The following is a 142637-nucleotide window of genomic DNA, read 5'->3' as shown; positions in this document are numbered from 1 at the left end:
TTGTTCAGGGAAGACCAAACATCTTCCTGCCATGTCATTGTAAATCACATCTCTGTCCCAAACCTCGAACAGCAGCTGATGACCAAACTCCACTGAGCCAAAGTTGTACGTGGCATTCCATACCGGATCATTATCATCCATGACAGTATCTGTTTCCTCATACATGCCATTGTACCATATTTTAACATAGCCATCAGTCTTTGTGAAGGTATCTGCTCTCAAACCTGCGGCTCTGTGGACCATTACCCTGAGAGTCCCGCGTCCGGCCCGTAGAGGACAACAGTTGTGATCTAGGTTAGGGGTCGGGGAGCAGGTTTTGAATTCCCCCTGGTCTACAGGAAGCTTGTTCTCGTCAATGTACTCTGTCACCATGCTCCTCAGGTTGGCACTAACCTCTGGATCATCAACCAGGTGGTGCAGGGGGAATATAGCATAGGAGACCACATCTGGATTATCATGCAAGCTGTTCATCCAGCTATGGTATGCTTCGGACGGGTCCTGGTGGTACAAGATATCGGGAAAATACTTTTCCCCTCCAAGAACCTCAATCTTGTGGCTCATAAACCCCTGGTAGAAACCCATGCTCATGTTCCCCTTTAGGAGGGCATCACATTTGTTGGAGAAGGACGCGTTTGCTGGGAGGAATCCTAAGGCCATTTTCAGCTCAACATTTAAGCAGGTCTTTATCTCGGACTCGGAGAAGCCCTTCAGGGTGGCCAGGCAGGTGCGGAAGGCAGTGACGCGCCTCACCCTACCACCCAGCTGTACCTGACGGATGTAATGGGTGCCGTACGTGTCGATCAACCGCCGGTACAGCAATTTGCTCTTGTTGTCAAGCTCCTGTGGCAGTCTCTTGAGATGTTTAGCAAATTCAGCGCTGAGGTCCGGATGGTCTGCCAGCCTGTAACTGGAAAATGAACAACGGGGCACGTGGATCTACATCAACCCCTTTTCATTGAGAATACTCAGCCTGGTCCCAGATCTGCTTGTGCTGTCTCATGTCAACTCTCATGGTCATGGTCATGTTTGGCATGACACCCACCATAGATGTTTGAAGTACAGCACGAACAGATCTGGGACCAGGATAGACGAAACTGTATACTGCAATGATTCAGTAAGTTGTCATAATGATATCATATGCGTTGTAATAATTCATGCAAATAGAATGACACACCTCAGCATAGATATTGAATATATTAGGTGACAGTGAGGTAGATTAGTCTATAGAAAACAGCTGTCAACAATAAAGCCCTTCCCTACCTGTAGTATGTACAGCTGATCTCATGGGTAGCAAAAGTGGCCTTGTCCACACTGTGCTGGGATCTGGCAAACTTGGCCATTTCGGAGCGGCTGCCCCCCAGCACTGCCTTGCCATAAGTCTCTAGCCTCAGGTCCATATCCCAGTTGTTGTTGATGAGGGAGCTCGAGCTACGTAGTAGGGAGTCCACCGAGTGGTGCAGGGCACTGGATAGCTGCTTGCTGCAGCGGCTCAATGGACGCCAGTCCAGCACGGCAGAAGGCAACCTCTGGATCTGTCCCTCCTGGAAGCGGTTCTCACAGAGAACACATGTGTGGTTGTCAGACAGGTGGGCTTTGACGTTGATGACGTAGGCCCCTTTACGACGCATCTTGACCACGTCGAAGCCCTCCCCCGCCAGGTTGTAGCCAGGCACAAAGGGGGCTTTCTCACACTCTGACCCCGATCCAGTCCTACAGGCTCTGCTGCTGGGCATCTGCACCAGGACGGGCAGACTCAAGGTATAAAGGAAGAGACTTCGGAATGCCATGGTTCCTGGAATTTACAGAGGTTATTATCATTATCATTTCTTGTACTGTAAACAGTGTCTACATTCTTTAAAAATGTAAATGCCTCCACAATGCAATGAGATGCTGAGTGATGTTTCACGACATCTTCTAAATCAAAACATAACTATTTTAATATTTCCATAGCCCCTCTGCCATAGCAACCCTTCCATAACCCCTCTGTCATAGCAACCCTCCATAGCCCCTCTGTCATAGCAACCCTCCATAGCCCCTCTGTCATAGCAACCCTCCATAGCCCCTCTTCCATAGCCCCTCTGTCATAGCCCCTCTGTCATAGCAACCCTTCCATAGCCCCTCTTCCATAGCCTCTCTTCCATAGCCTCTCTGCCATAGCCCCTCTGCCATAGCAACCCTTCCATAGCCTCTCTGCTATAGCCCCTCTGCCATAGCAACCATTCCATAGCCTCTCTTCCATAGCCCCTCTGCCATTGCCCCTCTGTCATAGCAACCCTCCATAGCCCCTCTTCCATAGCCCCTCGTCCATAGCCCCTCTGCCATAGCCCCTCTTCCATAGCCCCTCTGCCATAGCCCCTCTGTCATAGCAACCCTCCATAGCCCCTCTGCCAGAGCCCCTCTGCCATAGCAACCATTCCATAGCCTCTCTTCCATAGCCTCTCTGCCATTGCCCCTCTGTCATAGCAACCCTCCATAGCCCCTCTTCCATAGCCCCTCGTCCATAGCCCCTCTGCCATAGCCCCTCTTCCATAGCCCTTCTGCCATAGCCCCTCTGTCATAGCAACCCTCCATAGCCCCTCTGCCATAGCCCCTCGTCCATAGCCCCTCTTCCATAGCCCCTCTGCCATAGCCCCTCTTCCATAGTCCCTCTGCCATAGCCCCTCTTCCATAGGCCCTCTTCCATAGCCCCTCTGCCATAGCAACCCTCCATAGCCCCTCTGCCATAGCAACCCTCCATAGCCCCTCTTCCATAGCCCCTCTGTCATAGCAACCCTCCATAGCCCCTCTGTCATAGCAACCCTCCATAGCCCCTCTTCCATAGCCCCTCTGTCATAGCAACCCTCCATAGCCCCTCTGTCATAGCAACCCTCCATAGCCCCTCTTCCATAGCCCCTCTGTCATAGCAACCCTCCATAGCCCCTCTGTCATAGCAACCCTCCATAGCCCCTCTGTCATAGCAACCCTCCATAGCCCCTCTGTCATAGCAACCCTCCATAGCCCCTCTGTCATAGCATCCCTCCATAGCCCCTCTTCCATAGCCCCTCTGCCATAGCAACCCTCCATAGCCCCTCTGCCATAGCAACCCTCCATAGCCCCTCTTCCATAGCCCCTCTGTCATAGCAACCCTCCATAGCCCCTCTGTCATAGCAACCCTCCATAGCCCCTCTGTCATAGCAACCCTCCATAGCCCCTCTGTCATAGCAACCCTCCATAGCCCCTCTGTCATAGCAACCCTCCATAGCCCCTCTTCCATAGCCCCTCTGTCATAGCAACCCTCCATAGCCCCTCTGTCATAGCAACCCTCCATAGCCCCTCTGTCATAGCAACCCTCCATAGCCCCTCTGTCATAGCAACCCTCCATAGCCCCTCTGTCATAGCATCCCTCCATAGCCCCTCTTCCATAGCCCCTCTTCCATAGCCCCTCTGTCATAGCAACCCTCCATAGCCCCTCTTCCATAGCCCCTCTGCCATAGCCCCTCTTCCATAGCCCCTCTTCTATAGCCCCTCTTCCATAGCCCCTCTGCCATAGCCCCTCTTCCATAGTCCCCCTTCCATAGCCCCTCTTCCATAGTCCCCCTTCCATAGCCCCTCTGCTCCTTCTAGAAAAGTGTTACAAATAACATACATTAAATACAGATTCACAAACGGGGCTAAGATTACCAAAGATCAAAGATAATATACAGTGTTGTTGTATATTGGTCTACTCTTGTTTTGTGTCTAAATGAGGGCACACCAATAACCCCCTCCACACTGAAAGGCTAAGTGGAGCACAAAATCTCACTGCAGCTCTGCCTGCAGCTGTCGTGGAAACAGAACCGTGTGTACACTCGCCGACACGCACTCCTACCTTTTAATCATCCAACTGCGTTTGTTTTCGTCTCACCCTCTCTTCTCAGTGAGCAGTAGTGCTTTGCCTTTGGAATTTCACCACACCCGTCTTCTCTTGTAAAAGAAATGCCTGCTGCTGCACAAAATATTGTTTTGCTGCTTCCTCCTGACATCCATAAGAAACTATGAACCGAAAAACACTTGGTCCTAGATCTGGTTCTGTGGGGAACTCTTCTTCGCTGTGCTGAATGTCAAGTCCATTGTGTGGCTAAGGGACTTCCCCTGCTCCAGGCCTCTCTTCCTGGGGTTAGACAGATTTCCACGACTGAGTGGTTTTGTTTTGATGTGCACAAGCTGACAGTATGAAGCCCAGATGAGTGTGGGGGAAGGTTTTCACAAGACTCAGTGGCATGGGCATTCTGCCTCTTTACGGAAAGCTCAGTGTGTGTGTGTGTGTGTGTGTGTGTGTGTGTGTGTGTGTGTGTGTGTGTGTGTGTGTGTGTGTGTGTGTGTGTGTGTGTGTGTGTGTGTGTGTGTGACTGTATATTTATGTCTGTCTGTGTACTAATAACAAAATCAACTCCTTGTCCTCAGCTTCTTCATTGTCTTTTTATGTTCAGGGGGATATTAGGAAGGCTTTATTGGGGAAGATTTAAGATGATATGTGTTGTGATAGCAAATTAGGCAATTGTATTGTACAAAAATTAAATTAAAAAATGACAATGATGAGTCTCACTTTGAGTCTTGAGAGATTATACAGTTGATAAAATATACATGTGACCTGCTTTGGTTACATGTACATGCATGTATTCCACTTCCCCACAGAAATACTTTTGAAGGAGAAGAAATATTCTGAGGGGGACTGCGAGGTCTGTGAAAACACGCTAGAGGTCACCAGACTATAATGTCCTTTAGCGAACCCTTGTTGTTTTAAAGTACAGCTGTGACATTTGTGACATTTCACAAGATGAGTAAACTTCAATGAATATTGTGTTAGTTGTTTTATTTTCATGTCCAAAAACATACACAAGCTAATTAAAACGTTATAACAGAAAACTATAATGCTGTTGAATCATTGTCGATTTCAGGATAAACATTCTCAATGGAAAGAGAGAAAGCAAAACCACAGGATAAACATTCAACTAAAAACATCACAAATAGGTCAATAGATTTTTTTCACCCTTTTTGCCATACATTCATTAACAGTATTGTGTTGTGTTGTATTGTGTTGTGGTATTGTGTTGTATTGTGTTGCGTTGTGTTGTGTTGTGTGCTAATGTATTGTGTAGTAAATCCCTGGTGAAGGCAGGAAGCTGCCAACATGTTGGTTTCTTGTTCTAAATCATTTGCGTCACAGTAAATTTGTGCACATTTTCCATCTTATACCTAGCCAGTATTTGAGATTATTGATCGTAAAGGGAAAGCAAGAGTGAGAGGTTGATTATACAATACAGCACAGTTATCTCAAAGCTGTTTTCTTCTTAATATATAAACTGTGTAGAATGTGGTCTCATGGCAACAGGGTCTGGGTCATTGTCTCAGAGCCCTGCTCTTCTTGACTCTCCACACCTCCCTCACTCTGCCCCTCGCTGTGGATCTCCTCATATCCTCTCTCCCTCCCAAACCTTGAGACCCTCCTCCGTCTCACCAGCAGCACAGCCCCAACCACCACCAAGACAACCAAGCAAATTACTCCAAAGGCCACACCAGACTTCTGCCCCCCTGTCATCTGTCCCGAGGCTGGATCAAACACCTTCACCATACTCTGGATCTCTGTCAGCTTGGCCAGCTTCCACATCTTGGTCTGTCCCACCCTGACCCACGCCCGATCTCCCTCGGTCATCACAGCCACCGTGTTAGTGGCAGTCATGCTGATCAGTGGAGGACGAGTGAAAGGTGGCAAGCGTACAGGCAGCAGCTGGCCACCTGTGAACAAGCCAGACTGGACACAGTAGAGCACCTGGCAGCCATCACTAACAGTAGCCAGGTGCTGGCTGAACTGGGGAGGGCAACGGGGTTGATCCTGTGCAAGGGGGTTGTTAGACTGGCAACTGAACAGGCCTCCAAAGGGGACTGAAAACCTGGTGGAAGTCTCATAGTCATTGCTCAAGCAGATCATCAGACCGTTGGACAGAAGCTTCATTTGAATGTTGAAGTTTGGAGGGCAGCTCTTAGTTTTGGTGAGAGGGTTCAACAGGGATGGGCTATAGAGTCCCCCAAAGAGGTATCCTGAGTACTCTGGGGTTGTCTCATTGGTGGAGCACCAGTAGGTGTCAATGCGAGCGGAGCGGACATGGTAGGAATCTCCACAGATATTGTCGCAGCAGGTTAAAAGCAGCCAGCAGCCATGGCAATGCCTGTGGCACTCATACGAGCTGTAGCTCTCCTCTCTCACCTCAGAGCGTAACAGGGTGGCTTTGTAGGGCTGACCACATGAGTAAGAGCCTGTGTCGGGGTTCTTCTGAGCCAGGGCTTGGCAGATTGGGTCTGCATCCCCAGTGAGCTTGGTGCACTGCTGAAACACCCCACCGAAGCTGAGGTTGGTGGCCGGACCCTCGCAGGAGCTGTCGTCCATATTGGCTTGGAAGTTGAAGTTCTTGGAGTCTGGTTTAACGCAGCCAGGGTGTGTGTTAACGGTATAGTAGCGCTGGATGGCCTGACTAACAGACAGTGCCAGTTTGCCGATGGTTGGTTCAGGGAGATCGGGGAAGGTAATCCGGTTGAGGAAGTAGTGCAGAGGCAGTCCTGCCCGGTCGATGCCCACCAGGTTGTTCTTGGTGCTCTCCTGCCACTTCTGCAAAGTGATGCCTGGGTAGAAGGGAGCCCCACCATGGCTCTGTATAATGGAGTAGGTGATGTTGCCCTGATAACTATGTGACTCGGATGTCTCTTGTGTGTCCTTGCTGCCAATGTCAAATTTGACTTTATCAAAGAAGTTAAGACCTGCCGATGCCGAAACAGAGAACTTCGCCGTCTCACTGTCGGACACATAAGATGAACGGAGATAGTCCTCTTGCACTAAGGCGGCCCCTGCATCAACACTTGTTATCACATGGGTTCCATAGTCCAACACCATCTTCTCAGATAAATACACTGCCTGTCGAGTCTGGTTGTTTTCTATTGCGTCTGCGATCTCTTCAGCCTGGTGGGCAAAGCGGCCATCCAGAGTGAAGTCAGGGTGAGCCTTTACCGTGTATAGGAAGTTACGCACCTGGAAGGGAGCAATCAGTTTTTTTTATTTCACCTTTAACCAGGAAATAACATTGAGGCTTGGTGTCCTTAATTGCTAATCTAGAGATCAAACTATACTAAGAAAAGGTACACTATCTAGTACTGACTGTTCAGAAAGCCAGGACAGGATTACTGTAATAACACGACATGGATACATAGATATTCCACTCTCTTTTTAAAATCTAGTAAGGGAGACTTACTACAAACTATGTCAAAACATGAATAATTTTTTATCATTGCCGAGATGAATGTATATGATATTAAATAGATAAATAATTGTATAAAAAAAGTATTGTTTCTTTATGGAGAAACTCACTTGTACACGAGCGGTGAAAGAGCTCCCATGGACCTGGTGAGTCTTCACCCGCTGATTCTCAACGGAGAACTTAGCATTGAGCACGGAGAGGAAGGACACGTCTGAGTTGATTGAGAAAGACGTGGAGCTGCGCTGTTCCAGCCAAGTGTTGATGATCTCAGAATTGGTCTCCACACCAGTGAGCTTCTGTGGGATGACAAACACCTCATCCGGGATGAGGTAGAATCCATCCTCCGTGGTCTGGCACTGGGAGAAGCTGAAGTTCATGACTCGACCCATGTCCATGTTCCTCAGGTTGTCCCATCCCCCGCCTGGGAGTACCTCCAGGGCTGGAATGGACAAGTTGGTGCGACACTTACGAAGTCCATTATTCGGAGGAGTGAGTGGGTGAGGGCCACACTGGTGGAGCAGGGAGAGAACTAGCAAGGTGAATGCTGTCAGACCCAGAGCTGTGTCAGATGCCATAGCTATGTCATGTGTGGATGCTGTGAGAACAAGATGAAAGAATATGATGATTCTCAATAGCGGATGTGTTAAAAGTAGGTTTCAGTCACAAGATCACTGTTAACTTGACTTTCAATTTCCTCAAATAAAATGCAGAACAATCACAACAGCTTTCAGATAAGCCACTGCCAGTCTGAATAATTGAGTTATTTATGCGTAAAAACTTCCCCTTTCTAAAAAGTGTGTGTGTGTGTGTGCGTGCGTGCGTTGCTATCATCTAAGTCAAATTTAACTTACACTAAAAGCAGATAATGATACCATCACAAAATGTTAATCATTCTGAGAAATACTTCAGATAATAGTAAATTGACCATCATTATGATCAATCAAGTCATGCACAAGCATATACAGTCAGGTCCAAAATGATTGGCACCCTTGATATGGATGAGCAAAAAAGACTGTATAAAATATAGAATACAAGTACTGAGCTATTTTGTATGCCAAAAAATTGGGAAATTATATTATTTTATGCTAATACAATTGTATAAGGAGTGGCTTTCAGGACAGGTCTCTGGATGTCCTTGAGTGGCCCAGACTCTGGAGAGACCTGAAAATAGCTGTGTTGCGATGCTCCCCATCCAACCTGACAGAGCTTGAGGTTTCGTTCTTAACTGACTTGCCTAAAACAATACAGGTGTGCCAAGCTTGTAATGTCATAACCATGAAGACAAAGAGTCTTCAACAAAGTGCCGAATACTTAAGTGATATTTCAGTTTCTTAAAACTTGTTTTTGCTATGTCATTATGGGGTATTGAGATAGATTGATGAGGGACATTTAAAAAAACATTTTTTTTTTTAAATAAGGCTGTAACATAACAAAATGTGGAAAAGGGGAAGGGGTCTGAATACTTTCTGAATGCCCTGTAATAAGCAGAAAAGAGCCCCATACCTACTGTGAAATATGGTGGTGGATATTTGATTGTATTGGGCTATTTTGCTTCCACTGGTCCTGGAGCTCTTGTTAAGATCCACAGCATCATGAACTTTACCAAGTACCAGGACATTTTAGCCAGAAACCTTGTTGCCTCTGCCAGGAGGCTGAAACTTGGCTGCAGGTGTGTTTTCCAGCAAGACAATAACCCCAAGCACACATCAACATCCACAAAGAAATGGTTAATGAACCACAAAATCAACATTTTCGGGCTTGACCCCCATTGAAAACCTGTGGTATGAATTGAAGAGGGCAGTCCATATGCACAGTCCTGACTGTACACCTGTCATTGATTGAAGGACTATAGTTTGCATAATGGTCAAAAGTCTGTGTTGTGTGTTTACCTATGTGTTTACCTGTGTGTGCAGCTGAACACTGTATACTGGAAACACTCGGGTTTGTTATTTTAACTAAAACAAACCATCTTAAATATCTCATTTGTTTTTGCATGGATTCCGCGACGCGGTTTGCTTTTAACAGCTAGGACCACTATTTCTTGTCCCGGAATCCCGCTCAACTGACAGGTTAAAGTCTGCTTGAAAGAGCCGCTAACCTAGCTAAGCTGCTATCGTTAGTCATCAAGCTAACAAAGTTAGTCCCAGATGAATGGTTCCAGCTCTGTATCTACTACGCTTTGTTTCTGGACAAAATGGATCACTCAGAGTTCAAATTAGGCAATTGTTTGCTTGCCGAGGATTATAGATTTGAGGAGAATTCCTTGATCACGCACTTAGCCAGCCTACGTCAGAAACTTCGGAAAACGCAGAGTGGAATGTTGACCTTTTCTACGCTGGTGGCTAGACAGTGTTTGAGCAGGTTGGATATATCTCCGCCTTTTTGTTTGTCTTTATACAACTGACCGGTGTTGCCCGGAGTTGGTTCGCCAGGGGAGTCATCTCCTGCCTCTCCTCCCCCATCTGATAGCGGAGTCGAAGGAGCACAGCAAGAGGAGCATGACAATCAATGATGGTGGCATGTCACAAGCCGTGGAAGCCGAAGACAGCAGCCTGCTGCAAAGCAGCCTACTCTCCCAACGAGAGGCCTGGAGTGGATACAAACAACATTACCAAGCTGCTTCCGAATGTACTACTGTCTCAGCCTCCAGTATTTATGCTGCAGTAGTTTGTGTCGGGGGGCTAGGGTCAGTTTGTTATATCTGGAGTACTTCTCCTGTCCTATTCGGTGTCCTGTGTGAATCTAAGTGTGCGTTCTCTAATTCTCTCCTTCTCTCTTTATTTCTCTCTCTGAGCCCTAGGACCATGCCCCAGGACCTGAGCCCTAGGACCTGTTCTGCCTTATGCCATGCTGGTCATTTATGAACATTTGAACATCTTGGCCATGTTCTGTTATAATCTCCACCCGACAGCCAGAAGAGGACTGGCCACCCCACATATGCTCTCTCTAATGCTCTCTTTCTTTCTCTCTCTCTCTCGTCCCTAGGACCAGTCCACCTGGTCCCCAGTCCACCTGACTGCTGCTCCAGTTTCAACTGTTCTGCCTTATTATTATTCGACCATGCTGGTCATTTATGAACATTTGAACATCTTGGCCATGTTCTGTTAAAATCTCCACCCGGCACAGCCAGAAGAGGACTGGCCACCCCACAGCCTGTTTCCTCTCTAGGTTTCTTCCTAGGTTTTGGCCTTTCGAGGGAGTTTTTCCTAGCCACCGTGCTTCTACACCTGCATTGCTTGCTGTTTGGGGTTTTAGGATGGGTTTCTGTACAGCACTTTGAGATATCAGCTGATGTACGAAGGGCTATATAAATACATTTGATTTGATTTACTACGCCAGGACATGGATATCGATGCTATCGTAGTCCATGTGGGTTTTAATGACATTATGAAGGGCAGCTCGGAACAGTTGAAACTGGATTTCAAAGAGCTGATTGACTCTCTGCTAGACACTAATAAAAGACCAAACATATCTGTCCCTGCTCCCTCTCAATCGTGGCATTGAACACATTAGCAGGATTCTTTCTCTTCACAACTGGCTACATGATTATTGCGGCTTAACCCCTCTGGGATATGTCTGGCCAGAAGCCAGGGGAAATGCAGAGTTCCAAATTCAAATAAATTACTATAAAAATCAAACTTTCATTAAATCACACATGCAAGGAAGCAAATTAAAGCTACACTTGTTGTGAATCCAGCCAACATGTTAGATTTCAAAAACGCTTTTCGGGCGAAAGCAAACAATGCTATTATCTGAGGATAGCACCTCCATAAACAAAGAGAGAAACCATATTTCAACCCTGCAGGTGTAACAGTATAACTTTAGACCGTCCCCTCGCCCATACCCGGGCGTGAACCAGGGACCCTCTGCACACATCAACAACAGTCACCCACGAAGCACCGTTACCCATCGCTCCACAAAAGCCGCTGCCCTTGCAGAGGAAGGGGAACCACTACTTCAAGGTCTCAGAGCAAGTGACGTCACCGATTGAAACACTATTTAGCAAAGCAGTGCGACGAAAACAACAACACAGAGATACACATAAACAAACGTACAGTCAATAACACAATAGAAAAAATATATGTACAGTGTGTGCAAATGTAGAAGAGTAAGGAGGTAAGGCAATAAACAGGCCATAGAGACAAAATAATTACAATTTAACATGAATACTGGAGTGATAGATGTGCAGATGATGTGCAAGTAGAGATACTGGGGTGCAAAATAACAAGAGGAAAATAACAATATGAGGTAGTTTGGTGTGCTATTTACAGATTGGCTGTGTACAGGTACAGTGATTGGTAAGCTGCTCTGACAGCTGATGCTTAAAGTTAGAGAGGGAGATATAAGTCTCCAGCTTCAGTGATTTTTGCAATTCGTTCCAGTCATTAGCAGCAGAGAACTGGAAGGAAAGGCGGACAAAGGAAGTGTTGGCTTTGGGGATGACCAGTGAAATATACCTGCTACCTGCTAGAGTGTGTGCTACGGGTGGGTGTTGCTATGGTGACCAGTGAGCTGAGATAAGGCAGGGATTTACCTAGCAAAGACTTATAGATGACCTGGAGCCAGTGGGTTTGTTGACAAATATGTGGTGAGGGCCAGCCAACGAGAGCATACAGGTCGCAGTGGTGGGTAGTTTATGGGGCTTTGGTGACAAAACGGATGGCTGAATATAGTGTTGGAGGCTATTTTTTAAATAAAAATCGCCGAAGTCAAGGATCGGTTGGATAGTCCATTTTACGAGGGTATGTTTGGCAGCATGAGTGAAGGAGGCTTTGTTGCGAAGTAGGAAGCCGATTCTAGAGTTAATTTGGATTGGATATGCTTAATGTGAGTCTGGAAGGAGAGTTTACAGTCTAACCATACACCTAGGTATTTGTAGTTGTTCACATATTCTAAGTCAGAACTGTCCAAAGTAGTGATGCTAGTCGGGCGGGCGGGTGTGGGCAGCAATCGGTTGTAGAGCATGCATTTCGTTTTACTTGCATTTAAAAGCAGTTGGAGGCCGCAGAAGGAGTGTTGTATGGCATTGAAGCTCATTTGGAGGTTTGTTAGTACAGTGTCCAAAGAAGGGCCAGATGTATACATAATGGTGTCGTCTGCGTAGAGGTGGATCAGAGAATCACAAGCACCAGCAAGAACGACATCATTGATATATACAGAGAGAAGAGTCGGCCCAAAAATTGAACCCGGTGGCACCCCTTAGAGCTGCCAGAGGTCTGGACAGCTGGGCCTCCGATTTGACACACTGAACTCGATCTGAGAAGTAGTTGGTGAACCAGGCAAGGCAGTCAATTGAGAAGCCAAGGCTATTGAGTCTGCCGATAAGAATGCGGTGATTGACAGAGTCAAAAGCCTTGGCCAGGTCGATGAAGACGGCTGCCAAGTACTGCCTTTTATCGATTGTTTAGGACCTTGAGCGTGGCTGAGGTGCACCCATGACCAGCTCGGAATCCAGATTGCATAGTGGAGAAGGTACAGTGGAATTCTGGGTGAAGGAGAAGCAGGGAGGGGGGGGGGCTTGGGCAAGTTGATGCAGGGGGTGCTGAGCTGTTGGCCGGGGTAAGGGTAGCCAGGTGGAACGCATGGCCAGCCGTAGAAAAATGCTTTTATAAATTATCGATGATCGTAGATTTATCGGTGGTGACAGGGTTTCCTATCCTCAGTGCAGTGGGCAGCTGGGTGGAGGTGCTCTTATTCTCCATGGACTTTACACTGTCCCAAAACATTTTGGAATTAGTGCTACAGGATGAAAATTTCTGTTTGAAAAATCTAGCCTTTGCTTTCCTAACCTTTGCTTTCCTTTGTGTTCCTGACTTCCCTGAAAAGTTGCTTATCACAGGGGTTATTCGATGCTAATGCAGAACGCCACAGGATGTTTTTGTGCTGGTCAAGGGCAGTCAAGTTTGGGGTGAACCAAGGGTTATGTCTGTTCTTAGTTCTACATTTTTTGAATGGGGCATGCTTATTTAAGATGTTGAGGAAAGCACATTTAAAGAGCAACCAGGCATCCTCTACTGACGGGATGAGGTCCATATCCTTCCAGGATACCCGGGCCAGGTCGATTAGAAAGGCCTGCTTGCTGAAGTGTTTTAGGGAGTGTTTGACAGTGATTAGGGGTGGTCATTTGACCGTGGACCCATTACACACGCAGGCAATAAGTCAGTGATCTTTGAGATCCTGGTTGAAAACAGCAGAGGTGTATTTAGAGGGCGAGTTGGTCAGGATGATATCTATGATTACGGATATAGGGTTGTACCTGGTAGGTTCCTTGATAATTTGTGTGCGATTGAGGGCATCTAGCTTAGATTGTAGGACGGCCGGGATGTTATTAAGCATGTCCCAGTTTAGGTCACCTAACAGTACAAACTCTGAAGATAGATGGGGGGCAATCAATTCACATATGGCATCCAGGGCACAGCTGGGGGCTGAAGGGGGTCTATAACAAGCGGCAACAGTGAGAGACTTATTTCTGGAAAGGTGGATTTTTAAAAGTAGAAGGTTACAGACCTCGATAGTATGACAGAACTCTGCAGGCTATCTCTGCAGTAGATTTCAACTCCGCCCCCTTTGGCAGTTCTATCTTTTAAAAAACACATTTTACCCCCTTTTGTGGTGTCCAATTGTTAGTAATTACTATCTTGTCTCATCGCTACAACTCCCGTACGGGCTCGGGATAGACGAAGGTCGAAAGCCATGCATCCTCGTAACACAACCCAACCAAGCCGCACTGCTTCTTAACACAGCGCGCATCCAACCCGGAAGCCAGCCGCACCAATGTGTCGAAGGAAACACCGTGCAACGGGCGACCTTGGTTAGCACGCACTGCGCCCGGCCCGCCACAGGAGTCGCTGGTGCGCGATGAGACAAGGATATCCCTACCGACCAAACCCTCCCTAACCCGGACGACGCTAGGTCAATTGTGCGTCACTTCATGGACCTCCCGGTTGCGGCTGGCTGCGACAGAGCCTGGGCGCGAACCCAGAGTCTCTGGTGGCACAGCTGGCAGTTTAATCTTGTCGGGAAAATGTTATAGTTAGGGATGGAAATTTCTGGATTTTCTTCCTAAGCCAGGATTCAGACACGGCTAGGACATCAGTGTTGGCGGAGTGTGCTAAAGCAGTGAATAAAACAAACTTAGGGAGGAGGCTTCTGATGTTAAAATGCATGAAACCAAGGCTTTTACGTTTACAGAAGTCAACAAATGAGAGCTCCTGGGAAATTGGAGTGGTGCTGGAGGCTGCAGGGCCTGGGTTAACCTCTACATCACCAGAGGAACAGAGGAGGAGTAGGATAAGGGTATTGCTAAAGGGTATAAGAACTGGTCGTCTAGTGCATTCGGAACAGAGAGTAAAAGTAGCAGATTTCTGGGCGAGGAAGAATAGATTCAAGGCATAATCTACAGACAAGTGTATGGTAGGATGTGAGGACAGTGGAGGTAAACCTAGGCTTTGAGTGACGATGAGAGAGGTTTTGTCTCTAGAGGCACCAGATAAGCCAGGTGAGGTCACCGCCTGTATGGGGGGTGGAACAAAAAGGCTATCTAAGGCATATTGGGCAGGGCTGGAGGCTCTACAGTGAAAGAAGACAATAATCACTAACTAAACAGCAATAGACAAGGCATATTGACATCAGGGAGAGGCATGTGTAGCCGAGTTATCATAGGGTCCAGAGAGTAGCAATAGATAAGTCATGGAGCCAATTCGGTAGTCGCTACTAAACTAGGCAAGCTGGAGACACTGGGATTCAGACAGCTAGCAAGCCGGGGATAGCAGATGGGCCTACGGCAACGTCGTAACGGAAGAGCGTGTTGAAACCACCTCGTACAGTTACGTTGGCAGATCAGTCGTGATGGATCAGCGGGGTTCCGTGTCGGCAGTAAAGGGTCCAGGCCAATTGGCAAAAGAGGTATTGTAGCCCAAGAATTGGCTGATGGACCTCTTCGGCTAGCCAGGAGATGGGCCTAGCTCGAGGCTAGCTCCAGGCTAACTGGTGCTTTCTTCGGGATAAAGACGTTAGCCAGGAGTAGCCACTCGGATAGCAGCTAGCTAGCTGCGATGAACCAGTGTAAAGGTTCAGAGCTTGCGGTAGGAATCCGGAGATGTGGTAGAGAAAAAGCAGTCCGATATGCTCTGGGTTGATTTTGAAATCAATCAAACTTACAGGCTCTAACCAATAGTGCGAAAAAAAAGGTAGTGTGTGTGTGTGTGTGTGTGTGTGTGTGTGTGTGTGTGTGTGTGTGTGTGTGTGTGTGTGTGTGTGTGTGTGTGTGTGTGTGTGTGTGTGTGTGTGTGTGTGTGTGTGTGTGTGTGTGTGTGTGAAGTGATAAAACAACAGTAAAAAGACATTTGAAAATAAGACTAGAAAGGCTATATGCAGTCACCTGTTAGTCAGGCTTATTGAGGTAGTATGTACATGTAGGTATGGTTAAAGGGACTATGCATATATGATGAACAGAGAGTAGGAGAAGCGTAAAAAGAGGGTTTGGGCGGGTGGTGGGAAACAATGCAGATAGCCCGGTTAGCCAATGTGCGGGAGCACCGGTTGTTCGGGCCAATTGAGGTAGTATGTACATGAACATATAGTTAAAGTGACTATGCATATAAGATAAACAGAGAGTAGCAGCAGCGTAAAAGATGGGTTTGGGGGGGATACACAATGCAAATAGTCTGGGTAACCATTTGGTTAAATGTTCAGGAGTCTTATGGCTTGGGGGTAAAAACTGTTGAGAAGCCTTTTTGTCCTAGACTTGGCATTCCGGTACCGCTTGCCATGTGGTAGTAGAGAGAACAGTCTATGACTGGGCTGGGGTCGTTGACAATTTTTAGGGCCTTCCTCTGGCACTGCCTGGTGTAGAGGTCCTGGATGGCAGGCAGCTTTGCCCCAGTGATGTACTGGGCCGTACGCACTACCCTCTGAAGTGCCTTGCGGTCGGAGGCCGAGCAATTGCCGTACCAGGCAGTGATGCAACCAGATGCTCTCGATGTTGCAGCTGTAGAGCCTTTTGAGGATCTCAGGACCCATGCCAAATCTTTTTAGTTTCCTGAGGGGGAATATGCTGTGTCGTGCCCTCTGCACAACTGTTTTGGTGTGTTTTGGACCATTCTAGTTTGTTGGTGATGTGGACACCAAGGAATTTAAAGCTCTCGACCTGCTCCACTACAACCCTGTCGATGAGAATGGGGGCGTGCTCGGTGCTCCTTTTCCTGGAGTCCACAATCATCTCCTTAGACTTGGTTATGTTGAAGGATAGGTTGTTATTCTGGCACCACCCGGCCTGGTCTCTGACCTCTGACAGATAGGCTGTCTCGTCATTGTCGGTGATCAGGCCTACCACTGTTGTGTCGTCTGCAAACTTAATGATTGGGGTTGGAGTCGTGCCTGGTCATGCAGTTGTGGGTGAACAGGGAGTACAGGAGGGGACTGAGCACGCACCCCTGGAGCTCCAGTGTTGAGGATCAGTGTGGCAGATGTGTTGCTACCTACCCTCACCACCTGGGGGTGGCCCGTCAGGAAGTCCAGGATCCAGTTACAGAGGGAGGTGTTTAGTCCCAGGATCCTTAGCTTCGTGATGAGCTTTGAGGGTACTATGGTGTTGAACGCTGCGCTGTAGTCAATGAATAGCATTCTCACATAGGTGTTCCTTTTGTCCATGTGGGAAAGGGCAGTGTGGAGTCCAATAGAGATTACATCATCTGTGGATCTGTTTGGGCGGTATGCAAATTGGAGTGGGTCTAGGGTTTCTGGGATAATGGTGTTGATGTGAGTCATTACCAGCCTTTCAAAGCACTTCATGGCTACAGACGTGAGTACTACGGGTCTGTAGTCATTTAGGCAGGTTGCCTTAGTGTTCTATGGACTATGGTGGTCTGCTTGAAACTTGCTGGTATTACAGACTCAATCAGGGACATGTTGAAAATGTCAGTGAAGACACCTGCCAGTTGGTCAGCACATGCAGAGAGTACACTTCCTGGTAATCCGTCTGGCCCCGCAGCCTTGTGTATGTTGACCTGTTTAAACGTCTTACTCACGTCGGCTACGGAGAGCGTGATCACACAGTCGTCCGGAACAGCTGATGCTCTCATGCATGCCTCAGTGTTGCTTGCCTTGAAGCCAGCATAGAAGTGATTTAGCTCGTCTGGTAGGCTCGTGTCACTGGGCAGCTCGCGGCTGTGCTTCCCTTTGTAGTCTGTAATAGTTTGCAAGCCCTGCCACATCCGACGAGCGTCGGAGCCGGTGTAGTATGATTCAACCCTAGTCCTGTATTGATGCTTTGCCTGTTTGATGGTTCGTCCCGCACCTTGAAAGCGGCAGCTCTACCCTTTAGCTCAGTGCGAATTTTGCCTGTAATCCATGGCTTCTGGTTGGGGTATGAACGTACAGTCACTGTGGGGACGACGTCCTCAATGTACTTATTGACAAAGCATGTGACTGTTGTGGTGTATTCCTCAATGTCATCGGAAGAATCCCGGAACATGTTCCAGTCTGTGATAGCAAAACAGTCCTGTAGTTTAGCATCTGCATCATCTGACCACTTTTTTATAGGCCGAGTTACTGGTGCTTCCTGCTTTCATTTTTGCATGTAAGCAGGAATCAGGAGGATAGACTTGTGGTCGGATTTACCAAATGGAGGGCGAGGAAGAGCTTTGTACGCATCTCTGTGTGTGGAGTACAGGTGATCTAGATTTTCTTTCCCTCTGGTTGCACATTTAACATGTTGATAGAAATTTGGTAGAACTGATTTAAGTTTCCCTGCATTAAAGTCTCCGGCCACTAGGAGCGCCGCCTCTGGGTGAGCGGTTTCCTATGCTTATTTCCTTATACAGCTGACTGAGTGCGGTCTTAGTGCCCGTATCTGTTTGTGGTGGTAAATAACAGCCATGAAAAGTATAGCTGAGAATGCTCTAGGCAAGTGCAGACTGGTAGGAATTGGCCCGGGCTGAGGCTGGCTGATGTCCGAGTTAACGGTGAGGACCGCTAGCAGTTGCTAACTGACTACAAGCTAGTAGCTAGTTATCTGGCTAGGTTCTGATGGGGGTTCCGGTTCTAAAGTATAGAAATAGCAGGTCCATACCACATTGGGTGAGGCTGGTTGCCGTAGAGAATATTCAGTCTGTAGATGGAAAGTGAGATTAAAATATATATGAAATATATACGAAGAAAACTATATATACACTGGACAGGATGCGACAAGACAAAACACAAGTCCGACTGCTACTCCATCTTGGACACTATCTGTAAAAACGTTTAAATCCTCTTGGATTGACGAGGAATTGAAAAAATGGCATGGTTGAGAGGGATGAGGCAAAAGGAATGGCAAATAAGTCTGTCTGCAAAGGACCTCCAAATGACTGATGATTGGCTGAGAGAAATTGATGATAAAAAAAGATTGTGGGGGCTGTTTTGTTAGACTTCAGTGCGGCTTTTCACATTATTTGACATTTTGACATTAGCACAGATCTGTCTTTTTAAACGACTAGCACAAAGCTCCTACACCCATGCATACCCCACAAGACATGCCACCAGAGGTCTGTTTAAACGACAAGCACACAGCTCAGACACCCATGCATACCCCACAAGACATGCCACCAGAGGTCTGTTTAAACGACAAGCACACAGCTCAGACACCCATACATACCCCACAAGACATGCCACCAGAGGTCTCTTCACAATCCCCAAGTCCAGAACAGACTGTGGGAGGCACACAGTACTACATAGAGCCATGACTACATGGAGCTCTATTCCACATTAGGTAAGTGATGCAAGCAGAAGATTCAGATTTAAAAAACAAATACAAATACACCTTATGGAACACGGGACTGTGAAGCATAATAACATACGCACTATTCACACATGTGGATTTTGGGTTGTAGATATGTGGTAATGGAGTACGGGCCTGATGGCACACACTTAGTGTGTTGTGAATTCTGTAATGAATTTATGGTAATGATTTTAAAATTGTACAATTGCCGTGGTTTTGTCGGCCCCAGGAAGAGTAGCTGCTGCCTTGGCAGGAACTAATGGGGTTCCCTAATAAATACAAATATAATGAACTAGACCATTGTGTCAAAGTGGAACAATGTTTTGTTGATAAGTATATTAAAGTTCACTGCAGAGAAAATATCAGACTTGATTTGCAGATATGAAACTAGGATGTGAAAGAGGAACCAATCTTGTTAAATGGGTTTCACGCATGTTTGGAACAGTAATCCGGGTATGTGTAAAGGCTTCTAGGAGTAGTGGGTGGAGGAGTCAGACGCAGAGAGCAGGGTAGTTCAAAACGTGGATCCATATTCCAGGAACAGAGTAACGGTCACGCCAAACACAAGGGCGCATAAATACCAAGTCCAACAAACAGGACGAGACTGTCCGGGAAAACGGAATCCACAATAATCCACACACCATGAACCGGGAAAAACAAGCCTGCACAATAGCAGGCGGGCCTGCCGGGTTTAAATAGCCCAAAACAAAACCCAAACAAGAAACAGGTGAAACGAATCAGAAAAAACTAACTGAAACAGAAAAGGGGATCGGTGGCAGCTAGTATGCCGTCAACGACGACCGCCGAGCGCCGCCCGAACAGGAAGAGGCACCATCTTCAGCGGGATTCGTGACAGTATGATTCATAGGGGATTTCACAGTGGTCCATTAAAAATGTATAATTAAGCCTACTATAAAAGATATGTGACAAGGTGAGGTAACAACATGCAGTCTTATCAATCATTGCCCAATCCCCAAAATATGCTGGATGTATGCTGAAAATCAAACATAAAAAATTTAAAGGGGATTTTGGACTTTTTAATTCATTATACCCACTGATTCTTGAACAATATAACTTAGTTCAACTGTTGTCAGAAAACATAATATAATATAGTTTTACTCCATTGGTTGTAAAACTATCATATTGATGTCATGTATGGTTGGTCCTTGCATTTATATCACTGTCTATGAATATGGAAGTGGTTACGTTTTTTCCAGCTCCTTAGTTGTTTACCGAAACAGTGACGGGGTGCCTGTTTTGTTACTGTTATTGACTGCAGATTGCTCCTTAGCTGTTTACCGAAACAGTGACGGGGTGCCTGTTTTGTTACTGTTATTGACTGCAGATTGCTCCTTAGCTGTTTACCGAAACAGTGACAGGGTGTCTGTTTTGTTACTGTTATTGACTGCAGATTGCTCCTTAGCTGTTTACCGAAACAGTGACAGGGTGTCTGTTTTGTTACTGTTATTGACTGCAGATTGCTCCTTAGCTGTTTACCGAAACAGTGACAGGGTGTCTGTTTTGTTACTGTTATTGACTGCAGATTGCTCCTTAGTTGTTTACCGAAACAGTGACGGGGTGTCTGCTTTGTTACTGTTATTGACTGCAGATTGCTCCTTAGCTGTTTGATTTTCTCTTCAAATTGTAGGCTTACATTATGTCATATTGTGATATGAGCCATACTCAATAACAGGAGATCAGGCCTTGGTGTTGTTTATTCATGTCTCTTTATATGGTTTTATCTGGGCCTCCTGAGTGGCTCAGTGGTCTAAGACACTGCATCTGAGTTCGAACCCAGGCTGCATCATATCCAGATGTGATTGGGAGTCCCATAGGGAGATGGACAATTGGCATAACATTTTTTTTACATTTAAGTCTGGGTTTGGCTGGGGTAGACTGTCATTGTAAATAAGAGTTTGTTCTCAACTGACTTGCCTTGTTAAATGTAAGGGTTTTTAGCAGTTACAGTATGTGTTATTGCTATATGCATGGGTTATTGAATTATAGTCGAGTCTGATCACCTTCAGTTTGATTTTGGATGCTAAACCAGCTAACTCTTTAATACTGAAATGGATATTAATCTGATCACCAGGATTGACCAAATAAGATGATGTCTACATTTGGAAACCGATGTGTTGGCTAGTACAGTACATACCTTATCAGGACAACTACACCACCCGAAATGGCTGAATCAGGATATGACCCAAATACTGTCCAATAGATGGCAGCAAAACCCTGCAGAGGCTTGCTGTCCATTTTCCTCAGATGTATCGAGTTTGCGATGGACTTGTTTTACATTCTGAATGGAGGTTCTAAACTGTATTCATGCTTATCTTGAATGAATATCTGAGAGACAGTGAATTCCAGTCGGATGTCAAATTGTATGGTTCATACCATGACATCTGGTGGCTGTTCGGGAGGGGGCATCTTTGAATAAGGATCCGTTGGACAGTTGTGTGTATATGCCGCGCAATGCGAGACAAAAATATTGCCTCTCTTCTAACCCCACAAAGTACAATAGTAGACTAGGCTATACAGTGTGAGGCCCACAATGCACTTTGATGAATGCCTACCCATGTGGTAGCCTACCTTTGTTAAACAGGCAGTTGAAATTGGCTTTATAGTCCTGATACCTGGCAAAAACTTAAGACTAAACATTTTGGCTATTCAAGCTCAAATATACTGAACAAAACTATAAATGCAACAATTTCTACGATTTTACTGAGTTATAGTTCTTATAAAAAAAATCTGTTCATTTAAATGAACCCATTAGGCCATAATCTATGGATTTCACAAGACTGGGAATACAGATTGGAATTTTGGTCACAGATACCTTAAAAAAAAGTAGGGGCATGGATCAGAAAAGCAGTCAGTATCTGGTGTGACCATTTGCCTCATGCAACGCTACACATCTCTTTCACATAGAGTCGATCAGGCTGTTGACTGTGGCCTGTAGAATGCTGTCCCCACTCCTCTTCAATGACTGTGAGATGTTGCTGGATATTGGCGGGAACTGGAACACGTGGTCGTACACATCGGACCAGAGCATCCCAAACATGCTCAAATGGTGACATGTCTGGTGAGTATGCAGGCCATGGAAGAACTGGGACATTTTCAGCTTCCAAGAATTGTGTACAGACCATTGCGACATGAGGCTGTGCATTATCGTGTTGAAACAGCAGGTGATGGCGGCATGTTGAAATGGCACGACAAAGGGCCTCAGGATCTCGTCACGGTATAAAATGCAATTGTGTTTGTTGTCCGTAGCTTATGCCTGCCCATACCATAACCCCACCACCACCATAGGGCATTCTGTTCACAATGTTGACATCAGCAAACCACTCGGCCACATGACGCCATACACCTGGTCTGCGGTTGTAAGGCCGGTTGGTCATACTGCCAAATTCTCTAAAACAACATTTGAGGCGGCTTATGGTTGAGAAATTAACATTCAATTTTCTGGCAACAGCTCTGGTGAACATTCCTGCAGTCAGCATGCGAATTGCACGCCCCCTCAAAACATGAGACATCAGTGGCATTGTGTTGTGTGACAAAACAGCACATTTAGAGTGGCCTTTTATTGTCCCCCGCACAAGGTACACCTGCGTAATGATCCAGCTGTTTAGTCATCTTCTTGATATGCCACACCTGCCAGGCGGATTGATTATCTTGGCAAAGGGGAAATGTTCACTAGCAGGGATGTAAACAAATTTGTGCATCAAATTTGAGAGAAATAAGCTTTTTGTGCATATGCAACATTCCTGGAATGTTTTTATTTCAGCTCATGAAACATGTCTCGTTTACATTTTTGTTAAGTGTAAATAAAATAATTAAAAATACTTGAACAGAGAGCATGACTTAGCCTCAGAGGATCATTAGCTTCTTTAAAATATTGCTGTGGATTGTTTCAAATCACAAGCGAGTCGGGCTATGCCTATTGGGGAAGTCCGCAATTTGAGCAGCACACGTGGCAATAGGCCTAGCTTATTGTTGAGTTGCTTTTCAGTGAAAATGATCTAAAATATGTGTAAAGATAAAGTGTCTCGAGTATAATTTGGAAAGTTGAAACAAGAAAAGGGGAGGGATGGGTGGCGAAGAAATAGGAACATCACTCTGCAGAATCCACTCAGCTTTCCGGAAAGCACTCCGCTCTCCAGAATACCTTCAGCTGACTCCTGACAATTATTGATAATGAATTGTTGCATGGTGTGAATTGTTTGCTCTTTGATTTTTTTTTAATCAATTCTCCATTACATACGTAACCAGTAGTACATGTGCCATTATTCGGTTACATTAATTTATGTTAATGCAGGTATTAATTAGTCATTAACCGTTCTCTTTGTCGACGTGGAAACGTTGTCTGATTTCTGACCACCACTAATAATAAGCTGAGCTTCTAAGTCATTTTTGAAAACCATTCGACAATGATTTTGAGAAATATGGTCGGGGAAATGATTAGCGTCCCCCAAAGTGAAACTAACGTGCTGCCTATGTCAGCTACCGAAGTTAATCAGACATTGCCTTATCTTGGAAAGTGCAGTTCATATTTTTCCTCGTGATCAGATCAGAAATTGACCAATAAGCCTACACATTTGAAATCGCTAATTATCATGACAATTTAGCCCACTGAGGGAAACTCCCAGACAACAGTCATTAGTAGCCTAATTTTATTCCATAGGATACTGTCCCTTTGACCTGTCCTGTTTTTAGGATATGGTGTGTTTGTGAACATGTTCATTCATATTCACATATGGGTTTGGCGGATGCCAGGAGAACGCTACCTGCCCCAATGCATAGTGCCAACAGTAAAGTTTGGTGGATGAGGAATAATGGTCTGGAGATGTTTTTCATGATTCAGGCTAGGCTCCTTAGTTCCACTGAGGGGAAAACTTAATGCTACAGTATACAATGACATTCTAGACAATTCTGCACTTCCAACTTTGTGGCACAGTTTGAGGAAGGCCCTTTCCTGTTTCTACATGACAATACCCCGTACACAAAAGAAGGCCTATATAGAAATGGTTTGTCGAGATCGGTGTGGAAGAACTTGACTGGCCTGCATAGAGCCCTGACCTCAACCTCATCGAACACCTTTGGGATGAATTGGAATTCTGTTCTACTACCCAGGCTTAAACGCCCAACATCAGTGCTCAACCTCACTAACGCTCTTGTGGCTGAATGGAAGCAAGTCCCAGCAGCAATGTTCCAACATCTTGTGCCAGAAGAGTGGAGGATGTTATAGCAGCAAAGGGGGGACCAACTCCATAAGAATAATGCCCATGATTTTTGAATGAGACGTTAGATGAGCATGTGACAACATACTTTTGGTAATATAGTTTATTTTTTATGTATTTTTTTTTTTTACCAGTAATGACCAATACCAGTGCCAACCTTGAGCAGATCATGTAAGCTAATTTCGTATGCTTGTTGTTGTTGTCACATGGATGCACAACATTGCATCCCCTCTTCAGGATGGTGTCACTGATTTGAAGCTCCTGATCCCCTAAGAACATTCTCTGTAGAGTTAAGAATCTCCTGTCAAGCCAGGCCTTTATCTTTCTCCCCGTTACAGCCAGTGGGAGGATCTTGTCATTGCTTTTGCTTTTTGGGGGAGAGGGTTCTAGGCTGACTCAACGCTACGAAAAATGCGCCATTTGGGTGTGCCAAATGCATTTCTGTAGCCTACAACTTGCCAGAAAACGTTAATGTCACGCCCAGGGTTTGTTCATTGATATTGTTATCTGGTTGCATAAAGGTTCCACCCAAATGAAAATCCCGCCGAAGCGCTTTCATAACTTCAGCAGATTGCACGCTGAGTCGCCCGTCACCAATCGACGGTTGTCCCCCAAAGCCAATTGGCAACTCCTGTGTCTTCATAACCATTCGTTTATTTAAACTATCAAAATATAAAACCCAGATAACTAAATTAGCCGATTCTCAAATCACAATTAAATATTTCTGTAGCGCTTTCAGTCAATTTGCGGAATTATATGCCAATACTTTTCATGTATTTACTCGGTGGTGAGGTGAGAGAAACGATGAGGTAAGGACAATGATCAACGGCTTTGTCAGGGCCATGATGTTAACATATTTTATAGAATATGAGAGGATAATGATTTCGTTCCTCTCAATGATCTTATGTCAACTCCGCTGGCCATCAATAAAAGGTAAAACATTGTGAAGAGGTAGGCTATATTGATGACACGTTTTCACACACATTAACCCAGAGAACCTGTTTTTGCTATTAGATAACAGCACCAACGGATGTTTCGCGTCACACCCTATTCCACTCAATGTTGTCAGACATGATTAGGTTAAACATTGCAATCATCTACTCAATATCAGTGCTGCTAAATGATTGGCTGCTGGCATGCTCCACGTGTACATTTGTTTACACAATATTCTCTGCCCAAGAGGTGGTCTTTAGGCTTGTTGCGCGTAACATTAGCATAGCCTATGCTTAACACCCATCTTGGACGTGCGTAATGGTGTGCGTAAAGCTACACATTGCATCTTCTCCAAGCGCTCCAAGGGAACGTAAATAAAATGACCCGCAACTCATTTGAATACATTGAACTGGTTTCAATGCAGCACTCAAGTCATTTCAGTCACAACCTTTACAAATGTTTCTGACGTTTGAATAGGCCATTCCGGCATCGCGCGCAAAATAGGATTTAACGTTATGCCAATATATGAAAGGCGCCAAAATATTTGGGGTTCATTTGGACTATTTAAGTATTCCAATACGGTATAAAACATTGCTTTCTTTGTATGTTGTTACAAAACCTAAAGTAATTTCAGTGTTTTCAGTAGCCTAGTTTTTTAATAGGCCTACTGCAAATGCCTACAGCCTAATTAATGATAATATCATATATGTCTACGATGCCTAGTTAATTATTGGTACTTATGATTGATAATGTGTTATTTTAGTTACAATAATACAACTATGATTGAATGGTAACACCCGCCTAACTCTTCACTCACTTCACACGTTGCAGCTCGTGCGTAAATATGAACTAGGCCTAATAGTACTTGAACTGTTTTATCAGGTAGGGCGAGTTTTCCGTGCAATTAAAAACTTTTAAACACAGTTTACATATTTTCGTATTAATTATCTGACTGACATAGTTGAACAACTGTTGTAGCCTATTTTGGTTTAGATGGTACTATTCAATTTCGCAATTAAGTAATGCAATGGAATCCAGGCTCCCAAACTGTAATCATTCATTTACTATTCAAAGTAGGCCAATATAGGTTAAATTAAATGATTCCACAATAAAACATTCAACAATTTAAATTAAATAATTTAATTGTTTTTTCAAAAAATATTTATTGTTTTTTAAACAATAATATCCATGAGCCTCTTCTATCTCCACATTCATTAAAAGCGCAAGATAGGTAACAGTGTCAGCACTGTAAAACAAAAACAAAAAATCCACTTTCAGGACAAAATAAATTGCTAAGCAAACTTATTAAAGTTCATGAGTTGGATTCTTCGGATGTACAAATGCGCTTGAGGCCTCTTAAACTGTGCAGGGAGAATAAATTCCACGGTCTTCCACGAGTAACTGATCGAGTAGGCCTATTTCTTAGAGTAGCTTTAGCCCGGGTGGATTTGGCGAGTCTGCGCTTGGTCTTCCTGGGGCTCTTGGGCTTTTTTGCTGCTGCAGGTCTTTTGGCCTTCTTGGGACTCTTCCTCTTGGTTTTCTTTGGGGACTTCTTGGCGCCCGCTGCCTTCTTGGGTGACGCTCTCCTGACCTTCTTGGCCCCCACCTTCTTGACTTTATTCTTGATAGGTTTTTTCTTTTTAGCCACAGCTTTGTTTTTGTTAATTTTGAAAGAGCCGGATGCCCCAGTGCCCTTAGGCTGCAGAAGATATCCTTTGGCCACCAAACGCCGGACAGCCAGTTTGAGCCGGGCGTTGTTCTTCACAACATCATAGCCGCTAGCTGACAGAGACTTTTTGAGAGCCGCAAGAGACACGCCACTTCGGTCACTGGATGCTGACATAACCTTCAGGATGCGGTCAGATACGGTGGGTCCAGTCTTCTTGGGCTTGGATCTCTTTTTAGGAGTCGTGGCTGGTGTCGCCAGGGGAATTGCAATCACCCCAGACATGTTCCCTGTTATGGAGATGTAATTGGCTGAAGATGCTTGAGAGATGAATGTCTTGGAATGAGTGGAGTGATGGGTGGTGACATGCCCATTTATGAATATGTGATGAGAACCGTGTAGATTCAATCATTGTCCCTAGGCGCCTTTTCACCTGACTTGTGTTTTCTTCCTCATGCGAAATGTGTATATTTTATTCGTAAAATCCACTAGATCTGTATAATCATCATATCATAAGAATCAGCACAAACTGTACTTTTTATTTCTACCCTAGTACCACCATTATTCAAAAGCCTTGCCAGGTAAATTCTTAAATTGTTCATGGGCAGTAATTGAACACCATTTCAACGTTGACCTTTTCAACATTTTGACTAAGTTATGTAATACAAACGTTTGCGTATGTGCTTCAGTAATTCCATACTCTTAAACAGACATATTCCTAGTACATTTTCAACGACAAAAAATACTCGATTGATACTGCACTGAATAATTAATAACATTTTTAGATGACCATAAAAGCACACCGAATGTCTAACCTGAGACGAGAAGCTTCATCTAAATATACATTTTTCGAAAATAATAAACATGATATGTCTATGTGAGTTTTTGACGAGTGAAAATATTTTTGTTATTGTTTGTGCATTAAAGTATAATTTTACTGATATGTTATTTTTGTACTCTTTTGGGCCTACTATAGCAGGTAGTAGGACTAATTCTGGAAGGCTTATTTGCGCTCAATGGAACCACGCCAAATAATGAGTTAACAGTATTGCATGGGTGGTGATAGAGAAAAACATTACAGTTTCACATTCAGCTGGTCACATGCAGGCTTTTCCTTTGAAATCGCGGGTCTTTTTTGCGCTGTTTTAAACTCAACTAAACACTGGAAATACAACCATTTAAAACCCCAAGTATAGGCCTGTATTATTTTCAGTTCAATAGTTGTTTATGTTGCTTAATGTTCGTTTCACAATATAGCTTAGGCGTATTATTATTGGTGTGAAAGTTTCATGTAATTTAATAATGTAGCTTAATGTTTATTTAAATATATATATATATATATATTTGGTCCTTTGCCCTAGACTGTAGGGCATCGAATTACAACTGGACAGATTTAGAATCAATAATGGTCTTGCTCTTGATTCTTAGGATACACAGAATATCATTTGATCCAGTAGGCCTGATACATTCGGCCTATTTATGATCTTGAGTGTCACTGACTCCTACCTAAATTGACTCTGATCGAAATATTGAGCTATAAACCGATAGTGTTCATGGGAAGGATGCATGCATATCGGCGTTTTATGAAGCAAGCGATATAACCCTTTTTTATAAGAGTGTACACCCAGTCATATACATGCGTAATGTTGTGTGGAGACGCCAAAGGACCACTAAAGAAAATGATTGGACATGCATGATTTACGCGCATATTGATGGCCTGTTTAGATTGCACAAAATAGGGAAGGTTAACTAGGCCAATGATTCTTTTTAAAATCATTATAATAATATAACAGAATGTAATTTATCCAGGCACATAGGGTTTATGACTAATGGAAAAAAAAAAATGTTTCAAACACCGCACAGATCTCAACACGTGAGTGCTTCCTCACTCTGTTGTGACGCAGGTCCGACAGCTCAGACTGGGGACGGATCGGCTGGATAAACGGGTGATTGTTCCTCTCTAGACCCTATGGAGCAATACAATCGCAAAGGGTAGGCATTTAGACCCCCCAAACCGCCAGGCCATGCGCTTCACAAGCATGTGATGTGTCAGCAAGCCAGTCATGCAGCTCAAAGCAAAGCCGTCATGAACTCCATTATAATCAGAACAGAGAGCGACACGATCCTATTTGATCATCAACTGAAAGGCTCCCTACCACCATATCAACATGGATTGCGGGATTATTACATCCAAAACAGTCCTTTTGCTGCTGAATGTAATATTTTGGGTAAGTGCTTGGTCTGTGTTTATCCTTTTACTTCTTTCCACTGCTCTAACTGGGGATGTATTCATGACGTCTTGCATTGGAAACCGTTTACTGTTTAAGAACAACACGTTCTCAACCAATCACCACCCACACCATATTTGTAGTTTAATCCAGGGACAGACTTGCACAGGGCGATTTTGGAAAGGTGCCTGTCTAAATATTTTTTTTAATGCAGAATGAAGAATGACCATTATTTAGTGGTGTGGAGATTTGAGGGGAAAAAATGGGCCAATGTGGGGGCCTAAGGAAATAAAATGGGTCTGTACTTTAGAAATGACCTGGTCCCAGTCTATCCCCTGATTAAACCATTATGCACTAATTATTTTTTTGAGTGAACACTTCTACATGCCAGGTTTTCCCCACTACATGATGAGTCAGAAAGATAATGTCACTAAAAACAGGGGGAGTTCTCAGGGGACTTCCTTTGAGACCATTCAATTCTGACTTCATATAGAAGCCTTAACAAGTTCCCCAGACCATGTTGAGCAACTCATACTGTATGCTTCTCCATCATGACAGCAGCCCTTTTCTCTCTGTCTGTCTGTCTGTCTTCTGGTAGATGTTAGGCTGCAGCAGTGCATAGCTTCCTAGGTGGTGAACGTTGAACTAATTCAATAAGCAGTAAGAATCCTGCGTGTATTCACCAGGGGAAATTCACACGGGTCTGCTTGTGTATCAGGGTCAGCTTGTGTATCGGGGTCTGCTTGTGTATCAGGGTCAGCTTGTGTATCGGGGTCTGCTTGTGTATCAGGGTCAGCTTGTGTATCAGGGTCAGCTTGTGTATCAGGGTCTGCTTGTGTATCAGTGGTCAAAAGCCACACATACTTTGTAGTTCCCCTCAAACTATCTCTCGCTCAAATCTGTCTCTGTCTCTGTCTCTCTGTCTCTCTGTCTCTCTCTCTCTCTCTCTCTCTCTCTCTCTCTCTCTCTCTCTCTCTCTCTCTCTCTCTCTCTCTCTCTCTCTCCTCTCTGTCTCTCTGTCTCTCCCTCTGTCTCTCTGTCTCTCTCTCTCTCTCTCTCTCTCTCTCTCTCTCTCTCTCTCTCTCTCTCTCTCTGTCTCTCTGTCTCTCTCTCTCTGTCTCTCTGTCTCTCTCTCTCTCTCTCTCTCTCTCTCTCTCTCTCTCTCTCTCTCTCTGTCTCTCTCTCTCTCTCTCTCTCTCTCTCTCTCTCTCTCTCTCTCTCTCTCTCTCTCTCTCTCTCTGTCTCTCTGTCTCTCTCTCTCTGTCTCTCTGTCTCTATCTCTCTCTCTCTCTCTCTCTCTCTCTCTCTGTCTCTCTCTGTCTCTCTCTGTCTCTCTGTCTCTATCTCTCTGTCTCTCTGTCTCTCTCTCTCTCTCTCTCTCTCTATCTCTCTGTCTCTGTCTCTGTCTCTGTCTCTGTCTCTCTCTCTCTCTCTCTCTCTCTCTCTCTGTCTCTCTGTCTCTGTCTCTGTCTCTGTCTCTGTCTCTGTCTCTGTCTCTGTCTTTCTCTTCCTCTTTCTCTCTCTCTCTCTCTCTCTCTCTCTCTCTCTCTCTCTCTCTCTCTCTCTCTCTCTCTCTCTCTCTCTCTCTCTCTCTCTCTCTCTCTCTCTCTCTCTCTCTCTCTCTCTCTCTCTCTCTCTCTGTCTCTGTCTCTGTCTCTGTCTCTGTCTCTGTCTCTGTCTCTCTCTCTCTCTGTCTCTGTCTGTCTCTCTGTCTCTATCTCTCTATCTCTCTGTCTCTCTCTGTCTCTGTCTCTGTCTCTGTCTCTGTCTCTGTCTCTGTCTCTGTCTCTGTCTCTGTCTCTCTCTCTCTCTGTCTCTCTCTGTCTCTCTCTCTCTCTGTCTCTCTCTCTCTCTCTCTCTCTCTCTCTCTCTCTCTCTCTCTCTCTCTCTCTCTCTCTCTCTCTCTCTCTCTCTCTCTCTCTCTCTCTCTCTCTCTCTCTCTCTCTCTCTCTCTCTGTCTCTCTGTCTCTATCTCTCTCTCTCTGTCTCTGTCTCTATCTCTCTGTCTCTCTATCTCTCTGTCTCTGTCTCTGTCTCTGTCTCTGTCTCTGTCTCTCTCTCTCTCTCTCTCTCTCTCTGTCTCTCTGTCTCTGTCGCTGAATCTCTGTCTCTCGCTCTCTCTGTCTCTCTCTCTCTCTGTCTCTCTGTCTCTGTCTCTGTCTCTGTCTCTGTCTCTGTCTTTCTCTTCCTCTCTCTCTCTCTCTCTCTCTCTGTCTCTCTGTCTCTATCTCTCTCTCTCTCTCTCTCTCTCTCTCTCTCTCTCTCTCTCTCTCTCTCTCTCTCTCTCTCTCTCTCTCTCTCTCTCTCTCTCTCTCTCTCTCTCTCTCTCTCTCTCTCTCTCTCTCTCTCTCTCTCTCTCTCTCTCTCTCTCTCTCTCTCTCTCTCTCAAAAATGTAGACACACGATACAAAGGACAAGGATCAGCGAGGAACTCGCCATTGTTCACACATACATTGCATTAGCTAGTAAACAACCACATGTTGAATTCCAAATGTTAGTCTTAAAAAGCACAATTACAATTTAATATTGACAATAGCATCCCATTTATGAGTTGGCACTAAATGTACACCATTTTTCAAGAACAGAGTGTGTCATAACCTTTCTGCAGACGACAGAACAAGCGTGCCTTAGCTACCTTTCTTAATGCATAAAAATGATTTGAGCACAAGCATGCAGGGCAAAACGTAAGTATGCCCCTATTCCCCATAACGCAGGGATGCAAAATAAAACCTGGAACATCCTATATAAAGATATGAACCTGGTGAAATTCAAAGTATTTGAACAACTATTACACCTGAATGGAAATCAAATATGTAGCCCTAAAGCTGAGTCTTTGGGGAGATGAGGAGGGAGATAAATGCCCTGGTTTGCTGTGGGCCATTAGCTTGTCATTGAACAAGTCTTGCACTGTCACGTAGTGTTAGACTAGTTCTACTTTTTCTTTAGAACGCATTGTGATCTGAGTCTGGAGGGAAACAGCCTACCCTAAACGTGATATTTTGTGCTTACATAATGAGGTTTTCACAAATACACAATGCACTTTAAGGCAGCAAAACTGTGAACATGTCTTTCACTCGTTCAATACAGGAGGTAATGTGGTCGATTGACAACAACATAATAACCATCGAAAAATGTAAAACTACAGTCCATTTCCTTCTCCTTTTTCCGCTTTAGTAATCACCACAACACGTTTATTTTTTGCACTCTCATATCTGAGGCACAAGATCCAAGTTCCAGGAAGGATTATGGGGTGGTGAGTGTGTGTGTGTGTGTGTGTGTGTGTGTGTGTGTATGTATTCCACTCGGGTGGTGGTGGGTCTTGTGACTGAGGCCTGATTGTGAGAGAACGTGGTCATGTGCTCTGGAGCCTTGATTCTAAAGGACTATTAGGCAATGAGCAGCACACCATCTGATCCATGCATATGATTAGCACACATGTGTTTGTATCATCATGACATAAAAGCATGACCAACTTTAAAGGGATGGTTCACCAAAATTACAAATGTGTTTCCTTATGCTAATATCGTGGGCAACCACTTGCATTGGTTTTGTTCAATAAATACTAAAACGTTTGCATTTGGAACAGTGGCCAGGTTAAACAAAACCAAAGCATTGCTGTCTTGTCCATAGACTGCTTACAGAAGTTAGATTACTTCTATTTAACTGGGGAATTGATTGTATGAGCTGCAATTCACAGGACAATGTTGTAATTGTATGAGTTTGCCTAACCCTAGATGCATCCATATTCTCTACCCTTCGCCTGTAGTGTTCACTTTCACACATTCTCATATGGGTTTAACAATGGTGTAAACTCCAGACAATGTTTACACCAATCATATGCTTTTAAATCCATGACAGGGAGTATGCACGTGGACACTTCAGGAGAAGGGTGGAGAATAAGCAACACAGCCTTGATTAGTGGTGGAGAATAGGCAACACAGCCTTGATTAGGGGTGGAGAATAGGCAACACAGCCTTGATTAGGGGTGGAGAATAGGTAACACAGCCTTGATTAGGGGTGGAGAATAGGTAACACAGCCTTGATTAGAGGTGGAGAATAGGTAACACAGCCTTGATTAGAGGTGGAGAATAGGTAACACAGCCTTGATTAGAGGTGGAGAATAGGTAACACAGCCTTGATTAGAGGTGGAGAATAGGTAACACAGCCTTGATTAGGGGTGGAGAATAGGTAACACAGCCTTGATTAGGGCCTTGATTAGGAGAATAGGTAACACAGCCTTGATTAGAATAGGTAGGTGGAGAATAGGTAACACAGCCTTGATTAGAGGTGGAGAATAGGTAACACAGCCTTGATTAGAGGTGGAGAATAGGTAACACAGCCTTGATTAGAGGTGGAGAATAGGTAACACAGCCTTGATTAGGGGTGGAGAATAGGTAACACAGCCTTGATTAGGGGTGGAGAATAGGTAACACAGCCTTGATTAGGGGTGGAGAATAGGTAACACAGCCTTGATTAGTGGTGGAGAATAGGTAACACAGCCTTGATTAGTGGTGGAGAATAGGTAACACAGCCTTGATTAGGGGTGGAGAATAGGTAACACAGCCTTGATTCGTGGTGGAGAATTCGTTGATTCGTGGTGGAGTGGAGAATAGGTAACACAGCCTTGATTAGTGGTGGAGAATAGGTAACACAGCCTTGATTAGGGGTGGAGAATAGGTAACACAGCCTTGATTAGTGGTGGAGAATAGGTAACACAGCCTTGATTAGTGGTGGAGAATAGGTAACACAGCCTTGATTAGGGGTGGAGAATAGGTAACACAGCCTTGATTAGTGGTGGAGAATAGGTAACACAGCCTTGATTAGAGGTGGAGAATAGGTAACACAGCCTTGATTAGGGGTGGAGAATAGGTAACACAGCCTTGATTAGGGGTGGAGAATAGGCAACACAGCCTTGATTAGTGGTGGAGAATAGGCAACACAGCCTTGATTAGGGGTGGAGAATAGGTAACACAGCCTTGATTAGGGGTGGAGAATAGGTAACACAGCCTTGATTAGAGGTGGAGAATAGGCAACACAGCCTTGATTAGTGGTGGAGAATAGGCAACACAGCCTTGATTAGTGGTGGAGAATAGGTAACACAGCCTTGATTAGTGGTGGAGAATAGGCAACACAGCCTTGATCAGCCGTATAAAGTGCTCATGTTGTAGTTTTGTTCGTTTCTCTAGGCTGCGGGTGGCGCTCTTGCCTACGTAGGCTCTTACGTGATCAAGAGCTACAACAACTTTGACAACTTCCTGGAGGATAAGTACACACTCATCCCTGCAGCCATCATCATCACTGTGGGAGTGGTGATGTTCATCATCGGGACTGTGGGCTGCTGCGCCACCCTGAGAGAGTCCAAAGTGGGCCTGAGCTTTGTGAGTATGAGCCACCGACGCAACAAGTGGTTTCCCCTAGGTATAGATCTAGGATCAGAATCACGTCCACAAATCTGAACGTTAACAATTAGTGGGGAAATTTCCAAACTGAACCAAGATCAGCGTCTAGGGGAAATTTCACCCGACACCTGCTTCAGACATTGTGGTGTTGGTTCCTGGTGGGTGATGGTGAAAGGAGCCATCCGTCCATCCAGATCTTCCATAAATACACTTTGTGTCCCAAATGGCACCCTATTCCCCTATATAGTGCACTACTTTTGACCAGGGTTCATAGGTCTCTGATCAAAAGTAGTGTAATCATTACATATGGTAGGGTGCCATTTGGGACACACAGTAGGCACTGAGGATCTCTGTGTTTGATAAGTTCTGCTGCACCACTTGTTCACGGCCTCCTTGCTGATAGCCGTCTGGTCTGCCCATCTCTTTCCAGTTCCTGATGATCCTCCTGGCCATGTTTGCAGCAGAGGTCGCTGCCCTAGTGTTTGCCTTCATTTACCAAGGCAGGGTGAGTGAACGTTACGTTTGGAAACATTTTCACCACATGCATATCATGTATTATATGCTACAATCATATAATATTATTTAATGCTTGCAGGTACAATACTTAAATAGATATATCTTTACAGATAAAAGGTGATTTAGAGCGGTCAATGAGCGATGTGTTCCAGAAGTATGATGGGGAGAACTCTGAATCCCGGGCTGTGGATTATCTGCAGTCTCAGGTCAGTGCCACTTCCTTTATTGACAAGTTTGAATTCCCCTGATAACCAGTATGATACCAAGCAGGTCCTTGCTAGGTTTGAAAACCGAGAGACTCACTGTGCGATTAATTCCTGTGTATACAGGCACATCTTGTGGACAAATTTCCCACTCTCCCATTGATGGTCTTTGTCGTAGGCGTAAGAGGAAGTTATCACTTGTTGAGTCTCTCTGTTTCAAACGTATCTGGTGCTAACACGCACTGGCACACACAGAGATGTGATGATACAGGAAATTAGGCTTTTGTCAGCTAGGAGCTGTGAACAAGGGTTCTTCCTCTCTCTGTATTCAGTTGCAGTGCTGTGGAGTGCAGACCTACATGAACTGGACCACCATGCCCTGGTTCAGCAGCAGTAACAACACTGTGCCCATCTCCTGTTGTAAACAGAACAACACCGAGTGCACAGGCAAATTGGACCAGCCAGACCTGCTCAATACTCAGGTAAAAAGATTTAGATGCACTATTGTAAAGTGGCTGTTCCACTGGATGTCATAAGGTGAATGCACCAATTTGTAAGTCGCTCTGGATAAGAGCGTCTGCTAAATGACTTAAATGTAAATGTAAATGTATAGACCAATTCAGTTCATTTCTAACTTCTAGTTTCTAAATTTGATACAATGATTTAAAATGTAATGACATTACTCTCTAACCAGTGTGTGTGTGTGTGTGTGTGTGTGTGTGTGTGTGTGTGTGTGTGTGTGTGTGTGTGTGTGTGTGTGTGTGTGTGTGTGTGTGTGTGTGTGTGTGTGTGTGTGTGTGTGTGTGTGTGTGTGTGTGTGTGTGTGTCGCTCCAGGGTTGTGAGGTTAAGCTCGAGCAGCTCCTTCAGGATGTGATGGGCTATGCCATGCTGGTCATCCTTGGCTTTGCCATCATCAAGGTACTGTACCTGACTGTCCTCTGACTTTTAACATTTGATTTAACATATTCATTTCCATTATTAGACTTTGCGCCGGTGTTTGGCCTAAAGATGAAGGCTTTCGTGTTTCCACCTCTGAGGCCGGGCCCAAAAAAAGCTTTAAAAAAAGACTAAAAGTGTTAGCCCGTGGACCTACCCTGAAAGGTACCAGCCAATTTACTCTGTACTGAATTTCATTGGATATCTTTGTCCTTTTCTTTCAGTTTTTCGGGATGCTCAGTGTGTGTGTGATCACCTGTAAAAGTGGCAGGCGAACTGGCTACCAGACCCTATATGTCTGATATGACCTGCCGTCATGAAGGATACTTTAGAGGCTTGTCTTGCAGCAGCTCCTGACCCTTGACCCCTTGACACCTCTCCCCGCTCCTCTCCAGCAGTGTGAGGTCATAAAGCCAAAGGACTTGTGTTTCCCACACTAATATTTTAGCATCCTTTCAGGAACATTGTCTTAATGTTTTCCTTCAGCATTCCCGGGCAGTTGTCAGGCCCACCAAACTTTAGGCAAACCACTGCCAACATTGGAAGCAATGGCAAATTACCACTCAAACTTTTAAAGAAAGGAAGTTGGCTTAACGGTGTTGTAATTTGCTGCTGTACATACTGAAAAAGAAGAAAGGATATGCACAGTGACATATCAGTACATGGAATAGGTTCCATTTAAAGGGGAAATCTGGTGTGACCTGGGATTCAACAACAACAAAGAGGTCACCCCTGACAGTTTTTTGATAAACAGCTGAGGGATGGGGCTGGGGAAATAGTCTGACCATCAACGATATCAAATTGATAGTTTTAACCATGTTTTGAAGCTATACAGTGATTGTTAACAATTACTTTGTTTGTAAACAATGGGGTAAAACATGCTTATATTTTGGGTTCTGATAGGATAAGACTAAGCTATATCAATGGCTATATATCATTCATTTAATAGTCCAAAAATGCATCTTTCAATCCCATATTTCCCCTTTAAGCATTGAAATGTTGTGTTGATTCTGTCAAGTTGTTTTTCAGGTTCCAACGCATCAGGTAGTAGGCGTTATGTCTAAGATATACAGTCTTACATTGGAAAATAACTGTCAACATTCTTTTGGAAATGGAATGCTTATTGTACTTGAAAGAGATATTGATTTCAATGTCCATGAACACCACTAATTTCTGCACCATTGTAGAGTATTGTGCAATTCAATGTAATCATATCCGGTTGAGTAGATGGCATACAGTTGGCCTTGCTTGTGTATATTTGATTTATAATGTATTAAAAGCTAACTACAAAGACATTTACATTTTATGTGTTTACTGATTTGCCATAAAACACATTTCTACCTTTTGATTTAAAAAATAACATCTATTTTCTGTCAATTATATACACAAATACTTGTTCATGACCTTTCCCAGAAAACTAGTGGGGCAAAATGTAAATTCTGAAAAGTTTGTAGCCGTTGAGTGTAGCGGTTTTCTCTCTTGGTTAGTTGATAAAGACGTGTCTATATGCACAAGATAGACAAGAATTCCCAATGCACTTCTACGTCCAGTATAAACACAGATAGTGCAGCAGGCATCGTTCTCTATTGATTTTCATCTTTATTTAACCAGGAAAGTACCTTGAGGTTAGAGAAGTCTTGGCATGTACATTTGCAGGGAAAATGCACCGTTTTTCAAAATCAAATTAATAATTTTCAGCACCACCGCAATGTCAACACATGTGACAACAGCAGGTTTCTGTTTTGTAGTCAACAAGATAGAGGAAGATATGTGATTCCAATGGGATCATAGGGAGACACTGATGACATCATCTAGTGGGCTTCATGTGATTTTAAACAATTATGAGCAAAGTAAGTCAGTCACAAAACACTCCATTTAGAGCCAACCATAAATGTGTTCTGATGAACTGTACCTTTTAATTGGGAATGAAACAAGTGTCACTCCCAATATTAGAATATCACGTAACAGAAGCCCAAGCAGAACTGATCAGAGTTCTGTTTGATAGAGTATTTATCAAACAGTCATGAATGCCATCTACAGTCACAGCTATAGGGCACTTCTGTTACATCATATTTAACACAGTTAGCCTGTCTAAATGTGGGTACCCCAATTATTATTTACTGTATTGGTTTTTTAATGCGTAAAATGCTCATTATTTAGCTAATTATGGGGGCCTTGACGAAATGAGAAATTCCAGGGTTGATTTCTGGTCCCAGTTCATCCCTGTCTACAAGAAAGGAAAGAGTCTGTGAGCCATACAGTTGTAGTAACAGAATCAACCAGCAGAGTACACCAAGGTTTCAGTGATAAACTAGGGAGGTGACAATCTGAAGAAGATACATTAAATTCAACACACATGCTCTCAGCTCCAGTTCACATTGACATTTAAACACAGCTGTGCTCCTATTCCAGAGAGAGATGTTATCCTGCTTTAAAATGCAGACAACAAAATGACATGTCATCTTTCTCTCTTTTTTTCCCTTGTTTAGTTTTTTTGTTTTTTTTGGTTGCATGTCGCTCAGTTTGCGTCATCAACATGAGTGTTGTTAACCTACCTGATCCAAGAGGCTTTTAAGAAGCTCCGTCTGCAATTCAGATATGATGACTATTTAGTAAGTCACATTAAGTCTTCCATACAAGTTACATTGTATCCTGCTCTGAACCAGAATTACATTGTATCCTACATTGAATTAGCCAACAGGGCATGGAGTTATTAAGCATCTCAGAGTAGGTGTGCTGATCTAGGATCAGGTTCCCCCTGTCCATGTCATATTATTCACTGTGATCTAAAAGACTAAACTGATCCTAGATCAGCACTCCTATTATGAGACACTTTATGAACACGGGCCCTGATCGTTATCTGTAATGCTGCTCACCTCTACAAAACTGATCTTAGATCAGCACGTCCCTTTTCCAGAACAGTTCACACAAAGAGCTGAGTCAGGTGTTGCAGTGGGGAAATTTCAGACCTGCTCCTAATTTATTAATTTCCCACCACTTCTGCACAGAGTGTTCTGGCCAGTAACCTGACACACAGGATGTTGATGCTGGTGCTGTGGGAGAGCGGCCAAACATACTGTAACGACTCTCGTTTGTAGCATGAAGAGTGGACCAAGGCGCAGAGTTGTAGGCGTACATCGTCTTTTTATTGATGACACCAAAACGAAAATAACAAAGACAAAAAACCAAACACGAACAGTTCTGTCAGGCACAGACACTCAAAAGAAAACCTGATCCCACAAAACCCAAAAGGAAAATGACAACTTATATGTGATCCCCAATCAGAGACAACGATAGACAGCTGCCTCTGATTGGGAACCACACACACACGGCCAAAAACAAAGAAATAGAGAACATAGACTTTCCCACCCGAGTCACACCCTGACCTAACCAAACACAGAGAATAATAAGGATCTCTAAGGTCAGGGCGGGACACACACTCTCAAAGGGGCCAAACATACTGCCTCTCAAAGGGGCCAAACATACTGCCTCTCAAACATACTGCCCAACCCCCTACCCTAACTGCTTTTGTTTGGTCAAAGGTGTAAATGATGTCTGCAGATTGTTATGTCTACAGCCTTATTTGATCATAATGAAAATAATCAATTTTTCGTCTCAAAACTCAGACATTTTTAGTTTGAATCCTCAGCTGACATTTTATTATTATAACTTCGTGTCATAACTCTGCTATATAGGTCCAAGGATGGAATGACCTTTTGGTTATACGGAAGATACCGCTTCAACTTACTGATCTTGTACTTCTTCTTCCTCCTTCCACCTCTACCTCTTTCTTTTCGTGATACTGACATTTAAAAAAATATATATCACTAAAAACTCTCTCACAGAAATGGTGGTGTGTGAGGCCATTTTGGTGAGCTGAATCTCATCTTCCTTTCAACGAGGACATTTCATTTAGAGTAGGTTGTCAAGTACTTCCTCTGGAAATAGTCACAAGTCACTCTAGCTTTCTGATGTCATCTAGTGAGAGAGAGATGTATTTGATGTAGACTGGCTTAGCCAGTCGTAGAGGGCACACTAAGGGAAGAGCCCCAGACGTGTTTATAGAGAAAAGATTTCATCCTTCATCATTAAGAGTCTAAGTAATATAATAAAAAAATCCCCATCAAAATCAGTCAGTTTAAGCTAGAGATATCTGTTTTTTGCATGGGCTGCGTCTCAGTCCACCACATCCGCCTATGTCAGCCTTCCGCATCTCAGTTCGTCTAAAGGTAACCAATACAAATGAATGGAAGTATGGAGGTAGTTGAGTGCCAACAGAAATTTGGGGTTAAATATGTGTTAAAAATATATATATATATTTCCTGAGCTTTCATATATCTCCTAGATATGACAGACACTTCAAAACCTTATTCCTTAGGATACATTTCTTTTGCCATTTATAAATGTATTATTCAATGCGTTTCTATGGGTTATAGTAGTAAAGACCAAATTCAATATTTGATCAAATCATTTTTAAATATTATAATTTTTATACCTAAAGTTGTCCTAAACTTCATAATCAAATAGCTAAATAATCTACATGTAAGCTTAGATAAGACTGTCACTCATTAAAAACATATGCCTCTGCTTAATACGTTTTCTCTGTACATATGAGTGTTTTTATCTCATTATGTGTAATGTGTAAAATTATACTGGATGAAATGTTGAGGACCATCAATCACAGACCGTGAGCGGGCCCAACCCCCACTCTTACACTAGCCCGAGCCAACGGCATGTACCAGATTCTCAGCAGGCTCTGCTCACACTTACTGGACTGAGGCCAAACCACACAACCAACAACATTGGACACTTTATGGAACTCAAAGCCTTCACTATCTTATCCTAGAATATCCAAGGCCTGAGGTCATCTGCCTTTGGCTTAAAGAACAGGTACCCAGACTTCATCAAAGAAATGGGAAATACAGACAATGTCATCCTACAAGAAACCTGGTATAGAGGAGACGGACACACTGGTTGTCCTCTAGGTTACAGAGAGCTGGTAGTCCCATCCACCAAACTACCAGGTGTGAAACAGGGAAGGGACTCAGGGGGTATGCTAATTTGGTATAGAGCAGACCTAAATAGAGCAGACTTAACTCACTCCATTAAATTAATCAAAACAGGAACATTTTACATTTGGCTAGAAATTCAAAAGGAAATTATCTTAACAAAGAAACATGTCCTCCTGTGTGCTACCTATATCCCCCCAGTAGAATCCTCATACTTTAAGGAAGACAGCTTCTCCATCCTGGAGGGGGAAATCAATCATTTCCAGGCCCAGGGGCATGTACTAGTGTGTGGCAACCTAAATGCCAGAACTGGACAAGAACCTGACACCCTCAGCACACAGGAGGACAAACACCTGCCTGGAGGTGACAGCATTCTCTCCCCCATATGAACCCCTAGGTACAACTATGACAACATAACCAACAAAAATGGGTCACAACTCCTGCAGCTCTGTCACACGCTGGGCAAAACGTTCCACCTTAATAGTGAAGTTGTAAACTTGGCTGTAGAAAATCTTAACAGTATATTTGACCTCTCAGCTTCCCTATCAAATCTAAAAATCTCAAATAGAAAACCAAAGAAAATGAACAACAATGACAAACAGTTTGATGAAGAATGCAAAAATCGAAGAAAGAAATGAAGATATCTGTCCAACCTAAAAACATAGAGACCCGGAAAACCTGAGTCTACGCATTCACTATGGTGAATCACTAAAACAATACAGAAATAACTACGGAAAAAGAAGGAACAGCACGTCAGAAATCAGCTCAATGTAATAGAAGAATCCATAGACTCTAACCACTTCTGGTAAAATTGGAAAACACTAAACAAACAACAACACAGAGAATTATCTATCCAAAATGGAGATGTGTGGGTAAACCACTTCTCCAATCTTTTTGGCTCTATAACAAAGAACAAACAGCAAAAACATATACATGATCAAATACAAATCTTTGAATCAACTATTAAAGACTGTCAGAACCCACTGGATTCTCCAATTACCTTAAATGAACTACAGGACAATATAAAAACCCACCAACCCAAAAAGGCCTGTGGTGTTGATGGTATCCTCAATGAAATAATCAAATATACAGACAACAAATTCCAATTGGCTATACTAAAACTCGTTAACATCATCCTTAGCTCTGGCATATTCCCCAATATTTGGAACCAAGGACTGATCAGCCCAATCCACAAAAGTGGAGACAAATTTGACCCCAATGACTACTGTGGTATATGGGTCAACAACAACCTTGGGAAAATCCTCTGCATTATCATTAACAGTAGACTCATACATTTCCTCAGTGAAAACAATGTACTGAGGAAGTGTCAAATTGGCTTTTTAACAAATTATTGTAAGACAGACCACATATTCACCCTGCACACCCTAATTGACAAACAAACAAACCAAAACAAAGGCAAAGTCTTCTCATGCTTTGTTGATTTCAAAAAAGCATTCGACTCAATTTGGCATGAGGGTCTGCTATACAAATTGATGGTAAGTGGTGTTGGGGGAAAAACATATGACATTATAAAATCCATGTACACAAACAAATGTGTGGTTAAAATAGGCAAAAAACACACACATTTCTTCCCACAGGGCCGTTAGGTGAGACAGGGATGCAGCTTAAGCCCCACCCTCTTCAACATATATATCAACGAATTGGCGAGGGCACTAGAAAAGTCTGCAGCACCCGGCCTCACCCTACTAGAATCTGAAGTCAAATGTCTACTGTTTGCTGATGATCTGGTGCTTCTGTCACCAACCAAGGAGGGCCCACAGCAGCACCTATAACTTCTGCACAGATTGTTCCAGACCTGGGCCCTGATAGTAAATCTCAGTAGGACCAAAATAATGGTGTTCCAAAAAAGGTTCAGTCGCCAGGACCACAAATACAAATTCCATCTAGACAATGTTGCACTAGAGCACTCAAAAAACTATACATACCTTGGCTTAAACATCAGCGCCACAGGTAACTTCCACAAAGCTGTGAACGATCTGAGAGACAAGGCAAGAAGGGCATTCTATGCCATCAAAAGAAACATAAATGTCAACATACCAATTAGGATCTGGCTAAAAATACTTGAATCAGACGTAGAGCCCATTGCCCTTTATGGTTGTGAGGTCTGGGGTCCGCTCACCAACCAAGAATTCACAAAATGGGACAAACATCAAATTGAGACTCTGCCTGCAGAATTCTGCAAAAATATCCTCAGTGTACAATGTAGAACACCAAATAATGCATGCAGAGCAGAATTAGACCGATGTCCCGCTAATGATCAAAATCCAGAAAAGAGCCGTTAAATTCTACATCCACCTAAAAGGAAGCGATTCCCAAACCTTCCATAACAATGCCATCACATACAGAGAGATGAACCTGGAGAATAGTCCCCTGAGCAAGCTGGTCCAGGGGCTCTGTTCACAAACACAAACACACCCCACTGAGCCCCAGGACAGCAACACAATTAGACCCAACCAAATCATGAGAAAACAAAAAGATAATTACTTGACACATTGGAAAGAATTAACAAAAAAACAGAGCAAACTAGAATGCTATTTGGCCCTAAACAGAGAGTACACAGTGGCAGAATATCTGACCACTGTGACTGACCTAAACTTAAGGAAAGCTTTGACTATGTACAGACTCAGTGAGCATAGCCTTGCTATTGAGAAAGGCCGCCGTAGGCAGACCTGGCTTTCAAGGGAAGACAGGCTATGTGCACACTGCCCACAAAATAAAGTGGAAACTGAGCTGCACTTCCTAACCTCCTGTCCAACGTATGACCATATTAGTGACACATATTTCCCTCAGATTACACAGATCCACAAGAAATTCTAAAACAAATCCAATTTTGATAAACTCCCATATCTACTGGGTGTGCCATCACAGCAGCAAGATTTGTGACCTGTTGCAACAAGAAAAGGGCAACCAGTGAAGAACAAACAACATTGTAAATACAACCCATATTTATGCCTATTTATTTTCCTTTGTGTACTTTAACTATTTGTAGAGAGAGAGAGAGAGAGAGAGAGAGAGAGAGAGAGAGAGAGAGAGAGAGAGAGAGAGAGAGAGAGAGAGAGAGAGAGAGAGAGAGAGAGAGAGAGAGAGAGAGAGAGAGAGAGAGAGAGAGAGAGAGAGAGAGAGAGAGAGAGAGAGAGAGAGAGAGAGAGAGAGAGAGAGAGAGAGAGAGAGAGAGAAGAGAGAGAGAGAGAGAAAGAGAGAAAGAGAGAGAGAGATAGAGAGAGAGGGAGAGAGAGAGAGAGAGAGAGAGAGAGGGAGAGAGAGAGAGAGAGAGAGAGAGAGAGAGAGAGAGAGAGAGAGAGAGAAAGAGAGAGAAAGAGAGAGAGAGAAAGAGCTTTGGCTGGTGGCTGGGTATGCCATCATTGTAAGTAATATTTTTTTCTTAACTGACTTGTCTAGTTACATAAAGGTTTAAAAATAGTATTTTGTGATGTGAGCGACCTGGGTGATACACTGTATGCACACAAGGTAAAAAATAAAATAGAGTCCCCAGCCCTGTTCCATCTTATTTGGGGTGAAATAGGTCAGTCTTTCCAAACTATGGGCCCTTGAAAATGGGGTTACGAGAGAAACTCTGAAAAAAAAGCGCTTGGTTCATAGAACCGAGGGTACATTAGTTGTAATAAACAGAAAGGTTTCTAAATGGGGTTGCAGGTCAACATTGAGGAAACCCTGCCCTAGGTATCCCTTCCCCTCCCCCGATCCGAGACTCCGCCTACATAGCGCCTCATTTATCACCTGGGAGGGGGGTGGGAAAACCTAGTCAGTTGTATAACTGAATGCATTCAACTGAAATGTGTCTTCTGTATTTAACCCAACCCCTCTGAGGCCTTTCCCCTTTGTTCTCTAATGCTCCTCTATTGTTCCTAGAGCAAGGAAGGAGGACCAACAACATGACAGAGTACCCATCAGGCCAACTCCTTGTTTTTATTTATTATTTATTTTTATTTAACCTTCATTTAACTAGTCAAGTCAGTCTAGAACAAATTCTTATTTACAATGACGGCCGACCCTGACCAAACCCTAACCCGGACGACACTGGGCCAATTGTGCGCCGCCCTATGGGACTCCCAATCACGGCAGGTTGTGATTTAGCCTGGAATCAAACCAGGGTCTGTAATGACAACTCTAGCACTGAGATGAAGTGCCTTAGACGGCTGCGCCACTAGGGAGCCCCCCAAAAGTTAACCAGCTATGTTCTGAGCTGGTACTCCTTCTGGCATAACTGAATGATTGACTTAAGGAATCTCTAAGTGAGAACATAGGATAAAAGTGAGTGGCAGTATTTTTTTGTATTTTATTAGGATCCCCATTAGCTGTTGAGAAATGACTAAGAACACAAACGCCATTGAATAGAGTGCAAAAATAAACAATTCCCTAAATATATATTTTTTAAATATATATAGAGGCTATGAGAGAAGAGCAGGGGGTTTTCTCCAAGACCCATACGGCACTTCAGGCTTCAGCAGGTGTCAAACACTTTGATTGATGGCTGCCAGCGTGACGTCATATCGTTGGGGGGGTGGTGGAGTTTTTTTTTATTTATAAGAGGTAATACAACGCTCGGTGTGGGAAGTAACCTATAGGCCGGCTTACCGAAAGAATAAGAGGAACACTCAATCATTCATGGTGCAGCTTTTGTCAGTCTGTGCTTACTGGCTGCGTAGACTACTGGCACAGATCGGAAAGAGTGGTAGCCTAGCCTATTCCTGTAAATACATTATTTACGCAGCAGCGGATTGCTAGGTAGGCTAATATCACCACAATCACGGATACTGGTACAGTCCCGCTGGCTGATTCATTAACAAAAATGAAACAAATATGTTATGTTTTACTTTATTTTTGACAGTCAAATAGACAAAAACACGCATTATTTTTCTGTGACAGGCTGCGATGTTCACGGCGGCATATATTATTATGGTAAGTGCTCTCGCTGTGTTGTGATATCTTGTGCCTTTGTAGTTATTCAATGGATGGGCCGATAGATGTAAAGATAACGCTACACTTGCTGAGCAATAGGCTACTCACTGGCTCATGTTCATTAGCTGTTTTCATGAGTAGTACATTTGGGAAAACACTTAGTTTTACGGCATCTTCTTTTTTTATTTTTATCTTTAGGGGTTTTGAATGTTTTTGTTGCGATATGGGCGTTACAATGTAGCCACAACCACACACAAAGGCAGACGCAGACCGGTGCATTGTACTACAGTAGCCTGGACTATCTCTTAGAAAATGTATGCATTGTTTTAATGGACCCTAATATTATAATAAGGATAATAATAATATTTATTTAAAGAACATGGAATAACAACATTTTCTCACATTTTCTCTCATACTGATGTTTTTTCACACTAACAACTACTTCTACTGCTTATGGAGCTACAGGCTATTGTACAACTGGCTAACACAGACTCGAATGCCTCAATCAACTATGTTTTTTTTAGGAATTATACTTGCGTTACGTAACGACAGAACTATGAAATAGAGGACAGCGCGCACCGCAGGCGTCATATCCATTAGCCTGCCCTATACGTCATTTATAAAGTTAGCCAATACCCTCCATACCTTCCTGTAGATCCAGTGTCAATATCCTCGTTTCCATAGATAGAGGGAAAATAACACAGAACAACAAAGAACATATAGCATAAAACTTGCATAGAACAAGAGCATATTAATTGTGTATTTTACTGAAAGATCACTATTATTATGTGGTAAAAGACTAAAGCTTACATTTGTGATAGTAGGCTTTGACATAGGATCATTCTTGAGCGCATTTACCAGGTTGCAACTGAGTAGCTATTTAAATGTCCAATTGGAGCACATTCATTTAATAAATATCCTGGCCTCAAATATCAACTGATTTAAAACAATAGCAACATTTTGGCCTATGTCATATTGTATCCCAGTAGTTACCTTATAGTCCAAGTTATCATTATATCATATCTAGCTATTAATTCATTTGAATGTACAAAATATTTATATTAAAAATAGGCTTTTTGGTGATGTCTAGATTATTCTTCCACTAGGCTATGCAGCATTTGCTCTTTCTGTTCTCTGCAGCTATTACATTAGATCCACATGTAGGAATCAAATGACACCCAGTAAAAGTAATGTGTCAAAATGAACAGTGTGAATAGGAGGCAACATTTTATCACTAGTTCATATTGAAATGTGACACATAAGATCTTATTTTGCATTTAATGTGTAACTTGCTTCATCTTGGCCCTCCTTCACAGAAGCATCAGGTATGTGATGGTGTCCAGTCCAGAGGGAGCCGGTGCCACACTTCGACTCCACAGGCACAAGGCGGCCGGCAGCTAGATTACTGAGGGATTACACGGACACTCGTTAACTCAATGCCACAAAACCGAGACTGAGTGGGAAGTCTGGGAACATCGACCAGGGAGGGACTGAATGGGCGTTCGGCCAACTGACTGACAGACAGGAAGAGCAGGATCCTCTACAATCTCTGTGAATGTAACTCTCAGCTAATTTCACCAGCGGGAGTTGAGCTGGGATCGCTCCGCTAGGATCAGAGACCAGTGCTGAATGTCTGCCTCTGCCATCCAGCGCATCTATCTGTAGCAGGCACAGATGGTGGGGTGTTGCTATGACAACACTTGCCCTGCACCAGGGTGTGGAGTTGTCCCCTTACTTGCTCTACTGTCTTTGATACGAGGTAGATGGAGACACTGTATACCTATTTATTTATACTTCGTTCAAGAGTGATGCACTCTAAATTCTATGGAGCTCATTCCAGGAAAATCGTAATTGCAATCAAATCCCCATGCATATTCATGTTTCGCCACATGCACAGGATACAACTGGAGTAGAACAGTACAGGATACAACTGGAGTATAACAGTACAGGATAAAACAGGAGTATAACAGTACAGGATATAACAGGTGTAGAACAGTACAGGATACAACAGGTGTAGAACAGTACAGGATATAACAGGTGTAGAACAGTACAGGATATAACAGGTGTAGAACAGTACAGGATATAACAGGTGTAGAACAGTACAGGATATAACAGGTGTAGAACAGTACAGGATATAACAGGTGTATAACAGTACAGGATATAACAGGTGTAGAACAGTACAGGATATAACAGGTGTAGAACAGTACAGGATATAACAGGTGTAGAACAGTACAGGATACAACAGGTGTAGAACAGTACAGGATATAACAGGTGTAGAACAGTACAGGATATAACAGGTGTAGAACAGTACAGGATATAACAGGTGTAGAACAGTACAGGATATAACAGGTGTAGAACAGTACAGGATACAACAGGTGTAGAACAGTACAGGATATAACAGGTGTATAACAGTACAGGATATAACAGGTGTAGAACAGTACAGGATATAACAGGTGTAGAACAGTACAGGATACAGGACAGGATATAACAGGTAAACAGTACAGGATATAACAGGTGTAGAACAGTACAGGATACAACAGGTGTACAACAGTACAGGATATAACAGGTGTAGAACAGTACAGGATATAACAGGTGTAGAACAGTACAGGATATAACAGGTGTAGAACAGTACAGGATATAACAGGTGTAGAACAGTACAGGATATAACAGGTGTAGAACAGTACAGGATATAACAGGTGTAGTACAGATACAGTAACAGGATATAACAGGTGTAGAACAGTACAGGATACAACAGGTGTAGAACAACAGGATACAGGATATAACAGTACAGGATAGGTGTAGAACAGTACAGGATATAACAGGTGTAGATACAGTACAGGATATAACAGGTGTATAACAGTACAGGATATAACAGGTGTAGAACAGTACAGGATATAACAGGTATAACAGAAACAGTACAGGATATAACAGGTGTAGAACAGTACAGGATATAACAGGTGTAGAAACAGTACAGGATATAACAGGTGTAGAACAGTACAGGATATAACAGGTGTAGAACAGTACAGGATATAACAGGTGTAGTACAGGAACAGTAGAACAGTACAGGATATAACAGGATACAGGATACAACAGGTGTAGAACAGTACAGGATATAACAGGAGTAGAACAGTACAGGATACAACAGGTGTAGAACAGTACAGGATATAACAGGTGTAGAACAGTACAGGATATAACAGGTGTAGAACAGTACAGGATACAACAGGTGTATAACAGTACAGGATACAACAGGTGTAGAACAGTACAGGATATAACAGGTGTAGAACAGTACAGGATATAACAGGTGTATAACAGTACAGGATATAACAGGTGTAGTAGAACAGTACAGGATAGGTACAGTACAGATACAACAGGTGTAGAACAGTACAGGATATAACAGGTGTAGAACAGTACAGGATATAACAGGTGTAGAACAGTACAGGATACAGGTGTATACAGGATATAACAGGTGTACAACAGGATACAGGATATAACAGGTGTAGAACAGTACAGGATATAACAGGAGTAGAACAGTACAGGATATAACAGGTGTAGAACAGTACAGGATATAACAGGTGTAGAACAGTACAGGATACAACAGGTGTAGAACAGTACAGGATATAACAGGTGTAGAACAGTACAGGATATAACAGGTGTAGAACAGTACAGGATATAACAGGAGTAGAACAGTACAGGATACAACAGGTGTAGAACAGTACAGGATATAACAGGTGTAGAACAGTACAGGATATAACAGGTGTAGAACAGTACAGGATATAACAGGTGTAGAACAGTACAGGATACAACAGGTGTAGAACAGTACAGGATATAACAGGTGTAGAACAGTACAGGATATAACAGGTGTAGAACAGTACAGGATATAACAGGTGTAGAACAGTACAGGATATAACAGGTGTAGAACAGTACAGGATATAACAGGTGTAACAGGTACAACAGTACAGGATACAACAGGTGTAGAACAGTACAGGATATAACAGTACAGGATATAACAGGTGTAGAACAGTACAGGATATAACAGGTGTAGAACAGTACAGGATATAACAGGTGTAGAACAGTACAGGATATAACAGGAGTAGAACAGTACAGGATATAACAGGTGTAGAACAGTACAGGATATAACAGGTACAGTAGAACAGTAGAACAGTACAGGATATAACAGGTGTAGAACAGTACAGGATATAACAGGAGTAGAACAGTACAGGATATAACAGGTGTAGAACAGTACAGGATATAACAGGTGTAGAACAGTACAGGATATAACAGGTGTAGAACAGTACAGGATATAACAGGTGTAGAACAGTACAGGATATAACAGGTGTAGAACAGTACAGGATATAACAGGTGTAGAACAGTACAGGATATAACAGGTGTATAACAGTACAGGATATAACAGGTGTAGAACAGTACAGGATATAACAGGTGTAGAACAGTACAGGATATAACAGGTGTAGAACAGTACAGGATATAACAGGTGTAGAACAGTACAGGATACAACAGGTGTACAACAGTACAGGATATAACAGGTGTAGAACAGTACAGGATATAACAGGTGTAGAACAGTACAGGATATAACAGGTGTAGAACAGTACAGGATATAACAGGTGTACAGTACAGGATATAACAGGTGTATAACAGTACAGGATATAACAGGTGTATAACAGTACAGGATATAACAGGTGTAGAACAGTACAGGATATAACAGGTGTACAACAGTACAGGATATAACAGGTGTAGAACAGTACAGGATATAACAGGAGTAGAACAGTACAGGATATAACAGGTGTAGAACAGTACAGGATATAACAGGTGTAGAACAGTACAGGATATAACAGGTGTAGAACAGTACAGGATATAACAGGTGTAGAACAGTACAGGATACAACAGGTGTAGAACAGTACAGGATACAACAGGTGTACAACAGTACAGGATATAACAGGTGTAGAACAGTACAGGATATAACAGGTGTAGAACAGTACAGGATATAACAGGTGTATAACAGTACAGGATACAACAGGTGTAGAACAGTACAGGATATAACAGGTGTATAACAGTACAGGATATAACAGGTGTAGAACAGTACAGGATATAACAGGAGTATAACAGTACAGGATACAACGGCGGATGCCGGAAGCGGAATGTTTATATTGTGGGATAATTAAGCTCTGCGGTGAATAGATAGACACTTGTGTTCAGGTTTTTGACCCAGAGGATGATTGATGTTGGTAGAGCATGGCGCTTGTAAACGCCAGGGTAGTGGGTTCAATCCCAGGATATAACAGGGACCACCCATACGTAGAATGTATGCACACATGACTGTAAGTCGCTTTGGATAAAAGCGTCTGCTAAATGGCATATATTATTATTATTATTATTATTATTATTATATTATTATTTATTATATATTATGTACAGTTAAATGTACAGTTAAATGTTTACCTTGGGATCTCTTTCCAACAATGCAGTGATAATAATAATATAGATAGTAATAATATAGATTATAATAATATAGATCATAATAATATAGATAATAATAATATAGATAATAATAAAATAGATAGTAATAATATAGATAATAATAATATAGATAGTAATAATATAGATTATAATAATATAGATCATAATAATATAGATAATAATAATATAGATAATAATAAAATAGATAGTAATCATATAGATAATAATAAAATAGATAGTAATAATATAGATAGTAATAATATAGATAATAGTAATATAGATAACACTAATATAAATAATAATAGAACATAGAATACAACAGGTATATTGATCTATTATCTATGCTATTACAAAATACATTACAATATAAAGTAATTACCATTTTACAGATGGGATTATTATACCTACAGTATATGTATGTTTGATTCCAGTAATTTTATTTGCTTTGTTATCAAATCATGAATGATCCTTTCTGATTTCTAGACCTCATCATGCAATAACCAGTGGACACCAGTAGTCAGCTGAGCCATGGCAAAACAGGACTCCTCACTGTTCCTCCACGGCTTTGACCTGGGGGGACACTTCATAGACCCCCGGCCTCTGGGCAGCGGTGCCACTGGTCTGGTTCTGTCTGCTGTGGACAAGCGCAGTGGCCAACGGGTGGCTGTGAAGAAGCTGGTGATGCGTGACGCGGTCAGCGTGAAGCACGCCCTGCGGGAGGTCAAGATCACACGGCGCCTGCAGCATGAGAACGTGGTGCGCGTGCACGAGGTTCTGGGCCCTTACGGCCACCCGCTGCCTCGCGACCCGGCCCAGCTGAGTGCCCTGTACATCGTCCAGGAGTGCATGGAGACGGACCTAGCTAAGCTGCTAGAGCAGGGACCACTTCCCGGTGGGCACGCCATTTTGCTCTTCTACCAGCTACTACGAGGCCTCAAGTTCATCCACTCAGCCAATGTGCTGCACCGTGACCTTAAACCAGCCAACGTGTTCCTCAACACAGACCAGCTACTGCTCAAGATTGGAGATTTTGGCCTGGCCCGAATCGTTGACCCACACTACTCCCATAAGGTGAGACTACAGTAGGCTGCCATTAGAAGAGAATAGCTAGCTTGGGGTCTGTATTCATAAAGCCTTGCAGATTAGGGCTGATGTAGGATCAGGTCCCCCCTGTTCAGGTCTTCTTATTCATTATTATCTGAAAGCCAAAACGGATCCTAGCCCAGCACTCCTACCCCAAAACGCTTCATGAATCAGGGCCCAGGAGTTACCTTGGTATTATGTGAACAATGGATAAGTAAAGAAATAAAAACAACAGTAAAAAGAAAGTAAAAAATAACAGTATCGATGCTATAAACAGTATCAATGCTATATACAGTATCAATGCTATATACAGTATCAATGCTATATACAGTATCGATGCTATATACAGTATCAATGCTATATACAGTATCAATGCTATGTACAGTATCAATGCTATATACAGTATCGAGGCTATATACAGTATCAATGCTATATACAGCATCGATGCTATATACAGTATCAATGCTATATACAGTATCAATGCTATATACAGTATCAATGCTATATACAGTATCGAGGCTATATACAGTATCAATGCTATATACAGTATCGAGGCTATATACAGTATCAATGCTATATACAGTATCGAGGCTATATACAGTATCGATGCTATATACAGTATCAATGCTATATACAGCATCGATGCTATATACAGTATCAATGCTATATACAGTATCGAGGCTATATACAGTATCGATGCTATATACAGTATCGAGGCTATATACAGTATCAATGCTATATACAGTATCGAGGCTATATACAGTATCAATGCTATATACAGTATCGAGGCTATATACAGTATCGATGCTATATACAGTATCAATGCTATATACAGTATCAATGCTATATACAGTATCGAGGCTATATACAGTATCAATGCTATATACAGTATCGAGGCTATATACAGTATCAATGCTATATACAGTATCGATGCTATATACAGTAGCGAGGCTATATACAGTATCAATGCTATATACAGTATCGATGCTATATACAGTAGAGAGGCTATATACAGTATCAATGCTATATACAGTATCGAGGCTATATACAGTATCAATGCTATATACAGTATCGAGGCTATATACAGTATCAATGCTATATACAGTATCGAGGCTATATACAGTATCGATGCTATATACAGTATCGATGCTATATACAGTATCGATGCTATATACAGTATCGATGCTATATACAGTATCGAGGCTATATACAGTATCGAGGCTATATACAGTATCGAGGCTATATACAGTATCGAGGCTATATACAGTATCGAGACTATATACAGTATCGAGGCTATATACAGTAGTGAGGCTACATACAGTATCGAGGCTATATACAGTATCGATGCTATATACAGTATCAAGGCTATATACAGTATCGAGGCTATATACAGTATCGAGGCTATATACAGGCACCAGTTAGTCGGGCTAATCTAGTTTGTTGGTGATGTGGACACCAAGGAACTTGAAGCTCTCGACCTGCTCCACTACGGCCCATGTCAATGAGAATGGGGGATTTCTCGGTCCTCCTTTTCCTGTAGTTCACAATCATCTCCTTTGTCTTGATTATGTTGAGGGATAGGTTGTTATTCTGGCACCACCCAGCCAGGTCTCTGACCTCCTCCCTATAGGCTGTCTCGTTGTTGTTGATGATCAGGCCTACCACTTTTGTGTCACACAGTTGTGGGTGAACAGGGCGTACTGGAGGGGACTGAGGACTGAGGGGCTCCAGTGTTGAGGATCAGTGTGGCAGATGTGTTGCTACCTACCCTTGCCACCTGGGGACGGCCCGTCAGGAAGTGCAGGATCCAGTTGCAGTGGGAGGTGTTTAGTCCCAGGTTCCTTATCTTAGTGATGAGCTTTAAGGGTACTATGGTGTTGAACGCTGCACTGTAGTCAATGAATAGCATTCTCACATAGGTGTTCCTTTTGTCCAGGTGGGAAAGGGCACTGTGGAGTCCAATAGAGATTGCATCATCTGTGGATCTGTTTGGGCTGGATGCAAATTTAGTGGGTCTAGGGTTTCTGGGATAATGGTGTTAATGTGAGCCATTACCAGCCTTTTAAAGCACTTCATGGCTACGGACGTGAGTGCTACGGGTCTGTAGTCATTTAGGCAGGTTGCCTTACTGTTCTTGGGCACAGGGACTGTGGTGGTCTGCTTGAAACATGTTGGTATTACAGGCTCAATCAGGAACATGTTGAAAATGTCAGTGAAGACACCTGCCAGTTGGTCAGCACACGACTGGAGTACACATCCTGGTAATACGTCAGGCCCCGCAGCCTTGTGTATGTTGACCTGTTTAAAGTCTTACTCATGTCGGCTACGGAGAGCGTGATTACACATTCGTCTGGAACAGCTGATACTCTCATGCATGCCTCAGTGATGCTTGCCTCGAAGCGAGCATAGAATGGATTTAGCTCATCTGGTAGGTTTGTGTCACTGAGCAGCTCTCGGGTTAGAGTCCCGCACCTTGAAAGCGGCAGCTCTGCACTTTAGCTCAGTGCGAATGTTGCCTGCATGGCTTCTGGTTGGGGAATGTATGCACAGTCACTGTGGGGACGACGTCCTCAATGCACTTATTGATAAAGCCAGTGACTGATGTGGTGTACTCCTCAATGCCATTGGAAGAATCCTGGAACATGTTCTAGTCTGTGCTAGCAGAACAGTCTTGTAGTTTAGCATCTACTTCATTTGATAACTTTTTTATAGACCGAGTCACTGGTGCTTCCTGCTTTCATGTTTGCTTGTAAGCAGGAATCAGGAGGATAGAATTGTGGTCAGAGTTATCAAATGGAAGGCGAGGGAGAGCTTTGTATCCGTCTCTGTGTGTGGAGTACAGGTGATCTAGAATTTCTTTCTCTCTGGTTGCGTATTTAACATGTTGATAGAAATGAGGTGAAACTGATTCAAGTTTCCCTGCATTAAAATCCCCGGCCACTAGGAGCGCCGCCTCTGGGTGAGTGTTTTCCTGTTTGCTTATTTCCTTATACAGCTGACTGAGTGCGGTCTTAGTGCCAACATCTGTCTGTGGTGGTAAATAAACAGCCAAGAAAAGTCTGGATGAAAACTCTCTTGGCAAATACTGTAGTCTACAGTTTATCTTAAGATACTTTACTTCAGGCTTGCAAAATCTAGAGACTTCCTTAGAGTACGCTGTTGTTTACAAATATGCACAGACTGCCGCCCCCCTCGTCTTATCGGAGTGTGCTGTTCTATTCTGCCGGTGCAGCGTATATCCAGCTAGCTGAATATCCATGTCATCATTCAGCTACGATTCCGTGAAACATAAGATGCTACAGTTTCTGATGTCCAGTTGGTAGGATATTCGTGATCATACCTCGTCTAATTTATTGTCCAGTGATTGCACGTTGGCAAGTAATATTCACGTTCATGGCAGCTTTCTCACTTGCGGTCTGCGGATCTATACGAGGCACCCCGCTCTGTGTCCTCTGTACCTGCATCTGTTTCTCTTGCCAATAACTGAGATGTTGGCCTTGTCGGATGTCTGAAGTACATCCTGTGCGTCCTGCTTGTTGAAGAAAAATGTTTTTGCCTAATCCAAGGTGAGTGATCGCTGTCCTGATATCCAGAAGCTCTTTTTTTTCCATAAGATATGGTGGCAGAAACATTACATACAAAATAGATTACAAATAATGCAAAAATAAACACATAATAGCACAATTGGTTAGGCGCCCGTAAAACTGCGGCATTTTTAGACCAGCTCCTGACCCGACATGTAAATGGAGATATAAAAGAGGAGGATACCACCGGTTGATTTAAGACTGCAGGATGTCTGCACTTATTCACTGTCGGGTCTGTTATAGCCAGTGCTGCTGGAGTTGAGCCGGTGCTTTCCTTTCTCATTCCACTTCATGGACTGCTTTTAGAAATCAAACAAAAAGGTTTCATTCTACCAATTGTTTGTATTTGCAGTTGTGGCACACAACTCAAAACCAGAAACCACCATTGGTGGCTGGAAACTGAACGCAATTAGCATTATCTTTATGTTTCACAACAAATGTACTTCATTCCCAAACGCTACAGCATTCACCCATACTAGGCTACCTGCTGGCCCAATGCTCTAACCACTAGGCTACCTGCTGGCCCAATGCTCTAACCACTAGGCTACCTGCTGGCCCAACGCTCTAACCACTAGGCTACCTGCTGCCCCAAGTTGCATGGCCCAACGCTCTAACCACTAGGCTACCTGCTGGCCCAACGCTCTAACCACTAGGCTAACTGCTGGCCCAACGCTCTAACCACTAGGCTACCTGCTGGCCCAACGCTCTAACCACTAGGCTACCTGCTGGCCCAACGCTCTAACCACTAGGCTACCTGCTGCCCCAAGTTGCATGGCCCAACGCTCTAACCACTAGGCTACCTGCTGGCCCAACGCTCTAACCACTAGGCTACCTGCTGGCCCAACGCTCTAACCACTAGGCTACCTGCTGGCCCAACGCTCTAACCACTAGGCTACCTGCTGGCCTAACGCTCTAACCACTAGGCTACCTACTGGCCCAATGCTCTAACCACTAGGCTACCTGCTGCCCCAAGTTGCATGGCCCAACGCTCTAACCACTAGGCTACCTGCTGGCCCAACGCTCTAACCACTAGGCTACCTGCTGGCCCAACGCTCTAACCACTAGGCTACCTGCAGGCCCAACGCTCTAACCACTAGGCTACCTGCTGGCCCAACGCTCTAACCACTAGGCTACCTGCTGGCCCAACGCTCTAACCACTAGGCTACCTGCTGGCCCAACGCTCTAACCACTAGGCTACCTGCTGGCCCAACGCTCTAACCACTAGGCTACCTGCTGGCCCAACGCTCTAACCACTAGGCTACCTGCTGGCCCAACGCTCTAACCACTAGGCTACCTGCTGGCCCAACGCTCTAACCACTAGGCTACCTGCTGGCCCAACGCTCTAACCACTAGGCTACCTGCTGGCCCAACGCTCTATCCACTAGGCTACCTGCTGGCCCAACGCTCTAACCACTAGGCTACCTGCTGGCCCAACGCTCTAACCACTAGGCTACCTGCTGGCCCAACGCTCTAACCACTAGGCTACCTGCTGGCCCAACGCTCTAACCACTAGGCTACCTGCTGGCCCAACGCTCTAACCACTAGGCTACCTGCTGGCCCAACGCTCTAACCACTAGGCTACCTGCTGGCCCAACGCTCTAACCACTAGGCTAACTGCTGGCCCAACGCTCTAACCACTAGGCTACCTGCTGGCCCAACGCTCTAACCACTAGGCTACCTGCTGGCCCAACGCTCTAACCACTAGGCTACCTGCTGGCCCAACGCTCTAACCACTAGGCTAACTGCTGGCCCAACGCTCTAACCACTAGGCTACCTGCTGGCCCAACGCTCTAAACACTTGGCTACCTGCTGGCCCAACGCTCTAACCACTAGGCTACCTACTGCCCCAAGTTGAACCATTACCCGGTCTGTTTTTTCTTATTGTGGATTAGGCTCTGAGAGATTCATCTGACAGTCGACTTCTCTGCTGTGCTGCTTTATTGTTGTGGTGGAACACAGTGTGTTACACCAGCAGGTCAGTGAGGGCCCAGTGAAGGGGAGCTTTGTCCTGGCCGGGCCCAGGCCCAGAGATCTGAGCACGGGGCAGCAGGGTGCAGACAGGGAAAAGAGATGGATCAGGCTGTGAGCAGGACAGGAATAACAGACTGACCAAGAGTGTTGCCAGAATAACAATGGGCAATGCTGTGTTCTGGGGATGGTGAAATCAAACAAAAAGCTTCTATGCTGCTCTTATGCAGTGGAGTGTGAGACAGGCCATCTACAGAGCATTCTGTGTCTGGCCTCCTCTGGCCCCGGCCTCCCGGACCCACACTTATCATCAGAGTATGTGTGTATGACCTCAGGGAGTCATGTGTCAGAGACAGGTTGTTGGGAGTTGAGTTTTACTTCAGACTTTAAATCCCACGTCAGGTTTTATGTACTTTCAAGATGGACATCGGCGTAACAAAATGACCCAGGGCGATTCCTTTTATGAACCAGGAAATTGCCTGTTAGTTTCTCTCCCTCATGACCGAACAACGTCTATTCACACAGATACTCCTCAGTCCAGACAGAGTGTGTACCTAGCTACTGTACTGAATGTTTAGTAGTGAACTCTAACAGGCCTGCACAGTGTGTACCTAGCTACTGTACTGAATGTTTAGTAGTGAACTCTAACAGGCCTGCACAGTGTGTACCTAGCTACTGTACTGAATGTTTAGTAGTGAACTCTAACAGGCCTGCACAGTGTGTACCCAGCTACTGTACTGAATGTTTAGTAGTGAACTCTAACAGGCCTGCACAGAGTGTGTACCTAGCTACTGTACTGAATGTTTAGTAGTGAACTCTAACAGGCCTGCACAGAGTGTGTACCTAGCTACTGTACTGAATGTTTAGTAGTGAACTCTAACAGGCCTGCACAGAGTGTGTACCTAGCTACTGTACTGAATGTTTAGTAGTGAACTCTAACAGGCCTGCACAGAGTGTGTACCTAGCTACTGTACTGAATGTTTAGTAGTGAACTCTAACAGGCCTGCACAGAGTGTGTACCTAGCTACTGTACTGAATGTTTAGTAGTGAACTCTAACAGGCCTGCACAGAGTGTGTACCTAGCTACTGTACTGAATGTTTAGTAGTGAACTCTAACAGGCCTGCACAGTGTGTACCTAGCTACTGTACTGAATGTTTAGTAGTGAACTTCTCTAACAGGCCTGCACAGAGTGTGTACCCAGCTACTGTACTGAATGTTTAGTAGTGAACTTCTCTAACAGTCCTGCACAGAGTGTGTACCTAGCTACTGTACTGAATGTTTAGTAGTGAACTTCTCTAACAGTCCTGCACAGAGTGTGTACCCAGCTACTGTACTGAATGTTTAGTAGTGAACTCTAACAGGCCTGCACAGAGTGTGTACCCAGCTACTGTACTGAATGTTTAGTAGTGAACTCTAACAGGCCTGCACAGAGTGTGTACCTAGCTACTGTACTGAATGTTTAGTAGTGAACTCTAACAGGCCTGCACAGAGTGTGTACCCAGCTGCTGTACTGAATGTTTAGTAGTGAACTCTAACAGGCCTGCACAGAGTGTGTACCCAGCTGCTGTACTGAATGTTTAGTAGTGAACTCTAACAGGCCTGCACAGAGTGTGTACCTAGCTACTGTACTGAATGTTTAGTAGTGAACTCTAACAGGCCTGCACAGAGTGTGTACCCAGCTACTGTACTGAATGTTTAGTAGTGAACTTCTCTAACAGTCCTGCACAGAGTGTGTACCCAGCTACTGTACTGAATGTTTAGTAGTGAACTCTAACAGGCCTGCACAGAGTGTGTACCCAGCTACTGTACTGAATGTTTAGTAGTGAACTCTAACAGGCCTGCACAGAGTGTGTACCCAGCTACTGTACTGAATGTTTAGTAGTGAACTTCTCTAACAGTCCTGCACAGAGTGTGTACCCAGCTACTGTACTGAATGTTTAGTAGTGAACTCTAACAGGCCTGCACAGAGTGTGTACCCAGCTACTGTACTGAATGTTTAGTAGTGAACTTCTCTAACAGGCCTGCACAGAGTGTGTACCCAGCTACTGTACTGAATGTTTAGTAGTGAACTCTAACAGGCCTGCACAGAGTGTGTACCCAGCTACTGTACTGAATGTTTAGTAGTGAACTCTAACAGGCCTGCACAGAGTGTGTACCCAGCTACTGTACTGAATGTTTAGTAGTGAACTCTAACAGGCCTGCACAGTGTGTACCCAGCTACTGTACTGAATGTTTAGTAGTGAACTCTAACAGGCCTGCACAGAGTGTGTACCCAGCTACTGTACTGAATGTTTAGTAGTGAACTCTAACAGGCCTGCACAGAGTGTGTACCTAGCTACTGTACTGAATGTTTAGTAGTGAACTCTAACAGGCCTGCACAGTGTGTACCCAGCTACTGTACTGAATGTTTAGTAGTGAACTTCTCTAACAGGCCTGCACAGAGTGTGTACCCAGCTACTGTACTGAATGTTTAGTAGTGAACTTCTCTAACAGGCCTGCACAGTGTGTACCCAGCTACTGTACTGAATGCTTAGTAGTGAACTCGAACAGGCCTGCACAGAGTGTGTACCCAGCTGCTGTACTGAATGTTTAGTAGTGAACTTCTCTAACAGGCCTGCACAGAGTGTGTACCCAGCTACTGTACTGAATGTTTAGTAGTGAACTTCTCTAACAGGCCTGCACAGAGTGTGTACCCAGCTACTGTACTGAATGTTTAGTAGTGAACTTCTCTAACAGGCCTGCACAGAGTGTGTACCTAGCTACTGTACTGAATGTTTAGTAGTGAACTTCTCTAACAGGCCTGCACAGAGTGTGTACCCAGCTGCTGTACTGAATGTTTAGTAGTGAACTTCTCTAACAGGCCTGCACAGAGTGTGTACCCAGCTACTGTACTGAATGTTTAGTAGTGAACTTCTCTAACAGGCCTGCACAGAGTGTGTACCTAGCTACTGTACTGAATGTTTAGTAGTGAACTTCTCTAACAGGCCTGCACAGAGTGTGTACCCAGCTGCTGTACTGAATGTTTAGTAGTGAACTTCTCTAACAGGCCTGCACAGAGTGTGTACCCAGCTACTGTACTGAATGTTTAGTAGTGAACTCTAACAGGCCTGCACAGAGTGTGTACCCAGCTGCTGTACTGAATGTTTAGTAGTGAACTCTAACAGGCCTGCACAGAGTGTGTACCCAGCTACTGTACTGAATGTTTAGTAGTGAACTCTAACAGGCCTGCACAGAGTGTGTACCCAGCTACTGTACTGAATGTTTAGTAGTGAACTCTAACAGGCCTGCACAGAGTGTGTACCTAGCTACTGTACTGAATGTTTAGTAGTGAACTCTAACAGGCCTGCACAGAGTGTGTACCCAGCTACTGTACTGAATGTTTAGTAGTGAACTCTAACAGGCCTGCACAGAGTGTGTACCCAGCTACTGTACTGAATGTTTAGTAGTGAACTTCTCTAACAGTCCTGCACAGAGTGTGTACCCAGCTACTGTACTGAATGTTTAGTAGTGAACTTCTCTAACAGTCCTGCACAGAGTGTATACCCAGCTACTGTACTGAATTGTTAGTAGTGAACTTCTCTAACAGTCCTGCACAGAGTGTGTACCCAGCTACTGTACTGAATGTTTAGTAGTGAACTCTAACAGGCCTGCACAGAGTGTGTACCCAGCTACTGTACTGAATGTTTAGTAGTGAACTCTAACAGTCCTGCACAGAGTGTGTACCCAGCTACTGTACTGAATGTTTAGTAGTGAACTCTAACAGGCCTGCACAGTGTGTACCCAGCTACTGTACTGAATGTTTAGTAGTGAACTCTAACAGTCCTGCACAGTGTGTACCCAGCTACTGTACTGAATGTTTAGTAGTGAACTCTAACAGGCCTGCACAGTGTGTACCCAGCTACTGTACTGAATGTTTAGTAGTGAACTCTAACAGTCCTGCACAGAGTGTGTACCTAGCTACTGTACTGAATGTTTAGTAGTGAACTCTAACAGGCCTGCACAGAGTGTACCTAGCTACTGTACTGAATGTTTAGTAGTGAACTCTAACAGTCCTGCACAGAGTGTGTACCTAGCTACTGTACTGAATGTTTAGTAGTGAACTCTAACAGGCCTGCACAGAGTGTGTACCCAGCTACTGTACTGAATGTTTAGTAGTGAACTCTAACAGTCCTGCACAGAGTGTGTACCCAGCTACTGTACTGAATGTTTAGTAGTGAACTCTAACAGGCCTGCACAGAGTGTGTACCTAGCTACTGTACTGAATGTTTAGTAGTGAACTCTAACAGGCCTGCACAGAGTGTGTACCCAGCTACTGTACTGAATGTTTAGTAGTGAACTCTAACAGGCCTGCACAGAGTGTGTACCCAGCTACTGTACTGAATGTTTAGTAGTGAACTCTAACAGTCCTGCACAGAGTGTGTACCCAGCTACTGTACTGAATGTTTAGTAGTGAACTCTAACAGGCCTGCACAGAGTGTGTACCCAGCTACTGTACTGAATGTTTAGTAGTGAACTTCTCTAACAGTCCTGCACAGAGTGTGTACCCAGCTACTGTACTGAATGTTTAGTAGTGAACTCTAACAGGCCTGCACAGAGTGTGTACCCAGCTACTGTACTGAATGTTTAGTAGTGAACTTCTCTAACAGGCCTGCACAGAGTGTGTACCCAGCTACTGTACTGAATGTTTAGTAGTGAACTTCTCTAACAGGCCTGCACAGAGTGTGTACCCAGCTACTGTACTGAATGTTTAGTAGTGAACTCTAACAGGCCTGCACAGAGTGTGTACCTAGCTACTGTACTGAATGTTTAGTAGTGAACTTCTCTAACAGTCCTGTGTTGATTCAGAGAGGAGAGAAATGCAGTGTATCCAAAATGGAACCCGATTCCCTTTCGAGCTGCACCACTATTTCCTAGGGCACTACTTTTGACTAGAGCTTATATGGCTGGTCAAAAGTAGTGCCCTATATATATGGAATTTGATGCAATTTCAGACACAATTATAGAGTCTATAGGGTTCCCAAGTGGCGCAGCGGTCTAAGGCATTGCATTTGAGTGCTAGAGGTGTCACGACAGACAACCTGGTTTGAATCCAGGCTGTATTACAACCGAACGTGATTGGGAGTCCCATAGGGCGGCGCACAATTGGCCTAGCGTTTGGCCGGGGTAGGCCGTCATTGTAAATAACAATTTGTTCTTAACTGACTTGCCTAGTTAAATAAAGGTAAAAAATAAAAAGTCTACCAGAAAGCTCTGGCGCTCCTCCACATGCCATGCCAGCCTTGCAGGGGGCTTACTGAGAGGGAGGCTGGTAGGCCCATGCTCCAGGCTGGGATAATTCTTGTCTTGGTAAATTGCAAGCAGTGAGGTGGAGTAGGAGAGGATACTTGATAGTGCCACGATCAAGAGAATGTTTCATCTAAAAATAAACTTGCAGACACAGCGATGACAGGAATTTGGCATCAGCCTCAAATCAAGAGGTATTTGACAGGTGACACATCCATTTTTAACTGCTCATATCGCTTGAAGTCACTTGTGGGCTTGTCTCACGACTGTAAGTAAGCCTGTCAGTCTGTGGCAGAGGGTTGGCAAAAAGCATTATGTTGTCATCAGCCCTCCCATTCTTTTGCAAGTGTTGGCGTTATGACCGAAGCTTTGATTGAAGTGCTAACGACACATGAATAACGCCTCCTTACTGTCAAAAGACTCAATTAAAAAATATAGAAATCGGATACGTCCCAAATGCATCGTATTCTCCTCATAAGTGCTCTATTTCTGACCAGAACCCTATGAGCCCTTGTCAAAAGTAGTGCACAATAAAGGGAACACGTTGCCATTTAGGACACAGCCATAAAGCTATCATTGTAAATCTGACTCAGCCTTTGGAATCATCAGTGACTGACTAAACCGTGCTTTTGGAAGTTAAGCAGAGATTTGACAGATTGCTTAATCAGAGGAGGCCCATCTGAATCTCTCTACCTGCTGAGCCAACCCTGTCAAACTCCACAAATTATTAATCACCCGGAGAGTCAGGGAGAGGGGGAGGTGGTGAGAAAGGAGGGAGGGAAGGTAGGAGGGAGGGAGGGGTGAAATGAAGTACAGTTGGGGAGAGGGGGAGGTGGTGAGAAAGGAGAGAGGGAAGGTGGGAGGGGGGGGGGGAGGGGGGAGGGGTGAAATGAAGTACAGTTGGGGAGAGGGGGAGGCGGTGAGAAAGGAGAGAAGGAAGGAGGGAGGGAGGGTGAGAAAGGAGAGAAGGAGGGAGGGAGGGAGGGTGAGAAGGGTGAAATGAAGGACATTTGGGGAGAGGGGGATGTAGGGATGCTTTAAGGCTATTTTAGCTGCTTCTCATCAAACATTGAGCAGTGCTCCGTCATTAATTTTTGTCCTAGACTTGGCATTCCGGTACCGCTTGCCATGCGGTAGTAGAGAGAACAGTCTATGACTGGGGTGGCTGGGGTCTTGGACAATTTTTAGGGCCTTCCTCTGACACCGCCTGGTGTAGAGGTCCTGGATGGCAGGCAGCTTTGCCCCAGTGATGTACTGGGCCGTACGCACTACTCTCTGAAGTGCATTACGGTCGGAGGCCGAGCAATCGCCGTACCAGGCAGTGAGGCAACAGGTCAGGATGCTCTCGATGTTGCAGCTGTAGAACCTTTTGAGGATCTCAAGACCCGTGCCAAATCTTTTTTGTTTCTTGAGGGGGAATCGGCTTTGTCGTGCCCTTTTCACGACTGTCTTGGTGTGTTTGGACCAATCTAGTTTGTTGTTGATGTGGACACCAAAGAATTTACTCTCAACCTGCTCCACTACAGCCCCGTCGATGAGAATGGGGACGTGCTCGGTGCTCCTTTTCCTGTAGTCCACAATCATCTCCTTAGTCTTGGTTACGTTGAGGGATAGGTTGTTATTCTGGCACCACCCGGCCAGGTCTCTGACCTCTTCCCTATAGGCTGTCTCGTTGTTGTCTGTGATCAGGTCTACCACTGTTGTTTCGTCAGCAAACTTAATGATGGTGTTGGAGTCGTGCCTGGCCATGCAGTCATGGGTGAACAGGGAGTACAGGAGGGGACTGAGCACGCACCCCTGGGGAGCTCCAGTGTTGAGGATTGCCACCTGGGGGCGGCCCGTCAGGAAGTGCAGGATCCAGTTGCAGTGGGAGGTGTTTAGTCCCAGGTTCCTTAGCTTCGTGATGAGCTTTGAGGGTACTATGGTGTTGAACGCTGCACTGTAGTCAATGAGTAGCATTCTCACATAGGTGTTCCTTTTGTCCAGGTGGGAAAGGGCAGTGTGGAGTGCAATAGAGATTGCATCATCTGTGGATCTGTTTGGGCGGCATACAAATTGGAGTGGGTCTAGGGTTTCTGGGATAATGGTGTTGATGTGAGCCATTACCAGCCTTTCAAAGCATTTCAAGGTTACGGACGTGAGTGCTACGGGTCTGTAGTCATTTAGGCAGGTTGCCTTAGTGTTCTATGGCACAGGGACTATGGTGGTCTGCTTGAAGCATGTTGGTATTACAGACTCAATCAGGGACATGTTGAAAATGTCAGTGAAGACACCTGCCAGTTGGTGAGCACATGCTCGGAGCACACGTCCTGGTAATCCGTCTGTCCCCGCAGCCTTGTGTATATTGACCTGTTTAAAGGTCTTACTCACGTCGGCTACGGAGAGCGTGATCACACAGTCGTCCGGAACAGCTGATGCTCTCATGCATGCCTCAGTGTTGCTTGCCTCGAAGCGAGCATGTACAGTGGGGCAAAAATGTATTTAGTCAGCCACCAAAAGTTCTCCCACTTAAAAAGATGTGAGGCCTGTAATTTTCATCATAGGTACACTTCAAATATGACAGACAAAATGAATGAATGAAAAAAAATTCCAGAAAATCACATTGTAGGATTTTTAATGAATTTATTTGCAAATTATGGTGAAAAAATAAGTATTTGGTCACCTACAAACAAGCAAGATTTCTGGCTCTCACAGACCTGTAACTTCTTCTTTAAGAGGCTCCTCTGTCCTCCACTCGTTACCTGTATTAATGGCACCTGTTTTAACTTGTTATCAGTGTAAAAGACACCTGTCCACAACCTCAAACAGTCACACTCCAAACTCCACTATGGCCAAGACCAAAGAGCTGTCAAAGGACACCAGAAACAAAATTGTAGACCTGCACCAGGCTGGGAAGACTGAATCTGCAATAGATAATCAGCTTGGTTTGAAGAAATCAACTGTGGGAGCAATGATTTGGAAATGGAAGACATACAAGACCACTGATAATCTCCCTCGATCTGGGGCCCCATGCAAGATCTCACCCCGTGGGGTCAAAATGCTCACAAGAACGGTGAGCAAAAATTCCAGAACCACACGGGTGGAACTAGTGAATGACCTGCAGAGAGCTGGGACCAAAGTAACAATGCCTACCATCAGTAACACACTACGCCGCCAGGGACTCAAACCCTGCAGTGCCAGACGTGTCCCCCTGCTTAAGCCAGTACATGTCCAGGCCCGTCTGAAGTTTGCTAGAGAGCATTTGGATAATCCAGAAGAAGATTGGGAGAATGTCATATGGTCAGATGAAACCAAAATATAACTTTTTGGTAAAAACTCAACTCGTCGCGTTTGGAGGACAAAGAATGCTGAGTTGCATCCAAAGAACACCATACCTGCTGTGAAGCATGGGGGTGGAAACATCATGCTTTGGGGCTGTTTTTCTGCAAAGAGACCAGGACGACTGATCCGTGTAAAGGAAAGAATGAATGGGGCCATGTATCATGAGATTTTGAGTGAAAACCTCCTTCCATCAGCAAGGGCATTGAAGATGAAACGTGGCTGGGTCTTTCAGCATGACAATGATCCCAAACACACCACCTGGGCAACGAAGGAGTGGCATTTCAAGGTCCTGGAGTGGCCTAGCCAGTCTCCAGATCTCAACCCCATAGAAAATCTTTGGAGGGAGTTGAAAGTCCGTGTTGCCCAGCAACAGCCCCAAACATCACTGCTCTGCATGGAGGAATGGGCCAAAATACCAGCAACAGTTTGTGAAGACTTACAGAAAACGTTTGACCTCTGTCATTGCCAACAAAGGGTATATAACAAAGTATTGAGATAAACTTTTGTTATTGACCAAATACTTATTTTCCACCATTTGCAAATAAATTCATTAAGAATCCTACAATGTGATTTTCTGGATTTTTTTTCTCTCATTTTGTCTGTCATAGTTGAAGTGTACCTATGATGAAAATTACAGACCTCTCTCATCTTTTTAAGTGGGAGAACTTGCACAATTGGTGGCTGACTAAATACTTTTTTGCCCCACTGTAAGTGATTTAGCTCTTCTGGTAGGCTCGTGTCACTGGGCAGCTCGCGGCTGTGCTTCCTTTGTAGTCTGTAATAGTTTGCAAGCCCTGCCACATCCGACGAGCTTCGGAGCCGGTGAAGTATGATTCAATCTTAGTCCTGTATAGATGCTTTGCCTGTTTGATGGTTCGTTGGCGGGCATAGCGGGATTTCTTGTAAGCTTCCGGGTTAGAGTCCCGCACCTTGAAAGCGGCAGCTCTACCCTTTAGCTCAGTGTGAATGTTGCCTGTAATCCATTGCTTCTGGTTGGGGTATGTAAGTACAGCCACTGTGGGGACGACGTCCTCAATGCACTTAACTTTGCTCCGTCCGTCCATCATTTAACATTGCTCCATCCGTCATCCATTGGCAGAGAGTGGAGGGGAGGGACAGAGAGGACAGGAAATGCTTGCATTGCACTGGGGTTGCAATGCATTAAATTCAAGAGCCTGCAGAGGTCGCTCGCTGTGAATGTATTGTTATAAACTGTCACGACTTCCGCCGAAGTTGGCTCCCCTGCCTGTTCGGGCGGTGCTCGGCGGTCGTCGTCACCGTCCTACTAGCCGCTACCGATCCCTTTTTCGTTTGTCTGTTGGTTTTGTCTTATTAGTTTCACCTGTGTGTATTTTAGTTGAATTAGCTTCCCTATATGTAGTAGGTTGTCCCGCCCTTGTTTTGTACGGGATTGTTTTTGTTACTCTGTTGGATAGTGGTTTTCATGTGTGTATTATCCGGACTGTTTGGTCCTGTGTTTGGGCTGGTCGATGCGCCCTGTATGCTGGCGTGACCGTTTTTATAAATAAATCACAATATACTGAACCCTGCTCTCTGCGCCTGATTCCAACCCACCACTCCTAGTATCCCGTGACATAAACCAGTGGCTGTGTTTTCATAATCTCTCGCTGTCTCTTGTTAGGTGTGTGTGTGTGTGTGTGTGTGTGTGTGTGTGTGTGTGTGTGTGTGTGTGTGTGTGTGTGTGTGTGTGTGTGTGTGTGTGTGTGTGTGTGTGTGTGTGTGTGTGTGTGTGTGTGTGTGTGTGTGTGTGTGTGTGTGTTTGTGTAACGTGTGTTATACATTAAAAAGGGAGCTGCTCTAACGAGATGAAACCAGTGTGGCGCTAGGCAGAACAGCGTTAGAGACCACATCAATGGAGGAAGAAACAGTAATTGGATAATAAATGATGACAGAAAAGGATTTTTCTCTGACCTTCTCTTCCACCATACTATTTCTAGATCCACTGTAGATGACCTGAAAAAGAACACTGTCTTCTATACACTCTTAGAAAAAAGGGTTCCCAAAAGGGTTCTTTGCGGAGGTATAGGGTTCTACCAAGAACTGTTTTGATCCGAAGAACCCTTTTTTGGAAGACAAGGGTTTTTTGTAAGTCAAAGGGTTCTACCTAGAACCTTTAACATCCTAATAATCTTTTTTTTATGGAATTCTTTGGAAGGCAAGAAGTGTCCTACATAGAACCAAAATGAATATTTCCCAGCATGCTCTATTGCAGGGAGATTTTCAGAATAGTTTGTTTTACTGTAATATCTGTGTTTTTGCATGTACTGTACACTGATTGGTTGGTTAATTTTATGCTACACAAAGAAACTAATCCAATCTGTTAGTAATTTGATTTATTGCACCCGTTACTGAGATGGTTGTTCCAGTTTAAATGATTTGAGGTAGTCTAAATTCTCAATCGTCCCAACCCTGGCAGTCATTCTGAATGCAATTGTTGGATATCCTAAATCTGGCTGAATTTCAATAGGAATTACCCATAACTTTGCAAGCCAGCATAACCAGTGGATTCCTAAAATCAATGTGTTAGGGTATAACTAGGCCCTCAAATAATGGCCATACATGTAATGTATTGTCATAAATTATACACTTTTAAAGGCTAACAAGACTTGTGGCTTCTACCTGTTCATTGTGGGTTCTAGATAGAACCCCCTGCAAAGGTTTCTACCCAGCACCAACAAGGGTTACCTTAAGGGGACAAGCCAAAGAACCCTGTATGGTTCTACTTAGCACCTTTCATTCTAAGAGTGTACCTGTAATGGGTGAGTGTGAAGAGTTGGGGGAAAGCTGTACAAAAGCCATCAAGATGAATTGAAATGAGCCAGGAAAATGTACATCGGTGTTAATTTCCTTGTCATGCTTACCCTGTGTGTGTTGTTGTCTGTGTGTATCGGCCAGGGCTACCTGTCAGAGGGCTTGGTGACTAAATGGTACCGGTCTCCGCGCCTGTTGCTCTCACCCAACAACTACACCAAGGCCATCGATATGTGGGCAGCTGGCTGCATCCTGGCAGAGATGCTTACAGGCCGCATGCTCTTCGCAGGTAGGAGACTGTTGAGGTGGAGAGATGTGGATATGAATATGATATGAGACATATGGATTGAATGATTCATGATTTAGATAAACTGAGGGTATTACACATTTGTTTTTATGCTGTTGGCCAGTACAGTCTTTTTTTGTCAAATTAGGATCTTTTTGATCTAGTGAAAGAGTAAGTTTACTTTTGCTAAACTTTTTTTTTGCATAATACAGAAATTGCCATTTGCCTGTCTGTCTGTTCTCTATCCAATCACAGCTCAATAGTGTACGCCTAATTGTTAATAAAGCTAAATGATCCAGGATATGGGTTGTGTCCCAAATGGCACCCTATTCCCTATATTGTGCACTATATTTGACCCGAGCCCATAGGCAGAGCAGTGCATTCTGAAAGTATTCAGACACCTTGATTCTTCCACATTTTGTTAAGTTACAGCCTTATTCTAAAATGTATGAAATATTTTTTTCCCTTCATCAAGTCTCCCGAGTGGTGCAGCGGTCTAAGGCACTGCATCTCAGTGCTGGACGCGTCACTACAGACCCTGGTTTGATTCCAGGCTGTATCACAACCGGCCGTGATTGGGAGTCCCATAGGACGGCACACAAACCCTAACCCAGTGTGGTTAGGGTTTAGCTGGGGTTTTGGCCGGGGTAGGCCGTCATTGTAGATAAGACTTGGTTCTTAACTGACTTGCCTAGTTAAATAAAGAAATAAAATCAATCAACACACAATACCCCATAATGACCATAAGGTTTTTATGTTTACAAATTAAAATAAAAAACTGAAATATTACATTTACATAAGTATTCAGACCCTGAGTACCTTTGGCAGTGATTACAGCCTCTTCTTCGGTATGATGCTACAAGCTTGGCACACCTGTATATGGGGAGTTTCTCCCATTCTTGTCTGCAGATCCTCTCAAGCTCTGTCAGATTAGATGGGGAGCTGGCTGGCCTACTCAAAGACATTCAGAGACTTGTCTTAAAGCTGCTCCTGCGATGTCTTGGCTGTGTGCTTAGGGTCTTTGTCCTGTTCGAAGGTGAACCTTCGCTCTGGAGCAGGTTTTCATCGAGGATCTCTCTGTACTTTGCTCCGTTCATCTTTCCCTGTATCCTGACTAGTCTCCCAGTCCCTGTCGCTGAAAAACATCCCCACAGCATGATGCTGCCACCACCATGCTTCACCGTAGAGATGGTGCCAGGTTTCCTCCAGACGTGACGCTTGGCAGTCAGGACAAAGATAATATTTTTTAGTTAATCCATTTTAGACTAACAAAATGTGGAAAAAGGGAAGGGATCTGACTACTTTCTGAATTAACTGTATATAGCCTTAAAAGGGATAGTGTACCATAAAAATATAGCTGCATGCAGCCATGGTGGGTTCAAGCCCTATAACACTACAGTGCCACCATCAGGACAAATAAGTCTAATTTTCCTAGGATTAGCTACTTCTGTACCCCTTAATACGCTTGCCAAATATCAGAACTCAAAACTCAAACACATTATGCTTTTGTTGGATATTGGACCATTTTGATGTTCACTAGGCTTTGTGTCGTGATAATAATTTGGTCGTGTAACACATGGTTTTATCCAGACCTGTTGACACATATTTAGTGTGTGGTCTGTCTGCAAATTCAACCTATGACCTTCTCAGTAGCCTGCCCATTAGTCACGAGGGTGTAAAACTTTTCTTATCGCAGAAGCCTGCTCCGACCATCTTAATACCCATCTTTAAAAACTCACTACTTCTAGTACTATATTATCCTCAAACTTTCAACACTAACCTTTAACAATTCAAACTTCTGAACTTCTACCATAAAAAAGCTGAAGCAAGACACAATTTTTCTTCAGGACAATGACCTTTTCTAGTTTTAGAATCATAATGCTTCTTTACTTCCTGGTTCCTCCTGGCTTCCTGCCTGGTTCCTCCTGGCTGCTCTATACGCAGGAGCCCATGAGCTGGAGCAGATGCAGCTGATCCTGTATACGGTGCCTGTGTTGAGGGAAGAGGACCATCACGACCTCCGGCAGGTCATCCCCTCCTACGTCAGCCACGGTTGGAGGGTCAGGAGATCCTTCAGAGAACTACTACCTGAAGTCGATGCAGACGGTGAGAGGGATGGGGTTGAGGGAGAGCAGCGAAAAACTCTTCAACTAAGATCAGACGGCACCTTTATACTATACCTCAGTGAAACAATCAACAGTTTCTGTTAAATGTTGGAGTTACTAAAAATAACAAGGACATATGTCTAACTAATGTTTTGTCTCAAATTCATGATTGTCTTATATTCATATACAACCGATTTCCTGATGCTATATGACCTTACTTGCAGCCAGGTACTGTATATGCACGCATCATTTGAAAGCCTTTTCTATTCTCCGTTCCCGTCTCTTTCTCTAGCCATAGACTTCCTGGAGCGTATTCTGACCTTTAACCCCATGGACCGGCTGACGGCAGAGGCGGCCCTGTCCCATCCCTTCCTGCAGCAGTACTCGTGTCCCCAGGACGAGCCCATGTCACCCCAGCCCTTCCGTATAGAGGACGAGCTAGATGATAGCCTGGTCACGGAGCCCGGCCACAGCCACAGCCAGGCCTCTAGCTCTCACTGGGACAGGTGTGTGTCTAGCCTGGTCTCAGATCTGTTTGTACTGTCGTGTCAACTAGTGACAAGGAATTAACATGACACGGAACGGAGCAAATGGAATGGCATCAAACACCTGGAAACCATGGAAACCATATATTTGTTGTATTTGATACCATTTCACTGATTCTGCTCCAGCCATTACCACGAGCCCGTCCTCCCCAATTAATGTGCCACCGACCTCCTGTGGTATCAACCACAGAGATACATCAACATTGTACTATGCCATTAATTTCTATTGAATTCTATGGTGTCAGTTACACTTCACACACTACAGCAACCATATTTCGGGGGAACAGCACAGTGACACCATGTAAAGAGAAAGAGATATCATGATCTCGAACTGTACACAACAGATACACCACACTTAGAAAGTAAAGCCATCAACAAAAAGCATCAAAAAAGAAAGCAACCCCACAATGAGCCCGAGGGAATAAGCACATGACGATTTGAAAGAAAAGTCCAAATAAAGTTTAGTAAAAGACAGCGACTGGATTCATTGGCTTTCGGGAGAGCCAGGGAAACGCTGTGTGGAGGTTAACAGAGAGCCAGGGAAACGCTGTGTGGAGGTTAACAGAGAGCCAGGGAAACGCTGTGTGGAGGTTAACAGAGAGCCAGGGAAACGCTGTGTGGAGATTAACAAAGAGCCAGGGAAACACTGTGTGGAGGTTAACAGAGAGCCAGGGAATTGTTGTGTGGAGGTTAACATGTTGAACCAATGTGGAAAATATGTTGAATTGGGGTCTGTGCACAGTGGGGTATGTGTGTGAGAGAGAGAGAGTTTAAAGATAACACCAAAATGGTCTTCACCTCAGTAGACTGAAATGGCAAAGGCGATGTTTTATTGACAAGCTCTTTGTTTCCACTGTGCAGATATGATACCAGCCTGTCATCAGACCTGTACTGGCAGCAGCAGGGTGGCTGTCAGTGCATGCCTGGGGTCTCGGAGGTGGTCAACTCCAAAGAGGAGGAGGTCCAGAGAGATCCCAGGGCAGGTTCCTACCCTCTGTTGGAGGAGGCCCAGGTGGACCCTCGCAAGTATTCCCACAGCAGCTCTGCCGAGCGCTTCTTGGACCACTCCCACTCCTCTCTGGTGCGGGCCTGTGGGGGCTGGGCTTATGCTGAGCTGGACTGTGGTCGCTCCTGTGACTACAAAGTGGGCTCCCCTTCCTATCTGGACAAGGTTGCGTGGAGGGACGGCAAGCCGCAGCACTACTCCGAGCCCAAGCTGATCCTGGACCTGTCTCACTGGAAGAGGAATAGCCAGCTCCCTGTGCCTGAGGGGCCTGAGCCTAGAGGGGCCAGCGTGAAGGAGCTGCCTGTCGAGGAGCCACCTTGGGACCTATTCCAGGAGATCTCTCGCTGGGTGGAGAGCACACAGACTCGCCTGTCCTCCGCCAGCCCACCCCAGGAACCCCTGTCCTACCCCAGCTCTCCCCAGGAACTCCTGTCCTTCCCCAGCCCACCCCAGGGACCCCTGTCCTTCCCCAGCCCACCCCAGGAACTCCTATCCTCCGCCAGCCCACCCCAGGGACCCCTGTCCTTCCCCAGCCCACCCCAGGAACTCCTATCCTCCGCCATCCCACCCCAGGGACCCCTGGCCTACGCCAGCTCACCCCAGGGACCCCTGTCCTACCCCAGCCCACCCCAGGAACTCCTGTCCTCCGCCAGCTCACCCCAGGGACCCCTGTCCTACCCCAGCCCACCCCAGGAACCCCTGTCCTACCCCAGCTCACTCCAGGAACCCCTGTCCTCCCCCAGCCCACCCCAGGAACTCCTGTCCTCCGCCAGCCCACCCCAGGGACCCCTGTCCTACCCCAGCTCACCCCAGGAACTCCTGTCCTTTGCCATCTCACCCCAGGGACCCCTGTCCTACCCCAGCCCACGCCAGGAACCCCTGTCCTACCCCAGCTCACCCCAGGAACCCCTGTCCTACCCCAGCTCACCCCAGGAACCCCTGTCCTACCCCAGCTCACCCCAGGAACCCCTGTCCTCCGCCAGCCCACCCCAGGAACTCCTTTCCTCCGCCAGCCCACCCCAGGGGCCCCTGTCCTACCCCAGCTCACCCCCGCTGCCCCCTTTTCCCACCTCTCTCCCTGCCCCACTCTTTCACAGTTGTTCGCCGGTCATACAGCCATCACGTGGACTGGACAAGCGTCACACACTCAGCCCGCCTGCCGCGTCCCATTCCCCTCCCTCCCTGTTGCCCTGTTCTCCCTCGTCTCCTCCACCAATGTCACCTCTCATTCCTTCGTCGATTCATGAGCCCCCGCAGACTCTTCCCTCCAGGGGGCAAGGGGGCCCGTTTGACCTAGACATGTTCATCTCTCGAGCGCTGAAGCTCTGTGGTCAGAGTGAGGACCTGGGGGGAAGCCCAGACGGGGCCAAACGGGCCAACATCAAGAGGGTACCTCGACTCCCGGAGCACCGGCCACCCCCACATCAGACTCCCAACTCCTAATAGGACCTAGGTCCAAGTCTACCACAGAGGGTGCTGGTAGACTGTGGGAACTGCTTTTAAGGCTACCACAGAAAGCACTGGTAGACTGTGGGAGCTGCATTTTAGGGTACCACAGAAAGCACTGGTAGACTGTGGGAGCTGTGTTTAAGTCTACCACAGAAAGCACTGGTAGACTGTGGGAGCCGTGTTTAATTCTACCACAGAAAGCACTGGTAGACTGTGGGAGCCGTGTTTAATTCTACCACAGAAAGCACTGGTAGACTGTGGGAGCCGTGTTTAATTCTACCACAGAAAGCACTGGTAGACTGTGGGAGCCGTTTCCAAGGACTGTGGTATACTTAGTAAGACTTGCCTTGTAAAAAGCACGAGTTGACTCACACCCAAAGTAATAAGCGAGGTGCTGACTAACAGAATAGTAAACGTATGGAGAAACACTCTATATACTGTATACTCCCAATGATTACTCCCAGTGTAAAATAGCTTTTTTTTTTTACCTGTTATCATTGCGGTGTGCAACTTTTCATAAGTTGCCTTGACACTGACCCTTCTCACTTAAATGAATGATGCTGGTCCTTTGGATCAGAGCAGGAGGTGAGGAGAGAAAAGCGAGGATCAAGATCCGTTAGCTACAAACAACATAATGAGCTTCCGATGGTTTTGCTACTGCATACAGTATGTCATTGAGGTCACTGCTGTAAATGAATGTATGTTTTACAGAATCTAACGGAAAGTCGTAAGCCTATGTAGTAAGCCTGCATACAGTATGTTGCTTGAAAGCAGCAACTGTACTCATTACAAGAATGCCTGCAAATGATCAACAGTTAGGTGGAAAGAGGAAAGTCCAGGTATTGCAAAGCAAAATCGCTTAAAGACAACGCAGCCAGCTATATTTGGTTATAATTTTGTTGAAATTACTCTTTCAAACATAACCCTTTAGGTTGTTTAGATATGTTCTAGATGTAACTATAGATCTTCCTGCAGCAAATACTTAAGAAGAATGATACGAATATCTTCCATTGAGTGGGAAGTATCTCCTATAAGGAGTCTGAATGTATTTATAGATACACATCTTAGCATAAGAACAGTTAGCTCTGGTCCGTGGCATTAGAGCCCCTTCTTCTACTAAGGAATGTGTTAATGGAGGAAGGCGCACTAACAACCTGGACCAGAGTTAAATAACAGTCAAAGGGAGATGGTCTCTCAATATAATGAGGTTTTACTGTTGAACACTGCTGCTGTGATTTCAGACAGTATGCCTTGTACAATTGTATACATTGAACTGCTGTTTCATAAAGCATCTTCCAGATGCCAGTAATGGTTTGTTCACAGGTTAAGTACAGCTTTTGGGATTTATGTGTGTGTGTGTGTGTGTGTGTGTGTGTGTGTTATTATTTAGCTGAAAGGGAGTTTTATCACGGTAATGCAGTAAGATATATCTGTCTAGTACCTGCACATCCACGTTGTCATCACAGGGAGGTATACTTAGAACAGTGGCAAACACAGTCAGCCTAGCTGATATCAAGCTGATAACAGAAAGCCTAAGGAGTAGTCATGCACAAGGCCGTGCAGCAAAAAGGCCACACACTCATCAAGCACTCAAAACTCTTTAGGCTGCACCCCAAACAAATAAACGGCACCCAATTCCTTTATAGTGCAATACTTTTGACCAAAGCCCTATGGACCCTGGTCAAAAGTAGTGCACTGTAATTGGGAATTGGGGTTTGCCATTGGGGACGGAGATCTTGTCTCATGCTTTTACCATTGTTACTACTATTCAATGACAGCTACCATTCAAAAATGGTTGTATTTCATAATGATATACTCTCGAGTCATGAGAAATGTATTATTGCACAATATCACATGACATTGTAAAGGGGACATAGTGACATAATGAGCTAACATAGTCAATTCTGGGAATTGCAGGGTGCAAACTATCTTCAGAGCAGAGCGAAGTTTTAATAACAAAAGCACATCAGACAGACATTGCCAGGGACCAGGTTCTTAAAAGCCAATTAGGCTTCATGTGCAGTGACAGACGTAATCTGGGCAAGTCCATGATATTTTACTGGTAAAATAACAGTCAGCAATAATATCAGTACCAGTCAAAAGTTTGGATACACCTACTCATTGCAGGGTTTTTAATTTATGTTTGACTATTTTCTGCATTATAGAATAACAGTGAGGACTTCAACACTATGAAATAACACATATGGAATCAGGTAGAAACCAAAAAGGTGTTAAACAAATCAATATTCATTTTAAATTTGAGATTGTTCAGAGTAGACACCCTTTGCCTTGATGACAACTTTGCACATTATTGGCATTCTCTCAACCAGCTTCATGAGGTAGTCACCTGGAAAGCATTTCAATTAACAGGTGTGCCTTGCTAAAAGTTCATTTGCGTATTTTTTGCCCTTCTTAATGCATTTGAGCCAATCAGTTGTGTTGTGACCAGATAGGGTTGGTATACAGAAGATAGCCCTATTTGGTAATATACCAATTTCATATTATGACAAGAACAGCTCAAATAAGCAAAGACAAATGACAGTCCAACATTACTTTAAGAAATAAAGGTCAGTCAATCCGGAACATTTCAAGAACTTTGAAAGTTTCTTCAAGTGCAGTGGCAAAAACCATCAAGCGCTATGATGAAACTGGCTCTCATGAGAACCGCCACAGGAAAGGAAGACCCAGAGAGAGTTACCTCTACTGCAGAGGATAAGTTCATTAGAGTTACCAGCCACAGAAATTGCAGCTCAAATAAATGATTCACAGAGTTCAAGTAACAGACACATCTCAACATCTACTGTTCAGAGGAGACTGCGTGAATCAGGCCTTCATGGTCGAATTGCTGCAAAGAAACCACTTCTAAAGGAAACCAATAATAAGCATTCTGCAGCAATACGCCATTCCATCTGGTTTGAACTTAGTGGGACTTTCATTTGTTTTTCAACAGGACAATGACTCAACACACCTCCAGGCTGTGTATGGGCTATTTGATCAAAGAGAGTGATGGAGTGCTGCATCAGATGACATGGCCTCCACAATCACCCGACCTCAACCCAATTGAGATGGTTTGGGATGAGTTGGACCGCAGAGTGAAGGAAAAGCAGCCAACAAGTGCTCAGCATATTTGGGAACTCCTTCAAAACTGTTGGAAAATCATTCCAGGTGAAGCTGGTTGAGAGAATGCCAAGAGTGTGCAAAGCTGTCATCAAGGCAAAGGGTGGCTACTTTGAATAATATAAAATATTTTTTTGATTTGTTTAGCACTTGTTTGGTTACTACATGATTCCATATGTGTTATTTCATAGTTTTGATGTTTTCAATTTTATTATATGATGTAGAAAATAGTAAAAAATAATGAAAAACCCTTGGTTGAGAAGGTGTGTCCAAACCTTTGACTATTACTGTACATAGTTAGATCCAATATGCTTGTTGTGACAGAATATGTCCCTTTTAGTCTGAGTCGGTTCATGAATGAGCCTCAGAATAGGCCTACAGCTCAATGGTTCCAGCTCCCTGAATGTAATAGTTTTGCATGGCTTGGTCCTTGATTAAACTGTCAAATGATTTTAACTACATGACTTTAATAATGTTAAATCGTGGACAATCTTTACTTGAGGGTGTCCTGCTTGTATCACGTATGGTGGAAGCGGCAGTTTTCACAGCTGAAATCAATTTACTCTTATCCCTTTTGTAGTTCCTCTTTAGATGATGAACAGACAAATAAAAGTTGACTGAACATTTTTTGAAGGGTGTTTTTTTCTTCTTCTTATTTTCTTCTGACCGCTGATATCAGCACTGCTGGAGCTGGGGATAAATCTCCTCCTATTACCTGTTTTGGCACATCTGGGTCCCGTGGAGGCTAAAGTCAAACCAGTCGTCTACGGGTGATTATATAAGAAAAAGAGAGATTATAATCACATATGGTGTGAAGAGCATGAATCCTCTGAACTTAATAATAGTAATTATAATAATATCAATAATAATAATGTTAATAATAATGATAATAATCATCTTAATAATAATAATGTTAATGATAATAATAATCTTAATAATGTTAATAGTAATACTGTTAATGATAATAATGTCAATAATAATGTTAATAATAGTAATGTCAATAATAATGTCAATAATAATAATGATAATAATCATCTTAATAATAATGTTAATTATAATAATAATAACAACGTTAATAGTAATTTGTATAATAATGATAAAAATAATGTCAATAGTAATAATAAATACATAGACAGTATAAATAAGATTGATAGCTGTGGAGAATGATGGATTTTGCAGCCAATGATGGTAAATGGCCATCGTGTTTTGTTCGTGTGTGTGTCGTACACAGAGCTCTGCTGTCCTCCAGTGTTCATTATTGCTCAATGCAAGTCACTAATGAAGTTTTACGGGTAGCTATTGTGTAAAGAAAAAAAAACAGACACCTGTGTAATCGAACTCCTTCTAAGTGGTTTTAATAATTTGATGTGTTATGACATTTGAGGACAATCAATGCATGTTATTGATACTGAATGTAGTTCTCAGAATAGGCTATACGTGAATTAACACACATGATTCAATGAGTTGCTGAACAAAGTGTAATGACCTATAACTATGGGGAATGTTGTACACACACAACACAACACAAAATGACACCATTCCATGATGCCTATGTAGGTGTAAGGAATTAAGCTAAATATTTCGTAGTGCTGCTGATTTAAGTGATACTGGACCATAGTAGCAGCAAATACAATTGATTTATTTGGCAGTCATTATAATGGGGCCTACCAAATGGCTGTCATTATAATGGGGCCTACCAAATGGCAGTCATTATAATAGGGCCTACCAAATGGCAGTAATAATGGGATATTGGTGTGCGTGCAAATGTGGTCAATGGGTGTGAAATCTCTCTGTAGAAACCCTTATTTAACCAGCTCTACTTGGTACATAATTGGACGGCTGCTTCACTAATCTGTTGTAGTGGAAATGTGCCTCTTATTGTCCTAACCTATATTTAATGGATCCTTCTGTAGCACAGTTGGTAGAGCATGGCGCTTGTAACGCCAGGGTAGTGGGTTCGATTCCCGGGACCACCCATACGTAGAATGTATGCACACATGACTGTAAGTCGCTTTGGATAAAAGCGTCTGCTAAAGGGCATATATATATATATTTTTATTTATTTATGTGTAATCCATCAACCTGTTTTAGATTAACTAACTACAAAGTAATGACTCGGAACGTCGGGTTTGATACGAAAGCTTCTTTTAGTAAGAATACTTGTTCACGTTACATTTAACAACAATTGTTTTGGTACAGAGCAATGCAGGTAAAATGCTGTCGGAAAGTCAGCCACAATCACTCGCACCTGCACATAATTGGCGCGTTATCACTCATTCCTCTCGCAAGGCATTCTGGGACTTGCAGTCAAAAAGCGTAATTCAACACAACCCAATACAATTACATATGCAAATAAATCTAAAGAAATATTTTTAGATACAGTTCAAAGAATAAACCTAAACATGAACTCAAACACATTAAAGTTACAACATCCTGCGTGACACTTCTCCTGCAACCTGTAGTTCAAGTTCTTCAACAAAAAAAATAGCCACTATACATCTACCGTACGTGTCAATAACAGACTAAATGCCCAAGTCATGATGAAAAGATAAATGGGATTCCACTGATTAGTTCAGTTTGAGTCATAGTTGTTAATGTATACACCACGCCACAAATCCAAAATCTATTCCATGCATTTGGGTACAAATCTTCAGCACGTACAAAAGTCTAAATAAATGCACCGTTACACCTTTTTACGATGGTCTCCATCCTCTCTGATTTGATAGTAGCTGAGAACGGAAATCCTGGTTTCTGATTGGCCAAGCGGTCGTACTCTCCACCGCATGGGTTTCGTTACTAGTTACTCCAGCCACAAAGTCATAAACTCCGCCTATTTCTACAATGTCTCTTCTTAAAATGTGATGTTAAACCTTAATACTAACCTTAACCCTACTGCTAACCTTATGCCTAACCCTATCCTTAAATTTAGACCAAAAAGCACATTTTTGTTTTAATACATTTTTACGATATATCCTTTTTTACTTTGTGGATGTGCTATCTAGTGTAAACCACTGCCTTCAGTCTCATCTTTCTTCAGCTTCGCATTTGCCTGTCAAAGAACGAGGTGGTCACTCTGCACTTGATGACATTTCGCATGCAATTGTTGCAGTAATATGCCCTCTAAATTATAAGGGGCAGGTAAAAAAATACTCTTCTTCACTCAACATAAAGCGAAGGTAAGGTGTCACGTTACTTACTAGAGAAAAAAGAAAGTCAAACCTATAGCTAATGTTACCGGTTTAACACCCAAGCTAGCCAGCTAATAGCATTAGCTAACTAGCTAATGTGTGGCAAGACGGCAATTTGGTGATGCAAAAAAATCGAAACATTGCCGCTTTTTATGTCAGTTAGTAAATATATTTTTCTTAAATTGTTTTCTCTATGTGTCGGATAGTTAGCCAGTTGTATTTTCATAGTCTGAACAAATTTGTTGCTAGCTGGGAGAGGCTGTAGGGACACGCCTGGTGGCAATATTTATGACGTAACGGTATGCTGAGAACGTTACGAAAATGATGCGCGCGCTTCAAGGGGGCAGAAGGCCCTGTTTTAAGCCAGATGTCATCCAGATGTATATGCGTTTTATTTTGCCAGATGTCTAGCCCGCATTTTCCATAATCAACAAGTTAAAAGCGAACTTGGTGTCTGTGTTGGAGTCTGAGTTGAGTTGGAGTCTGTGTGTACTTCTGTTAGTACCACCGCACTGTAAATCAATGTGCACGAGTTGAAAATATTGAATGCATAGGGCACCACAGCAGTGGCGATTTTAGCATGTCAATCTTGGTGGGGCAAACAACTTTTTTTTTTTTTTTTTGTAGATGCATGCCAGCGAAGCCATTACACAACTCTAAACAATACATTCAATGCACTATAACAGTGACAAACAGTGCCCACAAACGTTTAGGTTCTACATGAAGCCGTTCTCGAGAGTGGAGTTTATGGCTGACTTGATTCATTAAATAAATATGGTTTCTATTGACTCCTTGCTGATTTGTGTACCTGGATAAGAACCACATTCTCCTTCAATAATAATGAATGTCAGCATGAGTTTTGACATTTGAACCATACACAAACATTACATTTATGTTCAGTAAATTCACAATATTTGTTATATAATTAACACTTGGTGTGGGGTGGCATTTCTTTGGGGGGCCGCACAGCCCTCCATGTGCTCGCCAGAGGTAGCCTGACTGCCATTAAGTACCGAGATGAGATCCTCAGACTCCTTGTGAGACCATATGCTGCTGCGGTTGGCCCTGGGTTCCTCCTAATGCAAGACAATGCTAGACCTCATGTACTGGAGTGTGTCAGCAGTTCCTGCAAGAGGAAGGCATTGATGCTATGGACTGGCCCGCCCGTTCCCCAGACCTGAATCCAATTGAGCACATCTGGGACATCATGTCTCGCTCCATCCACCAACTCCATCCACCAACGTTGCACCACAGACTGTCCAGGAGTTGGCGGATGCTTTAGTCCAGGTCTGGGAGGAGATCCCTCAGGAGACCATCCGCCACCTCATCAGGAGCATGCCCATGCGTTGTAGGGAGGTCATACAGGCACGTGGAGGCCACACACACTACGGAGCCTCATTTTGATTTGTTTTAAGGACATTACATCAAAGTTGGATCAGCCTGTAGTGTGGTTTTCCACTTTAATTTTGAGTGTGACTCCAAATCCAGACCTCCATGGGTTGATAAATTTGATTTCCATTGATAATTTTTGTGTGATTTTGTTGTCAGCACAATCAACTATGTAAAGAAAAAAGTATTTAATAAGAATATTTCATTCATTCAGATCTAGGATGTGTTATTTTAGTGTTCCCTTTATTTTTGTTGAGCAGTGTATAATGTTGTTGGGTCTGTAACTTACCATCCTCCTCGTGGAGAAAAGCACCCTAGGTAATTATAACACACAAAGTAAGAAACTATTAAATCCATCATTCAAACATTGCCTAAAATTATTAAGAGGATACTCATGAGATAGACCTATATAAGGAATATAACAATGCAGATGTACAAACTATGGCAATGGCATATATGACGATAAGCGGTTAAGAGACTGGCCGTAATCTTGATTAAGACATGAGTGAGCTGAGATGGATGTAGCCTATATGCCGCCTGTTTGTTCAGCACTTTTGAAATTGACAGCAACATTATTATTCAGAACATGGGCCGTTCTTACAGTATTCTCCCTGTACACCAAGTCAGAACCATATGATAAATTACGGGGTCACATATAAGCAGACAATGAAAGCTCTTACGATATTAAATCATTACATTTCTCTAAAACAGGCTATAGGCTACATGTGCACTACCAAGTCAGAACAGTAGGCTATATACCTATTCATTCAGCACTTTTGAAATGGACAGCAACATAATTCAGAACATGGGCCGTTCTTACAGTATTCTGCTGAATGCTTTGGCAAAAGCCAATGGGGATCCTAATAAAATACCTCAAAATACCAATACCATGTCAGATCAGTAGGATACGTTCTAAGAGGGAAAGGGACCCCATTCTTAGGGTGAGACACATGGGCTACTAACTGCTTACTACACAACATACACTTAGTATTACTTTCTTAGCTACGGTATACATATCTCCCCGGCATATTACATCACTTATGCAGCAGCCATACTAGACATATTTATGGACTCACCATTGTTGTGCTGTGCTCACTTGTCACAGGAAGTTGGCACGGTGGTCCTTCTTCCGGGCAAACTTCTCAACATTCTCTGGATGAAGTCACACTGGATTGACAGCATGGCCAATGCATTTACCCTTTGCTGGCCCATGGAGTTGCGTGTGAACATTTGTCTTTTTAAGGGTGGAAAAGTTTCTCTGTGACTCGGTGGTTGTCATCGGAGTGGTGATGATGATTTTGAGAAGAGAGACCGTCTCAGACAAGGCCTCCTGCAGGTTGTTCTCGTAGAGTGATTTCAATAAAGAAAGTGCTGTCTTTCCAGTGTTCAGCTCATAATGCTGTTAGATAGTGGACAGCTCCATTTTCAGCTTCTCCTGTTTGCCCACAGGCCATAGCTTGGTAGCGCACTGGAATGCTGCGGTGCTGAAAGGAATGTAAAGTTAAATAGTTAAATAAAGGTTAAATAAAAAAGTATATCGCCGGTGTGCACAACCGATCTCAAAGCTGACATGCATACCTATATTGTTTATTTATTTATTGTTTACTCCATGTGTAAATCAAATCAAATGTATTTATATAGCCCTTCGTACATCAGCTGATATCTCAAAGTGCTGTACAGAAACCCAGCCTAAACCCGACGTCCATCTCACCTAAACCCGTCGTCCGGGAAAATATTGGCACATCAAACAAAAATAAACTGCAACGAAAAAGCAAAAATGTGAACCAAGGTAAATTGATTTCCTTTAACTACCTAGCTACCTTTCTAAACATGAGGCTTCTCTCATGTAACTCTGTTGTCTGTTCACACTGCTATGCTTTATCTTGGCCAGGTCGCAGTTGCAAATGAGAACTTGTTCTCAACTAGCCTACCTGGTTAAATAAAGGTGAAAAAAAAAAAATATATATATAACGTAGGTAGATGATGTAATGACGCCACGAAAAATACAGCGCCACACGTGCAACACAGCATTCCTAACCTGATCCACAATGTCTGCTGTGTGGATCTTGACATAACAAAGGTCCATATGCAACGTTTGTGCTGCTATTATTTCCACGAGGAGGGGAGAAAGTGAAATCTTTCAATTCCACAAACCTAATTACTCATTTGAAAGTGCATCACCCCCCCCAAGACGCTCAGCGAATACTACGCAGAAATAAACTAAGTGCATACTTCCAACAACTGAACAAGTTCAAGTCGAGCAGTAATTTGAACGAGTAAGAACATTTCAGCGAGACAACTCAACGGCGAAATCTATTAACGCCAAGATAATGGAATTCATTGCCCTTGACAATCAACAGTTCTCTGTTGTGCATGATGTTGGCTTTCCCCAACTGGTCGAGCACCTCGAGCCCCAGTACACACTATCAAGTAGGCAATATTTTTCAGATGTTGCCCTACAGGAGTTACACAGTATTGTTGAAACGCACATCCATGTGCTACTTGCTAAGGGCGTCACTGCTATTAGCTTCACGACTGACATTAGGACCAGCGATGTCAGCCCCATGACCATGCTGAGTCTAACAGCACAGTGGGTCGCCGAGGATTTCGTACTGGGGAAAGCCGTATTGCATGCTCAAGAATGTGCTGGTTCTCATACCACTGCTGCCATTTCAATGGCATTTGCATTTGAAAACATGTTTGAAACTTGGTAAATCCCCAAGAACAAAGTACACGCTGTGCCACGTGATACTGCACGTAACATGAGAAAGGCTTTGGAAGAATGCAGAGTCGCCAGTTTGCCATGCATGGCGCACATTTGTAATTTTTCTCATTTACAAGTTGAACAATCTGTTCCTAACTGAACGAATGAACATATGACACTTTGTTTAAACTATTTAACTGTACTAGAACGCTTAAAAGGCAGAAAAATATTTAAATATCAGTTATTGGTATCGTTTTTTTTTTTAGCAAGGAAAATATCGGATATCGGTATCGGCCCAAAATGTCATATCGGTGCATCCCTAGTTTAGATGGATACTTTTGGCTGTTTTGGCTGCCAGAGACAATTTGCTTCTAAACAGAGTTTGCACTGTAAGCCAACAACACCACGGGGCACATTGTTCTTCGCTCCCGCTCGGCGAGCACTGCTGTCCGGCAGTAAGGAAAGGGAAGTAGCTGGGATAGTGTAACCAATATGCAATATCAGGCCAGGGTGACAGCTAAAGTGTGATTTTCACAGAAAATGTTCAACTACGGCTTTAACGTCTACATTTATGTAAAAACAGAATGATTCTGAACATTCGCTGACGTCCCAATTTCGGCAGACACATTTCAAATTCTCTCTGACGTTTATAGCCACAAGCATAAACTAGCTAGTTGGGAAGGGCTCATCAGGACGACTGACTGAACCCAATCCGTTCGCCTGCACTCGACTTTCAGCTGCACAACGTAAGTCATAAATTTGGGCACCAGGCATGTCTGTATAGCCTCTCCCCTAGCTCGCTAGTTCGTGTAAAAGTCAGTCTGAATTTCAAGCCATCATACGCAGACTGAGACCATGCGCAAGCAAGCCACACAGTCGATGGGTACAGTATGTGTTGTACTCCCTTTCTAATAGGTTTAGGCCTTCAGCTGTGAACCAGGTTAATCCCACACTCTGTTGTCATTGTTGTGACATTGGCAATCTATCTATCCAGCTAACGGTTACATGCCAAACAGTGGTACTGAATAGATGTATCGCTGTAGCTAATTTACTGTTCCACACAACCGTCTTCGATAGTAGGCTGTTTGGAATACAGTACAGTCAAAACAGCCATCCACTCAGACCAATGTTGTAGGTTACCCAGCTCTTGACCAAAATAACCAGTTCAAATGGCATACAAGTTTAAAGGTCATAGGGCTTACAGGAATAGCTGCCCTTTGAAAAGGGCAGTTGAATTTAAAAGCTATTCTGGCTAGAACATCTTGTGTTGTCATGATTGGATTAATATCAACAATATACTGTACTGGTTTTGTTTCGCCAAAGAAAATGTATCTGTTGCTTAGTCATTTTGAAAGATGTTTTGTGCATTGACACTCTTTTCAGCCTGTTCGGGCAGCCTGGCCTGCGTTTGACAGTGTGTTATTGCAAGGGCCATTCCTGTCTGGTCTCATAATGACAGTAGGCTTTATCACATTGTGTACTCTGCTCCTTGTAATAATAAAAAAAGGTAATGGCCTACTACAACAATTCTACTATAGTCATAGAGGAGGGAGTGGCAGTGTACACAGGTTACATTCAAATGAATGTGTAGGGAAATTTAAAGAAGGCATTGACTCACTCACTGGTTCTCAGTTTGCAGAGGGATTTCCTGAATGAAGCCATTTCCAAGTCTAGGCCTGACCTGCATTTCACAATTGTATCATTTACATTTACATTTAAGTCATTTAGCAGACGCTCTTATCCAGAGCGACTTACAAATTGGTGCATTCACCTTATGACATCCAGTGGAACAGCCACTTTACGATGTGTATCGAAGTGCTGCTCTAATTCTGTCTTTAATCACATTTTGAAATTATGTTAGGGCATTTCCTTACAGAACCAACATGGGAAGTTCATAGGAGCATATCAAATTGGGTGTCAAATGAAAGCAAAGAGTCAACATTTTTGGGAAATGAAGGCATTCGATACATTTTTTTCAACTATTTTGAATCTTAACATTTAGGCATAAGTAAAGGCTTTGATTTCTGGGTAAACAGATGGAAAAGGGGTCTTAGCTTTTTTTCTGGTAGATGTTTTCTATCAGAAATACATTAATAATGTGTTTTTGTGGTTTGCTAACTAATATCAACACTTCTATTTAGTTTTGGGGAAATTGTTTACCTTCTGTACATGTAAGAAACATTGCCTTGTGCCTTGTAATTCCATTACCAACAACCCATATATCTTGAAGATATTTTCTCATTTCTCTCCCTCACTACTCCCTCACTACTTACAGACGTAACAAGTCAAGGTAGACCTATCAACTAGTTAAGTGTTTTCACCGATATCAATTTTGTTAATGAATTAAAACTCGTAATTCCATTACCAAATTGTATCGAAATTACTGCAACTGAATTGGCTACAATGGGAAATCATAACGGGGCGGCAGCGTAGCCTAGTGGGTAGAGCGTTGGACTAGTAACCGGAAGGTTTTTTTACCTTTATTTAACCAGGCAAGTCAGTTAAGAACAAATTCTTATTTTCAATGACGGCCTAGGAACAGTGGGTTAACTGCCTGTAAAGGGGCAGAACGACAGATTTGTACCTTGTCAGCTCGGGGGGTTTGAACTGGCAACCTTCCGGTTACTAGTCCAACGCTCTTAACCACTAGGTTACCCTGCCGCCCCTATATGTTCTGATCTGTTGCATCAGCCTCATTGCTTTAAAAAAATAGTTTCTGTACAGTAGGCTAGTTGTATGAATTTTGGATCTATTGTAGGAGAACTGTCCCAGTCCGTTGGACCTGTCCTAGACAGATTTTATTTATCAGCCCCGGGACACCCTTAATTTCGAGCCCTGTTCAAAGCGTAATTCCGTTTTCTGTGGAATTGCCCATTACATTTTTGCATCTGTTCAGTGAGACGTCTGTGGCTTTGAGATGTCCACTATCAAATATCTCCACCTGTTTTGACTGCGACGTTCTGGGGCTGAAGTCCACTTGTCACCAGCAGTATTGCCAATGGGAGCGGTAAGAAACTACTTGTCACACTTCCTTCCTTCTAGCAACGTGTGCACAAAAGTCAAGTGGTTTCGTCAGCAAGGTCACATGCTGCAGATCGTGAGCCTAGCCTATATTATGCACTGCAGCTCTGAATGACCCCTCTTCACTGTTACAGCACATTCGGTCAGCCATCCAGTATAGAAATAGACACAGATAAATACACCTTGCAGCTATTTTTCCTCCAATACTTTTTTATCAGGAGAGGATTAAAGTGTGTGTTGATTGTGCTTGCTGTCACATAGCCTAGTACAAGTGTAACTCATAGCTGTCCATTGTTGATCTAGCAGGCTAGCTGCCTTGTCTTTACCCTACTTCTATTGCTGTTTTTTGTCTTGCCTTCTTTGTTGTCAAGCTCTACTTGATGCTCTAGAGTGATTCACATGAGTTCAGTGGCGACACCGTGGCTGTTTTTCCGAGCATAAAAGCAGTTCGAGTAACAGGTCACTAGCTAGGATTTCATTCAATTGGCGACAGATTTGAACAGGAACATTCTCAAATCTGCATAAAAACAATATACCCATTTACCCACCAGAGATGTTTCCATCAAATCAATTTGTTTGCGGATAAAAGGCTGTGCGTGAGGATGTAGTGCACGTAAAATATATATTATTATTTTGCGGTCAAATTATCATGTTCCAAAAAAAAAATATATATATATATATGTTGTGTTATATAGCGAATGTGCACGTTCTGGACTTGGCACATGCACTAGCCAAGAGGTCACAGATATAGCCTACCTTATCAGATTATTATGGACAAAGAGCGAGATGATTTTTATTTGTCAAACGGCAGCCAAGCATCGACCATCATGTCAGCAGAATAATATCCATATTTATTGGAAAGGACATCACCATGCACTCTCACCACCCTGTGGATTTAATCAAAACTTATTTAATCTGTAGCCTAATAAACTGCATGTTTACTTCGATAAGATGGTTATTAAATCAGTATTTGCGCACAAAGGCATTTCCACCTACCATTTCTCACGTAATTAATTTAGCAGACACAAAAAGCTGATCTAGTGTATTTTGTTTGGTTTACCGACCAGTCAATTTTTCAGGCTGTTGTGATTTCTTTTTTTATCCGACATGTACTCTACTCTCGTAAAAAGGCTGGATGGAAAACTCAACCGAGTAAACAGTTAGAGCATTGGGATAGGCCTAAATCTTCTGAGAAAAGAAAGCTTACTGGTGCATTGTGACTGCCGACACTATTGGTGCAGCATAGCATTGGGACTGCCCCGACTATTGGTGCAGCATAGCATTGGGACTGCCCCGACTATTGGTGCAGCATAGCATTGGGACTACCCCGACTATTGGTGCAGCATAGCATTGGGACTGCCCCGACTATTGGTGCAGCATAGCATTGGGACTACCCCGACTATTGGTGCAGCATAGCATTGGGACTGCCCCGACTATTGGTGCAGCATAGCATTGGGACTGCCCCGACTATTGGTGCAGCATAGCATTGGGACTGCCCCGACTATTGGTGCAGCATAGCATTGGGACTACCCCGACTATTGGTGCAGCATAGCATTGGGACTACCCCAACTATTGATGTAGCATAGCATTGGGACTACCCCGACTATTGGTGCAGCATAGCATTGGGACTACCAGGACTATTGGTGCAGCATAGCATTGGGACTGCCAGGACTATTGGTGCAGCATAGCATTGGGACTACCCCGACTATTGGTGTAGCATAGCATTGGGACTGCCAGGACTATTGGTGCAGCATAGCATTGGGACTACCCCGACTATTGGTGTAGCATAGCATTGCTTGTTAAACTCTCTGCAGTAGAGCAGCCAGAATACAGCATCCCAAAGAGCAGGCCTGTGTTTTTTGTTTGCACGAATCACATCACATGCCAGATACAATGAACTAACTAATAGTGCTGGGCAGAAAAGGAGGTCACTGTGAAGTGAATATAACATGTGATTATGACTCACAGGCCTGAGCATGACCTTTTGACTATAGTTCGATACTAGGCTTAGGCAGTCATCAGAGGTGTGTGTGTGTGTGTGTGTGTTCATGTGTTCATTAGGCTAGTGCACACCGTTTTGCACCGTAGCTAAATAAGTATTTCTTAATGAGCAAATTCCGGGAGATTCCTCCCTTTTCCCATCCTGTTTTCTTTCATTTGGTTGAATACGCCCCAGTTTCTAGTTGAAAGCACCTACTTCAGAGTTTAAACAGGCATGACTTCCCTATTCCCTTGTGATGTTTTGTGTGGCTTTTATTTATAGCCTTCCTTTTAGAAGAGGATTAGGAAGATCTTTCCAATGCTGGACAGTAAATTACTTTCTCTTCTCCAGATTAATGTCCCTCTATTGCTTTCGTCAAATGTAATCCAGCACCCAGTCTGTCTGTCTCGGATCTCAGCATCTGTGCAGCCAGGCCTACCCATGTCAAGTCAAGAAGATAAAGAAGACATTGGGGGGTGGGGACAGTGATGATGGTACTAGTTTAATATTTTTTGGAGGGATTAGGGAACGGGTGTGACTCTCGCTCACAATTAACATTGTAATGCCTAATGATTTATTTGGCTATTGCAAGTTTAAAAAAAACATGACATTTTGGATGTCAGAATGAGACTAGTGGCACTAGATGAAATGCAGTTGAAAGATCAGTCATTTGCATGCTGAGGAGCAAGTGTAGGTTATTATAGCCTAGTCGTGAAGCAATAACTTGTACAAAGATGGCAATTAAGTGAGATGACACACTGAATGTTAACGTAACAAAACTTAAAGGGCAATTCCACCACTTTTCAACTTCATTTTCATGATCTTCAGCACAATACCATTTTCTACATGGGCTATGTGAAAATGGCGCTTTTCTTTGTTACTTGGGGAGTAAGAAAATACCCTCCGTCTGGCTAGAAACTTGTCCAATGTCTCGCAAAGGGCACCTATTGATAGATGGGTAAAAAAAAAAAAAAAAAAAAAAAAGTTATATATCTTTGAGCGCGGTAAAGTTATTATTTACACGTACATTTTAAAAAAATGTATTTTTCTCCCCAATTTTGTGATATCCATTTGGTAGTGACAGCCTTTTCCCATCTCTGCAACTCCCGTACGGACTCGGGAGAGGCAAAGGTCGACAGCCATGCGTCCGAAACACGACCCTGCCAAGCCGCACTGCGTCTTGACACACTGTTCGCTTAACCCAGAAGCCAGCCGCACCAATGTGCCGGAGGAAACACCGTCCAACTGGCGACCGCGTCAACGTGCATGCGCCCGGCACGCCACAGGAGTCATTAGAGCGCGATGGGACAAGGACAACCCGGCTGGCCAAACCATCTTCTAACCCAGACGACGCTGGGTCAGTTGTGTCAACACACCCAGTCACTACAAAGATACAGGCGTCCTTCCTAATTCTGTTGCCGGAGAGGAACGAAACCGTTCAAGGATTTCACCGTGAGGCCAATGTTGACTTTGAAACAGTTACAGAGTTTAATGGCTGTGATAGGAGAAAACTGAGGATGGATCAACAACATTGTAGTTAGTACACAATACTAACATAAATGACAGTGAAAAGAAGCAAGCCTGTACAGAATATAAATATTCCAAAACAAGCATCCTGTTTTCAATAAGGCACTAAAGTAAAAACTGCACAAAATGTGGCAAAGAAATTAACTTTTTCCTGAACACAGTGTTATATTTGGGGCTAATCCCACACAACACATCACTAACACATCACTAACACTCTTCATATTTTTAAGCATGGTGTTGGCTGCATCATGTTATGGGTATGCTTGTCACCTGCAAGGACTAGGGAGTTTAGGGTGAAAAGAAATGGAATAAAGCTAAGCACAGGAAAACTCCTATAGGAAAAGCAGGTTCAGTCTGCTTTCCACCAGACACTGGGAGACAAATTCACCTTTTAGCAGGACAACAACATAAAACACAAGGCCAAATATACACTGGAGTTGCTTACCAAGATGACATTGAATGTTCCTGAGTGGCCTAGTTACCGTTTTGACTTACAGTGGAGCTGACAGCGTTTTAGCAACATAAAATCTTATTAAAATCTGTTCATACACACCCAAGCACTTAGTTTTCATAAAGTCATAGAATGTTTGGGAATGACTTAGAATAAAGCATTTGTGAAAATTCCACAGCAATATAGAAACTGGCAGTGCATTTGGACAATTAAACACTGTGATTAATAAAAACATCTATCTTGTCCAGGACCAGAGTCTACGCAGACCAGTGCACCATAGCCAATCAGAGCCACAGTAGGCCTACAGTGCATTCGGAAAGTATTCAGACCCCTTGACTTTTTCCACGTTTTGTTACGTTACAGCCTTATTCTAAAAATGATTAGATTGTTTCCATCCCTCATCAATCTACTTACAATACCCCATAATAACAAAGCAAAAATAGGACTTTAGAATTTTTTGCAAATTTACTAAAAATACAAAACCGAAATATCACATTTACATAAGTATTCAGACCCTTTACTCAGTACTTTGTTGAAGAACCTTTGGCAGCGATTACAGCCTTGAGTCTTCTTGGGTATGACACTAATAAGCTTGGCACACCTGTATCTGGGGAGTTTATCCCATTCTTCTCTGCAGATCCTCTCAAGCTCTGTCAGGTTGGAGGGGGAGCGTCGCTGCACAGGTATTTTCAAGTCTCTCCAGAGATGTTCGATCGGATTCAAGTCCGGGTTCTGGCAGGCCACTCAAGGACATTCAGAGTCTTGTCTCGAGCCACTCCTGCATTTTGTTGGCTTAGTGTCGCTGTGTGCTTAGGGTCGCTGTCATGTTGGAAGGTGAACCTTGGCCCCAGTCTGAGATCCTGAACGCTCTTCATCAAGGATCCCTCTGTCCTTTGCTGTGTTCATCTTTCCCTCGATCCTGACTAGTCTCCCAGTCCCTGCCGCTGAAAACAATCCCCACAGCATGATGCTGCCACTACCATGCTTAACCATAGGGATGGTGCCAGGTTTCGTCCTGACGTGACATTTACATTTACATTTAAGTCATTTAGCAGACGCTCTTATCCAGTGACGCTTGGCATTCAGGCCAAAGAGTTCAATCTTGGTTTCATCAGACCAGAGAATCTTGCTTCTCATGTTCTGAGAGTCCTTTAGGTTCCTTTTGGCAAACTCCAAGTGGGCTGTCATATGCCTTTTTACTGAGCAGTAGCTTCTGTTTGGCCAAATACACACTGAGTGCATAAAACATTAGGAACACCAGCCTATATTTAGTTGCACCCCTTGCACTCAGTTTGGCTGGTCAGCCAGCTCTAGGAAGAGTCTTGGTGATTACAAATTTCTTCCATTTAAGAATGATGGAGGCCACTGTGTTCTTGGAGACCTTCAATGAAGCAGAAGTGTTTTGGTACCCTTCCCCAGATCGGTGTCTCGACATAAGCCTGTCTCTGATCTCTACGGACAATTCCTTCAACTTCGTGGCTTGGTTTTTGCTCAGACATGCACTGTCAACTGTGGGACCTTACATAGACAGGTGTGTGCCTTTTCAAATCAATTGAATTTACTCCAATCAAGTTGTAGAAACATCTCAAAGATGATCAATGGAAACAGGATGCACTTGAGCTCAATTTCGATTCTCATAACAAAGGGTCTGAATACTTTATGTAAATAAGGTATTTCTGTTTTTCATTATGAATACATTTGCAAAAATGTCTAAAAAATCTGTTTTCGCTTTGTCATTGTGGGGTATTGTGTGTAGATTCACGAGGGAAAATAACAATGTTATTCATTTTAGAATAAGGCTGTAACATAACAAAATGTGGAAAAAGTCAAGCGGTCTGAATATTTTCCGAATGCACTGTATATATTCAAATAAGCAATTTTCCACACAGGCCTCCATCACTCACTTTGAACTGGACTGTGTATTTACAGGCAGTATCAACAGTGTGACTTTAGAACATTCGCCAAAAGCCTGCCTGCCTATGTGTTCCATGCCAAATACATTTGATTGATGACTAAGAGATATGCTAACTGTGGATAATATCCACCAAAATATCCACACATTTTTTTTTATATGACTGTAGGAAGTTGGTCACTCACCCACTCCTCCAATGACATGACGTCCTCCCAGCAACTTTAGGCTCTGTCCTTAGCTTGCTAAATAAATAGCTAGCTACATAAATAGATACGCTAGCCCAGGGGTGTCAAACTCATCAGGGCCATATTGAAAGAAAAAAAATGACTTTGTGGTTCTAAAAATATGTGCAACTGCGACCCAAACTGGCCATTGTTTTATTAGAAAAAATATGGCCCTAAATTCTATGTGGTGCTTAGGTTAATGTTCTTTCCTAAAATGTAAGAAATCAGCTTTCTGAGTATCCTTGTAAGGCTGTTTTAACCATACAGAAATATCCCATATTGGTCGGGCTATAGGGCAGCATGTAATAATATGCCAATAATAATATATGCCATTTAGCAGACGCTTTTATCCAATGTGTGCATACATTCTACGTATGGGTGGTCCCGGGGATCGAACCCACTACCCTGGCGTTACAAGCGCCATGCTCTACCAACTGAGCTACAGAAGGACCATGTAGCCTATCAGATAAGAGTGTTAGGCCAGTAATCAAAAAGATGCTGGTTCAAATTCCCGAGCCGGCAAGGTGGAAATCTGCTGTTCTTTTAACCCCCCCCCCGACAACAACTGCTCCTTCAGCGCTGATGATGTGGATGTTGATTAAGGCAGCCCCCCTGCCTACACCTCTGATTCAGAGGGGTTGGGTTAAATGCGGAAGATACATTTCGGTTTATTTAAATTCAGTTGTGCAACTGACTAGGTATACCTGATAGCCACTGCTGTTGTCATCTCTCCTCCAGGACCTGAGAGCAACTGCTGTGCACCATGTTGTCTAGACTGAGGGCATCACTGATGCTGCGGCCCTGTGTGAGCGCCTGCCGCTGGACACACACCAAAGAGAAGGGCAAGCCTCTCATGTTGAACCCTCGCACCAACAAGGTAAGTGCCAGGGGGCACTAACACCATCCTCGTACAACGTGTGTGTGTGTGTGTGTGTGTGTGTGTGTGTGTGTGTGTGTGTGTGTGTGTGTGTGTTGGGTCTGGAGTGCATGAGAGATGATGCCACAGAAGGCCGTGATGCAGATGGAAACGGAGGAGGGAGGTGAGCCCGGTACATTATAATACTGTCATGCTACCCTGTACATTACAATACTGCTATTATTCCCTGTACATTACAATACTGCTATTATTCCCTGTACATTACAATACTGCTATTATTCCCTGTACATTACAATACTGCTATTCTACCCTGTACATTACAATACTGCTATTCTTCCCTGTACATTACAATACTGCTATTCTTCCCTGTACATTATAATACTGCTATGCTTCCCTGTACATTACAATACTGCTATTCTTCCCTGTACATTACAATACTGCTATTCTTCCCTGTACATTACAATACTGCTATTCTTCCCTGTACATTACAATACTGCTATGCTACCCTGTACATTACAATACTGCTATGCTACCCTGTACATTACAATACTGCTATTCTACCCTGTACATTACAATACTGCTATTCTACCCTGTACATTACAATACTGCTATTCTACCCTGTACATTACAATACTGCTATGCTACCCTGTACATTACAATACTGCTATGCTACCCTGTACATTACAATACTGCTATGCTACCCTGTACATTACAATACTGCTATTCTACCTTGTACATTATAATACTGCTATGCTACCCTGTACATTACAATACTGCTATGCTACCCTATACACTATAATACTGCTATGCTACCCTGTACATTACATACTGCAAAATATTATATCATACTGCTATTTATTTTGACATTTTAATGCTATTTTAATAATAGAACTAAATGTGCTTTTGCTACTAGTGCTTGACCCTCGGGTGGGCAAAATATTATATCATTGTTTTTTTGAGTATTTGACCCTATTTTAATAATAGAAGTTCTAAATGTGCTTTTTGAGTAGTGCTTGACCCCAGGGTGGCAACACATACATTGTGCTTTTTGAGTAGTGCTTGACCCCAGGGTGGCAACATATACATTGTGCTTTTTGAGTAGTGCTTGACCCCAGGGTGGCAACACATACATTGTGCTTTATGAGTAGTGCTTGACCCCAGGGTGGCAACACATACATTGTGCTTTTTGAGTAGTGCTTGACCCCAGGGTGGCAACATATACATTGTGCTTTTTGAGTAGTGCTTGACCCCAGGGTGGCAACACATACATTGTGCTTTATGAGTAGTGCTTGACCCCAGGGTGGCAACACATACATTCTATGTGATTGTAATGGGTCTTTCTCCATTCTGATTGTTTTATACTGTTCAATTCAACTTCAACCCAAAAAAAGTAATCGTTTTCATCAATTTCTGCATTTGAGATCAGTTCCGCACTGGCATGTAGGGTTGCACAATATGGGAAAGTAATCTGGGCCTTATTTTTAACCTAATGTTGCAATTTGACTTTTTTGGTTTAACCTTTATTTAACTAGGTAAGTCGGTCACTCCAACCAAATCAAATCAAATTTTATTTGTCACATACACATGGTTAGCAGATGTTAATGCGAGTGTAGCGAAATGCTTGTGCTTCTAGTTCCGACAATGCAGTAATAACCAACAAGTAATCTAGCTAACAATTCCAAAACTCCTACCTTATAGACAGACACAAGTGTAAGGGGATAAGAATATGTACATAAAGATATATGAGTGAGTGATGGTACAGAGCGGCATAGGCAAGATACAGTAGAGGGTATAACCATTAGGCTACCTGCCACCCCTGTTGGAATCATGAGAATAGAATGTCTATTCTAATTCTATATAGTTAGAATATAGTGGGCACCTTCAATACAGTGTTGTTTGACATGACAACGAATGAAAATGCCAGGGAGGAGTTATTGTGACAGGGTAGGAACTAATGTGTGTTTCTTAGGGACCCTATAATCTTTGGCTACATTGAATGTTTTCTAGCTAACATATTCTTGCTTTGCGTTTAACTCTTTCATTTTGAAGACACTGTTGCACAAACAACATGCTGATGTAGGTCTACACAATCTTTGGTATTATCAGGCTGTATAGCTAATTACGCTTGCTCTTACTCATTTATTAGCTAGCAAGCGATTAGCATTAGCCGCTAACAAGATTTAGGAACAACTTGCTAAGAAAAGACAAACTAGCTGTTTGCAGATGTAAGAAACCCAAGCTAATAGTGTAGTTATAGAATGCTAGTAGTTTTACATTTAGAAGCAAAGTGACAAGTGCTTCGTTGTCATCAACAGTGTTGCATATGCTGCATTGACCATGCAGACTGAACGCAAGCGTCGTGGTTGAGGAACATCAAATGCGCTCCTTGAGTGACAGGGGGCGTGGCTAGGTCTGTGTGGATAGCGGCGTCGAGAGAGAAGACTAAAGTAGCGAAGTAAACTCAAAATGGACGTTACACACTGCGTATCACATTTAACAAACCAAACATTCAAATACCGGTATAGAAGGTAAAGTAAAACCCCAAACCGGTCCGTGCATCAATACCGTTAATATCGTAAAAAACGGTATACCACCTAGCCCTATATTCTACCCTGTACATTAGAATACTGCTATGCTACCCACAGTACTACTGGAGCTTGTTCTCTATCCCCTTCTGTTCCCCCGGCCTTTCTGGGGAAGGTTATGGTTTCCGTCTAGTACCCCAAGCCTCCAACTGGCAAAATGAACATGAATGAGCTTGACACGTGCTCGTACTCGAAACCATCTCCGAGGGCAAGTCGTCCCAACATACATTCATAATGTCTTTCAGCTCTATGAATGTATGTTGGGACGACCTAGTGTTCCCCCCCTCTAAAGTTGACCTGGGATTCCATGTACTGCAGGCATGGTTCAATTTCAGAGGAAGGCTGTACCCCAAATACACATTCACTGGCTCATAGAAACCAGGTCAGTGAGTTGTGATGCCATCTGTGCAGAGGGCAGCTGTCAGTCTGAGGGGAATGTTCAGAGCAGCATCTCTGCTTCAGTACTATGCTTATGTAGCTTCCGTCCCTCTCCTCGCCCCAACCTGGGCTCGAACCAGGGACCCTCTGCACACATCAACCACAGTCGCTCACGAAGCATCGTTACCCATCGCGCCACAAAAGCCACGGCCCTTGCAGAGCAAGAGGGACAACTACTTCTAGGTCTCAGAGCGAGTGACGTCACCGATTTTGAAACACTATTAGCGCGCACCACTGCTAACTAGCTAGCCATTTCACATCGGCCACACTTACTTGCCCCAGTGCCAGTCAGATCCTGTTAGCTCACTGGCGATGTTTACCCTGACTACCTCGCTGTCTCCCCTTCATTATCTCTCGCTCTGTCCCTCATCAAATTTAATTAAAACAAGTTAATTTGTCAAATGCACATGATACAGTGTAGATGTGTACACAGTACAATGAAATGATTACTTCTCCTCTCAACAGTGCAACAGCTACAATTTTTTTATTGAAAGAACATTTATGTCTCCCTCATTCTCTTTGGTTTATTTCCATTCCTCCAGGGCATGGCCTTCTCACTGCAGGAGAGGCAGATCCTGGGTCTCCAGGGTCTTCTGCCCCCCAAGATAGAGTCCCAGGACATCCAGGCCATGCGCTTCCAGAGGAACCTGAAGAAGATGACAGAGCCACTGGAGAAGTGAGAACGGGCTCGGGTCAAAAGTAGTGCACTATATACGGAATAGGGTGCCATAGGGCTCTGGTCTAAAGTAGTGCACTATATAGGGAATAGGGTGCCATTTGGGATGTAGGCTTGTGAGCGGCAACAAATGTCAACCGAAGCCAAATAATATTTTCATGCATTACAGCGTCTGAGACTGCAGAAGTGCATTTCTTATTGCTACACTAAGTAATGAACTGAATGGCATCTGTAACCACGACCAAAACTCTTCCCAGGTACATTTACCTGATGGGGATACAGGAGAGGAATGAGAAGCTCTTCTACCGCGTGCTGATGGAAGACATTGAGGAGCTGATGCCTATCGTTTACACTCCCACTGTGGGCCTGGCCTGTACGCAGTACGGACACATCTTCAGGAGGCCCAAGTAAGAGCTGGGTCTTGATTATTATTATTATTATTTTTAAACATGTTTAGTAATGTCCCTCTGCTCTTTCATGAGAAAAAACAACCTCTCAGGTTACTATAGAAATGGGCTTTGATTAGATTGCTAAAATCTGTTTAGATGGCTAAAAATGATTGGATTGTTAAAATGTCAGATTTCCTATCAGACAAAGGGGAGGGAGTTAACTGTCTGCGGACTCTATTCCTTTACCCACAGAGGCCTGTTCATATCCATCTTGGATCGAGGCCATATTCGCTCCATATTGGACAACTGGCCAGAGACCAATGTGGCGGTAAGCTGAGTTCCAGCACCATATTGAAAACATTGTCTTTATGTTGATATGGCCTTGCTGTGTAATGGAGTGACAGTCCCTCGCTCTCTGACAGCCCCCCTCGACAGTCCCCCCCTCGCTCTCTGACAGTCCCCCCCTCGCTCTCTGACAGTCCCCCTCCCTCCCTCAGCCCCTCCCTCTCTGACAGCCCCTCCCTCCCTCACTCTCTGACAGCCCCTCCCTCCCTCACTCTCTGACAGCCCCTCCCTCCCTCACTCTCTGACAGCCCCTCCCTCCCTCACAGCCCCTCCCTCGCAGTGTGGCATTCATTAGGGGAAGTTCAGGTAGTCCCACCCCTGTCTGTTTCAGCTTCGTTTGTTGCTTAATGAATAGAACCCCTACCTGTTGTCCAGGCAGTCGTGGTGACAGATGGAGAGCGTATCCTGGGCTTGGGGGACCTGGGGGTGTTTGGGATGGGCATCCCTGTGGGGAAACTGTGCCTGTACACCGCCTGCGCTGGTATCAGGCCTGAGAGGTGCCTTCCTGTGGTCATCGACGTGGGAACTGACAACGAGGCAAGTTTAAAAAACAAATCAAATCAAGCTTTATTGAAGTTCGCATCGAAATGAAAACATCTCAGTACAATTAGTTAGTGCTGTTTGGGGTTTTAGGCTGGGTTTCTGTACAGCACTTTGAGATATCAGCTGATGTACGAAGGGCTATATAAATACATTTGATTTGATTTGACAACAAAGATGAACTAAGGAGCTCCCAATATGCAAATTGGTTGTCATGTTATATATACAAAAGGCTGTTAGCTATCTTATCATACTGTACTGTATCATATCTATAACCAGTCTCCTTATTCCAGACCCTTCTGAAGGACCCATTCTACATGGGTTTGTACCAGAAGCGGGATCGTTCCCAGCTCTACGATGACCTGATCGATGAGTTTATGGAGGCTGTGGTGGACAAGTACGGCCAGGACACCCTGATCCAGTTTGAAGACTTTGGGAATCACAATGCATTCCGCTTGATGAGGAAATACCGCGAGAAGTACTGCACCTTTAACGATGACATCCAAGGTCTGTATTCACACCATGTAAATATAGTATGCCAAATGGAGTGTGTTGTAGTGAGTATGTACAGCTAGATGAATAACAGACCTGGGTTCAAGTACTATTTGAAATCATTTAAAAATACTTTACTATGTGATTGATTGAGCCTGGCTCAGTATAACAAATATAATATTCTCACGAATGCAAACCCCGCCCATCTGGCACTCCAGGCAGACTAGAGCAAATGCTACTAGTATTTGAAAGAGTTCAAATAGTATTTGAACCCAGGTCTGGTGAATAGCTGTGCATTTACAGCGTGTGTTGTGGTGTTCAGGAACTGCAGCGGTTGCCCTGGCAGGGCTGTTGGCAGCTCAGAGGGCCATTGGAAAACCCATCACTGAACATAGGATTCTGTTCTGCGGAGCAGGGGAGGTAGGCCATTCTCCTACTTGTATTACCAGATTTCAGTGTCTGCGTACAGCAATACCGTTACCTGACATAATGTAGTAGGTAGTAAATGTATGTACCAAATGGTTAACACTGTGCTCACTAAATCATAATAAGAAGTGTCGTTTTTCTTTGGTCAGCTGAATAATAAATAATTGTGTGTTGTTTCTTCAGGCTGCCCTGGGTATCGCCAGCCTGATTACCATGTCGATGGTGGAGAAGGGGTTAACCCAGGACGAAGCCAGGAAAAAGATCTGGATGTTTGACAAGGACGGGCTACTGGTCAAGGTTGTGGTCCAGTCCAAACACAGACACGTTGTCTTTCACTTCTTCTTTGTAACTGTCTGTGTGGCGGAACTGAAACACTGTGTATGGACTAACATTAGAGTCAACAGAAATGGAATCTGAATTCGGTCATTTTTAATTTGTATCAAGAAATGTAATTTAAATTCAGTGTTTTTTCCTGTGACTTGCTGTAGGGCCGATCGCAGGAGACAGATAGCAACCAGGAGGCTTTTGTGCATGAAAGTCCCGGAGATGTGCAGAGCTTCTTAGATGCAGTCAACGTCATCCAACCAACAGCCATTATCGGTAAGATCCAAATTCTCCATTCTCATCTTTATAATAGTAAAAATACATTGTATAATTAAAATCAGTGTTACTCTTGTTGTCCGTGCTTTCTGAAACCCTGGTAACCCTAACTTGTTGCCTGTGCGCAGGTGTGTCCGGGGCTGGACGCCTCTTTACCCACGACGTCCTTAAAAAGATGGGCACCATAAATAAACGACCAATTATATTTGCCTTGAGCAACCCCACCACCAAGGCAGAGTGCACGGCTGAAGATGCCTATACCCTCACAGATGTACGTATCGATTCACCCATGTCGTCCTAAATGACTCCCTGTTCCCTACATAATGCACTACAGACGTACTGCACTATGTAGGGAATCAAGCATAATTTGGAACGCAGGCCTCCTCCTCATGTTTTGTTAGTGTGTAGGCCCAGACCCGCACACTGACCCACAGTCACCATGGCTTCTCTCTCTGTATGTGGTTTGATATTCAGGGCCGATGCCTGTTTGCCAGTGGAAGTCCGTTTGGCACGGTGACTCTGGCTGATGGACGTGTTTTCACACCTGGACAAGGGAACAATGCTTACATATTCCCAGGTTAGAATCATTAGATTATCACGTTTTCTTGTCTGTATTTACAAAGAAAATCTCAGTGAGCCTTCTCTCGTCAAAACAGGGGGAAAGTGTGGAAAGTGGGGAAAGTGGATACGCATAGGTGCGCCACCTAAGTGCATTGTGAGACTTGTGTCAACTGTTGAAAAAGGGGTAAAGTGCATTGTGTCTGCTTTGTCTGGCTGCAGGTGTAGCCCTGGCTGTGATCCTCAGTGGCGTGAGACACATCAGTGACACGGTCTTCCTGGAGGCTGCCAAGGTCAGAAATAAAGCTGCGTTTCACTCGTTCAGACCTCTCGACCTGTCTCCGTTCAGCTCCCCTGTGTTTACACACTATTTGATAAAAAAAGACAGGCGTTTATAAAGAGATATTTTACACATTTTAGTATTTTGTTTACAGAGAAAATTGTTATGCAAATGATATGCAAATGATGAGTGTTTTTTTGTCAGACCCTGGCAGACCAGTTGACTGATGAGGAGCTGGCGGAGGGGAGGCTGTACCCACCACTGTCCAACATCCGAGAGGTCTCTCTCCAGATGGCAGTCAAGGTCAGGATCAGACACTCAAACATCTCGCTTCTTGTCTGTCAAATACATTTCGAGGGAGATCAATTCATAATTTGAAAAATCATTCTACAAAATGAGCAAGGTAAAAGTCCTTTTGATTATGATGAAATCGGTGGCTTCGTCATAAACACGAAATATACTGAGGATTATGTAGAGTACCGTCCTGCCTTTGGTCTGATAGTGTCAGAGGGCACATTTGAGAAGATAATGAAGTAAAATATGTGCCTTATCTGCTCAATAACTCAATCCGCCTTTGCACTCGTTCTAAACAACGCTCATTTTTTTACATTTCGGCAAAGGGTAAAGACTACAAAACTTTGTCCAATCTGTTCAAAACAAATTCTAGTTTTGGGAACAGAAAATCAGATATGTTATTAATGAGAATATTTGCATAATGTCGGCCAAAATATATCTCGTTCAATCTTCTCCCACTGCCAACCACTGGGTCTTCCTCTCACCACCATATTTGGTAGTGAGTGGAAACACCAAGCGGATGCTTCACATTTATAAGTCCAGTGAAATATCTGAGTCATTGTTCTTTCTGTGGCAAAGATGTGCCTTTAAATGTACTCTGCATCTCACTGTCGCCCCCTGCAGGTGGTCCGGTTTGTGTACGCCAACAACATGGCCTTCCGGTACCCAGAGCCCAAGGACAAGGACACCTTTGTCAGGTCAACTGTATGGGACATCAACTACGACTCATTTCTCCCTGACATCTATGAGTGGAAAGGGATGAACCCAGCACCTGATCATTAGAGAGTTTTGGGTGTGGAAAGGGGGCAACAAATCACGGTAGGATAGTTGGGCGGGCATTAAAGAGGGAATGGTAAAACTGGGAGGTGGGGAGGACAGTGAAGGGCAGATCCTAGGGCAGATATTTGACTGATTTGCTTGTCAAAATCAATTGGCAGGCCAGAAAAATGTATATCCAGTTTTTGTCATTCATGAGTGGCCTGGAGTTTTTTCTTTTTCTACCCAAATACCCCCCCATTTATGTTTAACACGGGCCCTGATTTTCCTTGTTCAGTTTCTACATGAAAAACACTCCAGAAGTGGAGTTATTGTTAGTCAACATGCTGCTAGTTAAACAGAAGGATTCCAACATATAATATCACTCCAAGCTCTAAAGACCTTGCTTGAATTAGTTCATGAAACAGTTATGCAAAAAATACAAGTAAAATAAGTAAAACTCGGTAATAGTTTAAAGGCTTTTTTGTTTATTTTTTGTTGTTGTTGTCCATATCCCCATAAGAAATAATATCCAGTGTATGTATATTGTGTTATTGACATTCTAGTCATTTAGCTAGGGTTGGGGTCAATTCTGTTTTTAATTCCAGATAATTCAGGAACTGCACTGAAATTCCAATTCTCTTGAATGCTTTTCAATGAGGAACATTTTGAATTGGAATTTGGTCTGCTAAATTCAGGGTTGGGTTCAATAAGGAAAGTAAACGTTCTTATTCAGAGGGACTTTATGCACTTGTTAGACAGTTGACAGAGCCTGGATGTTTTGTAGAGAGTGTGTTCGCATGTGGATGTGAAATGTCTCCTAGCTCTGATGATATTTAACTTGGAAGATGGACGGTGACAGTTATGAAGTAGATCAATATGTTTGTGTCATGAATCCTGGGGTGTATTCATTAGTCGGATTCCTTTGTAAAAAGTTTTGTCTATTGCAAAACGTTTTGCAATGGAAAAGGTTCAGTCCAAACTGAAAACATTTTGCAACGAAAATTTGTTTCCATTGGACAAATGTTCAGTTTGCTTGGTTTACTTCTGTTTGGTTCCTAGAGTAAACTGTTTCCATTGCAAAACATTTAGCAAAAGACCAATGTGTATATACCCGAGATAATATCACCACGAGTTTCTCCCAGACTAAAGACCAGGCATAGGGAACCAGCCATATTCCATGGCCACACACATATCAGGGGATAGGGCTAATTGTCAGTATAGAGAGAAGAATACTGTAATAATAACCATATCCAAATAGACATGACCAATGTTAAGATAAGCTCCATTGTCGGAAAACATAAATACATTACATGAACTATAATGCTCTTCACAGTCAGTTTTGTATAGGAAGCATATGGTTTACAAGCATACATTTTATTTTATTACCGGTTTTATGTTTTAGCCACATCTTATATACAGAACTGTTCATTCACTTTTTGAGAAAATGGAAATAAGTAAAAAAGATTAGCTGGATAGAAAACCAGCTTAAGGCAGCTGAAGTTAAGATACACAGGTCCTAGCTTTGTGAGACCGTTTAGTTAAGGATGGTAGACTGGCTTTTTTTTATCCATCTGCATAGATCAGCGACATGACTCCCATTTTATACACACCTCACTTCTCACCGCAGACGTAGCCAAAGAACAATGAATTGTATAGGAACACAATAGTTGAAGAAAAAATATATTAAAATGGGCGTATTATTTTTATGCATATCCAACGGGCTAATTATATCTATTGTACTGTTTTACAGTTCTCTTGTTGTAGTTGATCAAACTAGTTTGATGAGATGTCATTCACAAGTGTACTATGTTCCACCCTTGAATTTAGATTGGACCACTAAATGACAGTCGGTCTCATTCAATGATTATGTTGGCCCATAAGCCTGTCCAAGCCTGAAACGTTAGTCTCCCATTCAGAGAATTGCTGTGCTGTATTCTTGTCTTGTTTTCTTTTCATTCATTTACTTTTAAGTGCCCTGGTAAAAATGTATGGTTGAATCCCTGATGGTCCTTCCTCTTCCAATGTCTTTGATGTGTGCATACATGTATGTGTTTCTGGAGTTTATTTTTGTTACGCAGAATGGCCTTAGTGAATGAACGCACAGTGGCAAAAGCACCCCTGGAGACCCCTATGTGTGCTGTTACATGTGCAGAATTAAAATGAGTTTTACACTTGCTGTTGCACCCTCCCTTTGTCCTTTTTGAACGATTTATTATTCTGTGTATCTATTGAACAACATCTCCAAATGGATTTAATTCCAAGCAAGTCTACATTATGACCCTCTGATCATCAACACCAATATTGGATCCCAAATAGAATCATTGGCTCCCAAAACATTATAATAATAATATAATATATGCCATTTAGCTGACGCTTTTATCCAAAGCGACTTACAGTCATGTGTGCATACATTCTACGTATGGGTGGTCCCGGGAATCGAACCCACTACCCTGGCGTTACAAGCGCCATGCTCTACCAACTGAGCCACAGAAGGACCATTAATAGGATCTAATAGGATTCTCACATATGATTAAAGACAGTATAGTATATACATAACACATTTTCTGTGCCACTTTGAGGCCAAAGTTAAGATTTTATTTTTTGTCACAAACTTTTGCAACTATAACAAAACTATAAACTAATGTTCCCCAAGCTTTATATTCAGACATGCACTCGAGACTTATTTGTACAAAAAAAACCATACTTGCTGCACACTATTTAAACAGGTTTGTGAGCTGTATTAAAGTAAATGACAATTGGTTGTGAACAGACATGTCTATTATGAGCCATTTGCAGCAATAAAATTGAGTGTGGTTCCATAGACATTTGTTCTTCTACAATTGCCTCGCGAGCATCATAACCCCCAACGTATTTTTTGTTGTTGTGCATTTTTCTTCTGTATTTGGTTTCACAATCTACCATAGGGGTGAGATTTCAGGTGCTCCTTAAGTCGTGGTATGGTGGACAGCGCCATGCCACACACGTGACAGCAGAGAGGGAGTTTCAACAACTCATTTGTCCCTTCTTTTACCGTGACCTTCCCATCCTTTTCCAGCATCTGGATGACTTCTTGAGATTCTATGAAATAGTCGGTTGTGAATGAATTCCAGTGTTTCTTGTTCTTTAAACAAGGGGAGTCAAAGTCCTGGCTGATCACGTGTAGATGGACATGGCTCATACTGGGGATGGCGTGGTAGCCCTGGCGGAAGTGTAACAGGCCAGCATCGGGGCACTGCTGTTGTACAATCCTGTCTGCTACCTGGTTCATGTGCCTCAACAGATCACAGTGCCCCCTGTGCAGTGTCTTCAGACTGGGGATGGACTCCCAGGGCAGGACCAGCCAGTGGTAGTGAGCCTTGGGGTACTTGTCCATGATAACAACTACTCTGTCATCCTTGTAGACCTGCATTTTGGGGTCTTGCATTGAGGCTTTCAATCCTTGGCTCCAATATCCTAAAGTTTCTGTTTTCTCTGTTTGAGGTTCAGGCTGTGTGTTAGTGGAGGTGGACCCTCCATGCTTGCACTGAGTGGAGTCCTCCGTTTTCCTTGGTACTTTATGCCCAGGGGGCTCTCTGTGAAACTCCCGCTCCTCTGAGGCAGGCCCACAGGGCCTCTTGGTGCCCACACTGGACTGAGAGTTGGATGGATCCTCTTTGAAGCACACAGTATAAGGGTACAGCTCATTGACCATGTGCAGCTGCTGGCCAGATCTCATCTCCACTTGGTTGCCTTTACCCACCACCTCAGAGTCCACACTAGTAGGGTTGACACCCAGTTGTTTTACACTGATATACCCTTTGTTGCAGTCAGCCTTGAGCTCAACTTGCTCCCTGGAACATTTTTTGTCTTTTATCGTTGTTTCTGGACTCCGACCCAAGACAACTGTCTGTAGGTGAGGTAGATGAATCGGTTTATGCCTTCCATTTTTGCTGATCAGCAAACAAATAGACATGATCCTCTTCCTAACGAATTACGATTTTCTTTAGTACAACAACTGCTTTACTCTCTTCAGCCAATGCAAGGTGGGTCAGCGTCGCTAGTGTTTTGCGCCTGGTTTTGTTTCGAGCACGCACAAAGATGACGACTTCCTCTCTGGCAAGCACAAGCAGAGAGGAAGAGGCGAAGCGAGAGAGAGATATAACGACCCAAAATCAGTCTTTTCCAGCAGTGTGTCGAATTTGGTTAACAAAACATGGAATGGCTTATTTACTACATGTGGTGTAGTTTATCGAATAGAAGTGTCGTAATGATTAGGTTGTTACGACTGTACTGAAATAAGTCGGACACGTGACATTTCGGCAACTTTGAGAAAAGGCATTTTTAATGTCGGAGCCTGGTCGTTACTAGTTACCACAGCCACAACTATTTCTACAGTGTATCTTCTTAAAATTTGATTTTAAACTTAACTAAAAATGTGCTTTTTGGGTTGGTTTTCATCATATATATATATATATATATATATATATATATATATATATATATAATGCCATTCAGACTTTGTGGGAACGGTTGTGCCTGTTTTTCACACGCGTATATCTGCTCTCTCATTGGCTAGAGTGGTCCCACCTGATCTTGCCCCCTCCCGACTGCCTTCCATTTTTTAAAGACATTTTCATTGTACCATATCTGGACAATATAATGGACAATATGTGGTAATGCTACTGCTGTTTTTAATATTCGTTTAATGACATTTAAATAGTTTGTTTTTCAACATGACCATGGACCTAACTTTTCTGGGGACAGGGTCGGCATATCCTTCCCCCCATCGTGGTGCTTCTGCCCTCGTACTCAGAACAGAAGGGGAGTGTTGGCTGTTTGACTGCGGAGAAGGGACGCAAACTCAACTGATGAAGAGTCAATTGAAGGCTAGTGAGTAGTTCACTTTTCTTTAGTCGTTGCTAGCTAGTTAGCATTAGCAATGTCAAACGTGTTGTTCTGGCCATATAATTCACGGTTTATTCCATGTATAACTGTTTACATAATTATTTAAAAAAACACTAGATCGCCAACTTATTTTTCACTTAACAAAAACATTATTTGCTACTTTCCCACCCTCTTTGCTATCACGTCATTGAACGGTTACAAACTTTACAGCCTGTAACCTTTGACGATGACAGAGTTAGAAATGCATGTATGTTTTGACAGTGGTCTCAACAACAACACTGCCTTAATTAAACGAGGATGTGTTCAGATTGATCAACTCATATTTATTTATGTTTTTCTTACAGGCCGAATCACCAAAGTGTTCATCTCTCACCTGCATGGTGATCACCTCTTTGGTCTACCAGGGCTACTGTGCACTGTGAGCCTAAACCTTAACCCCTGTCCCACCCAGCCTCCAACATGTGTGGATATCTATGGTCCCCAGGGTCTCAGGCAGTTCCTGAGGGTGGCATTAGAGCTCACCAGCTCCCAGCTTCTCTTCCCCTATTCAGTACATGAGCTAGAGCCCACCACTGACCAGTGTCCTACAGAGGGTCAGCTAAGCCCTGACGTCACAGCAGATTCTGGGCGTCTCCATCCCCAAGAACGCGCTGGCCGAACAATCCCCCTGGATGTCAACAGTGACTGCTATGTTATACTGGAGGAGAAGCGTTTTGTTGTGAAGGCGTTCCGTTTGTTCCATCGGGTACCCTCCTTCGGGTTCTCTGTTCAAGAACATGATTGGCCAGGGCGTTTGAACACAGAACTACTGAAGGATCTTGGTAATCACAATATATACCTGGCATAATAATCTATATGTTTATCTCTGGGATTTGTCTTGATTATTCTTGATTCTTGTCTTGATTAAAAAAGCAATTTTTTGACATACTGAATTGAGAGTACTCCATTTTAAAATAACTTACATTTCTAACTTTGGTTTTTGCAGGTGCGTGAGAATAATTTGATGCCATCTAATAAGAAAATGAAAAACTTGCACACTGCTCTTGCCAGTGTGTGAAGGCTGAGAGGCAGATAAAACATGTAAGCTTAATGAACTAAAGTGATATTGGCAATATTTTACTAGGCAAGTCAGTTAAGAACAAATTCTTATTTTCAATGACGGCCTAGGAACAGGGGGTTAACTGCCTGTTCAGGGGCAGAATGACAGATTGTACCTTGTCAGCTCGGGGGTTTGAATTTGCAACCTTTTGGTTACGAGTCCACCACTAACCACTAGGCTACCCTGCCGCCCACTCAATAGCAGTGTGCAAGTTTCTATTTTAAGGTCATTCAATTTTGAAATAAATGAAAAACCTTTTGTCCATCTCTCAGGTTTGAAGCCTGGACCACTCTATGGACGACTGAAAGCTGGTGAGTCAGTGACATTGGAAAATGGACAAGTGGTGAAGCCCAGTGAGGTGCTGGAGGAAGCCATTCCGGGGAGAAAAGTTTGTGTTTTAGGGGATTGCAGCTCGTTATTGGGGGAGGGACCCCTGAGGGCCTGTCACAGAGCTGACATCCTGGTGCATGAGGCCACCCTGTCAGATGAGCATCGGGATAAGGCAGTGGACCATGGGCACAGCACACCTAGTATGGCAGCTGCAGTGGCACAGGCCTGTTGTGCACGTATGCTGGTGCTCTACCATTTCAGTCAGAGGTATAAGCCGGCCAGCCAGCACAAAGAGGGTGATGAGGATGATGTCTTGGAGCTCAAGAGACAAGCTGAGGAGGCTTTGCAGGGCACAGGCATAGAGGTGACCCTGGCGGAGGACTTTCTCATGATACCCATACCCCTCATAAGGCTTCACTGAGGCCTTACACTTGGTAGTTATGATAAATACTGTAAACAAAAGCCAGAGTGAGCAGGTTGTGAATTAAGCATTGAATGAATGACTTGGTGTCTGGGAAATATTTAGTAAATTGTCTGAATAAAAAAAGCATTGACTGTTTCTCCTTACTTTACTTGGTGATAGGGTTCAAGGCAATCTCCATTTTGAAGTTGTCAATTTTCTTCTTCATGATTGGCAGATACCTCCTGATGACCAGGTTGGACATGACTCCAACATGGTCATCTGGAGGACTTAGCCAATAAATTGTAAGTCCCACCCAGTTCACTACATTAAAACGGTGTAAACTCTCAATGGCACAGTCCATGCCGAAATGGTATTTTGGCCGCTAGAGGCCTCTAATCACTATGGTTCACACAACAGAATTGCACGTATTCAATTTTACCAGATTATCGAAATCAACCTAGCGAGAATGGTACATGCACAATGAAAATGATAAATACATGTAATTTCAGAAACGAACTGCTTTGCTAGCTTTAAACCAGGCTAGTTTTCTCTTGGTGGGTTTGAATCTCTGCTACTACCCACTGTTGCCCATGCGCAAAACGCCATGTTGGAAGAAATTGAACTGAATCGTCAGAGAGGAAGAGAGGGCCAACTCGACGGAAAGTCTGTTTCCCTCCCTTTTTCCATTTTTCACCCACAAAACAAGGCGTTTTTATATGTAGGTCGATAAGAGTCGAATTTGGTCAAAAAAAACATGAATGGTTATTTGCTACGTGAGGTTTCTTTTATCGAATATAAGTTTTGTAATGCTTAAGTTACAAGTAATACTGATATAAGTACGACACGTGACATTCCGGCAATTTGAGAAAAAAAACCCAACTATATTCGGAGTTGTCTATAATGCATTCTCTATTGAATAGAGGCAATTGACGTCAGCAACCCTCGTCGAATATTTAAATAATACGATTACAATAATGAGATAATCCACCAATCAGAAGAAAGGATAGGCGGGAGCGACACATCCCGCGGTACCGTTTTGTGGACAACGAGTTCCATTGTTAGGGCGGAGAGACGTGCATCTTGTCAGAATATCCATGATCTTTGGAAGCGCTGATACAAAGCCGTGATTTGTTATCCAACGTTTATTTTGATATTCAAATGATTTCCCTATGTTATTTTAAATGATCAAAGAAACATTTAGGATAAACGAAGAAGTACGGTTGATCAGTACAGTTCTAGCGCAAATGCAAGAACGGAATATCCCGTCCCCGTATGCAGGGTATGTTTGTGGATGGGGACGGGTGGCTAATGTTACTTCGGTTAGCAGTGAAACTCGCGAGTAAGCCTACTAAAATAGCCTAATCGGTGGCTTCGACCTGCTTTTGATCGTTATCAAACGAAATGACAGTGGATTAGTTAGCTAGATGGTGTTATCAAGGCCATATTTAAAACACTCGGACTGAGAATGGCTGCTCATTTTATGTTGTTTACATGTTTCTTCGTTTTGAGAAGCTAGCTAACGTTAGCACGTTAACGTTAGCTAACTGGTTGTCCTGCTATGCAGCTGGCTAGCGATAGCCGCACTTCCCAACCACTATATATATATTTTTTTTTTATGTCTAAAACAGTGCGCTTTATTATTGTGCATTGGGTTATCTTAGCTAGCTACAGTTCGCTTAAATATTTAGCTAGCTAACGAACGGTAGCTAGCTATTTTGTTATTACTCGGGTCACTGTTGTGCAACGTAGTTAGTTAGCTGTAATGTTTATTGCCCGATGGGATAACGCTAGTTGTAACTGTTGCACATGCTGTCCTGTAGCAGCGTGTTATGTCAATTTCGTGCATGATGTTTAGGATAAATACTGTACTTATCATGATGGATGTAGCTAGTTAATAAACATCTTACTTATGTAAGATATTGGTAAAGTACCATAATAACCACTATTCTCTCTTTCAGAACCCTCAATTCTCGAAGCAGTGTGACAATCATTTAATTTTGTATTGGGATGCCTTGGTGGACTTCAACTTGGGCAATCGGACTGGAGGGGACACCCTCTCATAGCTTAATCTTTTTGCGCCATACAGTAAGAAACAACAACATTTTATAGTTAGGACAAAGTATTTATTCCCTACAGAACGATACGGAGCGGCATACACTAGTGGTTCTCAGGATGTCTATCACCAACACGCCTTCGAGTAATGATGCTTGCCTGAGCATTGTACACAGCTTGATGTGTCACAGGCAAGGGGGAGAGAGTGAGACCTTTGCCAAGCGGGCAATAGAAAGCCTGGTGAAAAAGCTGAAGGAGAAGAAGGATGAACTGGACTCCCTAATCACAGCCATCACCACCAATGGAGCTCATCCCAGCAAGTGTGTCACCATTGGGCGGACTCTGGATGGCCGTTTGCAGGTAGGGACTACACCAATGTCTTGGGGGGGGGATTTTCCCTAGGTACATATCTTGGGTCAGATTCTCCTCCCCTAATTATAACCTTAATCATTAGTGGTGAAAAATACTAAACTGACCTAAGAAAAGCGTCTAGGGGCAACTTCCCCATACACCATTGTCGAGGGATCTGCTATAAGTAGCCGTGTGTGTGTGTGTTAATATATCTATATTTTTTTAAAGTGAGAGCGTTGTGAGTGAGGATCATGCAAAGATGAGCATAAGGGCATGAGACCTATTAGCACCTCTGGGTGAAGAACATTTTCTTTGAGTTCAATCAACGGGTTTGATCCTGTAATATTCTTCGACCCAGGTGGCAGGGCGGAAAGGGTTTCCCCACGTGATCTACACTCGGTTATGGAGATGGCCTGATCTGCATAAAAATGAACTGAAACATGTGAAATATTGCCAGTTTGCGTTTGACCTGAAGTGTGACAGCGTTTGCGTGAACCCATACCACTACGACCGGGTGGTGTCTCCAGGTATTGGTGAGTGTACTGATGTCCCTGCCGTTTTGTTTGTGTTGACCTCCTGTGAGTGACAGTTTGAGCTTCTTATCATCGTTGTTTTATTTCACAGATCTATCAAGTTTGCAACTTACCAGCTCAGGTAAGTGACCTCCATTTTGATGGTTATGTACCTTGTGACAGCATTCTTTTTTTGTCAATAGCTAGGTTTCCATCCAATTGTCTACAGACTTTAATTCAAACATTCAAAAATCTGCATAAAAACATTATGCGCATTTGCCCACCAGAGATGTTTCCAGCAAATGGACTTGTTCCAAATAAAAGACTGAGCGTGAGGATGTGGGCGCCCATCACCTTTTGTGGTTCTATTCCCATGTACCGACTAGAAAATACAAGTTAAATGGGTTTTCATCGCATTTTCAACTCTACTGATGGTTCTCACAAATGTTGCATTTTATATAGTGAGTGTGCCCACTCTGGCATTGGTATGTGCTCTCTAGCCAACAGCGTGCAGATATCTGTGCTCTATTGGCTAGAGTGCACGCATAGCCTACACGATTCAATTATTATGGACAAAAAAGCAATACTTTTTTTTGTCAAACGGCAGCCAAGCATCGATGATCATGTCACTAGAACAAGACCCTCGATATTTATTGAACGGAGCATCAAGCTCCTCTTTCACCACCCTGTGAAGTTCATCAACTTATATGATCTGTAGCCTAATAAACTGCATGCTTTCCCGCCGAGTCGTAGTGGGAGGACATGTGACATCGCCTGTTTACTTCGATATGATGGTTATTATATCAATATTTGCGCATACAAATGTTTCCACCGACATTTCACACACACTTCATTTTACTAACATAAAAATATACCACCTTGTCCAGCGTATTTTGTTTTGTCGACATTTGAAAAGTTTACCGAAAAATGTTCTGTGTCCATCAGGCCTTTCATGACATGTTTTTAATTTTTTTTATCCAACATGCACTCGCATAAAGAGATTGGATGGAAACTTGGTTGTCTGTTTTGTTTCTTGTTGACCTGTATCTTGTCTCTGTGCTGCTCTCAGCTCCAAGCCTGGGACTGATGGTTAAAGATGAATACGACTTTGATGGCCAGGCCCCACTGCCCACCATGGACGGGGGTCACTCCCTCCAGACCATTCAGCACCCCCCCTCTAGCCGAGGTGGGCCCCCCTCAGAGACCTTCGGCACCCCTGGCCTGCTGTCCCCCTCTGACGCCAGCACCGCCTCCACCTCCGCCTTCCCCAGCATCTCTGTCGGATCAGGAAGTGAGGGCCTACTCCTCCAACCTATCCCCTCCCCCTTCTATTCCCGCTTCCACTATCTACTCCACCTTCCCAAGTTTATGGCTCTTGGTATCCTCCTCACCCAAATCATTAGAGGTCTTGCGTTATTCGTACCAGTAATAATCATAGTTTGTGTTTGTTTAGCTACAGCCTGTCTACACAGTTATGGTTGTGGCTGAATGACAGAACTTGTTAATTTGAGAATCACATCACAGTAATATCAAACTCATCTATATACAGGGGGTACTGGTACAGAGTCAATGTGGAGGCTATATACAGGGGGTACTGGTACAGAGTCGATGTGGAGGCTATATACAGGGGGTACTGGTACAGAGTCGATGTGGAGGCTATATACAGGAGGTACCGGTACAGAGTTGATGTGGAGGCTATATACAGGGGGTACTGGTACAGAGTCGATGTGGAGGCTATATACAGGGGGTACTGGTACAGAGTCGATGTGGAGGCTATATACAGGAGGTACCGGTACAGAGTTGATGTGGAGGCTATGTACAGGGGTACCGGTACAGAGTCAATGTGGAGACTATATACAGGAGGTACCGGTACAGAGTTGATGTGGAGGCTATATACAGGGGGTACTGGTACAGAGTCGATGTGGAGGCTATATACAGGGGGTACTGGTACAGAGTCGATGTGGAGGCTATATACAGGAGGTACCGGTACAGAGTTGATGTGGAGGCTATGTACAGGGGGTACCGGTACAGAGTCGATGTGGAGGCTATATACAGGGGGTACCGGTACAGAGTCGATGTGGAGGCTATATACAGGAGGTACCGGTACAGAGTCGATGTGGAGGCTATATACAGGGGGTACCGGTACAGAGTCGATGTGCGGGGGCACCGGTATTGAGGTAATATGTACATGCAGGTAGTTATTAAACTGACTGCACAGATAATAACAGGGGGGGGGGGGGCAATGCAAATAGTCTGGGTAGCCATTTGACTAGATGTTCAGGAGTCACTGCTCATTTACTGTGTGTTTGGACAGTCCAAGTCTGGGGTTCTCCCTACAATTCTGATCTGTAGGCATCTACATGTACCCTTACAGATGCCACCTCCACCTGGACTAGAAATAGCAGCTTCACGCCCAACATGCCTCACCATCAGAATGGGCACCTGCAACACCACCCACCCATGCCTCCTCCAGGACATTACTGTGAGTCCATGCCACTCTCAGGATGAGTAGAACATGCATTTCATTCTTAGTACACATAATGCCAGCAACTTACTGATGTGGGCCAGGGTTGAAGGGATTAATCATTGATGCATTTATGTTACCCTCCCAGGGCCTGTGCACAACGAGCTTGGCTTCCAGCCACCCATATCCAACCATCCAGGTAAATAAAGCGTGACTCCTGGTTTTACCCGACAAGGTGTTCAGAGGGCTGTGTTGGTCTGGGGGGCTGAGTTATGTCTGGAGGGGGGCTGAGTTATGTCTGGAGGGGGGACTGCGTTTGGTCTGGAGGGGGGACTGCGTTTGGTCTGGAGGGGAGAGTGGGACTGAGTTTGGTTTGTTGCAGCGCCAGACTACTGGTGTTCCATCGCCTACTTTGAGATGGACGTGCAGGTGGGCGAGACCTTCAAGGTGCCCTCCACTGGCCCCGTCGTGACGGTGGATGGCTATGTGGACCCGTCTGGCGGAGACCGCTTCTGCCTAGGCCAGCTGAGCAACGTGCACCGGACCGAGGCCATCGAAAGAGCCAGGTACGCCAGGCTCCTAACCACAACTGTGTTGCGAGGTGAATTGATGCCATTGGCAGAGTATTTGGTCACCCCACTGATAACAGCTCTTCTCACTTCCCAAGGCTCCACATCGGTAAGGGGATCCAGTTGGAGGGTAAAGGTGAAGGGGACGTGTGGGTACGCTGCCTCAGCGACCACGCCGTGTTCGTGCAGAGCTATTACCTGGACCGGGAAGCCGGCCGTGCCCCTGGCGACGCCGTGCACAAGATCTACCCCAGCGCCTACATCAAGGCAGGTCTCATTGCGTCCGTCTGCTCAGCATTACCAATGTGTTTTTAAATTATTATTTTTTTTAAATCCACCCCCTGGTGTCCAAGCTGTGAACTGCATGTAGCGGGTAGTAAATTAATTAGTTTTGTTCCCCTCCCAGGTGTTTGACCTGCGTCAGTGCCACAGGCAGATGCAGCAGCAGGCAGCGACAGCGCAGGCGGCAGCCGCGGCTCAGGCAGCCGCCGTGGCTGGGAACATCCCTGGGCCGGGCTCTGTGGGAGGCATCGCTCCTGCCATCAGTAAGCAGCACAACACTAACATTTACATTTAAGTCATTTAGCAGACGCTCTTATCCAGAGCGACTTACAAATTGGTGCTAACATACGGCCACAGACGCTATACTCTGCTCCTGTTGCCTGGTACAACTCCACCCCAGAGCTGTGACCCCCCCAGAGCTGTAACCCCCAGAACAACACATTACTTGTAACCACTCACACGCCACTTTTCTAATAGCCCGTTCCAAAGTAATTTACCAATCGTCTCAGCCAATTGTAGGTCAGTCATTGACGATGCATAGGAATCTGCACTTGTTCTGGGACTCTTCATCAGTGTGGATGTCGTTGAGCCTGAGTTGGGTTCCATTACATTGATACTTGAACTCCTACCTCCCACCCAGGCCTTTCAGCTGCTGCCGGCATCGGAGTGGACGACCTGAGGAGACTGTGCATCCTGCGCATGAGCTTCGTCAAGGGCTGGGGTCCCGACTACCCCCGGACGAGCATCAAGGAGACCCCGTGCTGGATTGAGATCCACCTACACCGGGCCCTCCAGCTACTGGATGAGGTGCTGCACACCATGCCAATCGGTGACCCCCAGCCCCTGGACTGAACCACCAGCCTGACCCCTCCACTGTGAGACTTCAGTATGACAGACCTTGGAATGAGGTGGTAGGTAGAACAGGAAAGACACCCCGGTTTACCGCTTGAAGGAAACAAAGACTTTTCTCTGTGGGTCGTTCCTCTTTCTCTTTGCCTTCATAGTGTCCAGTGTGTCCAGATCAGGACAGTTCGGCTCTGATGATGGAACGGGCCACTCTCATCAATCGCCCTGGTGACCTCAGATTGGTCACTTTTACCAGTGATTCCATCTGGTTAACCTTGTATGGTTATCCAGAGCATAGTACTATGGTAAACTATACTCGGTTTCTTGCTCTATGTGAGAAGAGCAGGTAATGGTCTCTGCCACGTCGTTTACAGACAAACAAGCATTTTAAGGCAATTTCCAGCAATACCATTATACATTTTTGGGGGGTTTCTTTTTGCATATTTTATGAAAGGAATAATTGAGTCCCTTTTTGTTTTCTTCCCTATCCTCTTGGTTAATGTCCTGTACTATGGGAGATACGTGGATTTATTGACTATATTTCAGACCAGATGGCAGGTCACTTAGACCCCTTCATTTACATTCACTATGTAAGGGAAGAACAACTTCTGTAAGGGATCTTATTTCTGTTGAATTAATTTCTCCCTTATCTCATGTACATAAATTGAACTGTAGTTCCTTTGTTTTTAAATGCATGTGAATGTTTGCATGAATGGTGAAGTGATGGCCACAACGCCACAGGTTTTTGTGATGTCTTGATCTCAGGACGGCCTCGATAAGGAGGAATCAAGTATGCCATAGACCCCATCAAAGTGTTTGGCTTCGATTTGAAAATCACATAAATCATCATGTCATCAGGGAGAGGCTTCCCTCTGCCACCACGTTGGAGGCTCTTTTCTGTTGTGGTTCTGCACTAACTGGGTTCATGGTGTTCGTGTGCTGTGAACAAAACCCCGTCATCTTGTTTCACCTCCCATGATCCCTCACTGCATGTCACTTTCCTACCATTTCTGGTTTTGCATATTGCTGCACACACACAATCCTCTTGATGCAATTTGTTATAGCTATGATAAGGAACTGCCATTTTTATTTCCAATCTAGTTGCATCTCCTAATATGTAATACATTAGCTATCGATTTAGTTAAAATCAGGTGCCGATAAAATGTAGCTTGCGAGATAGAGATACACTTTCACTGCTGTTTCTCAGCTTTGAGAAGTTATTCAGGAGAATAATTAATAGATCATTAAGGAAACCTTCTAAATCTGCATTCTCAAATGTTCAAGTATCCATTTCAGAGATTTATGGGTTACTGTCTTGGATGTTTTGTTGTGATACATTGTCTTGTGTTTCCCTCCCTAAATGTTTCAATTTACTTTTGGGATGGAAGTGTACTCAAGCTGTGGGAATCACGTTTTTAAGGAATTAATTTGACACATACTTTAGATGTATTCAACTGCTTGGATATAAACAACCTTAATTGGTTTATGAACAGTGATAGTTGTTGACGATGCCCAATATCTTACGTTGCATTCTTAGGTCAATATGATTTTTTTGTATGAATTGCAATTTTACCATAGGATCCTGGAGAAACGAGCTAAATGAGTTGCTGGTAATTGGACAAATAGTAGTTGCATATTTCTTTTGTGAACCTATTAAAAATGACCTGATACTCTATTTGGATCTTTGTCTGATTGACCCATTGAATAATATACACTGCTCAAAAAAATAAAAGGAACACTAAAATAACACATCCTAGATATGAATGAAATATTCTTATTAAATACTTTTTTCTTTACATAGTTGAATGTGCTGACAACAAAATCACACAAATTATCAATGGAAATCAAATGTATCAACCCATGGAGGTCTGGATTTGGAGTGACACTCAAAATTAAAGTGGAAAACCACACTACAGGCTGATTCAACTTTGATGTAATGTCCTTAAAACAAGTCAAAATGAGGCTCAGTAGTGTGTGTGGCCTCCACGTGCCTGTATGACCTCCCTACAACGCCTGGGCATGCTCCTGATGAGGTGGCTGATGGTCTCCTGAGGGATCTCCTCCCAGACCTGGACTAAAGCATCCGCCAATTCCTGGACAGTCTGTGGTGCAACGTGGCGTTGGTGGATGGAGCGAGACATGATGTGCTCAATTGGATTCAGGTCTGGGGAACGGGCGGGCCAGTCCATAGTATCAATGCCTTCCTCTTGCAGGAACTGCTGACACACTACAGCCACATGAGGTCTAGCATTGTCTTGCATTAGGAGGAACCCAGGGCCAACCGCACCAGCATATGGTCTCACAATGGGTTTGAGGATCTCATCTCGGTACCTAATGGCAGTCAGGCTACCTCTGGCGAGCACATGGAGGGCTGTGCGGCCCCCCAAAGAAATGCCACCCCACACCATGACTGACCCACCGGTCATGCTGGAGGATGTTGCAGGAAGCAGAACGTTCTCCACGGCGTCTCCAGACTCTGTCACATGCTCAGTGTGAACCTGCTTTCATCTGTGAAGAGCACAGGGCGCCAGTGGCGAATTTGCCAATCTCTGTGTTCTCTGGCAAATGCCAAACGTCCTGCAGTGTTGGGCTGTAAGCACAACCCCACCTGTGGACGTCAAGGCCCTCATACCACCCTCATGGAGTCTGTTTCTGACCGTTTGAGCAGACACATGCACATTTGTGGCGTGCTGGAGGTCATTTTGCAGGGCTCTGGCAGTGCTCCTCCTGCTCCTTCTTGCACAAAGGCGGAGGTAGCGGTCCTGCTGCTGGGTTGTTGCCCTCCTCCACGTCTCCTGGTAGCGCCTCCATGCTCTGAACACTACGCTGACAGACACAAAACCTTCTTGCCACAGCTCGCATTGATGTGCCATCCTGGATGAGCTGCACTACCTGAGCCACTTGTGTGGGTTGTAGACTCCGTCTCATGCTACCACTAGAGTGAAAGCACCGCCAGCATTCAAAAGTGACCAAAACATCAGCCAGGAAGCATAGAAACTGAGAAGTGGTCTGTGGTCCCCACCTGCAGAACCACTCCTTTATTGGGGGTGTCTTGCTAAATGACTTGCTAATTTCCACCTGTTGTCTATTCCATTTGCACAACAGCATGTGAAGTTGGTCAATCAGTGTTGCTTCCTACGTGGACAGTTTGATTTCACAGAAGTGTGACTGACTTGGAGTTACATTGTGTTGTTTAAGTGTTTCCTTTATTTTTTTGAGCAGTGTACATTTAGTAAGTACTCAGAAGCCCCCTAACATCACCAGACAAGCCCTTTTCCTAGAACCTGAAACAAGAAAGCGTGCCTTCAAAACAGTAACAGATCCTGCATGGGGTAGAATGAGAAGACGGCCCAAAACAGTAACAGATCCTGCATGGGGTAGAATGAGAAGACGGCCCAAAACAGTAACAGATCCTGCATGGGGTAGAATGAGAAGACGGCCCCCAAACAGTAACAGATCCTGCATGGGGTAGAATGAGAAGACGGCCCCAAAACAGTAACAGATCCTGCATGGGGTAGAATGAGAAGACGGCCCAAAACAGTAACAGATCCTGCATGGGGTAGAATGAGAAGACGGCCCAAAACAGTAACAGATCCTGCATGGGGTAGAATGAGAAGACGGCCCAAAACAGTAACAGATCCTGCATGGGGTAGAATGAGAAGACGGCCCAAAACAGTAACAGATCCTGCATGGGGTAGAATGAGAAGACGGCCCAAAACAGTAACAGATCCTGCATGGGGTAGAATGAGAAGACGGCCCCAAAACAGTAACAGATCCTGCATGGGGTAGAATGAGAAGACGGCCCAAAACAGTAACAGATCCTGCATGGGGTAGAATGAGAAGACGGCCCAAAACAGTAACAGATCCTGCATGGGGTAGAATGAGAAGACGGCCCAAAACAGTAACAGATCCTGCATGGGATAGAATGAGAAGACGGCCCAAAACAGTGAGATGGAGAGTTGTCTGGCCTATGCCAGTGTTTCCCAAACTGGGTGCACGTTTAGTTTTCAAATAATCAACTGTATAGTGAAAACCAAAACTTGCACGCAGGGGGGCTCAGGATCGCGTTTGAGAAGCCCTGAAGTGAGCACCTTGCACAAAAGCCTGCGGAGCAACTGACATCTAAAAACACAGCAACGTCGGTGCCCCATCCACTTTATAAATACTCCTCATTGGGGTTTATTCCTCACAGCAGATTGATCAATGCCGCCACCTTTTCTAGTCCTAGACTGTGTGTAGTTGTGTAATTGGCTCCCCGAAGATGTAGAAAGAACAGGGAGCTGTCGTACCAGGCCAGTCGCTGCCACGTCTGACCTATTTCCCGGTAGGCAAGGTCAGACAGACCTCCAGAGACTGCGGCAGGCAGATCAACTCCAGGGCCCGGCAGACGCTGTGCTAGGGAAGTACATGCCTCTGTGCAGTACAACACACGCTTGTTGCCTAGCTCCTTGTCTAAATCTAGACCACAGGTGTTTTTGCCATAGCACTACAAATAATCCATTTGAATCAGCTGTGTAGTGTGCTAGGGCAAAAACCTAAATGTGCAACCGGGGGAGGGGGCCCCTGGTCTTGACTCATGCCCCACTAACAGTGAGGTAGAAAACCATATTTCGTGGAACTTCAGAAACAACCCCAGCCTATACAGATCTCTAGAAAGTAATGTAACCATTTACTGATTAGGAATGAACGTTCAGCAGCCGTTTGAACAATGTACCCTGTAACAAAATGTTTAAGTCAAAACGAGACAAGGTTTTGAATGAAACAGTCTTTATTAAGTAATATCAGAAAAATAAAACTCTTAATTCTCTTTACAGCAAATATATAAATCAGTGCTTTGGCCACAACTTAGAAGGCCATTTATCATAAAATATAGTTTGCTTTAAACTTGACTCAATTTGTTAAATTTATGTCATTAAGTCTTCCCTACATATACATAACAGAAGTGTAGTAAAATTAGCAAATTCTTTAACTGTTGGTACAGCATAGATATTTAAGAAGCATGTATTTCATTAATTTGGTAGCGTACAGGTGCAGCTCACGTTTGATCCTTGGCCTTTACAGTTGCAGTGCACAATGTGGTACATTATGAAAACATGCGTATGTGCACTTTCCCTCAACTACAAGACGGCAGCTAATCCTTTTAACACTGGTGAAATATACTACAAGCAAATATCACTGACAATCTGCAGTACACCGCAACTCACCCTCCCAGTTCTGCACAGAGGAAAAAAATCATTATTTGTAAACATTTTAATATATTTATATACAGTATATAATGTAACTTCAAGTGAAATAAAAATAAATGTCTATATTTACCTGTCATTAACAATATTCCATACACAAAATATAAAGATTGGGGTTGAGAGGTTTAGGACCAATGCATTCCCCAGAAGTTAGAATAACACACCTGAGCTGCATTTACAGTCAGCCCAATTATTGGTCAGACCAATCAGATCAGAGCTTTGCCAATAATTGGGCAAAACATCAGAATTCGGCTGCCTGTGTAATGCAGCCTACAGTGGCCGGGAAAAGGGATGAGAGGATGACAGCCGGGGTAATACTAGCTATCATCTGTCAGCAGAGAAGAGATGGGGTCAGTGCTTGGGCACATGATAAAACTCAAAACGTGAGAAGGCAGATCATATGAAGAGGTGGTACCACAGTCAGGAGGCCGTTATAGTCCAATTTAACACACTAGGGTAGGTGTAGGCTAGTTAAGTTCAATGTGGGTAAAAAAAATACTGGATAATATGGCTGGAATGTCAGGAACCCAACCACCTACATAGGAGCACGAGTTGACCACAACGGAAGACCAGGTCACTACCCAAATGTATCGTCAGTCTGACCTCCTGAAGCAGAAGGTATGGGTTGAGTGATAGTGTTCAATAACATACATGCTTTCTAAAAAGGCCACAGGCTTTTTCTATAGAGTTCTATGGGAACACTGCGTGCCCACAAAACCGGTTGTAATGTTTAAATTACTTAAGTGGAATTTAGGCACGAGTTACTGTAAACAGATCATGTCTTCAAGTTGCAATGGAAAGCATGGCAGTACTGAAGTAGCACATCCTGGTACTTCCTGTCTGTAAGCACAGCTAATAACAGACAGGGAGAAGTATTTTCTCATATAAAAAGAAAAAGAATAACAGAAAAATAAAAAGGCCTAACTAAGGCCAGGAGAGAAATAAAATGTTAGAACCAACTTAAACCTTGATTCAAAGACAGTTGAACACCAGGATAAGTTAAGTGATCCCCAAAAATGTGATATATTACATTTAAAATAAAAACACAAAAAAGGGTAGGAAGAGTATTAACATGTCAAAATAAAATAGTATTTCAGGGAATCCCATTGTTACTTAGCGAGTCTGACCAGGAGGACAATACTAGGCACGTGCGTGGACCCACACACCACACACTCTGCTCCTCTCCACCAACCAACCCTGTCAGGGCTCAGGGCAGGCTCAGCCGTATGGCCTGGGTGACTGGTGCCTGACACACTGGGCAGATGGCCTCGGGGCTCTGGCAGATGCGGTTGGCGCATTCTATGCAGAAGAGGTTGTGTCCGCAGGGCACCAGGGCTGCGATGATCTCACTCTCCAGGCAACGGATGCATTCCTGGCCTCCTCTGCATGAGTCTGGGGGAGAGCTGGAGCTGTCACTGGAGGACGAGAAGGTGGGGCCGTAGACTGGGAACTTTTGAGACTCTGAGACACTGAGGGAGACCCTTTGAACCCGCTGGGCCATGGGGTGTTCCAAGGCCTCTTGGAAGGAAGGGGAGAGGTGAGGTGTGCCGGATTGGCTGTCTCGGACAGGGGCCTGGCGTCCACCCAACAGCTGGACACCCTGTTCCAAGTGGCTCCACACCACCTGTGGCTGCGGTGCAGGAGCAGCTGTGGTGATGGCCAGAGGGTCAAACCCAGGAGATCCCAGTGCTGCCAGCTCCTCAGATGCCAAGGGGAGCAGAGTCTCCTCAAACCAGAAGCTGGCCCCAACATTGTTGTTATTGTTGACGAAGGGGCTGGTGGGGCTGAAGTCGGCCATGCGGTTCCCCCCTCCGCCATAGTAGGAGTCAGTGGAGCCACTGCCCAGAGAGCTGGAGCTGTCGTTGCGGTAGTTGGCAGTCATGCGCACACCGCAGTTGCCGGTGCGCTGGGCAGTGGCAGGTGCGGCTGGGTTCGACTGCAGCCACGCCCCACAGCTTCCCACCTCGAAGCTGACGTCAGTGCCGTTGTAGTGGAAGTCGTTCCCGTCTCCTGGAATCTCCACACAGTTGCCTGTGCGTATGGCAATGTGGGCCTCGATCTCCTCTCGCGCTCGGTCCACATTCTCAGGCATGCCAGTCACCTCAAACACTGGCTCTTTGTCTCGGCTAGGAGTGACAATGTAAGTGTGTGTCTGCTGTTGGATGCGCTTGATGGTCGCCCCCTTGGGCCCAACCACCAGTCCCACCACGCGGTAGGGAACACGCACCTGGATGGTGGTTTGACCAGGTAGGGAAGGTGCAGCAGGTAGCCCTGGCCCTGCTGCAGCCACCGAACCTGCCTTGTTCCGGGAGGCTCGGATGAGGGAGAAGTGCTCAGCCGCCGAGAGGATCTCCCTCTTGGCCATGACCACATCCTCCTTCCGCCCTGTCACCACGAACATCGGCTGCTCCCCTCGCACTGGGGTCTTGATGTAGGTGTTGGTCTTTGCTCGCAATGCCTTGATCTTGCAACCTAAGAAAATAATAATAATACATGTTGGAAGGGAGAATCTCAAACATTAATCTTGATCCTTATAATTACAATCTTGATTTCTTACTATTGTGGAATCTGAGATGACACTAACAATTCATAGCTAGATGCCTCGCTGTAGATAGTGTGAAGTCCAATTTATACCATTTTGTCATTTCCGGTTTCCTCATGATTTTAACAACAGTCCACCATTCACCACACAGAGAGAAATAGTAATGGCGTCTTTTTGTAGGCCTATGAGGAACACGAATGACGTTTTTCGATAAACGCTGAAACAAAGGTCTGTTGTAAACAGACTTAGGAGATATTATACGTTTTGCTCTTTGAGATCAGCTAAAGTCACTAAGAATTCATGTAATAAAAAACAAATCAAAGGCTTCATAATTCATAAAGGTCTTGTTAACTGACTGCTATTAGCTCAGATCAAAACTTATAAGATTTCCTCAACCGGTGATAACCTCAAGACTTTATTTTCGGCGTTTTTTCCCAAAACATCATTCGTTCCCCATGTATTTTCCCAATAGGGATGGCTGAAAGGAACCAGGGACTGCTAACTTATTTCCGGGTTTTAAGACTACAAGATGGCGAGGTCTATAACAGATGCAGACAAACTATTTGCCAAACATGTTATATGGCAGTCCAGTCGATACAAAAAGTTAAGCGGATCAAAAATGTACCCAATCTATCTAAAGACCATTTGATAGATTGCTAGCAAAACTAAAATCGCGGTATATTACACCGATTTGCTAGCGATAGCTTGCTAGCTGATGTGGCATGGTAATCAACAAAGGCAAAGCAATAATTGTGGGTGCTAACTGGACAAAGCAAAGCTACCTAGGTGCGATAATTAGCACACCATGAAACTAGCTAAACGTAACGAACTAGTTAACATGCAATCCAGATATGCATCAATCACATGGCTAGAGAAAGATAGCTAGAATCAACATAACGATATTTACTTTGCCAGTTACCCAACTCTGAAATGTGGATTTAAGAGTGACCTAGTTATAGTAACTAGTTACGGCTGGCGGGTACAAACTACATCAGTTGACCAGCTGTTTGTTTCCAAATGACATTTTACAATGTCAATTAACAAACTGCCAACATACATAAACATGTAAATCTTGCCGAATCAAGCTTAGCATCCAACATACACGTCTGGCTAATTAAAATAAATAATACTAGCTAGTTTACTCACCTTGTCTACCGACAATCTCGGCAACATGTTCTGAACTGGGCACCGAGACACACTCTGTTGTGTTCACACTCTTCCTCCGCATGAGCAGCGATGTCTCAACTTCATAGCCAGGCTCTCCATACACAGGCGGTAAAATCATCATTCCCGTAGCCTGTTGTAGTGTGCCGTGGTCAAAGTCATTGTACAGCAAGAGTGTCTCGGGCGTATCCATTCCAGGTAGCATAACAGAGCCTAGTCCCGAGACTTGGGCCTGCACAAGCAGCGTCTTGTTGAAATCATCCTCTCCCAACACGTCTTCGTTGGCTCGTTCTTCGTCCTCTTCCGTCGGTGTCGGATGGTGGTGCTGTATAGGCTGCAGGTCCAGCACGGCACCAAGCACATTGAAATGAGAGACCTGGCGTGGATGCAAAAGGCTCTCGGGTTGTTCCGTGTGTCTGTAGTGGTCATCCAGGCCTATGTCGCCGAATGCATGCACAACTAGTGGCGGGATCTCCGGCTCAGTTTCCTCGGTGTCCAACAAAGATGTGCTACTTGGCATTATGAAATTCTACCAACGACGTTATTTAAATAAATTAATACCACACGTTTAAATAGTTAGTTACTGTGGTCTGTAACTATACATTTGTGAAAAAGTTCTTATTAAAAGTAGCGCCCGCGCCAGTTTTACTTTGTTGTGTTTCGTCTTTTCTTCATGCACCTCTCTCAGCAGCAGAAACGGTTCCGGGACTTCTCGCGAGTTTTTCAATCTTCTTCTTGTACATTGTAGCATTCCGGCCGACTGGACGATATTTTGCTGCCACCTACAGTTGGGAAGAATGCACCGAATCAAATGGATTTTTACATAAATTCCAATTCTAGGCTTTCGTGACCTTTTTTTGGAAATCAGATCGTTAAAATATTGAATAGGGTATGTCTGATTTATTTGTTTCTTCCTCAAAACTATGCACAGATCATCGATCCTCAGCATTCCCCTACATAGCAACTCATGAAATGCCATTGCGTGAGGTCTGTCCAACGCTGGTCAGACCAAGCTGACTCTACACTCCAAGACTGCTTCCATCACGTGGACTGGGACATGTTTCGTATTGCGTCAGATGGGAATATTGACGAATACGCTGATTCGGTGTGCGAGTTCATTAGAACGTGCGTCGAAGATGTCGTTCCCATAGCAACGATAAAAACATTCCCTAACCAGAAACCGTGGATTGATGGCAGCATTCGCGTGAAACTGAAAGCGCGAACCACTGCTTTTAATCAGGGCAAGGTGTCTGGCAACATGACTGAATACAAACAGTGCAGCTATTCCCTCCGCAAGGCTATTAAACAAGCTAAGCGTCAGTACAGAGACAAAGTGGAATCTCAATTCAATGGCTCAGACACAAGAGGCATGTGGCAGGGTCTACAGTCAATCACGGACTACAAGATGAAATCCAGCCCAGTCACGGACCAGGATGTCTTGCTCCCAGGCAGACTAAATAACTTTTTGCCCGCTTTGAGGACAATACAGTGCCACTGACACGGCCTGCAACGGAAACATGCGGTCTCTCCTTCACTGCAGCCGAGGTGAGTAAGACATTTAAACGTGTTAACCCTCGCAAGGCTGCAGGCCCAGACGGCATCCCCAGCCGCGCCCTCAGAGCATGCGCAGACCAGCTGGCCGGTGTGTTTACGGACATATTCAATCAATCCCTATACCAGTCTGCTGTTCCCACATGCTTCAAGAGGGCCACCATTGTTCCTGTTCCCAAGAAAGCTAAGGTAACTGAGCTAAACGACTACCGCCCCGTAGCACTCACTTCCGTCATCATGAAGTGCTTTGAGAGACTAGTCAAGGACCATATCACCTCCACCCTACCTGACACCCTAGACCCACTCCAATTTGCTTACCGCCCAAATAGGTCCACAGACGATGCAATCTCAACCACACTGCACACTGCCCTAACCCACCTGGACAAGAGGAATACCTACGTGAGAATGCTGTTCATCGACTACAGCTCGGCATTCAACACCATAGTACCCTCCAAGCTCGTCATCAAGCTCGAGACCCTGGGTCTCGACCCCGCCCTGTGCAACTGGGTACTGGACTTCCTGACGGGCCGCCCCCAGGTGGTGAGGGTAGGCAACAACATCTCCTCCCCGCTGATCCTCAACACGGGGCCCCACAAGGGTGCGTTCTGAGCCCTCTCCTGTACTCCCTGTTCACCCACGACTGCGTGGCCACGCACGCCTCCAACTCAATCATCAAGTTTGCGGACGACACAACAGTGGTAGGCTTGATTACCAACAACGACGAGACGGCCTACAGGGAGGAGGTGAGGGCCCTCGGAGTGTGGTGTCAGGAAAATAACCTCACACTCAACGTCAACAAAACTAAGGAGATGATTGTGGACTTCAGGAAACAGCAGAGGGAACACCCCCTATCCACATCGATGGAACAGTAGTGGAGAGGGTAGCTAGTTTTATGTTCCTCGGCATACACATCACAGACAAACTGAATTGGTCCACTCACACTGACAGCGTCGTGAAGAAGGCGCAGCAGCGCCTATTCAACCTCAGGAGGCTGAAGAAATTCGGCTTGTCACCAAAAGCACTCACAAACTTCTACAGATGCACAATCGAGAGCATCCTGGCGGGCTGTATCACCGCCTGGTACGGCAACTGCTCCGCCCTCAACCGTAAGGCTCTCCAGAGGTAGTGAGGACTGCACAACGCATCACCGGGGGCAAACTACCTGCCCTCCAGGACACCTACACCACCCGTTGTTACAGGAAGGCCATAAAGATCATCAAGGACATCAACCACCCGAACCACTGCCTGTTCACCCCGCTATCATCCAGAAGGCGAGGTCAGTACAGGTGCATCAAAGCTGGGACCGAGAGACTGAAAACAGCTTCTATCTCAAGGCCATCAGACTGTTAAACAGCCACCACTAACATTGAGTGGCTGCTGCCAACACACTGTCATTGACACTGACCCAACTCCAGCCATTTTAATAATGGGAATTGATGGGAATTATGTAAATATATCACTAGCCACTTTAAACAATGCTACCTTATATAATGTTACTTACCCTACATTATTCATCTCATATGCATATGTATATACTGTACTCTACATCATCGACTGCATCCTTATGTAACACATGTATCACTAGCCACTTTAACTATGCCACTTTGTTTACTTTGTCTACACACTCATCTCATATGTATATACTGTACTCGATACCATCTACTGTATGCTGCTCTGTACCATCACTCATTCATATATCCTTATGTACATGTTCCTTATCCCCTTACACTGTGTATAAGACAGTAGTTTTGGAATTGTTAGTTAGATTACTTGTTGGTTATCACTGCATTGTCGGAACTAGAAGCACAAGCATTTCGCTACACTCGCATTTAACATCTGCTAACCATGTGTATGTGACAAATAAAATTTGATTTGAATACGTTGTCATTCAACATTTATTTAGTCTTATCTATAAATTATTTCTGCTCTATCAAATCACATGGACTGGGAGCATCACAGTGACTGAGCGTCATCAAGATGCAACTGCATGACATGTGTTAAACCGCTAGATGGCCTCATTGTTCTAAATAAAGGGGTCCCTCCTTTTGATATTGCCTTCCAATGAGGTAACAAACAATTATCCTCGTAATAGCTGATACATTACAGAAGTTAATGTTTTGCTTTTTTGCATGTTATAGGTTCAACCACCGTGCGATAATGAACAGCTTTTAGAATCATTGTAAAGTTCCATCTCCATAATCCTTCCATTGTTCAACGGGTGAAACGCGACTCCAAACTGGCGTAGTCAGTGTCTAAGCAACGACGCACAATAACATTGTAGCACCGAAAATAAATAATATTTTTTTTTGCTCCATTAGGATTTTTTTTAATTTTTTTTTACTATCTCCAAATTACTGAGGGAAACGACAAAAAACGACGTCTACGAGGATTTCATTTGACATTTTACCGAGTTGTTTTGTCTTCGCGTCATTCCTGGTGAAAATGTATGGGCGCGCTCCTAGAGTTACCTATCTCACCGTGGGCAGCACCACGTCTGAAGTTGGGCCAGGATCATACGAGGTCATTCAATTCAAAAGCAACAAATCAGGTAGGGTTGTTGATGTTTTCAAAGGGAAGTTTTAGCAGCGCTTTAGGAACAAGCTCGCAAATTGTCATAATTTGTCCGTTTTTGAAATGAGTTATTATGACTGTTGCTTATCTGAAATCCATGTAGGTCAGGCCTATGGCTAAAGTGCTGTATGTATGTAGACTTATCTGCTCAGCTGCTATGTTTTGTGTTTGAAGTAGCCATATTGACGCAGAAGGTAGCCTTTGTTACATACATGCACAATTTGTGATTAATCCAATATTTAATCATGTTGATCTCAGATTCATAAAGTATGCTGTTCTTGAAAGCAATTGAAAATGTAATATATATACTGTTACAAGTTGTGACAGTGTATAAAATATGTTCAAAATATATGTATAGGTCTATATCCATTGACATTTGTCACTGTTTTGCAGATGGCTATGCTCCGTTCCTCTCACTCTCCAAACGGCCCTCTATGTTCCACAGATCCAGCAATGACAAAGCCTTGCCTGGACCGGGACAATACAACAGCTCACATAGCAAGGTAAGTCATGGATGCATCCATCCATCCAAGTGTGAATTGAATTCACTTGTCTTTCAAGCAGTCTTGTCAAATGGGTCTGAAGAATCAATGTATTGGGTTCAATTTGATTCCCAAGCTTAGATAATCATAAACCAAGGTGACATTGATCTGAACCTTGTAGGATAACATTCTGGGAGGACAAAGTCTAAAGAATCGATCAAAGCGGTTTGATGAGGTGGTGTCAGAAGTCCCGGGCCCTGGAACGTACAACGTTCGGCAGGCAGCAGGAAACACACTGAGGGGAGCTGAGAGTGAGCCTCCGGGGAAGAGACGCACTAAGGTGGTATGTGTCCCTGAGGTGTATTCACTAGAAGCAAACAGGCCCAAACGAGGAGGTACCTACCTGAATTTGTCTAATAAGAAACACTTGTTTTCATTGCTAAATTGTTTTCCACTGCGAAATGTTTTGCTACGGTGTGCCCTAATGAATACACCAATGTACTAGCCTAAGCTATTCCATTTTAGCACACTCTGTGACATACTGCAAAGATGAGTGGGGAACCATCCCAACTTGTCACTGCACATATTTTAAGTCTGTACAACAACTTCTTTACTCAAATCAAATGATGCTACTTAAACCAGATGATGCAGAAGATGTAGAACAAAAAGCCATTGAATCATTTCAGTCCCACGCTATCATCTGTGATTTTCTTTAGTGCTTCCAAACCCTCTTAGACATTGTGTGCTTGTGCTACAGACTTCTGGATTTATCTATTTCTTCAGCATTTGCTGATGCCGACCGTTGATTGGGGCAGGTGTTTGCGAGAGCAGTGTTTGTGAGACGGATCCGAAAATGGTTCTTCTTACAAAACCACAATATGAAAAGCTGAGACTCTCTCAAACATGCACATGTAATCTGTTTTTCTCTATGGCGCCTACAAGAGACACAAGAGTGGTTAGAATGTAAGAGTAAGGGTTTGTCGCCCAGGACATAGTGTCTATAATACTGTAATAATCTCATATAGTTGCTGTCACAAATTCCAAACTCCATACAGTTGTCACTGAGTAGTTGGATATTCCTTTCCCACTGAGTAAACCATTTCTGTCTACAGCAGTCAAATAAATACATTTTGATCAGGTTTTTGCTTTTGTTAATAAAAGTCATGACTGCAACTGTTTATGTTAAGTTGTTTTGTATTCTACTTGTAGCCCTGGTTGTCCTGAAAAGACGAGGGTACAACACTTCAATGTACGGCTAAATATGAGGGCAGGGGAAGCAGATACATGGAAGTAGTGAATTTCACGTTTCCCATTCAGGAATTGGCTGGGCATGTTAATGTGTTTCTTATGTTGTGTATTCCACTAGTGGCTTCGGGGTGTTCCTACTCGCCTCAAGTTCCTGCCACAGCCAGACATTCCTTCCATCCCGTCACCTGGGCAGGCCTTTGGCTATGAAGACAATGGACAGGGATTTCTTTGCAAGCAAAAGGCACCAGAAAAGGATGATACATTAGGACCTGCTTTCTACAACCCAGTGGTGGTAAGAGAGGAGCACGAGCACGCACACACTCACACACACGCTCACACACTCACACACACGCTCACTCGCATGCTCGCTCACTCAAGTTATGACAGTGAGAGTGGTGAGAGTAAATTCATTAGTGAGTGAGTGAGTGTGTTTGCACTTACTCTGTGTGAGAGTGTTCCATTAGCAGCAGCCGATCTAATGCACCAGTGGGCCTCTTAATTTGCCCGAAAACTATTTCCATAGCTAATGATCGGAGCTCCACAAAGCACCTTCTTCATTTATTCTGGTGTCAACAAAGAGGACCATTAGTAATTATTCTTCAAGTTATATTACAATATTCACTTAAAATAATGCACCGCCCACTGGTCTGGCCTTCAATTAAACTATATTTAATTGGCTAATGACTAACCAAGTCAACAACGTCCTTCAGGTAGGTTATATCAGCACTCCAGGCTGGCAGAAAGAGATTAGTCAGGTAGGTTATATCAACACTCCAGGCTGGCAGAAAGACATTAGTCAGGTAGGTTATATCAACACTCCAGGCTGGCAGAAAGAGATTAGTCAGGTAGGTTATATCAACACTCCAGGCTGGCAGAAAGAGATTAGTCAGGTAGGTTATATCAGCACTCCAGGCTGGCAGAAAGAGATTAGACAGGTAGGTTATATCAACACTCCAGGCTGGCAGAAAGAGATTAGTCAGGTAGGTTATATCAACACTCCAGGCTGACAGAAAGACATTAGTCAGGTAGGATATATCAACACTCCAGGCTGGCAGAAAGAGATTAGTCAGGTAGGTTATATCAGCACTCCAGGCTGGCAGAAAGAGATTAGACAGGTAGGTTATATCAACACTCCAGGCTGGCAGAAAGAGATTAGTCAGGTAGGTTATATCAACACTCCAGGCTGACAGAAAGACATTAGTCAGGTAGGATATATCAACACTCCAGGCTGGCAGAAAGAGATTAGTCAGGTAGGTTATATCAACACTCCAGGCTGGCAGAAAGAGATTAGTCAGGTAGGTTATATCAACACTCCAGGCTGGCAGAAAGAGATTAGTCAGGTAGGTTATATCAACACTCCAGGCTGACAGAAAGAGATTAGTCAGGTAGGTTATATCAACACTCCAGGCTGGCAGAAAGAGATTAGTCAGGTAGGTTATATCAACACTCCAGGCTGGCAGAAAGAGATTAGTCAGGTAGGTTATATCAACACTCCAGGCTGGCAGAAAGAGATTAGTCAGGTAGGTTATATCAACACTCCAGGCTGGCAGAAAGAGATTAGTCAGGTAGGTTATATCAACACTCCAGGCTGGCAGAAAGAGATTAGTCAGGTAGATTATATCAACACTCCAGGCTGGCAGAAAGAGATTAGTCAGGTAGATTATATCAACACTCCAGGCTGGCAGAAAGAGATTAGTCAGGTAGATTATATCAACACTCCAGGCTGGCAGAAAGAGATTAGTCAGGTAGGTTATATCAGCACTCCAGGCTGGCAGAAATAGATTAGTCAGGTAGGTTATATCAACACTCCAGGCTGGCAGAAAGAGATTAGTCAGGTAGGTTATATCAACACTCCAGGCTGGCAGAAAGAGATTAGTCAGGTAGGTTATATCAACACTCCAGGCTGACAGAAAGAGATTAATCAGGTAGATTATATCAACACTCCAGGCTGACAGAAAGAGATTAGTCAGGTAGGTTATATCAACACTCCAGGCTGGCAGAAAGAGATTAGTCAGGTAGGTTATATCAACACTCCAGGCTGACAGAAAGAGATTAGTCAGGTAGATTATATCAACACTCCAGGCTGACAGAAAGAGATTAGTCAGGTAGGTTATATCAGCACTCCAGGCTGGCAGAAAGAGATTAGTCAGGTAGGTTATATCAACACTCCAGGCTGGCAGAAAGAGATTAGTCAGGTAGGTTATATCAGCACTCCAGGCTGGCAGAAAGAGATTAGTCAGGTAGGTTATATCAACACTCCAGGCTGGCAGAAATAGATTAGTCAGGTAGGTTATATCAACACTCCAGGCTGGCAGAAAGAGATTAGTCAGGTAGTTTATATCAGCACTCCAGGCTGGCAGAAAGAGATTAGTCAGGTAGGTTATATCAACACTCCAGGCTGGCAGAAAGAGATTAGTCAGGTAGTTTATATCAGCACTCCAGGCTGGCAGAAAGAGATTAGTCAGGTAGGTTATATCAACACTCCAGGCTGGCAGAAAGAGATTAGTCAGGTAGTTTATATCAGCACTCCAGGCTGGCAGAAAGAGATTAGTCAGGTAGGTTATATCAACACTCCAGGCTGGCAGAAAGAGATTAGTCAGGTAGGTTATATCAACACTCCAGGCTGGCAGAAAGAGATTAGTCAGGTAGATTATATCAACACTCCAGGCTGGCAGAAAGAGATTAGTCAGGTAGATTATATCAACACTCCAGGCTGGCAGAAAGAGATTAGTCAGGTAGGTTATATCAACACTCCAGGCTGGCAGAAAGAGATTAGTCAGGTAGGTTATATCAGCACTCCAGGCTGGCAGAAAGAGATTAGTCAGGTAGGTTATATCAACACTCCAGGCTGGCAGAAAGAGATTAGTCAGGTAGGTTATATCAACACTCCAGGCTGGCAGAAAGAGATTAGTCAGGTAGGTTATATCAGCACTCCAGGCTGGCAGAAAGAGATTAGTCAGGTAGATTATATCAACACTCCAGGCTGGCAGAAAGAGATTAGTCAGGTAGGTTATATCAACACTCCAGGCTGACAGAAAGAGATTAGTCAGGTAGGTTATATCAACACTCCAGGCTGGCAGAAAGAGATTAGTCAGGTAGGTTATATCAACACTCCAGGCTGGCAGAAAGAGATTAGTCAGGTAGGTTATATCAACACTCCAGGCTGGCAGAAAGAGATTAGTCAGGTAGGTTATATCAACACTCCAGGCTGGCAGAAAGAGATTAGTCAGGTAGGTTATATCAACACTCCAGGCTGACAGAAAGAGATTAGTCAGGTAGATTATATCAACACTCCAGGCTGACAGAAAGAGATTAGTCAGGTAGGTTATATCAACACTCCAGGCTGGCAGAAAGAGATTAGTCAGGTAGGTTATATCAACACTCCAGGCTGACAGAAAGAGATTAGTCAGGTAGATTATATCAACACTCCAGGCTGACAGAAAGAGATTAGTCAGGTAGGTTATATCAGCACTCCAGGCTGGCAGAAAGAGATTAGTAAGGTAGGTTATATCAACACTCCAGGCTGGCAGAAAGAGATTAGTCAGGTAGGTTATATCAGCACTCCAGGCTGGCAGAAAGAGATTAGTCAGGTAGGTTATATCAACACTCCAGGCTGGCAGAAATAGATTAGTCAGGTAGGTTATATCAACACTCCAGGCTGGCAGAAAGAGATTAGTCAGGTAGTTTATATCAGCACTCCAGGCTGGCAGAAAGAGATTAGTCAGGTAGGTTATATCAACACTCCAGGCTGGCAGAAAGAGATTAGTCAGGTAGTTTATATCAGCACTCCAGGCTGGCAGAAAGAGATTAGTCAGGTAGGTTATATCAACACTCCAGGCTGGCAGAAAGAGATTAGTCAGGTAGTTTATATCAGCACTCCAGGCTGGCAGAAAGAGATTAGTCAGGTAGGTTATATCAACACTCCAGGCTGGCAGAAAGAGATTAGTCAGGTAGGTTATATCAACACTCCAGGCTGGCAGAAAGAGATTAGTCAGGTAGGTTATATCAGCACTCCAGGCTGGCAGAAAGAGATTAGTCAGGTAGGTTATATCAGCACTCCAGGCTGGCAGAAAGAGATTAGTCAGGTAGGTTATATCAACACTCCAGGCTGGCAGAAAGAGATTAGTCAGGTAGGTTATATCAGCACTCCAGTCTGACAGAAAGAGATTAGTCAGGTAGGTTATATCAACACTCCAGGCTGGCAGAAAGAGATTAGTCAGGTAGGTTATATCAGCACTCCAGGCTGGCAGAAAGAGATTAGTCAGGTAGGTTATATCAACACTCCAGGCTGGCAGAAAGAGATTAGTCAGGTAGGTTATATCAACACTCCAGGCTGACAGAAAGAGATTAGTCAGGTAGGTTATATCAACACTCCAGGCTGACAGAAAGAGATTAGTCAGGTAGGTTATATCAACACTCCAGGCTGGCAGAAAGAGATTAGTCAGGTAGGTTATATCAGCACTCCAGGCTGACAGAAAGAGATTAGTCAGGTAGGTTATATCAACACTCCAGGCTGGCAGAAAGAGATTAGTCAGGTAGGTTATATCAGCACTCCAGGCTGGCAGAAAGAGATTAGTCAGGTAGGTTATATCAGCACTCCAGGCTGGCAGAAAGAGATTAGTCAGGTAGATTATATCAACACTCCAGGCTGGCAGAAAGAGATTAGTCAGGTAGGTTATATCAACACTCCAGGCTGGCAGAAAGAGATTAGTCAGGTAGGTTATATCAACACTCCAGGCTGGCAGAAAGAGATTAGTCAGGTAGGTTATATCAACACTCCAGGCTGGCAGAAAGACATTAGTCAGGTAGATTATATCAACACTCCAGGCTGGCAGAAAGAGATTAGTCAGGTAGGTTATATCAACACTCCAGGCTGGCAGAAAGAGATTAGTCAGGTAGGTTATATCAGCACTCCAGGCTGACAGAAAGAGATTAGTCAGGTAGGTTATATCAACACTCCAGGCTGACAGAAAGAGATTAGTCAGGTAGGTTATATCAACACTCCAGGCTGAAAGAAAGAGATGAATCAAGTAGGAATTATATCAACACTCCAGGCTGACAGAAAGAGCTCAGTGATTTAGGGTTATCAAGAGTGCATCAATGAATTCCTTTCTTCCTCTCCCTCTCGCTCCTTGTCTTTAAGGGCTTTACATCTCCTCACTGACATGTGTTTTTAACCACCAAGTGTATCAGGTCATGGAGTTAAGTAGCTGTCTAATGGCATTCTTTCAGAATAGGGAAAACTATGCTGATAAGACTTGTTTGGGCACCACTGATCTATTGGGTGTCTGATGAATAAACCTTTTTTCCCTAACTTCAATATGCATCACAGTGTACAATTAATTTCAAAGCAGACTAAGTTACTTATATCCTGAGTTGCTTTGGTTTGCTTTAGGAGTTATTATTTTGGTACCATTTTGTTAGATGGTATTTCCTGTTAAAGGTAAGTTTGTAGTGTTCGCAAATTGGATGCAGCTTGTGTTGTTGACTGACATATTCAGTTACTGTTCGTGTGTCGCTAATTGAATTCAAACCTGCCATGTCATTCTGAACCCAAGATTACTTAGAAAAGGGCTGCTCATTTCCAGAACTGACTTTATTGTCATTCCTGTGTTTTAATAGCCCCTGTGCCATATCTCAAATGCCAAAGTAAAAGTGAGGGAGGTTGTAAAGGAAAGAGATTACTGGTCGCTGAATCTCAACTGTTCTGAAATAATACTGACATTTAGTGGAGATTCATCGTCCCATCTTAAAGAAAGCTAAGCAAAAAACACCATTCTAAAATAGAAACAACCCCCCCTTCTATCGTCACGGTTTTATTTCCACAGGCAGAAACCAGCTTCTCTCTGAAGTACAAAGGCGTCCATTTTGGGAAGATGACAGGGAAGCGAGGCGAGGTGAAGGGAGAAGAGGGCCCTGGACCAGGACAATATGATCCTGAAGAGTGAGTGCTATCTGCCTATCCTCACATCCAACACTTCACTGCTACTAAACACACACCTAGCCTTCTCCATTCCTGTGACTCAGATCCATAGGACCATGGCAGTCACACATCTACAGTTGAAGCCGGAAGTTTACATACACCTTAGCCAAATATATTTCAACTCAGTTTGTTCACAATTCCTAACATTTAATCTTTGTAAAAATTCCCTGTCTTAGTTCAGTTAGGATCACCACTTCATTTTAATAATGTGAAATGTAAGAATAATAGTAGAGAGTGATTTATTTCAGCTTTTATTTTTGGGTAGCCTTCCACAAGCTTCCCACAATAAGTTGGGTGAATTTTGTCCCATTCCTCCTGACAGAGCTGGTGTAACTGAGTCAGGTTTGAATGCCTCCTTGCTCGCACAAGCTTTTTCAGTTCTGCACACAACTTTTCTATAGGATTGAGGTCAGGGCTTTGTGATGGCCACTCCAATAATTTGACTTTGTTGACTCTGCCACACCCGTGTTTCACGGTTGGGATGGTGTTCTTCGGCTTTCAAGCCTCCCCCTTTTTCCTCCAAAGATAACGATGGTGATTATGGCCAAACAGTTCTATTTTTGTTTCATCAGACAAGAGGACATTTCTCTAAAAAGTAAGATCTTTGTGCAGTTGCAAACCATAGTCTGGCTTTTTTATGGCGGTTTTGGAGCAGTGGCTTCTTCCTTGCTGAACTACCTTTCAGGTTATGTCGATACAGGACTAATTTTACTGTTGATATAGATACTTTTGTCCCTGTTTCCTCCAGCATCTTCACAAGGTCCTTTGCTGTTGTTCTGGGATTGATTTGCACTTTTAGCACCAAAGTACGTTAATCTCTAGGAGACAGAACGCGTCTCCTTCCTGAGCGGTTTGACGGCTGCGTGGTTCCATGGTGTTTATACTTGCGTACTATTGTTTGTACAGATAAACGTGGTACCTTCAGGCATTTGGAAATGGCTCCCAAGGATGAAGCAGACTTGTAGAGGTCTACAATTTTTTTTCTGAGGTCTTGGCTGATTTCTTTTGATTTTCCCATGATGTGAAGTAAAGAGGCACTGAGTTTGAAGGTAGGCCTTGAAATACAGCCACAGGTACACCTCCAATTGACTCAAATTAAGTCAATTAACCTATCAGAAGCTTCTCAAGCAATGACATAATTTTCTGGAATTTTCCAAGCTGTTTAAAGGCACAGTCAACTTAGTATATGTAAACTTCTGACCCACTGGAATTGTGATACAGTAAATTATAAGTGAAATAATCTGTCTGTAAACAATTGTTGGAAAGTTGCTTGTGTCATGCACAAAGTAGAGCGACTTGCCAAAACTATAGTTTGTTCACAAGAATTTTGTGGTGTGGTTGAAAAACGAGTTTTAATGACTCCCAACATAAGTGTATGTAAACTTCTGACTTCAACTGTATAGGCAGTTGGTACAACAGGATGAAATTCTCTGAAATGTGCATTCGTTTTCCTCTTTATCGAAACCCACTCAGGCCAAATGACAACACAGGATATACGCTCCACTATTCAGTCATTTTTGCCACCAAAGTAAAATTAAAGTCTTTAACATTGTTTACAATGCACTTCCTGACAGTATTATTGATGGTGAGTGAGAATGAGTCTTACTAAGCACTTTTGGATATTGTGGGCATCCTCCCGACATAGTTATTTGAAAGGCTTCAACAGCTCAATAGTAGGGAGGGCACCTGCGTTCCCCCAGCCATCACATCCCCCACTCTCTTCAATTGAGCTTGGCTTGGATGTGTAAATCAGTCCTCTCCCATCCTTTCCCATCCTCTCCCATTCCCAGATAGATGTGATTAACAGGGTTGGAAACGGCCCGTAAGTAAGCATTTCACTGTTAGTCTACAGCTGTTGTTTACGAAGCATGTGACAAATAAAATTGGATTGGATTTTGACAGGGTCATTTGGAGATGATTGACAGGGGAAATAAATCCTCCCTCCTAAAAGCTTAAGCGCTGCTGACAAATACACTTCCCATTTCCTCCACCTATCCCACGTCCGTCTGCAGGTATTCCACGACGGAGTACGAGAACGTCAATGTGAGGAAGGGGCAGAAGAGTCGGGCCGAGCTGGTCGTCCCACGCTACCACGAGATTGTGACCTTGCAGGAGGAGAAGAAGGTAACTCCTTAGGGGATATGTCCATACCAGTGATGCCACGTCGCCATACTGTAACAACCCTAATCATCGTCAGCACAGTGACACCTCTAGTCTCCCTCGTCCCTCTTTCATAGTGCTACTTGATACTTGAGCATGAGACTCGGAGTATGGTCCACCCCTAGACTAGACTGGAGGAGCAACGCTAAGCATGTTTGAATGCACTGCGTTGAGAATGAGAGGGAGTGACCGGAATGGGGGGAAAACACTACTGGTCACATCAGCTTCCTACCCTTTCTCAAAGGGCCTTTTGGGGCTGAGGGGGGAGTGTGCTGTCTGTTCAGCGGACAGCTTTAAGGTTAAGGCAGCCTGAGGGAGGGAGAGAGTTAGGGATGGAGAGAGGAAGGTAGAGAGAGAGGGGGGAGAGAGAGAGAGAGGGAGGAAGGGAGGGAGGGAGGGAGGGAGGGAGGAAGGAGAGAGAGAGGAAGTGAGAGAGAGGGGAAAGGAGGGAGGAAAGGAGGGAGGGAGGGAGGTAAGGAGGGAGGGAGGGAGGGAGGAAAGGAGGGAGGGAGGGAGGGAGGGAGGTAAGGAGGGAGGTAAGGAGGGAGGTAAGGAGGGAGGGAGGGAGGTAAGGAGGGAGGTAAGGAGGGAGGGAGGGAGGTAAGGAGGGAGGGAGGTAAGGAGGGAGGGAGGGAGGGAGGAAAGGATGGGGGCATGGAGTAAGCACTCCCAACCCTCTCCTAGTGAGACAGTAAGTCAGCACTGTGCCACTCTAGAAGCTCAGGAAGGGGCCTTAGAGTGTGTTCCATCCCTGCTGGAAAGGAAACTGTTCTCTCCTAGTCCCATAAAACAGAGGAGCAGGTCTCCAACAGCAACAATCCTCAGGGACTGGAGTGTTGGAGTGTTATTCTTATCTTCAAGATCATAGAAAGATATATTTTTCAATCTCAGATTAAATATTATTTTCATTAGTCACAGCTATGTGTTTGCATGTTTTTTTTCTGGAATGTCTCCAGCCTTGCTCTGGCTTTCCTCTCCTCTCCTTTCCTTTCCTTTGCTTTCCTTTCCTCTCCTCTCCTCTCCTCTCCTTTCCTTTCCCTATCTGTGTATTCCTCCCCACCTCTCCCCTTTTCTCCCCTTTCCTCTCCTCTCCTTTCCTTTCCCTATCTGTGTATTCCTCCCCCCTCTCCCCTCTTCTCCCCTTTTCTCTCCTCCCCTCTCCTTTCCCTATCTGTGTATTCCTCCCCCCTCTCCCCTTTTCTCCCCTTTTCTCTCCTCCCCTCTCCTTTCCCCTATCTGTGTATTCCTCCCCTTTTCTCCCCTTTTCTCTCCTCCCCTCTCCTTTCCCTATCTGTGTATTCCTCCCCCCCTCTCCCCTCTTCTCCCCTTTTCTATCCTCCCCTCTCCTTTCCCTATCTGTGTATTCCTCCCCCCTCTCCCCTTTTCTCCCATTTCCTCTCCTCTCCTCTCCTCTCCTCTCCTCTCCTCTCCTCTCCTCTCCTTTCCTTTCCTTTCCTTTCCCTATCTGTGTATTCCTCCCCCCCTCTCCCCTTTTCTCCCCTTTTCTCTCCTCCCCTCTCCTTTCCCTATCTGTGTATTCCTCCCCCCCTCTCCCCTTTTCTCCCCTTTCTCTCCTCCCCTCTCCTTTCCCTATCTGTGTATTCCTCCCCCCTCTCCCCTTTTCTCCCCTTTCCTCTCCTTTCCTTTCCCTATCTGTGTATTCCTCCCCCCTCTCCCCTTTTCTCTCCTCCCCTCTCCTTTCCCTATCTGTGTATTCCTCCCCCCTCTCCCCTCTTCTCCCATTTTCTCTCCTCCCCTCTCCTTTCCCTATCTGTGTATCCCCCCTCCCCTTTTCTCCCCCTTTCTCTCCTCCCCTCTCCTTTCCCTATCTGTGTATTCCCCCCTCTCCCCTTTTCTCCCCCCTTTTTCTCTCCTCCCCTCTCCTTTCCCTATCTGTGTATTCCTCCCCCTTTTCTCCCCCCCCCTTTTCTCCCCCTTTCTCTCTCCCCCTCTCCTTTCCCTATCTTCTCCCATTTTCTCTCCTCCCCTCTCCTTTCCCTATCTGTGTATCCCCCCCCTCCCCTTTTCTCCCCTTTTCTCTCCTCCCCTCTCCTTTCCCTATCTGTGTATTCCTCCCCCCTCTTTCCCTTTTTCTCCCCTTTTCTCTCCTCCCCTCTCCTTTCCCTATCTGTGTATTCCTCCCCCCTCTCCCCTTTTCTCCCCT

At 44.0% G+C, this 142637-nt stretch overlaps 11 protein-coding genes and 1 long non-coding RNA gene across 16 annotated transcripts in view; 7 read left to right on the top strand and 5 right to left on the bottom strand.

The window, feature by feature from the left end:
• prf1.5 (perforin 1.5) overlaps positions 1-4238 on the bottom strand; it is a 4800-nt gene extending 562 nt beyond the window's left edge. Inside the window, exons 1-3 of the mRNA XM_035756449.2 lie at positions 3848-4238; positions 1261-1792; positions 1-907 (exon numbers count right to left, since the gene is read on the bottom strand). The exon at positions 1-907 is cut by the window's left edge and continues 562 nt beyond it. Of these exons, the coding sequence (XP_035612342.1) occupies positions 1-907; positions 1261-1787 (1434 nt within the window). The 5' untranslated portion in view covers positions 1788-1792; positions 3848-4238. The remainder of the gene's footprint in view (positions 908-1260; positions 1793-3847) is intronic.
• Positions 4239-4814: 576 nt separating this feature from the next.
• On the bottom strand, positions 4815-7933 carry mpeg1.1 (macrophage expressed 1, tandem duplicate 1). The gene is made up of 2 exons (XM_035756451.2): positions 7376-7933; positions 4815-7039 (listed from the first exon to the last, which is right to left on the bottom strand). The coding sequence occupies exons 1-2, from the start codon at positions 7838-7840 to the stop codon at positions 5339-5341; spliced, it is 2166 nt and encodes a 721-aa protein (XP_035612344.1). The 5' UTR covers positions 7841-7933; the 3' UTR covers positions 4815-5338.
• A 14046-nt stretch (positions 7934-21979) lies between these two features.
• Positions 21980-37434, top strand: tspan36 (tetraspanin 36). 2 transcript variants are annotated; one of them, XM_052461113.1, is made up of 7 exons: positions 21980-22102; positions 34271-34462; positions 34914-34988; positions 35110-35205; positions 35535-35684; positions 36038-36121; positions 36364-37434. In XM_052461113.1, the coding sequence occupies exons 1-7, from the start codon at positions 22088-22090 to the stop codon at positions 36439-36441; spliced, it is 690 nt and encodes a 229-aa protein (XP_052317073.1). In that variant the 5' UTR covers positions 21980-22087; the 3' UTR covers positions 36442-37434. The 2 variants fall into 2 exon arrangements, with proteins under 2 accessions (XP_052317073.1, XP_035612345.2); XM_035756452.2 differs by lacking the exon at positions 21980-22102 and adding an exon at positions 28898-29084.
• LOC118371130 (histone H1-like) lies at positions 26315-27222 on the bottom strand. The gene has a single exon (XM_035756453.2). The coding sequence runs from the start codon at positions 27139-27141 to the stop codon at positions 26503-26505; it is 639 nt and encodes a 212-aa protein (XP_035612346.2). The 5' UTR covers positions 27142-27222; the 3' UTR covers positions 26315-26502.
• An 8298-nt stretch (positions 37435-45732) lies between the features above and the next one.
• Positions 45733-78738, top strand: LOC118371133 (mitogen-activated protein kinase 4-like). Its single transcript, XM_052461112.1, has 7 exons — positions 45733-46089; positions 47406-47848; positions 52045-52632; positions 69718-69862; positions 71804-71965; positions 72257-72470; positions 73371-78738. The coding sequence occupies exons 3-7, from the start codon at positions 52090-52092 to the stop codon at positions 74956-74958; spliced, it is 2652 nt and encodes an 883-aa protein (XP_052317072.1). The 5' UTR covers positions 45733-46089; positions 47406-47848; positions 52045-52089; the 3' UTR covers positions 74959-78738.
• A 2226-nt stretch (positions 78739-80964) lies between these two features.
• me2 (malic enzyme 2, NAD(+)-dependent, mitochondrial) lies at positions 80965-103861 on the top strand. Its single transcript, XM_052461111.1, has 15 exons — positions 80965-81257; positions 95217-95355; positions 98921-99054; positions 99312-99461; positions 99696-99771; positions 100164-100325; positions 100622-100835; positions 101143-101240; positions 101430-101543; positions 101735-101846; positions 101975-102117; positions 102321-102423; positions 102627-102697; positions 102889-102987; positions 103603-103861. The coding sequence occupies exons 2-15, from the start codon at positions 95242-95244 to the stop codon at positions 103759-103761; spliced, it is 1749 nt and encodes a 582-aa protein (XP_052317071.1). The 5' UTR covers positions 80965-81257; positions 95217-95241; the 3' UTR covers positions 103762-103861.
• Positions 103862-106252: 2391 nt separating this feature from the next.
• aptx (aprataxin) lies at positions 106253-108007 on the bottom strand. Its single transcript, XM_035784838.2, has one exon. The coding sequence runs from the start codon at positions 107687-107689 to the stop codon at positions 106646-106648; it is 1044 nt and encodes a 347-aa protein (XP_035640731.1). The 5' UTR covers positions 107690-108007; the 3' UTR covers positions 106253-106645.
• Positions 108008-108210: 203 nt separating this feature from the next.
• elac1 (elaC ribonuclease Z 1) lies at positions 108211-110609 on the top strand. Of its 2 annotated transcripts, XM_035784837.2 has the most exons (4): positions 108212-108389; positions 108481-108606; positions 108966-109442; positions 109993-110609. In XM_035784837.2, the coding sequence occupies exons 2-4, from the start codon at positions 108585-108587 to the stop codon at positions 110469-110471; spliced, it is 978 nt and encodes a 325-aa protein (XP_035640730.1). In that variant the 5' UTR covers positions 108212-108389; positions 108481-108584; the 3' UTR covers positions 110472-110609. The 2 variants fall into 2 exon arrangements, with proteins under 2 accessions (XP_035640729.1, XP_035640730.1); XM_035784836.2 differs by having other exon boundaries at positions 108211-108606.
• Positions 110610-111200: 591 nt separating this feature from the next.
• smad4b (SMAD family member 4b) lies at positions 111201-119204 on the top strand. The gene is given in 12 exon segments (XM_052461109.1): positions 111201-111732; positions 112412-112865; positions 113215-113389; positions 113481-113510; positions 114438-114659; positions 115743-115850; positions 115981-116031; positions 116215-116398; positions 116500-116668; positions 116808-116946; positions 117324-117512; positions 117515-119204. Coding segments are annotated over 11 exon segments (1626 nt in total). The 5' UTR covers positions 111201-111732; positions 112412-112625; the 3' UTR covers positions 117634-119204.
• LOC127907208 (uncharacterized) lies at positions 114667-115734 on the top strand. The gene is made up of 3 exons (XR_008063740.1): positions 114667-115154; positions 115232-115387; positions 115466-115734. It is a non-coding gene; the product is annotated as an uncharacterized LOC127907208 (long non-coding RNA).
• Positions 119205-122274: 3070 nt separating the features above from the next.
• Positions 122275-127205, bottom strand: LOC118392858 (RNA-binding protein MEX3B). The gene is made up of 2 exons (XM_035784832.2): positions 126461-127205; positions 122275-125244 (listed from the first exon to the last, which is right to left on the bottom strand). The coding sequence occupies exons 1-2, from the start codon at positions 126996-126998 to the stop codon at positions 123980-123982; spliced, it is 1803 nt and encodes a 600-aa protein (XP_035640725.1). The 5' UTR covers positions 126999-127205; the 3' UTR covers positions 122275-123979.
• Positions 127206-130061: 2856 nt separating this feature from the next.
• The window catches only part of stpg2 (sperm-tail PG-rich repeat containing 2), a 147230-nt gene continuing 134654 nt past the window's right edge, over positions 130062-142637 (top strand). For all 3 annotated transcript variants that reach the window (XR_008063736.1, XM_052461107.1, XM_052461106.1), the window contains exons 1-6: positions 130062-130577; positions 130994-131103; positions 131264-131425; positions 132449-132622; positions 138159-138274; positions 140326-140437. Coding sequence is in view for 2 of the 3 variants with exons in the window: in XM_052461107.1 (XP_052317067.1) it covers positions 130472-130577; positions 130994-131103; positions 131264-131425; positions 132449-132622; positions 138159-138274; positions 140326-140437 (780 nt within the window). In the remaining variant the exon portion in view is untranslated. The remainder of the gene's footprint in view (positions 130578-130993; positions 131104-131263; positions 131426-132448; positions 132623-138158; positions 138275-140325; positions 140438-142637) is intronic.

This window comes from Oncorhynchus keta, chromosome 14, assembly GCF_023373465.1.
Source record: "Oncorhynchus keta strain PuntledgeMale-10-30-2019 chromosome 14, Oket_V2, whole genome shotgun sequence".
In the NCBI taxonomy this organism is placed as follows: domain Eukaryota; kingdom Metazoa; phylum Chordata; class Actinopteri; order Salmoniformes; family Salmonidae; genus Oncorhynchus; species Oncorhynchus keta.
This window is presented reverse-complemented; position numbering and strand designations above follow the sequence as displayed.

Bases quoted from the DNA above. Each gene is read 5' to 3' on its own strand.
- LOC118371130 (XM_035756453.2), bottom strand. From the start codon at position 27,141: ATGTCTGGGGTGATTGCAATTCCCCTGGCGACACCAGCCACGACTCCT.
- me2 (XM_052461111.1), top strand. From the start codon at position 95,242: ATGTTGTCTAGACTGAGGGCATCACTGATGCTGCGGCCCTGTGTGAGC. The intron at 100,836-101,142 runs GTCTGTATTCAC...TGTGGTGTTCAG, and splicing joins CTTTAACGATGACATCCAAG to GAACTGCAGCGGTTGCCCTG. The intron at 102,424-102,626 runs GTTAGAATCATT...GTCTGGCTGCAG, and splicing joins CAATGCTTACATATTCCCAG to GTGTAGCCCTGGCTGTGATC.
- elac1 (XM_035784836.2), top strand. From the start codon at position 108,450: ATGACCATGGACCTAACTTTTCTGGGGACAGGGTCGGCATATCCTTCC. The intron at 108,607-108,965 runs GTGAGTAGTTCA...TTTTTCTTACAG, and splicing joins GAAGAGTCAATTGAAGGCTA to GCCGAATCACCAAAGTGTTC. The intron at 109,443-109,992 runs GTAATCACAATA...TCCATCTCTCAG, and splicing joins AGAACTACTGAAGGATCTTG to GTTTGAAGCCTGGACCACTC.
- aptx (XM_035784838.2), bottom strand. From the start codon at position 107,689: ATGTCTATTTGTTTGCTGATCAGCAAAAATGGAAGGCATAAACCGATT.
- LOC118392858 (XM_035784832.2), bottom strand. From the start codon at position 126,998: ATGCCAAGTAGCACATCTTTGTTGGACACCGAGGAAACTGAGCCGGAG. The intron at 125,245-126,460 runs GTGAGTAAACTA...TTATTTTCTTAG, and splicing joins CGAGATTGTCGGTAGACAAG to GTTGCAAGATCAAGGCATTG.
- mpeg1.1 (XM_035756451.2), bottom strand. From the start codon at position 7,840: ATGGCATCTGACACAGCTCTGGGTCTGACAGCATTCACCTTGCTAGTT. The intron at 7,040-7,375 runs GTGAGTTTCTCC...GCTCCCTTCCAG, and splicing joins CTTTCACCGCTCGTGTACAA to GTGCGTAACTTCCTATACAC.
- LOC118371133 (XM_052461112.1), top strand. From the start codon at position 52,090: ATGGCAAAACAGGACTCCTCACTGTTCCTCCACGGCTTTGACCTGGGG. The intron at 69,863-71,803 runs GTAGGAGACTGT...CTCTATACGCAG, and splicing joins AGGCCGCATGCTCTTCGCAG to GAGCCCATGAGCTGGAGCAG. The intron at 72,471-73,370 runs GTGTGTGTCTAG...TCCACTGTGCAG, and splicing joins TCTAGCTCTCACTGGGACAG to ATATGATACCAGCCTGTCAT.
- tspan36 (XM_035756452.2), top strand. From the start codon at position 29,025: ATGGATTGCGGGATTATTACATCCAAAACAGTCCTTTTGCTGCTGAAT. The intron at 29,085-34,270 runs GTAAGTGCTTGG...TCGTTTCTCTAG, and splicing joins TGCTGAATGTAATATTTTGG to GCTGCGGGTGGCGCTCTTGC. The intron at 34,989-35,109 runs GTGAGTGAACGT...ATATCTTTACAG, and splicing joins CCTTCATTTACCAAGGCAGG to ATAAAAGGTGATTTAGAGCG.